General features: G+C 32.0%; 5 protein-coding genes and 1 long non-coding RNA gene across 7 annotated transcripts; 4 read left to right on the forward strand and 2 right to left on the reverse strand.

Moving 5' to 3' along the window:
• The first annotated feature begins 4499 nt into the window (after positions 1-4499).
• LOC127731825 (GTPase IMAP family member 9-like) lies at positions 4500-8105 on the forward strand. Its single transcript, XM_052240665.1, has 3 exons — positions 4500-4572; positions 5404-5454; positions 7122-8105. Exons 1-3 carry the CDS (start codon positions 4500-4502, stop codon positions 7976-7978), a joined length of 981 nt encoding a protein of 326 aa, XP_052096625.1. The 3' UTR covers positions 7979-8105.
• Positions 8106-16885: 8780 nt separating this feature from the next.
• Positions 16886-39349, reverse strand: LOC127731751 (interleukin enhancer-binding factor 2 homolog). Its single transcript, XM_052240593.1, has 13 exons — positions 39274-39349; positions 33206-33271; positions 32358-32400; positions 31544-31600; positions 29079-29207; positions 28065-28167; positions 23279-23344; positions 22503-22619; positions 21029-21107; positions 20035-20122; positions 19678-19739; positions 19148-19350; positions 16886-17282 (listed from the first exon to the last, which is right to left on the reverse strand). Exons 1-13 carry the CDS (start codon positions 39276-39278, stop codon positions 17146-17148), a joined length of 1155 nt encoding a protein of 384 aa, XP_052096553.1. The 5' UTR covers positions 39279-39349; the 3' UTR covers positions 16886-17145.
• A 50-nt stretch (positions 39350-39399) lies between these two features.
• On the forward strand, positions 39400-45183 carry LOC127731758 (RNA guanine-N7 methyltransferase activating subunit-like). The gene is made up of 3 exons (XM_052240606.1): positions 39400-39464; positions 42264-42502; positions 44702-45183. The coding sequence occupies exons 2-3, from the start codon at positions 42306-42308 to the stop codon at positions 45009-45011; spliced, it is 507 nt and encodes a 168-aa protein (XP_052096566.1). The 5' UTR covers positions 39400-39464; positions 42264-42305; the 3' UTR covers positions 45012-45183.
• A 5338-nt stretch (positions 45184-50521) lies between these two features.
• LOC127731744 (uncharacterized) lies at positions 50522-94434 on the reverse strand. Of its 2 annotated transcripts, XM_052240579.1 has the most exons (9): positions 94110-94434; positions 90871-90984; positions 73560-77676; positions 71749-71865; positions 71177-71253; positions 64253-64430; positions 58606-58711; positions 56238-58007; positions 50522-55437 (listed from the first exon to the last, which is right to left on the reverse strand). In XM_052240579.1, exons 2-9 carry the CDS (start codon positions 90922-90924, stop codon positions 55230-55232), a joined length of 6627 nt encoding a protein of 2208 aa, XP_052096539.1. In that variant the 5' UTR covers positions 90925-90984; positions 94110-94434; the 3' UTR covers positions 50522-55229. The 2 variants fall into 2 exon arrangements, with proteins under 2 accessions (XP_052096539.1, XP_052096540.1); XM_052240580.1 differs by lacking the exons at positions 90871-90984; positions 94110-94434 and adding an exon at positions 79958-80598.
• LOC127731775 (uncharacterized) lies at positions 83055-93366 on the forward strand. Its single transcript, XR_007995751.1, has 2 exons — positions 83055-83147; positions 91576-93366. It is a non-coding gene; the product is annotated as an uncharacterized LOC127731775 (long non-coding RNA).
• Positions 94435-108254: 13820 nt separating the features above from the next.
• LOC127731754 (cysteine dioxygenase type 1-like) lies at positions 108255-133079 on the forward strand. The gene is made up of 5 exons (XM_052240597.1): positions 108255-108373; positions 119790-120148; positions 124400-124635; positions 125677-125846; positions 128009-133079. Exons 2-5 carry the CDS (start codon positions 119904-119906, stop codon positions 128033-128035), a joined length of 678 nt encoding a protein of 225 aa, XP_052096557.1. The 5' UTR covers positions 108255-108373; positions 119790-119903; the 3' UTR covers positions 128036-133079.
• Positions 133080-135228: the final 2149 nt, after the last annotated feature.

Below are 135228 nucleotides of genomic sequence, written 5' to 3' on the forward strand. Positions count from 1 at the left end.
GCTGAGACAATAAACTTGAGCACTGCGATTGGTCATATCTAAATCAAATGACAAGATCTCAAACAAAAGCTTATTTGTCATATATACATATATATTTTTCTCTCTTAATTTTTAGTGGTGAATACCTGAAAAGAGGGGCGGAAGATACCAGAGGGACATTCAAACTCATAAATCGGAAACTGACAACGCCATGGCTAAAAAAGAAAAAGACAAACAGAAAAATTCTATTTGATAAAGTTTAAAATATTTTCAAATTCATTTGACAAAAAGACTTTTACCATATCGCCTTCATTTCCTAAATTAAATTGCATTGTTTGAATTAAATCTTAAAACAAGTTTAAGCATATCTTTTATCTTCTAATTGTTTTACACTCTGTATGGGTTTGTGTATTGTAGGAAAAAAATATAGGGTGATAACTTCTTATTCGAGTGAACAAACAGATCATCTAAAGGTTGTTAAAGGTGATGTAGTAAATGTTGTCAACAGAAACAGTAGTAATGGTTTACTGTGGGTACAGTTTGATGATCAAGACGGTTGGATCCCTGAAAAACATTTGGAAACAGCATTTTCCGACAAAGGTATTTGCAACATATTAACGTAAACACCCTTCATTGTTATCGAGTGAAGTCTTTTCGGTTTGGAAATCAAATTTTTTTGTGGTAAGATAAGCGCCTGTCAAGCTTAAAATGACAAGACATTATATGTTTTTATCATTTTAGTTCATTTATACGCTTCGAAGTTTAGTGTGACGTTCATTTTCGCTGAGCTAGTATACATTTGTGTTTAAGGGCCAGCTGAAGCCCGCCTACGGGTGCAGGATTTCCTCTCTGTGTTGAAGACCCATTAGTGGCCTTGGGCTGTTTACTGCTCTTTGGTCGGGTTGTTGTCTCTTTGACACATTCCCCGTATCCATTCTCAATGTTATAAAAACGATCCCTAGCATGTATTTTTCTCAACATTTTTTTTTCGTATTAAATCTTGAATCAAAAACTCTTTCATATATCGAATTACGTTTTTTGTTACTCATACTATTTTTCGTGTTGCACAATATTTTTCAAGTGATTATATTTTAATGTTTTCTGATTTCAACTGGTGTTAAACCAATTTTTCCACCAAAGCGTGTCAATATGTATGAGGAAACCAGAAATAGAAATATACCAGACACGTTCAAAAGACAATGTAAGCTAAAACTGTAATAAAACAATGTTTGTTTGTTCCTTGTTATCTTGATATTTCTAATTAAGTCTATATTGTCTTGAATGGATTTGTAAAATATTTTTGGATGTGGAATATGGGTTGTCCTATTTTTTTATGATTACATTCTAGTATATCTGTAGAATATAACATAGACGTTTTGTTCTGGTCATTCTCAATAATTCCTCACTTAGTTAAAGCATTACGTTGAGAATTATTTTTTTTCTACCGATATATTAATAAATATGGGCAACAATGATTGACCGACGTTCTTAACCTGTATAAAACTTTCACATTTGAAAAAAAAATATCTGAAAAATCATATGAAATAATCTCAGTTATAAAAATATTATCAACCGGTCGGTACGAACATAAAACGCTTTGCAGGTAATTAAAATTTGATTTTAATCATGTAAAATCGAAGTACTTCAATTGTGTTTAGTAAGTTCTAAGTTATATTAAAGTGTATTTCAGGATCTTTAATGCCTTGCTGGAAAAGTAGTACATGTATGTCAAATAATATTAACTTATCAGAGTTTTAAGATTTTCTAGTAGTCTATGATTTAATCATATGATTTGAAAGTGCTGCTTTATAGTTTTTTCTGTAATTGATGAATAGGATAAAGAATACATTATTTATATTTATTAAAGTTTATGTAAAATAAAGTCTTCCCAAGTAATGGGATATGAAGGTCTTTTCAGTAGTCATTATTTTGGATCGACTAGAGATCATTACTTACATATTGTCAATTCTGATTCAACGCATAGGTAACCGTTTCAGAAATAACTAGCTGTCGTCAATTACAGAATTTGGTGTACAATATTTGTGAAAAAAGTTGATACGTAAAATTAAATGTTTGTGAACACTGCGTCCTTAATAAAAGAGTAGGTAACCCATTGCAGTTTTGTTAAGTTGGAAGTTTTTTATGATAATAACTACGGAGAATTATTTGTTACAAACAGATTTGAAATATAAATGCTGATCACAATGCTTTTAATATTAATAGTATTTGATGCAATTTGGTTTTGCAACTATTTTTGTTTTCGTATTTTAACCTTATAAAAAATTGCCATAAGGTAAATTGAGGAAACATATTTTTTTATGTGTTACTATTGAATTGTGTCCTTTCCATCAGCGACAACGACAAGAAGTTGTACATATGATACAGATGCAGGCAATTCTGATGAATGTAATCATGCGTATGATTATATTGAAGGTAATTATAGAAATAGATTTGTGTACATATATAAAAACATGTTTTAAAGAATTTCAACCGACCAAAGATTGTATTTTTTCAACTCTTGTTGTATTTCCCATCAAATATTCATTTCGTCTGCATTCACATGATCAAAACATTCTTAAAGCAGCAAGCCAACTTAAGTATTCAATGACAAAAACAAAATATATTTTTTAATAGTTTCGTACAATTTTGATAATATTATTACTATTTGAATTCAATAACGAGAGTTGACATCATGAGATATCCAATTTTCATAAGTTGTTAAACCTATTTCTCTTATGGTCAACACGCTCAATGTGTTAAATTGAAAATTCCGTGAAATGTTGATCTAGTCTTTTGCACATTCCAGTATGACGTCATATGTACTTTTTCGGTGTCAAACTTTAACATCAGACGTTTTAGGACGTTTTGTATGTTTCAGAGTGTAATAAAATTTGACAAAAAGAAGATTGTCAGGTGAAATGTGTGAATGTTTTGTTTATTATTGAAGAAATCACATATGTCCGTTGCCGTGGACGAAATGTACATCGTCTTAACCTTTGAAAGTCATCAATGATCTAACAAAAAGCCAATGGAAATGCCGTAATATCGTCTTGTGATGCTGGATAAGCCAATCAAATTAACACAGATTTTCGTATCATTTTTTTTGTATCACACTCCTTGCAATGTGATACGAGAAATATCTATTCATGCAAGAAATAGATAACAGGCCAAAAAGATAACATGCCACAATCATAAGAGAATAATAAATATATGTGATACGATTGCCAATGAGACAACTCTCTACCTGATATCAATTGAGATGGGGGGCCTCGGTGGCCGAGTGGTCTAAGTAGTTACTACTGTAATCACTAGCCAGTCAACACTGAGGTTGTGAGTTCGAACCCCGCTCGTGCGGGTGCACTCGACTCCAATCTTAATTGACTAGGATTGTCAGTTTTCCTATCGAAGGTCGGTGGTTTTCTCCTGGCACTCCGGCTTCCTGCACCAATAAAAACTGGCCACCACGAAATAGCCCAAAAGCGGTGCTTAAAAGTGGCGTTAAAACACCAAAAAATCAATCAATCAATCAATCAATTGAGATGGAATTTTAGCCACTATAGATAACAGTTAAGTCCTCACAATGAGCAAAACCTATACTGCATATCAACATATAAAAGATTCCAACATGACAAATGTAAAACAAAACAATTCAAAGGAGAAAACTAACGGCCTAATTTATGTAGAAATCAATAAACAAAAATAAATATGATATACAGCTAAAAACAACTGTATCAGACACATACATAATGTGGCGTAGTTAAACATGTTTGCGGGCGGTGAATCAGCATAACATGAGAAGCAATAATAAAAATTAGTTGAAAAGGGCTTAACTCATCAGACCGATACAAAACAAACACAAAACCCTAACAAAAACATTAAGACACAATGTACAGATCTGAGAGTACTCAAAAGGACTGAAAACTAGTCCAAAGCCAAAAACAGATTATAAGAAAATCACTTATCTAAGACAAAAATATATATCAGTTCAAATCCCCTTATCAACGGATCTAGCTTAAATACTTAATAAAAAGTTAGAGAACAACATGACCTTGTACAATGCCAAAATATAGGTATTAACAGATTGAAGAAACGTGAATGTGGATATATGTATAACAACAATTATGAGTTCGGTTTTAATTAATTGATAACAAAATCAATGTTTATTATACGGATTTTTCGATAGGTTTGCAAACTGCACATGTGTTTGTTCTCCAAACTAAAGATGTTTCCTTCTACCAAATAACAATATTTTCAAAGTATAGGCAATTACCCTTTGATGCCCAAATTAAAATATTATGAACGAATAATACGGAGACCAATAGGAATACAATTATGAAATAAATCATTTATGTCTTACTAAAAGTATCTCAGGTGGCTTTTCTGGTTCTTTATCTAGCTGATAACACCAACATTCAATTTACAGTTAAACAAGTCCTTATGATATCTTTAAAAGTATTTGAGCAAATTATGAAAAAACAAAATTAACAGTTTCAGACTTTTACGGGACGTGTACATCATCAATGTATGAACCGGAAGAGAACAGAGCACTTTATAAGGGACTGCCACTTAGACCTCCACTTCCTACACCTGACGGTATATTACTATAACAATGCATTTTTGTTAATATCATCATCTTCTGATCCAAATTTACAATTCAGATTTTTCGTTCTTGAAAGACGATCGATATCAATTGAACCTGTCGATCTGTATGTACATATTTCGTTGAAGCATTTCAATAAAACATTAAGGCACAATTCATCAACCAATGGTTAATGTGTGATATAAATATAAATCCATTGATTAAAAACTACTTATTATAAAAATTTAATAACAAATGGGCTACCCATTTGTTTAGCTTAAAAGCTGGTCGTAGTATATATCATATAAAGCAGAGGCGGAAGATACGAGAGAGATATTCAAACTAATATGTCGATTACAAACTGACAACGCCATGGTAGAATACTAAACCGACCATAAAACAAACAACAGTATATAAAGAACAACACAAAACTAAAGATTGAAAAACACGAACCTCCCCCTAACCCCCTAAACACCACCTCATCTGCCCTAAAAAAATCATCCATGTAGTAGTCAAAGTTGAAGACATAGTCCACAATCGGACTTTAAATGAACCTACTTTTTCGCAAACTCCGTTCTAAGCACAACTATATTCTGTTTTTTTTTTTTTTACATTATAATACTAGCATCAAAATAATCAAAAGATATCAGTAATACATTGTATTGCTTAAACCTAGATAGAATCTTGGATTCCAAAAGTTTGGTTAATTGTTAGCACATGTTATGATTATCAGGCAATAGTACGTTTTTCATCCATAGTTAATTTCAAAATACAAAAATAAAGACTTATGATAATTTATCAAAGAACTTTTGCAAAAAAAGTTTAACAATTTCCTGTAACTGTAGAAACAAGGACTCGCAAGGAAGAAGATGCAGTAAAGATGGCAACACTATATGGTAATATCATACAGTTTATATTCATGGTTAGAAAACCATCTTCAATTTATATAATCATTAGTGATGTCATGTATTGCCATGAACTGTTTTATTCAGGCGATATCATTTTTTATGAAATGAGGAAAAGGGTATTTAAGTGAATACATAATGTCGTATTGTTTACAAATTCTGCTTGCTAGCCTGTCGGAAATTCTAAATTGTTATGAACAGTTGATTTAATGTATAACCTATACTGTTTAAGAGCCCGAAGTATTTAATGGAAAGTTGATGTAAAAAAAACTCTCAACAGTTGTGTTCTAGAAACTTTAGGAGTAGTTCATAAATTTTCTGAATGAACTCATCAGAAATACAAAGATAAAAATTGTGTTCGCCAGACGCCTAACTTTCCAAATTCAATAGTTACTCTATAGAAAACTATATTATAATATTCTGTACTTAAATATAATGTTTTTCAATATTTTTATTATTACTTGTATTCTTATTATCATTCAGGCCCCGCCAATTGAGCGGCGAAATGCCTATAGTGTTAAGCTGATACGTCTGTAAGTTCATTCGTCACAAATTCTTTCTATTCTCTAACTCTTGGAATAGATTACCATGTATAGCTGTATTTAGTAAAACCTTTAGAACTTTTGCGTCCTCAATGCTCTTCAACTTCGTTCTTTATTTTGCTTTCTTAGCTTTTGATTCGAGCGTCACTGGTGAGTCTTTTGCAGACAAAACGCACGACAGGCGTACAAAATTTCTATCTTGGAATCTATAATTAGTTTTCTTTTTTTAGTAGTTTGGTAATGAAACTTTCTGAAAATATTATTCACAACTACTAGAAGGTGTTTTTATTAAAAACACAACATTGCTGCTAAGGTTAAGGTCAAAAACGTTGTTTAACATAGTCGGGACGTGGCACAAATTAATCTTTGTGTATGCATGTCTTCAATTCTGATTTAAATAATAATTAGATAACAATTTTAGTTACTATGAAATAGTATTCTTCAGCTGGGTCGTTCGAAAATCTTTTATAACCTCTTTAAATGTCAATGTTGTTTCGTAAAAATTATTTCAAATCTTTGTCATTGCACCTTCCATACTATTTAGATAAGAAAACATACAACTGTACTGTATATTATCCAATGTATTGATATCTTATTTTCAAAAGAAATCTTATAGCACCTGCATTCGAAATTAGTTTCCTGAAAGACCCATTGACAAATATCTGCGGTGGTGTAATGCATTTTTTATAAATGAAAAGAGTCAGTTGGAAGACATATATATTTTAGCTGATTTACTTCTGTCAATGTGTTAACAATGAGTTGCATGACGACCACTCGTAATGTGATAACAGCAGCAGTGTTTTCAAGTTATGAAATAATTTCATCTTCTTGCATCTTTGATGTTAATCTTCTTTGTCATGTATACTTTTGTTTTACCAAAAGCTATCATTGTAAAGGAAATCTATATAACGCTATATATATGTCTTGTTCTGTTGCCTTCAGAACTAGATGCAAAATGATTAACTACTTAGCATACAACTAATAACACACAAATTAATACAATGAAACAAATACTAGTATATAATATTAGTGCAATTCATATTGTAACAGCATATGTCTTAGTAATGCCCAAGTAATGTGAATACATATATGTATATATGATAACATTATTTTCAGGAGGACGAGAAAAAAACGAAATCAGATTAGTCATGGTTGGAAAGACTGGATCAGGGAAAAGCGCAACCGGAAATACAATCATGGAAAAGGCCAACTATTTTGAGTCAACAATATCAGCAGGGTCAGTCACTCGTTATTGTGAAAGAGCAGAATGCAAACAAGCAGAACGTAAGGTTATTGTTGTAGATACGCCAGGTTTATTTGATACAAATATTCCTTCTGATGAGGTATCAGAAGAGATAACAAGATGTATAAACATGTCAATACCAGGTCCACATGCGTTTCTCCTTGTGATGCCGATAACTAGGTTCACAAGCGAAGAATTTGATTCGTTTAATCGTCTCTTTGAACTCTTTGGTGATGGGATGGGAAGATTTGCATGCATTGTTTTTACCAGACTTGATGACCTAGAAAGAGGCAAAAAGTCAATTGAAAAATACATAGAAACCGCGCCACAACTGAAAAATTTCATTCAACGTTGTAAAGGTCGATATATTGCATTTGATAATACAGCACCTGAGAAGAAAAAAAAGGTTCAGGTTAAACATTTTATTGAGCTTGTCGATAAAATCATAAAGGAAAACGGGGGAAATTATTACACAAATGAGTTATATAGGGAAGCTGAGGCTACCTTACAAAGGAAAGTAAAAGAATTGGAGGAGGAAAAGGCACAACAAAAAAGGAAAGAGATTGAACTAATACAGTCCAAATTTAAACACGAAATAGATTCCATGAGGGAAGAAAATAAAAAATTATCAGAACAAGTTTCTAGTAATAAAGAACATCAGAAACAGGTGCAAAGAGAAAGAGAAAATGCCGACCAACAAATTCTTAAAATGAAAGAAAAAATAAAATAAATCGACAAGAATCAAGAACAATACAAAATTATGAAACAAGAGAAAGAGGAGAAAGAAAAGCAAGCAAAACACTTAGCAGAAAAGGATAGACAGTATAAGGAACTCTTACAGAAAACGGAACAACAACAAAAGGATATGGAGAGCAGATTTCGTGATATGGAACAAGAGAGGAAATCGCAACTTTCAACAGCGAATGAAGAACACAATACAAGACTGAAGGCGGAAGTACAACGAGTAATTGACGGTAATACCAAGAAATTTAATGAATTGATAGAAGCATTAGAAGCAAAAGATAAAAAACAAATGGAAGAGCTTGAGTTACTGAAACGACAAAACAAACAGCTCAAAGAACAGGTGGAAGAAAGAGGATGTGTGATATCTTAATATTCGAACAGCACGAAGAATTTGCATCAGCTTTCTATAAAAAAAACCATCACACATACTCGCCGAAGTCTCTTATCAAAGAAAAAATTGGATCTTTCTTAGAGTGTGACACAATTTGAAGTTAAATATGTCTAATTAACTGTGATTGATTTACTATAACTATTACATAATTGACATTTGCTTTATCAAGAATTGTTTTAGATAAATATCAAAATAAACCTGATTTGATTTCAGTTCATTTCTAAACATTTTTATAGAGTAGAAATATATTTTGATACAGATTTTTGCTCAGTATGAACTATGTATTTGATTAAGCTTTATCTTAACGATACGTTCAATCAAATGTTCTTCTTTTAAAATTATGGCTTATCATCTAATCTATCATTAATTATTGCAGTAACGAGATTTGTATTGTCTCCACTGAGATTTTTAACAATTCATATTGTATCTAAGCATTGTTTCAGGTTAGGGTAAAGAAGTAAGACATTTGTTTGTTTAACGTATCATTAATTTGGAATTTTTATCAAGCTAATCAAACTGCAACTGTTTTATAACCCAAGATAAAGCTGATGAGGAAAGGTATTACACAACTATTGAAAGTTGCGTTTTCATAGCCTAGTTGGTCGAGTTTTCCTGGGCGCTAGACACAGTGCAGATGGTATTGCCACGATGTTACAGAAGGAAGGGTCGAATCCCGCTGAGGGAAACAAAAATTGTAGATATAACATTGTTGACTTAAATTTGAGACGAATTATATATACCATGCAACAAACCTGAATGGTCAGTGCCTTATCTTACGGATTAATAAACAAGTTCCATAACAAATATCGCGGATCGATTTTTTTCATAGAATATTATTATTTGATTAAGATTTTCCTCTGTAGTTTTATCAAGGAATATTTAAACCTTTTTTTCTATGCAATTCTATAAGTTAAAACTAATTCAAGAAATATAAAAAGATCTTGAGAGATATATTAATCAGTGCTGTATAAGGCATATTTTAGTAAAAGAAATTGTCAAAAGCCTTGAATTTATTGCGATCGTCTGCCTAGAAAATTTGCGATCTGGGTCAAGAGGACATCATTTCAAACCTGTCAAGATAGATTAATATTTTGCAATGTTAAAAATCCGTTATATATGGGTTTTTATTTTATTTTTTTTGGGGGGGGGGGTTTTGTTTTTTTTTTTTTTTTGTTAAATGGAAATCAACAGTTTACAACAACGATGGGTTTTTGAAGTTTATTTTCAAGGAATATTACGTAGAAAAAGAAACAAATGCGATTTGATCAAAGTGTTTCTGACCAAACAGCTTTAATCAATTCAGACATAGGGTCAAGTGCTGGTTGATCTGGCTATCGCTTTACCATTTTTTATGGCATAGTCCTCAACTGCATCAATCATCGGTAATCTGAAATTATTCTTCTGGTTGGCTAAACAAGTTTTGTTCATAATAACCTTAATTCTGAAAAATGTATAACCTTAGATATGCATATATCTTATTAATATAATTGTAATGAAAAAAGGATAACGTCCTTAAACGCAAAACAAATTAAGATAAACAACATCTTCGGTTTGTTTTTGTTTTTGTTTTGTTTAATTTGTTTGTTTTTTTTTATTATTTAATGTATCTTATCGTTCACACCTCAGATTCTGCCATAACAGTTATCTTTAATTTTCAGCTATATCTAAATGATGAAAAGTAGGAATTGAGGTAATAATGATGCGTTTCAGTGCAAGCTAGAATATATTTTTTTTAAACATAAACACAAACCTTTTTCCTTTTTCTTCAAATTTCTTTGATGTATATTTATCTTATCGTAATATTACATGTGTCACGTTTTGCTTGGCATATGAAAACCTTTGACAAATATTTTTTTTTTCTGTTTATATGATATTCATTTGAGTTAACATGGAAAATCAATAATGCTTGTGGTATATCAGATATCGACTATTTTTTGGGGCCCTTTATAGCTTGCTGTTCGGTGTGAGCCAATGCTCCGTGTTGAAGGCCGTACCTTGACCTATAATGGTTTACTTTTGTAAATTGTAACTTGGATGGAGAGTTGTCTCATTGGCACTCATACCACATCTTCCTATATCTAAAACAATCAATAACGATTAACAAGTGTTGAAAGTTGTCGTTAAAGGAAGGAATTGAATTGAAAGTTACAAGGACTGCACCAAACATTTCCAATGGTTCCGTCTTAATTATTCTGGGAGTCTGAACTCGTCGTTTTTGAAGCGTAAAATCATCTTTGCTTTACAACTATTTTTTTTTTATTTTGTAAAGTCCCGGAGTATTCTTTTTTCCTTTTTCTCAAAACCTCGTGAATCTTCTGCGGATCTTTATATGCTGACACATTCTGTAAATTATAGTAAACGTCTTCAATCACTTTGTGCTTTTCTGTCATATTTGAACATTTGTTTTGCTAGACGATCAATCATCGAAATACGTGCTTCACTCTTCCAAATAATAGAATACCAATCTTGTGCACGAAGGCGTTAAGAATATAACAGTAATAAATGTTCTGGAATGGTTCTACATGATACTTTTCTAAAAAAAATCATGATATAACTCCTATAATGTAATGTCTAGAATTAAATCGTTAAGAGTTATCTTTTTGTCACTTTTCTAACGATATAGTCAGCGTGAATGAATTCTTAAACATTGTCTAATTTCCTAGTTATAAATTCAACTTCAACTTCATACGTCGAAAAGTACTTTTGGGAATGTGTCCTGATATAATAAGATTTTTCGATTTCTTTATTACTCTTTTGAACATGTTCTGGTATTATCCTATGTATACTACTGCCAATAAGAAAATCGAAAACCAAAAATAGGAAAATGCAAGACGGGCAACTGTTCAGCAATTCAAAATAAACAAACAGATGACAACAGTCAAAACAAACTGCACGGCAAAATTAAATATTTCGAAACATAAACCGGCCAAACAAAATCTAAGGCGATCAACTGCCTGCTCGGTAAATGGCACTTGTCGTATCGCTTAAGGAAAGGTAGGTATGTCATATTCCGTGATGTCACATAGAGGACAGATATCTGGCTAAAACAAGTTGCCTAAATTGTCTGGTCTTCTATGATATAGATTAACGTGCACAAATTCATGATGGTTTTTTTGTAGAACAACAATAAGATGACTCAATTTTACCATTACACACCGTTATTTCAAATGCTCCTTGTAATCAGTAATCCTTTATCAAGGAACACATTATATGGATCGCAAACTCCTGAATATCTTTTTAATTCGAAGGTGCATTTCATATGTTTAGTTTTTAAGAAATAATTCATGGGGGCTTGAATTTATACTGATTTTACAACGGGTTGGTCTTTTAAGGTAAATATTTTACCATTTTGACAGCGAGGGGTAAACTATTGGCATAAAGGGCAATATATATGTGGATTATAGCTATTCTAATAAAACAAATACTGCAATTCTTTTGGATCGAAGCGCTCTAGGGAAAGTCAAATATTGATTGGGCTGTTCCGATCATATTCCCTCGTCATATGCTTTTTTTGATGAATGAGCTATCCGACGTTATTCTTCTTTAGGTACAGAAAACTATCAACATTTTGAAGATTATTTTTCCGGCGATGCCGTAAGAATATAAGCTTTTTACGGGAAAATGCACGATTGTAAAACCGAAAATCACTACAACAAGGAAACGTTAACAAACGATGCTAAAATGTGTTATCACCCTTTTTTTTTTTTTAATTATAAGTAAGATTATCATTTAAATTCATCCAAACCTATATAGTTAGTTTCTTTTAAACTGGAAAATTTCTATCAATCTACATTAACTCAAGAACACTGACAAAAAAGAAGTCAAATTTATTTTCACTTTTGCAAAAGGAAAGTGACATTGGTTGTTTATACTACATTTCTTTGGAATTTCAAGTATTCATATCTGATTCACACCGCCCTATGAAGTGTTTTGTAATGTACTGTAGTAATTGTGGTATCCAGTAGAATAAAGTAAGATCCCGGTTTTTAGTGTTTGTTTGAAATTTCTAAGTAACGTAAAACCGACCTATGGTTGAACATAATTTTAAATGATACGATGTTTATGCGATTTGGATACTGTCAAATGGATGTCCAAAGTTAAATATGGTGTCACAAATCCGATTAGATAGAATGATTTCAATTTACAATGTTCGAAATATGATAAACGTCCCGTCAAAATCACCAGCATCGTATTTGGACAAATAACCAGGACTGAATTGCGACCCTCCACCAGCACCGTATCAAAGACCACCATAAGCACCGTATCAGGGCCCATCAGTACAGATATAGGACATGTTTCGAACTGTTAAAATGCACGATTTTATGAAATTGCTACGATATTTCAAGAAATTTTTATGTTCTGCGGATATGGGTATAGAAAGTGGACCCGTGAGCATTTTTGTTGACAGTTTCCGTTCTAGATATTTTAAACATTAACACTTTTGTGTTAATGAAGGAGCATTCAGACATGTGCTCGCCATTGAATCGAAAGAAAATAAAATTAAAAAATCTCATCTAGTCCTTTTCATTTTGTATTCTAGAAAACATCAAAATTCATCATTTTCGTCTTTGATTGCACATTTTAAACGATCGCTAAAATCGATCAGGATCAAATTACCAGCACAGAACATCCAACGGTAGAAGTGATGCTACCCAAATTCGTACTTGATCTGAGTTTTGTGGAAATAAGCTTTGTGTATAAGATTCATTACATTTGGTTGAGAAACAGACCAAACCATAACAAGAGTGCACACACTGAAATGTCTGGCCTTCTTTACTGGCCATTGTTTTTATGTTGATAGTCCTAAATCTAAGCTTTCCTACAAGCATCACACAAACTCAACACGGTCCAAGAAAATGAGGTCAAGGTCAGATATACCAAACGGGAAATACATGTACAATTTACAATCATTCAATACACCAAATATATTTGACTTATTGCTTATAGTTTTTATGAAACAGACTTAACCAGGAAAACTAAACATTGACCAATGAACCATGAAAATGAGGTCAAGGTCAGATGAACGATACCAAACAGACATGTACACCTTACAATCAATCTATGCATCAAATGTAGTTGACATATTGCTTATAGTATCTAAGAAACAAACTTAACCATGTGTGGCAGACAGGATTAAAATGTAATTGTTATTTCCCTTGTTTAAAACTATAAATTTCATATTTCTATATTTAAAGATTAACATGATGCTTATTCAGTACATAGTTGTTAAATTGAATAGATATTGATATTTTGAATTCATTGGTTAAAGATATTTATTTATATTCTCAAGTTTAGTATTTGCATCGTTGCAAAACATTTATTACCTTCTTCGGAAAACTTATATATTTATATAACTGGTTTGAAATTATTATGTTGAATTGTCTGAGGACTGACGTTCAGTCCAACCTAGGAAAGCCGTGCTTTCCAATCACCCTTTAAGGTTAGTGCATCTGCCATATGCCTTCTTAATACGGGTAAATAATGAAGTCATTGAATGCTCCATTTCTCTACTTTTTTGGGTTACTTAATAAAAGTTGTATTTGTTGATTAAATTATATATTGTTTTCACTGTTTTTTTGGTTTTCATTTACATAGATATTTATATAGCGCTTTTACATTTGGCATCCATCGTCTCCGTTTAATCAGTTCACAAACTAGAACAAGCTGTGGTCCGCATCCCGAATTTCCAGCAGAATTGTTCCTGCTACACATGAAAACTTTACATTGACCAATGAACTATAAAAATGAGGTCAAGGTCAGATAATACCTGCTAGACAGACATGTACATGTGACAATCCTTCCATACACAAATATAGTTGACCTATTGCTTATAGTTTAAGGAAAACAGACTAACACACAAAAACTTAACAGTGAGCAATGAACCGTGAAAATGGGATCAAGGTCAAATAAAACCTGCGAGACTGACATGTACATCCTAAAATATTTCGATACACCAAATACAGTTGACCTATTGCATATAGTAGTAGAAAAAAAGACCAAAACACAAAAACTTAACTTTGACCACTGAACCATGAAAATGAGGTCAAGGTCAGATGACACCTGCCAGTTAGACATGTACACCTTACAATCATTCCATACACCAAATATAGACCTATTGCTTATAGTATCTGATATATGGAATTGTTTATTTTTTTGTACATTAATTAGTCCGTTAGTTTTCCGTTTGAATTGTTTTACATTTGTGATTTCGGGGCCTTCTATAGCTGACTATGTGGTATAGGCTTTGCTCATTGTCGAAGGCCATACGGTGACCTATAGCTGTTAATTTCTGTGTCATTTGGTCTCTTGTGGAGAGTTGTCTCATTGGCAATCATACCAAATCTTCTTTTTTATATTGACCATGAAAACTTAACCTTGTTCACTGACCCAAGAAATGAGGTCAAGGTCAGATGAAAACTGTCTGACGGGCATGAGGACCTTGAAAGGTACGCACATAATAAATATAGTTATCCTATTGCTCATAAGAAAGATACTTACATTACAAAAAATCTTAACTTTTTTTTCAAGTAGTCACTGAACCATGAAAATGAGGTCAAGGACAATGGACATATGACAGATGGAAACTTCATAACAATAGGCATCTATATACAAAGTATGAAGCATCCACGTCTTCCACCTTCTAAAATATAAAGCATTTCAGAAGTTAGTTAATGCTGCCGCCTCCCCCGGATCACTTTCCCTATGTCAAGCTTTCTACGACAGAAGTTCTGTTCTCTCGCAGGCACGACAAAAACGTAAGCATCACCCATTGAACCATATGTGAGCAATGGTCAAGGACAGACACTATCTGACAGTCGAACAGTTGCAAGTTACAATCACTGCTCACACCAAATATATGCAACCTATTGATAATTGTATCTGAGATACAAAATGAACCACAAAAACTCAACCTTTATCCCTGATCCATGAAAGTAGCCGAGGTTAGGTGAACCCCTTCAGCATACATATACAAATTGCAAGGATCCCATATACCAATATATTTACCCTAATACTCATTAGTGAAAATTCATCCAACACAAACAGTGATTTTCTTTTAGGCAAACTCTTAACCATGGACATATGTTCAATGAAAGACTGAAACATGGTCACAAAACATGTGTAGAAAAGGTATGAAGCATCCAGGTCTTCTTTTGCAAATATAAAGCATGATACAAACAGTTTACACCTTTGCAGCAGTCAGATAATCATCCCATCTCACATGCTATGACTGTTGTTGCAGGCGAGATAATAACCAGCACCACATAATCTAGAAAGTATGGTCAAAATGTCTTCACTAAAAAAGAAAGTATGGGTAAAACCTAATAATTAATATCATAACTCTTATGAGGACTAAAATCACTACTAGGCCAAGTTGCCTTATATTGCTGATCACTTTTTATTCAATGTTATTTCCATCTCCTTATTTCAGAACCACACACAAAATGTGTAAAAATTGTCTGTAATGTGATATTTCTACTAACTTCTTTATAGCTTAAACTTGCAACAGGAGATAACTCCAGGAAAAATTACACTTCTGGTTTACAAATAACCTACAAAGTTGCAAGAAAAAAATATTTTATTATATTCCTAATTACATTTTAATTGTTATTAAATTGAAATAAATTCATGACCCACCATGTATAATCTTTGAAACAAAATGAGATCCAAACTTAATTTTGAAACAGCCCTCAAAATGCTAAAGTAGAAGTATCAATAAATCAAAGATAACCTCAGTGCTGGATTCAGATAAACAAAGAGGCAAAGGAGAAGGTCCAGTAAGGGCTAGTTTTGGCCTAATATTCGAAGTACATCTAATGAAAGATTTTTGACATTTTTCAAATACTTAAGTGTCTACTTTAGTCTATTCAATTAGTTTAAGTAAAAGATTTGAACTGATTTGTCATTAAAGACGCTCAAATTCAAGCTCAAATATGAAAAATCTATCAAATATGCCATAAAACGTCACTTTTCAGATGTTTTTTGTCTTAAATGGAAGTGGCCGCATTCATGTTCAGTCTCAACCTTTATATATGTTATGTATTATCATCAAATACAACATATATTTAAATTTTAAGACGGAACACAAATGCGGCCACTTCCATTTTAGACAAAAACCCTCTTAAAATTAGCACAAATGCTAAAATTGTGAAGCTTAAGTAATATTGCACGAACTTATGATGCTATTACCTGCTGCATGTGCATCGTATTGTCAAAAACAGCCCATATTTATGAAACAAAAGTATTCTACTTTCCAATAAATAGCTGAAAGATTACATTTTAACATATTGGTAAAAATGCTATATTTTGGGGCCAAAAAGGGGTCTTACCAGGCCTACTCCTTTCTAAATACACTAGAAATTGATATTTCCAAAACATTTAAAAACAATGGAGACAGACTGTTTACTGAATGTTTACTATATCCCAACACTGTTGATAGTAATCAAACTCTAAATATTTTAAAATATCTTTTAAATTGATAAAAAAAATTTAACAACAAGAAAATACAAAACATTACATTTATTTTACTGACTTCACATACACATGTAACATGATAGATGCGCAATGACAATATTGATACAAAAAAAATGTCATAGCCATAGAGAAACAACAAGCGTCAGTTGCAGTATTGTTTTTGTACAACTGAAAATCTTTACTTGAACGGCTAACATCCTTGCTGTCATGAAGGTATTAGTTTTCTAAACAGTCCTCAATATGAGTTTTACTTCATTATTATTTTTCTTGTACAAAATTTTGAACATTGTTTATTCTTGTGTTTCCATTCCTTCTTCATCCTCGTCATCCTCCTCCTCCTCCCCTTCCTTCTTCTCTGGCTTCTCATAGGCTTTATCTGACGGTGTGACCACAACTCCTTCCCATACACTCATGTCTGTAGCTATGCCTGTAAATAAATAAATATAAACAATATTTAGTTCAGATAGTCAAATAAAAAGAAAGGGGGATTTGAGTGCCAAAAAACAAACTTTAAAGGGATTGTAAGAGCCTTACTACTGAGGAAAAATAAACAAAAAAAACTTTAAACAGAAATCTTATTTTTCAATCAAACTGGTCTTTAATATATAAGGGTCGTTTTCAAAATCCGTTCATATTTTAGATAGATTTTATCAAATCAATTAAAATTTAAATATTCTATTGAACTCTTAATAATTTATATGAACAAAATCTCAAATATGCAGTCTTAATGAAACTGGGAAGATCATTTTAAATGCACATTTAGATAACAGAAATTACGGAATTTGTCAACTACATAATGATAGCATTTATGTTGATATCTCAATGTTTGGTACTAATAAATGATGACCTTTTCCTTAAATATTATAAGATAAATTTACTTTTTTCTAATTACTTTGATTATTTCAGTGTTCAACGTACTGATACTTCAACATCACAAACACTGTGCTTATTTCTTTAAAACACAGAACATTGAATATAATGATATAAATATGTATGAAAAAAATCCTGTTACCAAGTGGACAAGTAAAAAAATATGGGGCTACCTCTACTTACTTAAATGCCAATAATTGTTGATACCATTTACAGAGTTATCTTTTTATGCTTCCATTATTATAATGATATGTAGAGTTAGTTCTGAGGCACTTTCTAGATAGAAAAGGGGTGTCAGAATTTAAATTATAGCAAGCAAAAATGTTCTCGTTATGTAGTTGACAAAATATCAAGTACGCTATAAAACATTAAAAAAAATATGAAATCATAGCCAACTACTATTTAAAGCCTTTATGATATCAATCTCCATTGTATTTTCTATCTTAAAACAGAAAATTTAAGATTTTGGTTATTATAAAGATGTCTATTTTGATCCAATATTTGGTATTTTTGGAGTTGGGACATGCAGTTTGGGGTCAATTTAGAGCTTTGAGCATGGTTTCAAGAAAACCCACGAACCTGATACTTATTTTTCATCTTCAAGTGGTAGAACTTACGTTGCACTATGCAGGACACCAAAATTCAAATGATGATAAATCTGTATTTTCCTCACAGGTCAGCTGTACAAGAATATAGACGGATTTTGAAAATGACCCATAAAAAACAGGGAAAAAATGGTGTATTTATTGGTTAACATAGGCTTGAACTAGCTTTCAGTAACTGATAGTTTTCTTAGAACCATTCTTGGTGTTTTTTGTCTTCTTTTAAAAAATATTTCTTTCCAGTTGATCTGATGAGTCACAACCTTTCCGACTGATTTTCACAAATATCTCTTATGTTATGTGTTTGCAACAGTGTCTTAAGTTAGTAGTAGTACTAAGCCCTAACAAACAAGCTAAACCAATTCACATTCTTTATGTAACTGTCCCAACCAGGAAACTGTTAACCAGTGGATGTTGTTGGTTACTGTCTGCCTTTATATCTTACTATAGAGTTTGGGTATTGCCCATTTTTGAAGGCCATATGGAGACCTATTGTTGTTTACACCCTTATCCTATCGTCTCTGGTGGCCATTGTTGATTTATTTATATCTTCCTCATTAAAGGGAGATAATTAAGGAATCATTCATGGAAAACTTTGTGACATTTCCCTATAATCCTAATAGTTATATACATAAACCATAGTAATGGTTCAAACTGTCTAGAATAACTAACTGGCATTACCCTATAATTCTATTCATTGCATATATGCAACTGAGAAATGTGGATAAATATCTATAATTACATACCAGCATTCCATTCTAATTATAAATATTATACAGATACAAGTAAGAAATGTTTCTCAGTATCTATAATAACTTACTAGCATTTCCCTCTAGTCCTAGAACCTGTTTATATCCACCATGAGTGAGGACACGTAATAATGTTTGTGATGTAAAGCATACTTGATCTTGTTGTTCTAGCGTCATCACTGTGTGAACTCTGACTGCACCTTGTTCACAGGGATCTGTAATTCCTACAGAACCTGGTAGGAAAAATCCTGCTGACATTAATTGTAAACATCTCCTGTAATTATATAATAAAATTATGACAAATTTGTTTACCCATTCTGAACACTGGCAGGACCAGGAGTCTGTTACATCTACAGGGACAATGATGATGGTTTAATGTCCAAGAACATTTGTGATACTAAAATGAAACTGGCTTTGTGTATGACTAACAAGCTGAGCTAGATTATTTTGTGTAATTGGCCAACCATTCTTTTCAACTGCTAAATGCTGCATGCATAGAGAAGATGAGCTGCAAAAAACAATTTTAAAGTTTGGCATGAGTAGTGCATTATGGGCTTTACTTTAAATGAGCAATATTATGTATAATAACCAGAAAACTTACTTAAAAGCTATGTTGATGGAGATTGGCTGTCTGGCTGGATTGTTCATTATTGAGTAGTGAGCCTGAAAAAAACAGATAATAGTTCCTAAATAAATAACATATTAAAGCAAGAGTTACTGCATAATGATAACACAGATAAATTTTGCCTTTGTACAAATATGTACCTCAAAAACGTACTCAGTTAAATTTTCACTGCACATAAGCGAAACAGTTTCTACAGGAGGTAGCTCTATTTTCAAAGAGCCTTCCATGGGTATAATGTATGTTTTAATTGAATAGCCATAAGTTGGTTTCTAGTATTTCTGACAAAAGCAATACATCAGACTACCAAATCTATTCTATAAACAATAGCCTTACCAGGAGATCTATAATCCATGGTGTCAGAGGTTCAAATCCTTTAAATCTATTCTTCAAATCTCGTAATAATCGTATTAATACTTTTATACTGAAAAGAAACAAGGATACTTTCAAAATATGGTATGGACACTTGTTCAATAATGACTTCAAAATGTCTTTGGTTCATTTTTGTTGGAATGCTGTCTTATTTCGACCAGATATCTCCTTTTATTCAAATAAAAATACTGTAGATTCAGAAATTATTGCGATTTTTGAAGACTAAAACAAAAATGCGAGTTTGATTATTGCGATTTTAGGAAACACTACATAAAAATATATGTATCCGATATCAGAATGCGAGTTTGTATTATTGTGATACTCAACGAGTCACATTATTCGCATTAATAAAAACCTCGAAATAACTTCTAAGTTTACAGTAAACAGTGTTCTATTGTTGAACTGTACCAGGTAAGGGGAAGGGTTGACATTCTTGATGCCATTCTTTATGTGCCTGTCCAAAGCAGGGATTTTTTTGTTCAGTGGTTTATTGTTGTTGCTTTCCATCTGGCAAAATTGTTTTTTTAAATAAATCTAAAACTACTTTTCTCTTTTGAACTGATTCATGTTTTGTTATTCTAGAACGTTTTTAGTTATTTTGATCATTTTTTAAAGCCATATGGTGACCTGTAGTTGTTTTCATCTTTGGTGGATAATTGGGTCGCGAGCAATCATACGACATCTCATTAATTCTATATTATTTAATTTTGGATGTAACATGTCCATGGTGATGATACCATAGGACATGCCTCTCTATAATCTTTTTAAGATTGTTCACTAAAAATTCTTTCATCAGGTCAAAACACATCATGCATACACACAGAAAATTTTTAGTGGATGTTAAATTAAACTTATAATTATGAAAAGCTTTTTTTTTAAACTTAATTTTCATAAATCTTAATTCACTTGAAATTTTTTACTTATATACTATTCATAAGTGTACTTATTTCAATTTTACCTAGAATGACAAGCATTTTCCTCCACCCATCTTGCATGTCTTATACCTGCTAAGTGTGCCTGCATTAATTTACCATCCACTGAAAAAATTATTAAACTTTTAATGAGCAAGAAGGGGCCTTGGTGGCCGATTGGTCTAAGTAGTAGAACTACTGTATCTCTAGCCAGTCAACACTAAGGTTGTGAGTTAAAATCCTGCATGGGGCATGTGCAGTCGACTCCAATCTTAATTAACTAGGATTGTCAGTTTTCCTACCGAAGGCAGGTGGTTCTCTCTGGCTTCCTCCACCAATAAAAACTGACCACACGAAATAGCACAATAGTGTTGAAAATGGCATTAAACACCAATCAATCAATTTTATGAGCAGCTCATATATACAACACCCTAAAAAATTATGATGACATATATTCCCTCCTGAAAACATGGTCCCTCATTTTAGATTTTGTCTGATGATGTAGTGGAAGTCTTCATCAAAATTTGAGGAGAATCCAAGAAAAATTAAGGGTGCTATCCTGGCAAAGATAGCACTGATGGGGGATGGGTAGGTAAAAATTATCATACCTTCTGCAACTTTGTTGATAGAGGTATAAAAATTTGTTGTGTGGGGTAAACAACTATGTAATAGGTTTTGATAGGTCATGCTATGAGTTTGAGTTATTTCCCTTGGCTGCCATTTGGAGGGGTAACTGGTTGATTTTCCTATTTGACTATCCAACTTGAAACATGTGGTAAAAGTCTGATAAAGATCCTTGCTAGATTGTAGTTTTGAATCAAGCAAGGAAATAAGAATTGTTCGGAAAACAACTTGTTCTTAGGTCTAGCGGTCAGTAAACAAGTTGAATTTGGCTGATTTATGAGAAATTTGTGCACTTATACCTCCACAACGGCGACAAAAGGGAAGAAAATCTTGCTAAAATTGTGTCAATTGAAACCAATCTATAGTAGCATTTCTCATGCTGTAAAGATAAACATGCAGATTTGTTCCTTTCATGCCATGGTATTTTAGCTTAATAGTTCACGGACAATGCATTTGAATAAGACAATTAAGATTTCCCTAAGGAAATATTTCAATTCAGGAATCAACTGTTTTATTGAAAATATCTTGTGTACATATATATGCAGAGATTTATATATGGGTTCATGTGTTTCAGTCTCATCATCTAGTTCATTTCAATGCATAGGATATGATAAATGATGTGGTATAATTCTGGTGTGTAGTGAACCTACTTAGTGTATTGAAATATCTTATTAAAATGTTTTCTCTTTTATCGCGATTTAAAAATATTCATATTTGGAATTTGAAGAGACCACCTTGTCTACATTCTGTTCTAAGATTCATAATTCTGGATATAAAAGAAAAATTATTTGGAGTTCATTTATGGTATTTACATATATAGTTTTATGAGATTTTCTCAAAATAAGTGACCGTCAGGACTGGCATATAATTAATGCTGGAAAAGCTCCAAACGCTTACAATGTAAATCTTGTTCTAATTTCTTCAGATTAGGTGGTATAGTTGTGATAAGACATTTTACAGTGGCGTCTGCTGAACTAATCTCAAATCCTGTATCATTGGTCAACATACTCAACACTGAAATATAGTTAAGAAAAAAAATAATGTGAATCATTTCAATTACTTTAGTCTTCTCTTGTATGAGGGGCCTGATGGGTTATTTTTGTTCTTCCTGATCGGCGCATTTTCGCTATCGTGATCCGTTTTTCTACAGATTTTTTTTTTTATATTTTCTTGATCCGTGATCATGGAAATTTATTTTCTGTGAATTGTGATTGACAAAAAAATCAACTCATGAATTGTGATGAGACCCCCCCATCAGGCCCCTCTTGTATCATGTCTGCAGCATATCCACAATGTAACATAAACAGAATTGTTTTTTTTTCACAATTCCAATATTTTTAATAGTAATGTATGAAATCATAAAACATTTGGAAAATTGTCGAGTCTTGGGTTTCCCGAATTTTGGACCCACATGACAAAAAAATCTTACAGATGAAATAAAAAGAATTTGTAGAAAATTAAAGAATGTCATGAAGTTTTTACGAAAATGTTATCTGCTTTTTGGTTTTATGATTTTACAAAATGTTAAGCATAAGTCCTTGGTGTGTGGTTACACTGTTTCATATCGACATGTCATGTTGACTTTGACTGTACACCTAACCAATTTGGTTTTCACTATGTAAAATAGCCAATAAATTAATTTTATTGATTTCTCCTTTACTAACAACACTAACCTTCCTGAGGATCTGTTAATTTCATATCTTCTACTATTTTATTTCCTAGTGCAGCCACAGCTTCCTCTGCAAAAAAACAAAAACAACTTTTCTATCATGGTTTCATATGTTTGACTTTTTCACCACTGTAAAGTTCCATATTAAAGTTAGAAATGATGAAAAAAAGAATATTTTTAAAACAGAAATGTCCATGATTTATAAACTAATAAATAAATTTGGTGTATTTACTGTCTTCTGATTGGTTAAAAGTATTACCTTCATTTTCAATGTTGTCAATTTTTATGGCGACACGCCCACTCTGACGTTGTGTATTCATACGCCAACATGTGTGTACGTTGTTATTGTTAATATAAATAATATAAAAAGCTCTTACAGCCTTATTTTTGATAGAAATTTATTTATAATGAATGACAATAATTTATTTTGAATTTATTGAACTATAAAATTAATTTTTGACTCTTCACATTTTACATAATCTGCTTCGCGGATTATTCAATGTGATGAAGAGTCAAAAATTAATTTTATTGTTCAATAAATTCCAAATAAATAATAGCCATTCATTAAATAGAATAATAAAGTACCCCAAAAAATTGCAAACAATAATTTTACTCTCCATGTTTCATCACTAAGCAATTCCCCACTTTCTAAAACTAATTCCACATAAAACTCTGCAAATTATGGGCACAAAACTTTACGAAACATAACTAGAGGCTCTAAAGAGCCTGTGTCGCTCACCTTGGTCTATGTGCATATTAAACAAAGGACACAGATGGATTCATGACAAAATTGTGTTTTGGTGATGTGTTTGTAGATCTTACTTTACTGAACATTCTTGCTCCTTACTATTATCTCTATCTATAATGAACTTGGCCCGGTAGTTACAGTGGAAAATACTTTGTAAAAATTTACAAAAATTTACAAAATTTATGAAAATTGTAAAAAATTGACTATAAAGAGCAATAACTCCTAAAGGGGTCAATTGACAATTTTGGTCATGTTGCCTTATTTGTAGATCTAACTTTGCTGTACATTATTGCTGTTAACAGTTTATCTCTATCTATAACAATATTCAAGATAATTACCAAAAGCTGCAAAATTTTCTTAAAATTACCAATTCAGGGGCAGCAACCCAACAACGGGTTGCCTGATTGGTCTGAAAATTTCAGGGCAGATAGATCTTGACCTAATGAACAATTTTATCCCATCAGATTTGCTCTAAATGCTTTGGTTTCAGAGATATGAGCCAAAAACTGCATTTTACCCTATGTACTATTTTTTAGCCATGTCGGCCATCTTGGTTCGCGGGCGGGGTCATAGGACACATTTTTTAAACTAGATACCCTAATGATGATTGTGGACAAGTTTGGTTAAATTTGTCTTAGTAGTTTCAGAGGAGAAGATTTTTGTAAAAAATTACAAAAAATTACGAAAAATGGTTAAAAATTGACTATAAAGGGCAATAACTCCTTAAGGGGTCAACTGACCATTTTGGTCAAGTTGACTTATTTGTAGATCTTACTTTGCTGAACATTATTGCTGTTTACAGTTTATCTCTATCTATAATAATGTTCAAGATAATAACCAAAAACTGCAAAATTTCCTTAAAATCACAAATTCAGGGGCAGCAACCCAACAACGGGTTGCCTGATTGGTCTGAAAATTTCAGGGCAGATAGATCTTGACCTAATGTACAATTTTATCCTTATCAGATTTGCTCTTAATGCTTTAGTTTCAGAGATATGAGCCAAAAACTGCATTTTACCCTATGTACTATTTTTTAGCCATGTCGGCCATCTTGGTTCGCGGGCGGGGTCATCGGACACATTTTTTAAACTAGATACCCTAATGATGATTGTGGACAAGTTTGGTTAAATTGGTCTTAGTAGTTTCAGAGGAGAAGATTTTTGTAAAAGATTACAAAAATTTACGAAAAATGGTTAAAAATTGACTATAAAGGGCAATAACTCCTTAAGGGGTCAAATGACCATTTTGGTCAAGTTGACTTATTTGTAGATCTTACTTTGCTGAACATCATTGCTGTTTACAGTTTATCTCTTTCTATAATAATGTTCAAGATAATTACCAAAAACTGCAAAATTTCCTTAAAATTACCAATTCAGGGGCAGCAACCCAACAACGGGTTGTCCGATTCATCTGAAAATTTCAGGGCAGATAGATCTTGACCTGATAAACAATTTTACCCCATGTCAGATTTGCTCTAAATGCTTTGGTTTCAGAGATATAAGCCAAAATCTACATTTTACCCCTATGTTCTATTTTTAGCCATGGTGGCCATCTTGGTTGGTTGGCCGGGTCACCGGACACATTTTTTAAACTAGATACCCCAATGATGATTGTGGCCAAGCTTGGTCAAATTTGGCCTAGTAGTTTCAGAGGAGAAGGTTTTTGTAAAAGTTTACGGACGACGGACAAAGGACGCAGGATGACGGACGACGGACGCCAAGTGATGAGAAAAGCTCACTTGACCTTTCAGGTCAGGTGAGCTAAAAAGGAACTACAAAAACTAAAACAAGAGACAATTCAAAGATCAAAATTTAAAACACAAAAAGATCAAAATGAAGCAACACATGTGACAACATTACATAATTAAATTTTCAAAGCCTGTATTAACATTATTTTGCACATATTACTATAAAGAAATCTGCAACTCATAAATATTTCTGTATACTTGACCAATTTTTCTCTCACATTTACGTAATTTTCTAAAATCCTGCTAGTTTTCAAAGTAATTTCAGATAATGGTTTAGGTTTTATAGATATATCATGTATATAGTGCATATCACTTTAAAACATATTGAACTTCTCAACATAATAAACTGAACAAAACTTGTAGATCTACTTACTAATTTTACATTCTTGACATAATAAAGACAGACATATTTACAACATGTTTCTAATGAGTATGTCCTACACTTAATGATTATTTTTCTGTTTATCGTATATTTCTGTTATTCAGTTGTATTTTTTTTAAATAATATAGAATAATAAGATGTGGTATGATTGTCAGAGAGACAACTATCCACCAGAGATTTTGTATTAATAAAATATTGTCTACAATAAGTGTTGTTATTATATGAAGAACTCAATGCACGTAAATTTGATGTGTAATACAACCACTGACAATTGTTTGGTGAATAGACGGTGATGATATTTATATCAGTCAAGTATATATGTTATATGGGTTTTACCAGTCAGGGGCATGACTTAAACAAGTAACTTTTTTTTAGTTACTTATATAGGTAATTTTTGTTTTTAAAAATTATAAAATTACTCAATAGAGTTATTTTAAATTTCAATAGAAGCATGGACTACATGTAGTTTTTATGAATTTTTACATCATTTTATATCATAAAATAAAGAATTTATTTGATTTGAGAGGAGTATAGACATAAAGTGTTACTTTAAAAATAATGACAAAAATGTTACTTGAATAAGTTATTTCATACATCTTTGAAAGAATTAGTAATAGCACTTATTTAAGGAACATATGTAATTGTTTTGGGTTACAAATTATAAATAACTTCAAGTCTTAATTAATTCACAAGTTTCTATCTATGTATATCTGTCTACCTTCAAGATTTTCAAGGAAAACAATATTTTAATAGTCCCAAGAGACCAATCTTTGACCCAGAAGCGTCGATATGAAAGATAAGTGTGTCAGAAAGGCAATTAATGTTTCAGAAGGATTAGATTTTATATTTCATGGGAAAGATAACCAGATGACTGTAAAAATTTGTTAAAACTAGTAAAATTTGCATAATTGGACACCTATAAAAATAATATTTAGAAAAGTTACTTATATAAGTATTTTTTAAAATAGCCTCGTTTTCAACATTACTTGTATAGGTAATTTTAAAAGTTACTTGTTTAAGTAATGCCCCTGACTGTTTACCAAAACACAAATTTTATCAACCTTCTACCAATCTAATAGAGCTCTCAGAATTATCTTGATTTCTAATGGTAGGATATGAAAAACCCTTATAACTTGTATAAAATCCTCATTGAATTGACTTCTTTCTCAAGAGGTAAAATAAAAGAAAAGAACAGCATTCCAATGTCAATTACCAATGCTCATAGTTTATCTGTCTAAGGGAAATAACTCAAAAACTATTTGGGTTAATTTATTCAAAACTTCTTTCATCATTATCCCACACAAAATAAAGAAGTGTAAGATAACCAAGTTGACAACTAACATTGGGCAAGAGATAGCTTATAATTTTTTCCCCTCATAATTTCTATTTCCAAGGGGCATTAAGGATGTAAACAGTAAATCTAAGCTTAATATCAATCTCTTATTGCTGATATAAACCTTTGATATAAATTTCAAAATAATCCTCCAAGAAATGTATGCTTGAAAGGGAAAACAACACAATTTTCAAAATGTAATTAAAAATTTTAAGGGGCATAACTTCTAAAAAAAAAAGTACCTACATAGATTGTAGAAATTATCCAATACATTTCTGAAATAAACCTTTAATATGGATTTTCTACAAATTTAGAAAAGAATCGTACACATATATAGGATGCAGATGCATGGACAGGGGTTTGTATACTTTAACTCACGTACAGCATTGTGGCATAGGACAAAAGCGTTAAGTATACTATAAAAAAAAACTTGCAGTGATCACATTATGTTATCTTAAAATCAAAAATCTTAAGGACTTTGATTCAAAGAACAAGTATTATATCTTTTTCCATTTTGTAGTTTGTACCCTATAATGAAGCTTTCAGTTTAAGTGAATAAATATAACCCCTCTATACTTACTGGTAGGTAAAGTTTTTAACATTACAACTATATCAGCTACATTGTGTCCAGCCATCATTGTTCCCTTCTTAAAAGAACCAATCTGTCGGACCTCTTCTATTTGCTGAAATGTCAATATTTATATAGTAATATGGGGACTGTAGTAGAATAGAGTTTGATTAAACAAACATGTGATTATTGTTTTGCAAGATCATATTATTGTTATTAAAATTTAAAACTAGAAAAATAAATGGTCAGTATTTATTATTCAGTACTTCTAACAGCACACTACCCTAAGTGCTATACAACATAATATCAAGCCTTGTTTAATGGATGCCTCTATAAAAGAATTTTGTGATGATGGCAAAGTCTTTGGTAGTCTTTACAAAATACAATTGATACAAATATGAACTTAAGAGAATTTGAAGGATGATATATGGCATAGACACTTGTCATTTGTAGAAGAAAGAACGACACATTAATACCTATGTTGTATGATTGCCAATGCGACAACTATCCACCAAAGTTCAAATGATGTGTACGTAAATATATACAGGACACAGTACAACTTTCTACTCTGAGAAAAACACAATACTGTATCACCTATAAAAGGCTCTTAAGGTGGTACCTAACATTACAGGGAGATAACTCTGTAAAAATCAGCTAAACGTTTTAATTACGTTGTATTGTTAAGGAAATATTAAGCTTCTCAGTGATCAAAATTAGTGTTTGTCAAACTGCTATATAACCAATGAAATTTTTCTGATAAAGTGGTTGGTTCAAATTATTTGAAATTTTTATATTTTTGTCAAAGGGTCAAAGTAAATACTTTGTCAAAATTTTATGAAAATTAAACGAGCCAAATTAATATTAGTCAAGGTGTTGGGTACCACCTTAAAAGAAAAATATGAAACAATTTAAACAGGAAAACTAGCTTACATCATTAAATTTCTTTTACTGTTGTTAATGTATTTTTATGATTCTGACCCGTTAACCTATCCAGCAAATTTTTTAATTCATGTTATAAATACATACCGCAGGTTCAAATGTTGCTGGTGTTAAAACCAAAGCATCTAATGCACCTTGAATCTTTGTTACTAAGGACAATATGGCTGACTGTTCTGTTGCTGATGGTGTTAGGTCATTATGTCTTTTAAGCAGGGCCTGAAAAAGATAAAATGTTCAACATTAAAACAGTACACTGATTCATTCAAATTAGGCCTAAGAAAAGATAGAATGACACTGTTTATCAGTTCATATGAGGCCAAATAAAAAAAAGATGTGTGTTTCCTATTACGGTACCCAGCCTATTTTTTAAGCTAAAAGTAGCCTACCCTAAAAAAAAATTTGTAATTTTTCAATAAGCACTGTTAAAGTCAGAATGTCCCTCCCATAGACTCAAGGTAAAAAAAAAAGGTAAAACAAAAAAAAAATCCCTACCGACCTACCCTATGTTTTTCAAAGATGTAATAGGAAACACACTTATTATTTTTTTGGGCCTGATGATATTTTATTGTTCAAAATTATTTTTTTTAAATAAAGTTTCTGTATATATCAATGGTGCACAATTAAAACAAAACCACACTTGTCATATCGTGCTTTTAAAATTTTAATATCACAAGAAAAAAATTGCTATCATCAATAAAATACATATATATCAAAATGTGCATGCACTCAAAAAATTAACTCCTAAAACCTTATCAGCTTGAACAATTTTCGCAGGCCGTGTAAGTAATGCACCTTAATTTTGCAGCTTACCCAAGTAGTTAGATAATGCGATATAAATGGTTGAGAACTTGTCAAGCTTGGATCCTCTCTTACATGAATATTAAAAAAATTAAGTACTAAGAATAGTAGTGAAAATAAATTGTCAGAAATAATCAAGAATAAGTAAACAGGAAAAAAAGAATCCGTAAAATAAGTTGAGGGTTGAGATCTCAAAAAACATGTTTACTGTCTTTTGGTATGTATAGTGCGCACATTTATACCCTGGGTCATGTTTCTTGTAAGAGGGGTGCGCAGTATACATGCATACAAACATTTTCTTAGCCTTTTTTCAGGTCCGAACTCCGACAAAAGAAAAAAACAGGTGAAGTGAAGAGTACGGAATTTTTCGCTAATACCTCGACTTTTATTATGTTATATTTGTAATATGTATCTTATTGTATTTGATATCTCATGTTTTATTCAAATAAAATACATTTTATATCTCTGTAGTTACGTTCGTTTATCGTGTAAATTTGTCCATCTGTTTGCAATCCGGAAGTTTGTCATGTCTTAATAAAGACACCATGAAGCTTTTGTTGTCGGTTAATTTAGGCTCTGTGTTTCTTGTGGTCATAACTTACTGTTTTGTATGTTTTCATCATGGAGAGTAGAAGATAAGTGTATGAAAATTGAATAAACCACGCTCGTTTTGAAAAGATAAACCGCCATTTTTTTTAATGTATCAGGTGATCGCCAGTCATGTGACTTAATATTGTAAAGTGATGATTTAGTCTATGAGAAGTTTTTTTTTTTATAAATACGTTTCTACTTTGTAATTTTTAAACAGTAACAACTGTTTAAAACCTTTAAAAGAAATTATGATTGAAAACATGATTATCCCATAATTGTAACCTGAACGAATTTAATTAGGAACAAGGTGAACCTGTCATTGATTGTTTTGACATCAATTAGACCCATTGATTGAGGTGTGATAATCCGGATTAACAGCTAGAATCAACAAACAAAAATAAAAATTATGAGATTTTAACAATTTATTTCAGCACTAATTCATCACATAAAATTAAATAATTCAAGAAAATACAATTTCGTATTAATTACGTATTCTGTACGGAATTCACCGACATCGGTGACCATTTAAAAAACTTCCAGTTTAGACTTCCTGTTTGCCAACACAAACGACAAACATTAACTCGTGGGTTATAAAAAGAAGATAACTATTAAAATTCTTTATTCAGCTACAATAAATTCATTCCATGATATTAATCATGACTTCTCATTAATTCCTTGCCGAAAAAAATCACGCTCAAGCAACATTTTACCGATTTTGGAGCTGTGACTTTTCCGAAAATGTCTATGTGTATTATACGATTAAGAAACTTTTTTTTCTCAAGTTTCTTGGACCATAAAGGGGATGGGCACAATACACAAATGCGCACTATGCATACCAAAAGACGGTAACCCAATTAATGCATTTTTGTGCATGTCCAAAGTCAGGAGCCTCTGGCCTATGTTAGTCTTGTATGATTTTTAAATTAAGTTCATTTATATATTTCGGAGTTTAGTACGACGTCCATTATCACTGAATTAGTACACATTTTTGCTTAGGGGCCAGCTGAAGCACACCTCCGGGTGTGGGATTTTCTCGCTGAATTGAAGACCCATTGGTTGCCTTCGGCTGTTTTCTGCTTTTTGGTCGGGTTATTGTCTCTTTGACACATTCCCCATTCCCATTCTCAATTTTATGGTTTACTGTAAATGGATGGCATACTTACATCTGTGAAGCTTTTATCATCTGGTGCTGGCTTAGCTCTTGTAAAAACAGTCTCACACTGTAAATAGTAATATATATATACATGTGTCATACTGGTTATTGTGGATTTATGGTACAATGTACAAATTTTTCATGGTTTGAGCAAAAATTATATTTTCAGTGATATTTGATTTTGAGGTTTTGTCAAAGTCTGCATACAAGTCTACATACAATTTGATAATTTGTTGATCATTTAAATTTGTGCATGAAAATTAGTATCTCAAGAATAATTATGAATCCACCGTAGCATAGAACAAAACACATTTGGAGACGGTTATGAAATTCAACGGTTTTATTTTAAAAAAGAATTTATGGAAACATTCTTAACCATGTTAACAAGGAAGTTTGTGACATCAACCAAAATATCCTAGAACAATGTCATTTCTATAATAACAAATTTTCAAGTGCTTATCAAGAAAGGAACTTCATAAGAAGTTGTGGTCTGTCATATCTTCCGTTATTTTGATACGTGGGTGTTTTTTTATTTGCATATCTTTGACTGTTTCTGAAGTAAAATTTATTCGCATTTTACATAGAATAGTAAGAGTTTAAAACATTGTATATACATATGTTAATTGTTTTGCTCTCTATAAGTCTTTTTATAGATATTATCATTGGGTTGCTGTCTCACTGAGTACAACACATTTTCTTGTTATCATAAGATGATTTAATGTTTAAATTATATATACATTTTTGTATGTGTGAAAACCAGACTTATCCGATAGTTATGTTAAAATAAATTTTTTTAATAAACCTATAATTTTGATGACCTTTACCTGAACTAGATCGAATGGAATATGTGGTATGAAGGCTCTGAATCTGTAAAAAGAAGAGAAAGTATTTTATCCCTTTGTAAAATTATGAATAATGTATTTTTTAAATATGTGCACTTGTTTCAAACTGAAATATACATGTATGCTTAGAAAACTGAATTTCATTCTGAGTTTTAGTTATGTATTCAAAGATATTTAAAACAAAACTATTGTTTAGACACCTGTCTATTGTTTAGGAATGTATTATTGTTGACATCTAGACAGGTTTCACTTTATGAGTGTTTTGTTTTCAGTTGCTGTCTTGAATAGTGAATTCATTATCTCCTTTTATCTGTATCTAAAATTTCACTCTGCAAGATTCCTGATGAAACTAGTGAATACTTTTAATAATTATTCCTCCCACTTTAAAAAACTTTCAAATTTTCTTCTGGCCTCTTCTACATAAACTACAGGTCACACAGATGTTGCAGTTTCCACCTGTATGGTGGGAATGGACAAAACATTCAGATATTCCAATATTGATTATATACAATACCTTGGTAAGTAAAAGCTAATGTATTCAATCCTTTTACAAATTTTTGTGTTAAATATGTGTGGGCTTCCCATAGTCATGATAGTGGGCAGGTGAAAAAAGTGAAATCCACCTGAACTGTAGTGTATTTTGGCTCTGTTATTCATATAACACACAAAGATGGATTTCAGTTTATATTTCGGGTACCTTGTTTTCTACCAAGGGCTCTTTCTTTGAGTAGATTCTGATTTTGACAGACTTCACATGTACTTAAATTTATTTCATAAAAAGTTTACATAGTATCATACATGTACCTCAATAATGACTCATGTGTACTTACGGAGGTCTTGGTCCCATGGGCCTCATCATACCACCTCTCATTGGTCCTCCTCTTCCTCTCATGTGTCTATAATATATAACAGATCTTATTATAAGGTTCAATCTTAATTTCAACACCATAAATAATAACTTCCTGGTAAAATCTATATATTTCCATGTGCATATACCACTGATTGCATTTAACTTTATTTAATTTAGCACTCTGTCATGTCTGTCATGTGCAACTCTAGTATACAAATGTATCTGAATTTTCAATAAGAAACTTGACTAATAATCAAAAATTATCCTTCAACTTATTAGTGTAATTAAATACAGGTGTATCATATCCGATTTGCTTCATAAAAAGTAATCAAAGCAAATTCAATAACGACAGATAAACAATTGGATAACAAAAATGTTTTTTTATTATTTACCATATTTCTATTCAAGTTTACAAATATATTTGTATAAAAAAAATGTAACCCCAGATAGTATGAATATACATGTATGCCTCGAAGGCACAACATTACTTAAAACTGTCTGCATTGTATATTATAGGTTATTCAGGTCTCAGACAGGGTAAATAATGTGACATTTCCGGCTAAGAGTTTATAATTCCCTGAGCGGAAGGTCTGAAACCTGAATTACACATATATTACGGATTACCCCTGTCTTAATGTATTTTTCCAGTACCAGGTATTTATTAAACATTCACCATGTCTGCAGTATAGGCCCTATATATTTTCCTCATACGTGAATGATTTTGTAACTTGCTGTGAAAATAATTCAATCATGTTTGCAATAATTTGTAATAACACTTTAAGACATAAGATAAAGTATTTTAAATTAAAAACATATTATTAACAGCTACACGTCATTATTTTCCCTCTGTGAGCCTCTGACGTTGTGTACTATATTGCTTAAGACTACGTCACATAGTAAGGTTGTTATGATGACGTTGTTGAGGTTAAAATTGGGGTAAAACATGTCGTATATACCCCGGCAGTTTCCTGAATATATACTGACATCTCTGTGTTGTTATCCAATCTCAAAACTCAACACATTTGCAATCCGTAATATATGTATATATTTTAAAGTTAAATGAACAGTATAGTGTGATTTTATTTGGGTTATGGATTAAATGATGATTTCCTCGATCTCCAATATTAAGATTACTTATAGATATAGATATGTATGTATGAAGATCACTCTGTAATAAGGAGCTCCCCTCTATAGCCGCTGCTGGATAACTCAGACTAAAACAAAATCGGCCTATCACAAACTCGGACTATAACAAACTCGGCCTACCATTATTTATATGCGGAAATATATTGAACAAACTCGGACTACGATTAGTAGATTAATTTGTGGGTTTTTTTTTCTCACTTTAATAAAAAACAAACTTTATATATAAAAATTATATACGAATTTTGAGATTATGATAAATATTTTTGAAAAAACAATGTATAGAAATGTATTAAAATAAACTTAGATCCATCATATATGTGTGATATGAGTTGAATTTGATATTTTTGAATGAGGATAATTAACTTCTTTTTGAAATATTATTGTGATTTTCTCATTTATTATTTTTATTGACAAAAGATGTTTTAATGATTGGCATGTGTGCATGTTTGTATTGTGTTTAATCCTTGGTGTTCATAATTAGTATACAAACAAAGAGAAATTTGATTGACAGTGAATGGCTTCTTAACAATTTCACTAATCTGTAATTCTTTATTAACGGATTCACCAATTGAAAAGTAATTATATTTAAATGGTCACATCAAACAGATACAATGTTTTTAGAAAGGCAAGCCGAGGCAAACATTTATTATACATATATCTAAAAATAGATGTGGAGTAAAATTGAAAAAATTCGTAAGGGTTCTGCGGAACCCAGTGTCTCGCCTACTTTTTCTGTTAATCGCAGGCTCAACAAAAATGAGGAAGTAAATCAATAAAAATATTCCTCTTGATACTATCTTTTGATTGTAAGAAGCTTCTGTCCAAGTTTGGTAAAAATCCAGGATAGTTTATGATTCTAATAAATGTTTAAAAACTTTAACTGTAGACTGAATGTAATGTTAACTGGAAAAAAACAAAATTTCCTTCTAGATACTAGCATTTGATCATAAACAAGCTTCTGTCCAAGTTTGGTACAAATCCAAAATAGTATAAGAAAGTTATTAAAATTTTAAAAACTTTAACCACAGAGTGAATATGTTGTTTCCTGGCAGAAAATCTAAGTCCATTTAAAAGTAAAATACGGAAAAAATGGATTTATTTTTTTACAAAATTTCCTTCTAGATACTAGCTTTTGATCATAAACAAGCTTCTGTCCAAGTTTGGTACAAATCCAAAATAGTATAAGAAAGTTATTAAAATTTCAAAAACTTTAACCACAGAGTGAATGTGTTGTTTCCCAGCAGAAAATCTAAGTCCATTTAAAAGTAAAATAAGGAAAAAATGGATTTATTTTTTTACAAAATTTACTTCTAGATACTATATTATGATCATAAACAAGCTTCTGTCCAAGTTTGGTACAAACCCAGGATAGTTTAAGAAAGTTATTAAAATTTTAAAAACTTTAACCACAGAGTGAATGTAATATTTCCCGGCAGAAAAACTAAGTCCATTTATAAGTAAAAACCAGAAAAAATGGAATTTTATTTTTACAAAATTTACTTCTGGATACTATCTTATGATCATAAACAAGCTTCTGTCCAAGTTTGGTAGAAATCCAGGACAGTTTAAGAAAGTTATTAAAATTTCAAAAACTTTAACCACAGAGTGAATATTTGTGGACACCGCCGACGACAACGACGACGACGACGGAATGTAGGATCGCTATGTCTCGCTTTTTCGACTAAAGTCGAAGGCTCGACAAAAAACAACAGAGATTTCTTTTATCTTACCTTATAGTTCTATAAAATAACATGAAAAAAAATCCCCATATCATTCTCAACATGGGTACCGACCACTGAGTCGAGTCTTCCAGAAAAGTGACAACAAAGCAACATGCCTTACAGTGTGATTCGTGTAGTTTATGGCAACACAGAGTTTGTAATACTGGTAAGTGCTTCTATATATTGTTCTTGTTCATAATGATATTGATAAACATTTTACTTGCTATGGATAGAAAAGTATTGCTACATTATTCAATTATTACCATTTGGAAAATAAAGTTGATTGCATGATTTTGCATACTTCTTCTTCTTTGTATAAGCTTCCTATAGGCAGGCTTATAAGGGTTTAATTTATATATATATATGGAGTTTTTGTTGTATTTTTTTTTCCAAGTATGTATGTTTTAAAAACATTAAAAAAGAAGCTTTGGCTGACATTATATATAATTTTGAATATGTCTAAATGAATACTTAAAATCTAAAACATAGCTCTTTCATTATATAATGTTTAAGAATACGATTATATATAATTGTTATGATTGAAGTGAAAACAAAAAATACATAATTTGTATAAGTGACTTCTGGTATTAAAATTATAAAGTATTTTTTTTTAAATAATGTTGTTACTTCTTCAGGTATCACAATGAAGGAGTATCGTTCTATGATGCAAAGTGAAGAGACCATTAATTTCATCTGTACCAAGTGCAATGATGTAGAAGAAGAAACAACCAGGTAGGCACTCGTCTAATTGTAATAGTGTGTTTATGTTGAAACTGTAAAGTTGATACATTTTATTTTTAAACAAACATAGCGTTTCATTAGTATATGTATGTATAGAAATCTATAAACATGTGGTATGATTGCCAATGACCAAACATTCAACCAGAGTTGATACATTTAATTTTTTTCCAAACATAGCGTTTCATTAGTTAATGTATATGTAGAAATCTAGAAACATGAAGATGTGGTATGATTGCCAATGACCCCACATCTAACCAGAGATCAATGATACAAGGTGTTCAACTACAGGTCACTTTATAAGAAATGTTCGTTTAATGCATTTATTATGAATTTGTATCTTTAAAAAATTAAATCTTTTATAACTTATTATCATTTATTTCAGTTGCCCAGTCAACTCTAGGCATATTACAGACGTTTCAGACCAACTGATACCGGACTATGGTACCTTCAACCTCTCTGTCATCTCCGCAGCAAATACTACCAACAGCCTCAACACAACCTTCACTATCAGCCGTGAACCAGACCACACAACTGAGGTAGAATCAGACCCAGCAGGTGCTCCAGAGCAAACCATACCAGAACCAGATACTGAACCAAACCTCACAGCAAGTTTTGACGTGACACGTAGACCAATAGAAGATCAGCAAGAAATATTAGAAGAGTAAGTAAATTAAATGTATTATTTAATCTATATATAGGTTGAAAAATGTATAAACAAAAATACCAACGGTATGAAACGCAAACAGCTTTACAACGATCCCTGACTTGGTATTGTTCACATGACATGATTATGATTCAATATATAAACATTGATGTTTTTTGGGTTTTTTTTTTATTTGATTTGATTTATTGCTCATGAAATAGTTTTTTAATATATATGGGTTGATATTTGTAATTGCCAACTAATGTGATATGATCAGTATAATATTCAGGTTGCACTCTAATAAACTATTTATCCATTCATTCATATACTTGATATCTAATTAAACATTTATTTGTGCTTTGACATTGATTACTTATATTTGCATTTGTCTGTCTTATAGATGATGACAAAATGCCTTTGAGTTTTAAAGGTGCTTTATGTCATGTATGTGTTTTATATATGGTTCATATTATTCATATGTAATTAAATATTATTGAATGACGAAATCATTGTTATGTTTGTTGACATCTGCTGAAAAAAAATTTGTAAACCTTGTTTTCTTTAATATATAGTATTACATTGTACAGATAAATCACACTGAGATTCAACCAAACAAAGTATGATCAGAAACATACAATTCACTGCACTGTCTTATAATTACATAAGGTTTGTAATCAAACAAAAAAAAAGGAACCTGAAAATATCAGTTATATACAAGCTGTTACTGTGAAAATACTGGATATTGGATATTTAGTTAATCACAATTTCATGTAATTACAGGTAGTTTTGTTCTCACTTGGGTGATTAGATAGGTGTCAATAGTACACGTGTCAGTTGTTAGTTTATATTATTGTGATTAAAAAGGTGTCAACGATACACGTGGCATGATGTCATATTTCCAGTTGAATCAATTAAGATATGCACATATATGATAAATTATTTTGAGAGAGACATTATTACAAATTATAATACAGAAATACAAATCAGTGGTAGATTTTCGTTATTAAATGAATGTATTCTTAATTTTCTTTTTAAACATATCTTGTTAACGTCATTTATATTACTCGCTTCTAAAATGTTCAAAATAAATTAGTTAATTAATTGTAAATCATTATTATTTTCAAATTAAGTATTGATAATTAGTTTCCAATAAAAACAAAATAAAACATCATACTTATATTCCTCTAGTAGTCCAAGTTTGGTATAGTTCGAGTTTGTTATAGTCCGATTATGTTATAGGCAGAGTTTGTTATAGTAAGATTTTGTTATAGGCCGAGATATCATGAATTCTCTATAGCTAGTTCTATTCATAAAATTCATTTATTTACTTAAATATATAGTTCACTTGTTTTCTTTGCAAGTATTTTTCTAAAACATGTAAAAGGGGCCCATCGACCTAAACAATAGGCTGGAACAAGACAGGAATGTTACAAAGGCAAATTCTCTCTTAAGTCAGAGAAATTTCTAGACAAAGGCAGCTAGTTTTTTTTTATACAATTACAGTTGATCGTCAAATAACAGCTGTCTACTGTCCCAGGGGTTCTGGGATCGAATCTCATTGGTACACTCACTACAATAAATTATGAATTTCGGAAGGCAAATCACGCTCTCCGGTTACAAATGATCACAAATGTTGAAATGGCAAATGCCAAGATTGGCAAGAACTAGTTTCAGTGAAGTTTTGTCTGCTTGCTACCAACTTGCTACACAGTGGGTTTAAAGATAAAGAAATAAGTGCAAATTAATCATATATTCTGTACGTAGATATCAATTAAATCAAATAGTTAAGACATAAACCTCATTGTTTTTAGAATGCCGGCTCACGTTGTTTACGTCCGGATGTTGGTGAAAGCAACGCACGCGTGAGAGAACATTTTCCTATGTTTCCCGGAAAACTTTCGTTCTTCCGTCCGTAGACAATTTTATACACTCTAGTCAATATCCGGTTGTTTTTCACTCGTGGTAAAAAAAATAAAACAGCAAAAAAGGTAAATTTACATGATTATAGAAGAAAATTTGCTAAAGCACTATGTCACTTATACCCGTGAAAGAGAACGAACATGAAAAAAAGAGATATTGGTTATGCGTCAATGAGACAGCAACCCAACCGATGCAGAACGTTTCGGCACAGACACTTGTTTCTATCCATGGGAAGCTCCACTATCAACGTATATAACTCGTAAATATACGTTGATAGTGGATCTTCCCGTGGATAGAAACAAGTGCCTGTGCGTTTCGGCCACTGCTAGTTTGGCCACACTTTGTAAAGTCGTTTCGGCCATAGTTTTTATTGTTATAAAGGAAGGGAAATATAATTGTTTCTAGAAACAGATGTTAAGAAACAAATTGAAAGAAAAAACAATTTTATCACATATTAATTTTTCCTTGATAAAAATGTGTATCAATAGACCACTTTCGAGTTATGTCCTTCCCTAGCCCAAATAATTATGACGTCTTGAAAGGCTATTTTATTTTTATGCTTTGACGCCTTACTACGACGCTTCAAAGTAAAAAAATAAAACAGCCTTTCAAGACGTCAAAATTATTTGGACTAGTCCTTCACCAGAAAAATTCGTCAATTATAACGCCATTAACCAGATAGAGGGGATGGCCTGTATCCCTCCACTATTAAAAGTTTCATTAAACGTCTTTGTGATCGTCATTATGCAGGATAAACTAAAAACAATGTTTGTTCTGTAGGTACTTAATCACAATTCCCTTGTGCATGTTATGACAGCAGTGCTGATGAGCAATTATAAGAATTTAATTTGCCAAATAATTCTTGCAATATATACATGTAGTATCATATTTTTCAACCAACTGCTCAACATGGAAAGGAAGTGACAATGCCCCTAAACGCACGAACAATGTTCTCTAAAACCAAAGATTTGGACGGAAATGCAACGAACTCGAAAGTACAAAAATGTAGTCTATTGAGTGGTTTGAGAAAATTTGTAAAATGGTGATTATTAATAATAAAGAACGTGTTTGATAACCGTAAAAGATATGTCAAATTTGTAATCTAAAAATGCATAATTAAAATTCATTTATCTTTTATTTGTTTTCTATAACAATTATCATTTACCAGTCAGGGGACTTACTTAAATGAGTGATTTTCTAAATCACTGATTCAAGTAACATTATGTCCATGAAGGTTGGAAGTAAGAGTTGTCTTTCTTTAATAATCACCTATTTAAGTAGTAAATTAATCACTAGACTAAGTGATTTAATTTTATTGTATAAGTGATTTAATTTTATTGTAGCTTTAAATATAGAATACTAATGATCCAGGGACTAATTATGTTGCTAAAATTATCAGAACCAACATCTGTGTTGATAGGATGACCGGGTCATGTCAGGTGATGACCTTGTACTAAATCTAGGATAATGACATAAAAATCACTTGTTTAAGTATCATACCTCAATTTCCTTCCAAAAAATCACTTCTTTAAGTATCATTATTTTAATAACCCCCACTAATTTCAACACCCCCGAACAGTGAAATTTTGATCGTGAACAGTAGAATTTTATTACATAACCTATAAGATGAAACCTTGAATTTTACAGGAAAAATAATCCCACTGCTGGGAAAAATCTGTGAAAGTATCAGTTCATTATGTAAAGCCATTTTTATAGCATTTTTTCAACTAAAATAGAATTTGCAGCTAGATGATTGCATCAAAGGCATAAACCTTGCTGCTTAAAAGAAGCAAAAAGTTAATTTTTTTCAATTTTACTAATGAAAAGATATTATCTAAACCTATGTGTTTAAAACTTTGGTAAAACTACAAATCACAATTTGTGACAAAACTTTGAATTTGCTACTTAAATAAGTGATTTAAAAATCACTTATTTCAATAAGTCCCCTGACTGTTTACCATGCTTACTTTTGCTGGTTCAGTGAATTTTACATTTTACCTAGCTGGTCCATTTCAATTGGTCCTGCTTGTAATTTCTACTCAGACTCAGTAAAGTTTATATTTCAAATCACTATATTCGTATGGTCATTCTTCTAATCAGTTTTCTCTGAACAGGTCATATTTTTTATTAATTTGACGTGTTGATCGACTTAAATTTGAAATTCTCAAAATAACCGACCACTCATCCCTATTTTAATGCATATATATATATATCTTAAGATCAATAAAAAAAATGTGGCCAAAACCACTGTGGTCGAACTGGTTGTGTGGCTGAAAGGTCTCCAAAGTAACCCAACCATACCAACCACAGGCACTTGTTTCTATCCATTAGGAGGAATTAACTATCCATACATTGTAAATAATAAGCCTGTGAACCAAATGACAAAATTAGCCAAACAGCATCTTCAGGGCAACATGTACTAGTACTGCAATTTACAAAATATGTCCAGATACTCAGGGGGCAATAACAAATCATATGTCAAATAAAAACAGACAACATTTGTCATTATGGCTAAAAAGTAAACAAGGAAGAGAGAAACAACAATAAAATACTACACGCAGAGCACCAAAAAGGGGGGATGAATTTAGATGATCCTGAAGAGCTAGCAGTTCCAGCTCCACTAGTGACATTCAATGTGTGTCAATTAATCACAATAACTGAATCATGATAATACATTTTTGTTATATAAAAGTTTAAAATGACAGCATGTTTTTTAAGATCTTTTCCCTGTAAAAAAAATCAGATAGCTATAGCATGTCTTGACACTGAAATGAAAAAAGCTGAAAATATTCACATAATTGATGATTTAAGTTATGAATAAATTTAATACAAAAAACAATGAATTATTTGAAATTTGTGTATTCCAGGCAGAATGTAAGATTGATTCAAAGAACATTTATATAAACACAATGGCAGATGAAGTTTCCCTGGATTCATCACCAAGTATGACAGATATAGAGAGGAAAGTTCAGGAGCTCGAAGAACTTTTTAAAGATAGGTACACGGAGAATGATGAGGATTACATGAAGACAGTATCATTCCCATTACCTGACCCACCATGTATCAAAAACTGGTTTGTCAGGCAGCAGAGAGGAAACTGGAACAGGTACCAGATTATGTTGCATTACATTCAACCATTCTTTATAAAATAAAGAGATTTGGTATGATTGCCAATGAGTTCAAATGAAGCTTATTAAAGAAATTATAGGTCCCTGTACGGTCTTCAACAATGAGCATTAAGTAAAGTCAGCTAAAAAAAGGCCCTGATACATGTATGAGCATGATGACAAAACATGAAACAATTTAAAAAAATACCAACAGCCTGATTTATAACAATTTTACAATAAACCATTAACATGATTAACAAATATGACAGACAGCAACCAACAACAACAACCACTGCATTACAGGCTCCTGACATATGACAGGCACATATAGAATGTGTCGGGGTTTAACATGTTTATGAGTGCTCAACCCTCCCCTAACCTGGGACAGTGGTGTAACAGCACAACGTAAGAACAAACTGTAAAAATCAGTTTGATAATGCTTGACTCATCAGATCGGCAAGTAGAATAAAAAAAAAAAATGATGTAAAGACATAAGACAAGAATTGCCATGGATCTTGGCGTACTCAAAGTTATTTGTATAAGAGAACATGTATAAAATGCTTCATGGACGGAGATGTCTATTGTCTTTGTAGTTCTTGGCATTGGTTTACTTTGTCATTAACCTATACCTCGTATTAATCATATTGTACAGAGGCAGACAAACTATATTTTGGCATCAGTGATAGAAAGGCAGATAAGCTATTTTTAGACTTCAGTGATAGAAAGGCAGATAAGCTATTTTTAGACTTCAGTGATAGAAAGGCAGACAAGCTATTTTTAGACTTCAGTGATAGAAGGGCAGAGAAGCTATTTTTAGACTTCAGTGATAGAAAGGCAGACAAGCTATTTTTAGACTTCAGTGATAGAAGGGCAGACAAGCTATTTTTAGACCAGTGATAGAAAGGCAGATAAGCTATTTTTAGACTTCAGTGATAAAAAGGCAGACAAGCTATTTTTAGACTTCAGTGATAGAAGGGCAGACAAGCTATTTTTAGACTTCAGTGATAGAAAGGCAGACAAGCTATTTTTAGACTTCAGTGATAGAAAGGCAGACAAACTATTTTTAGACTTCAGTGATAGAAAGGCAGACAAGCTATTTTTAGGCTTCAGTGATAGAAAGGCAGACAAACTATTTTTAGACTTCAGTGATAGAAAGGCAGATAAGCTATTTTTTTTTAATTAATGTTGCAAATTATTACTAACATGACAAGGCAGACTTTGTTGCTTACTTCTACATCATATGGTCTCTTGTGGTGATTTGTCTCATTGGCAATCATATCATATCTTTTTTTTTTTTTTCAAAGTTAAAAAAAAATAGAATTAAAAAATGAAGACTTCATCAGTTGTCTTCAATATGTTAGAATATAGATCATGTATCCATGCTTTGGTTACAAGGATCTGACAACACTTCATTCCCTCATAAATTTTACCATCCCCTTTTCCTTGCTTTCTTACATATTAAGTTTTAACTGTTTGTGTCATACATGTTCATATGTATGTAATCAGTATCTTCCATATATTTGATTTCCAGTAGTTAAAATGGTGATTGAAATATAATTTCTTTTTGGTGTATCCATGGCACTATTTACATCCATTTGCTATAAAATATTGCAAAAAAAGGTGTGAAGGAGTCACATATTTCCCCAAAATTTGTTAAAAAGTAGAATTTCAATCCCTTGGAATGATACCTTTTCTTTTTCTGAAACTTATTACATATATCTATCAAGAGATCAAACAAAAATGATATGTCTATTATCATGTTCATCTCCTTTTTCATAAAATTGCGTCAAAAAGTGTGTGTAAAAAAAAAAGTGTTTGTAAACATTACAATAATTTCTGGACCTATGGCAGGTCAGGGTTATGAAAATAAGAACAGTCAAACAGGAAAATGGCCCATAAAAAATTTAAGAATAATCTTGATGTTCCTATAAACCCACTTTGAAGGCTTAATTAGTCAACAGCTGTCTAAAAATGAATTTTATTGCACAATAGCTTTCATATTTGAAAAATCCACAGGGACCAAAATGTGAAACCACACTATTAACTGTGTGTTGCTACCTTATGTTATTGTAATGATTGTAAAAGCCGTGTATCATTACTTAAACACCAGAGGATCCTAAAACCTCTTTAAATCAGAAAGTAGAATGCAGCGTTTTCAATTTCAATTTTACATACTGCTAACTGTTTTTTTTTTCTAGAGGAGGAGGAGGAGGATACAGAGGTTCTGGAGACAGACGATATGATGATCGTTATAGAGACAATTACCGTGGTAACAGAGATTCCGGAGACAGACGTTATGATGATCGCAATAGAGACAATTACCATGGTAACAGAGATTCAGGAGACAGACGTTATGATGATAGAAATAGAGACACTTACCATGGTAACAGAGGTGGTTACCATGGAAACCAAGGACAAGATCATCATTCACATAGAGGTGGCCGCCATCAAAGAAATGATAATTATGGGAATAGAGGACGACATGATCAGAGATATAATCCTTATTAACTTGTTGGCTGCCATGTGAATTTCATGTTTATCCACCATTTTATATAATTGTGCCGTAATGAATCATGATGTTGACCATGTCATTCTGTCCCAGAAAAGTTTGTTTTCATTTCAATTACATATTGTCATACGTTGTTTTCTTTTTTGAGAAATAAATGTGATGTTTTCTAAGTATCATGTATTATTAACTGACCAAGTACTTTTTTTTTTACCTCATCTGGACCTTGTGAATAATTAGTAATTGTTTCCATCATAGTCAATTATCGAAAAACCGTTAAAAAAATTGGCCTCTAAAACCACTGGACCAATTTCAACCAGACTTATACTGAGTGACCCTAATGGTATCTGGTATACATTTTGTGATTTTTATCTTTCGATTCAACAAACATGGCCAAAAACAAAACGTAAGGGAAAAATGCAAATAATTATGGAATATCTTGAAAACAATAATTGATAGAGAAATCTGACAGGGCAAAAATACTCATAATGTCAAGGTATAACTACTTTACATTTCCCTTTATTTAACCTTTTTTTGTGTGTTTTTTTTGCAATTATCTTAAAAACTATACGTCATGTAATTGATAGAGAGAAATTGTAAATTGTAGAAAGTAAAAATATCAGCAAATGAAGATCCTTATATTAGTTATTGCCCTTAAATTATAAGTGTAAACAATGTTTTGCTTTTTTCTTGAAAGTTGTAACAGAGATAAATAAAAAAAAACATTTTTCAACATAAATTTTCAGGAAGATAAGATCTGGATCTAAGTCAACACATAAAAAATCATAGGACTTACATAGATTTTTACCAAAATATTTACCATGAATGGCAATTTTTAAGTATTCTTTAATTTGCATTTTGGCAATTTTCTTGAAAACTATGATAGATTTGGAGAAACTGTTCATTGGAGAATAATGCTCACAAAAAAACTTTAATAAATGACTTGAGTAAATTCCACTGTTGAGCATAATCACGATAATAAAGGTAGAAAACCTTGTTGAGATCAAAATAATAATAGTAATAGAAAACAGATACTTTATAATCAGAAATTTTGGGTGCATTTATTATTGTGATTGTTGGACAAAGGACACAAATACGAGATAAATTATTGCCATTTCAGGAAATTCTACATACAAATTATGCTATCAAAATTTTAAATGTGAGTTCTTATTTTTGTGACACCTATTTCTTCACAATTTTTGCAATATTAATAACATTGCAAAAAATTCTGAATTACAAATATTTATATTGTGTGTGGTATGGAGAGGATTGATTGTGTCGTCCCATGGATTTAAATGAACGTGGCTTAAATAAATATATTTATCATTCTTGCATATCCGTAAATATGAAAATTTGCAGTAGTTGAAAGGACAAGTCGCAGTTTCTATGCAGTAGTATCACACATTATGACAAGTTCAGTATGTATTTTAGCAGGCCACAAACAATTGTTAAGGTAGTATTGGTGTCGTCAGCCATCTTGGATTGTAAGAAGGCAAAACACAATAGGTCTAGAATTTTAATTAGGTCAGCACAATTCAATGCAGGAATGCAACTTACTAATGAGAATTTTCATTTAAATGAACAAATTAATGTGATCATAGGTTATTATCACCCATATTTTTAGAAAAGTAGATATTTTTGTTTGATTTTTAAATGTTAAAACTTTGCTTATTAAAGGGAGATAACCCAGAAAAGGGATAACTTTTAAAGGAATCTTCATGATATTTTTTCTATTTTATGTTATAGCAGGAAAAAACTTATGGCAACCCCATTTTTAGCTCACCTGGGCCCGAAGGGCCTTATGTGAGCTTATGCCATCACTTGGCGTCCGTCGTCTGTTGTTGTCGTCTGTTGTCGTCTGTTGTCGTCTGTCGTCGTAAACTATTTCAAAAATCTTCTCCTCTGAAACTACTGGGCCAAATACCTTCAAATTTTAACTAAATGTTCCTTAGGGGATCTAGTTTATAAATTGTATCCGAAGTTTTGATCCATCGACAAACATGGCCGCCATGGCTAAAAATAGAACATACGGGTCAAATGCAGTTTTTGGCTTATATCTCAAAAACTAAAGCTTTTAGAGCAAATCTGACATCAGATAAAATTGTTCAATTGGTCAAGATCTATCAGCCCTGAAATTATCAGACGAATCGAACAACCCATTATTGGGTTGCTGCCACCAAATTGGTAGTTTTTAACAAAATTTTGCAGTTTTTTGTTATTATTTTGAATATTATTATAGATATATATAAACTGTAAGCAGCAATAATGTTCAGCAAAGTAAGATCTACAAAAAAGTTAATGTGACCATAATTGTCAATTGACCCCTTAAGGAGTTATTGCCCTTTAAAGACAATTTTACACAATTTGTTCATCAGGTTTGCTAACATTTAAAAATCTTCTCCTCTGAAACTACTGGGCCAATTACCTTCAAACTTTAACTAAATGTTCCTTAGGGTATCTTGTTTATAAATTGTATCCGAAGTTTGTATCCATCGACAAACATGGCAGCCATGGCTAAAAATAGAACATAAGGGTCAAATGCAGTTTTTGGCTTATATCTCAAAAACTAAATCTTTTAGAGCAAATGTGACATGGGGTAAAATTGTTTAATTGGTCAAGATCTATCGGCCCTGAAATTATCAGACGAATCGAACAACCCATTATTGGGTTGCTGCCACCGAATTGGTAGTTTTAACAAAATTTTGCAGTTTTTTGTTATTATTTTGAATATTATTATAGATATATATAAACTGTAAGCAGCAATAATGTTCAGCAAAGTAAGATCTAAAAAAGTTAATATGACCAAAATTGTCAATTGACCCTTAAGGAGTTATTGCCCTTTAAAGACAATTTTACACAATTTGTTCAAGTTTGCTAACATTTAAAAATCTTCTCCTCTGAAATACAGGTGAGCGATTCAGGCTCTTGAGAGCCTCTTGTTTTGTTGATGTTCTGAAAGCATTTCTGTTTGAATGGTTTTACACTAGTCATTTTGGGGCCCTTTATAGCTTGCTGTTCGGTGTGAGCCTAGGCTCTCTGTTGAAGGCCGTTCTTCGACCTATAATTGTTAACTTTTTATACATTGTGACTTGGATGGCACTCATACCACATCTTCTTATTTATATGTTCTTCAGGTAGGGTTCACCTGACCTCAACCTCTTTTCATGGATCAGTGATCAAGGTTAAAGTTACATGGTAAAGTCCATATCTCAGATACTATAAGCATGAGGTCAACTATATTTGTTGTATGGAATGATTGTAAGGTGTACATGTCCGACTGACAGGTTTCTTCTGACCTTGACCTTGATTTTATGGTTTATTGGACAATGTTTAGTTTCTGTGGTTTGGTCTATATCTCAGATATTAGATGCAATAGATGCAATTATTTTTGGTGTATGAAATGATTGTAAGCTGTGCATTTCTGTCAGACATGGTTCATACAACCTTGACCACATTTTCATGGTTCAGTGGTCATGATAAGTTTTTGTAATTTTGTCTGTTTATCAGATACCATAAGCAATAGGTCAACTATATTTGTTGTATGGAATGAGTATAAGGTGTACATGTCTGTCTGGCAGGGTTCATATGACTTTCTCTTCATTTGCAGGGTTCATTGGACAACATTTAGTTTTTGTGGTTTGGTCTATTTCTTGGATACTCTAACTATAAGCAATAGGTCAACTATATTTGGTATATGTCATTGAAATGATTGTAATGTGTACATTTCTGTCTGGCAGGGTTCATTTTTTAACTTGACCTTATTTTCACAGTTCATTGGTCCATGTTAAGATGTTATAGTTTGATCTGTTTCTCAGGTACTATTAGCTATAGGACTACCATATTTGGTGTATATTTATGTTAGTTTTGGTGGAGATTCAGTAGTAAAACTTGTGTCTGATCCATTTGTCTTTTTGAACAACAAATTATGTTTAAACTTATTTTCAAACTCATCGGAGACATTCTTGATGTTAATTTTGACACATATTTCATTAAAATCCTATACAATATACGAAGTAGTGACAATTTACATGTTGATTTATGATATTTATATTTTCAAGGGGTGCAGCTCCCCCAAAAATAATTAACCCTGATTTTTTAATCTCCTCAGTACATGGACAAACTGAGGTTAATGTTGACTGTTTTTCTGGCAAATTTCCATAGTGCATCTACAACAAGGTTTGAGCTAATGATAAACATGATGAAGAAAAGGCATATTAGATTGAGGACAAAGTAAACACATGAGCAATATTTCTGATGGGTTTTGATCTGGTAGCCATAACTATTGGTTGAATATAGATATGAGAAGATGTGGTATGAGTGCCAATGAGAAAACTCTCCATCCAAGTCACAATTTGTAAAAGTAAACCATTATAGGTCAAAGTACGGCCTTCAACACGGAGCCTTAGCTCACACTCAACAGCAAGCTATAAAGGGCCCCAAAAATGACTAGTGTAAAACAATTCAAACAGGAAAACCAACGAACTTCTCTATATAAAAAAAAAAAAAAGAAACGAGAAACACTTATATATGTCTGCTTAAGAAAATGTTAAAATGCTTAAGAATATGTCTGCTTAAGAAAAACATTGGTACAAAACTCAGAGTCAACAACTTTACAGTTTTTAAGAAGCCTTCACTGAAATGCAATACTATATGAGAACAAGTACTTATGTTTTGGATTGTGTACTGGCCTCTGTATGTTTTGGATTGTGTACTGGCCTCTGTATGTTTTGGATTATGTACTGGCCTCTGTATGTTTTGGATTGTGTACTGGCCTCTGTATGTTTTGGATTGTGTACTGGCCTCTGTATGTTTTGGATTATGTACTGGCCTCTGTATGTTTTGGATTGTGTACTGGCCTCTGTATGTTTTGGATTGTGTACTGGCCTCTGTATGTTTTGGATTGTGTACTGGCCTCTGTATGTTTTGGATTGTGTACTGGCCTCTGTATGTTTTGGATTGTGTACTGGCCTCTGTATGTTTTGGATTGTGTACTGGCCTCTGTATGTTATGGATTGTGTACTGGCCTCTGTATGTTTTGGATTGTGTACTGGCCTCTGTATGTTATGGATTGTGTACTGGCCTCTGTATGTTTTGGATTGTGTACTGACCTTTGTATGTTTTGGATTGTGTACTGGCCTCTGTATGTTTTGGATTGTGTACTGACCTCTGTATGTTTTGGATTGTGTACTGGCCTCTGTATGTTTTGGATTGTGTACTGACCTCTGTATGTTTTGGATTGTGTACTGACCTCTGTATGTTTTGGATTGTGTACTGGCCTCTGTATGTTTTGAATTGTGTACTGACCTCTGTATGTTTTGGATTGTGTACTGACCTCTGTATGTTTTGGATTGTGTACTGGCCTCTGTATGTTTTGGATTGTGTATTGGCCTCTGTGTGTTTTGGATTGTGTACTGGCCTCTGTATGTTATTAACCGATTTGTTGTCATGAGGTTACGGTCTCATTGACATACACACCATATATCCTTTCATTCATTTAAATTCAAGATAGAACTATATTTGACAGATCTAATTTTATTTTCTAAAAGAAAAATTTCACACAGAAAACAAAACAAAAATCACAGATGATCACAAAAATAAATAACAAATAATAATAAATACAGTTTTGATGTTATATTCTCCCATTCTGTCTTGTACCTTGAAAATTCTGAGCAATCAAAGTTAGGTGTCTGATAATTAGGTCACAGTGACTTCAATGATCGAAAAACTTGTTAATTTTGCATTTCTAAACTATTTTCACAAATATTTTCCTTACACTTTACTGACTGCATTTACTTGTAAAATGACATAATATTATAAGGTCAGTTTTAACCATTAGTGAACCCTCCAATACTTTATTTTCCTCTCAAAAATGTTCTTCAGGAGGAACTATGCAATATAATAAATATTGGTAGGTAGTTCAACATTTTCCCAAGCAACCTTCAAGAATTAGTGACAACTAAATCAACTTGATATCAGGGTTCTTCCTGTTTCAACCATCCCCCTTATTTAATAAATTATGGAACAGCCCGGCATTAATTTTTTTCAAATATTTCTGATTTTTTATCTTTAATTCTCCTAATTTCCAAGATACAGACAGAATTCAGAAGCAGATTGCTTACATCACAGTCTTCTTAAAGCAATGACAATACTATGATGAGACATGTCAAATTCACAATGGTGGGATATTATAAAGTAAATACATCAAAAGCATTAGGAAGCTTTGATTAAGTAGAGAGCAAGTTATTACTCCAAAACATTTACATAACCATGAATATATCAACATATAACATATATAAATAGACTTTGATTCAGACATAACAACAGTAGAATTTTAAAAATTCTAAAAATAAAAAATGGACAGATAAGAAATATTTTAGTGAAAGATAACTTAGAAAATGTATTATGCAGGCATATCATAAACACTAATTCTTCCGGTCTATCAAGACTTAAAAATAAAACTACCTAAAAATTATCATAAGTATCAATTTATTGGCAATACACTATCATATATAAGTTTCAAAATTGATGGACAACGTTAAATAAGTTCCATGACTTTGATGGAAGTTTTTGATTTTTATAACTATATCCAGCAAAAAGCCTCAAAGAATCACATTTTTCTTGTTTTTTATCTGAACCATTCTACAATAAAAAATAATTATAAATATATGTTTTTTAAGATAATTTTTTAGTCTGATAATTTTATGGAATTCTACCTCTACGTTGATAGTTTAATAATTCATCCAACATTATTTCAGAGTTCAGAAAACTTTTTTAAGCTCTTGATTTAGCATTTCTAATTGATTCAACGTAAGGGCATTAACCAGTACATGATGATTAAGAAAAAGACATAGAGGGTTATCTCCCTGCTAGGACAAAACATAGAGTTGTCACCCTGCTAGAACAAAATGTAGAGTTATCATCACCCTGTTAGAACAAAATATAAGAGTTGTCATTCTGCTAGAACAAAACATAGAGTTATCATCACCCTGTTAGAACAAAACATAAGAGTTATTGCCCTGCTAGAACAAAACATAGAGTTATCTCCCTGCTAGAACAAAACATAGAGTTGTCACCCTGCTAGGACAAAACATAGAGTTGTCACCATGCTAGAACAAAACATAGAGTTGTCACCCTGCTAGAACAAAACGTAGAGTTATCATCACCCTGTTAGAACAAAACATAAGAGTTATTGCCCTGCTAGAACAAAACATAGAGTTATCTCCCTGCTAGAACAAAACATAGAGTTATCTCCCTGCATTACAATTAATTAAATAAACAGTTTGTTTAAGGCGTAAATGTAAAGTGAAGATTGCCCAGTAAAAACAATATTGCACATGTAAATAAACAACCTAAATAGCACAACTCAAAACCTTTATATTGCACATCATGTACATTGTGTATAATAAATAAATAAATTAATTAAATAAATAATCATTAAATAACAAACAGTGCATAAAACATGGTTTAATATATAGTAATATAGCAATCAAAATTTTATAAAATAACAAAATGTTCAAACATATAAAAGCAGCATTCAAGAACATTTGTTAAAAATAATAACTAGGACTAATTTTCATATTGTAAATACATGTGTATATAGCCATCTATTCTACCCTCCAGCTGTGGGAGGGAACCTCCCAAATGTTTAGTTCATAAATTTGAAAAAAAATCTTACCCATCAAAATATCTATTTCCAGATAAACAATTTTCTCCTTCTTTATTAATTCATTCAATAAGAGCTAACCAAAAGTAAGATGAGGATCAAATAAAGGAAGGATATAGATGCTTTGTCAAACTCCCTTCCAAAGGACATTTGAAAAGGTTTTAATGTTGACATAAAAATTTTGGAAAATCTAGAAAAAAATAAAAGTTGTACTTAAATTTATACAAAATTTGAATAAAAGGAGATATAGGTCAATTGAACAGCAACCTAACAACTAGATATATCTAGAGGTCAAGTTTAGACAATACGTTTTCTTCACTCTCTAATTTTGCTTTAATGCTCTCTTCATCTTAGTAACAAAAGGTTTATAGTTTTTAAACTAAAACTTGTATACAATGTTACATTGGTAAATGGAAAATTGAATAGAATTGAATGTCGTTTGTTTAACATCCAGTGTAGGGAATATCATTATCCCCCCTACCCCCTCCAAAATATAGTAAATCTAACAAAAAAATACAATAAAATCACAATAAAGCCACACACAAGGCTATTTATGCCACTAAAACAGTTTTAAATGCACCAATTAAATAATTAATAAGACTAGATTTGCAGTTGCTGTAAGCATTTAAAATGAACACCATGATGAAATAGATTAGACTTAGGTCATCGATCATAAAAGCCATAATCATGATTAATTCAGATCATCAATCATAAAAACCATAATCATGATTAAATAGACTACATAAATATCATCAATCATGATTAAATAGACTAGATTTCCATCATCAATCATAAAAACCATAATCATGATATAGATCATCAATCATGATTAAATAGACTAGTTGTAGGTCATCAATGATAAAAATAACAATCATGATTATTATGTAAATAAGTAGCATTTCCAGTTAACGTCAGGAAAAACATTGTTTTACATGACCTAAACTGATACTAGACGTAAAAGGAACAAAAAATCATAATGTATCCAGTCTTTAGTTAGTTATCCCCAAATACAGTTCCTCTGGCGTCAACTAGAATTGCTAATATATGACTTTAATATTTGTAGATGACAGTTCTATGGTTAATGTTTGACACATACAATTATAATTCTTTTGATAGGGTGAAGATGAACACATTAAATGAAATATTCGTCATTTACAAATTATGAGTGTGAGGTGAACAGGTCTTCAAATGGGGGTTTCCATAAATGGCTGAATAGAGGGGGGACTGGAAGGCTTTAAAATAAGTTTGACTGATGGGATTGTTTTTTTAAGAAAATAAGTTTAATCAAAATCTTTTGCACAACAAGATATCATGAAAAGTGCCTCCCGACCCCTGTAAAATACATTTCTGGAACAGCCTTATGGATATAGGATTGTCATCTTATTATTATTACAATCAGAGTTGTTTCCCTTTCTATTGATGAGCTTTTAAAAACAATACTTTCTGTGAAATTTAGATACCTCTTAATAACTATTTCCCATACTGCTGTTTCTACAGTACATTACTCTGACAGGTAAAATGTAACAATGAACTATAGCCACAGTATCGCCCCACAATTTTATTTCATGTTTGGTGTACCCTCTGTTTACAATTTCTTTTTCTCAAAGCTATTTCATATTTCTCCTGCACAATTGTTTCATGATTTGAGAAAATTATTGACAATTATTTTTTTTTTATACATGTTGCATTATTCAATAATTTAATTTTGGATGTAATGCGTCTTCTGATTGGCTGACGTTGTTTTGTTTATCAGCTCATAGACATAATTTTGTCATGTGACCGTGACGTCATCAACGTTTTTTCATGGTTTACTCAGGTTTAAAATGGAATTTAGAATTAAATTATAAGAAATGACTGTAATATTTTTTCTGTCTATTCGAAATAACATCAAAAATGTGGCGCACACTTTAAAATAACCCGCCATGCGAGTTATTCAGTGTGCACCACATTTTTGATGTTATTTCTTCATAGACAGAAAAAATATTACAGTCATTCCTTAATTGGCTTTGACCAGTTTAGGAACTTTCTTGTTACATTATTGATTGGCTTTGACCAGTTCAGGAACTTTCTTGTTACATTATTTATTGGCTTTGACCAGTTCAGGAACTTTCTTGTTACATGCTGATGATGCATGCCTTTCTCAAGCTGGGCTTTCGAAAAATGAGAAAACAAACTATCAGAATTTACTTAAGTATATATAATCATTGCCATCAGATGGAAAAAAATAGTCCTCAAGTCCTCATAAGACACGTCCTGAAGTCCTCATAAGAGATATTTTTTATTCTTAAATCTAGCAATAAAAATTTTAATTTACTGTAGCCTGCAACAACATAACAACAGTACCTATTAAACTAGCATATAAATACATACATACTATGTTTCATTAATGAAAACACATTTGTCTAAAATACAGTGTCACACGATCGTGTGGAGTCGAGGGTGTTAAATAACTCCCTGTACACTTTACACAGTTAATGCTAACATTCTCAATGCTCATCAAACTAAATTCTCAAATAAATTAATGTAAACAAAGATGATCATATAACCAATGAAAATTCTAACTGTAAAAATCACTGTGGAGTTTTTTAAATTCATCCTCGTCTGTTATTGGCCTAACATTTTCTTGTCTGATTAAACCTTCTTTCTTCCCATTTATACAATACAACCAATCAGAATCGAGCTGTGCTAAAACTTCAAAATGGTCGCCAGCTTGGTATGAAAAATCCCCTCCTGACTGTTCACTGTCTTTGGTTGATTGGACGTACCTAAAACCATAAAATAGATTTGTTACTGTTTATCAAGTTATGTTCATAAATTGGTTTTGTCATAGTTTGGGCATAAGATGGATCAGTTAAATCTTCACTGTGTTTGTTATTCACCTTCCATGGCCTTGTTCAATGCATTTAAATATACAGTGAAATCTTAACATCTTTAAATGTACAGTGAAATCTTAACATCTTTAAATGTACAGTGAAATCTTAACATCTTTAAATGTACAGTGAAATCTTAACATGAGTACATTTCGATGTTGCCGTAAAATGTCTATTGTGAAAATACAAAAAATTGACAAATGCAAAAAATTTCCATCTGCAATATTAGGTTCACTAAAAATCATTTCTTTACTCATTATACAGAGTTTTGACTACTTATATTTTGATTCTATCTCACCCTTAAAACTGTGGTTCAATCAGACAGGATTTTAAAGTGTCGGACCAAATGTCTGACAGGAATTAGCATGAAAATGTGAATATTATGTAGATTGTTATTCGTTCAGTTATTCGGAGAGGCTGTGTGACTGGATGTCTGACACAATCTACAAATGCTGATACACCTGACCAAATAAAATGAAGTATTTATAAACATTAAAGACAGAAGGTATAGTAAATACTAGACAGGTATCCAGTTTACATAGGATAATCATTGTATACTGTTTGCAGTTCAATTTTGACAGGTTACTAGTTTATGGAGGTTACACTTAGTCAGGTTTTACTGTATACTTCCAGGAGTGATCTAATGTAGTATATTATCTATGACCAGATTCATACATTCATAATATTAATTTTACCTGAAATTTGGTTTTCTAAAGCCTATATCAGCAGTTTTTAGATGATGTTCTGCATCAAGTTCTAAAATCGTTGCTACATTTGGATTTGGCGAGTTACAATTTATTTCATCACTGAGGTGTAATGTATTTTCCCTACTGTCTGAAGTTATGGCATCTTTATATGTTTCCTTAACAATATCATCTGTATTCCATTTCCCTTGAGGCACTTCCTGTTCAATATTTTCTATTTTTTCTTCATCCTTTTCAATACTTATTCTGTCAATTTTACTCTCAAATTTAGCCACCATTTGTGTCACTGATGGTGGTGCTTTTAGAGTTGGTCCTTCTTCCAATGATGCACTTAGGGTTATTCCCCCTTGCCATTTATTTTCTTTTACTTTTGGCACTTTATCACTTTTTTGCTCCACTGGTTTTGACTTTTCTTTCACTGATTTTTGACTAGCTGCTTTTCTGACTGGTACCTTGCTCTTCATAACAGATTTTTCCCTTACTGTTTTCCCAGAGCTTTCCTTTTGTTTTTCCTGACTATTGCTTGACATCTTTAAGCTGTTGTCAGAACTTTTCATACTGGACCCACTTAATTTTACTGTTGTTCTAGGTACCAGTTTTGATGGGACAGCTGCTGTTGCACCTTTTGACTGTGAGTTACTTCCCTTCCCTGTATATGCTGGTAACTTACTATGTGATGACTGACCTGGCGACTTTAATTCACTCTTGACTGGGACATTTTTTGTCGCTATTGAAAGTGGTTTAACCTGTTGACCTTGACCATAACCCCAACTCCATCTTGATTTTAATTTCTGCTCCTTTTTACTAGAATCTCTGGGCAAAAGTAATTTATCAAAGAGTCTAATTAACCCTGATTTTGTTTTCTCAAGATCAACATCTGTACCATCTGACTTTTCTTTCTTAACAGGAAGTGATTTTTTAGCAGTAGTACCATTTTCATTTTTCTTGGGCATTTCTGTATTGATTCCTAAGAGTTTTCCAGCAATTCCACTAATAGAACTCATCATTGTACTACTATCACTAGGTAAAGATTGAACAGAGTTATCTCCACTTAGTCTCCTTTCCTGAATTCCTGTCTGACTGATATCTACTGCTGCTGCTTCAACAGTAGATTCATTCTTTGGCAGTTCTAATTTAAGAGAAGTTCTGGGTGGTTTGGCTGGAGGAATGTCAGTCTGTAGATTATTTACTAATCCTGTAGCCAAGATAGGTCTTTCTACATCTGCATTACTTTTTACTGCTGTTTTTGTTGTTTCAATAACTTCTTTTCCTTCCTCCATACACTTTTTGTCTTCAGATTTTAAAGTACCAGATAATTTACCCAGGATTCCAGTTATACTTGATATCATTCCATTTCCCATCAAAACTGGTGGACTTGGGATTTCATCACTGGGACTTTTTGCTGCAGCACCATTTTTCAACCAATCCCAAGCTTTAGAAGCAGCTACTCCTATAATTGCCTTTTCTTTAGAGAAAGAGTCGTTCATGCAATGATCCATAGGTGAGTTATCTTTCTTGGGACTTAAATCTTTTCCAACAGAGGTAGTTTCTGATCCCTGCAAACTGATACGAGATGTGATGAATTCAATGCTAAGTTGAAATGGTAATACTGCTAGTGGTTGTAGTGATATCAGTACCTCACTGTACTTCCTTTCATAGAGAGTTCCACTAAGGGACATAACTGAATCCTGATTGTAATACTTTTCCACAATGGAACTGTTGTGTCTTAAATATCCCATCCAGTAATCCACTAATCTCAAACTGAAAAATATGATGTAATTGTTACATTATATAAATCAAAGGTTTATACTTCGAGAAAAGCATGCCAAGTTTCTTGTTCTAAACCTGAAAATGGGTATGGTAGGTCAGTTGGATTATATTTTTCGTTAATTAACAACAACAACAACAATTCTTTATTTTGAGAAGGTTACACAGTTAACTATATAACTAATCTTCCCTGAGGCCCTCATCATAGAAAAAGCAGAAACAAAAAAGCAAACATATACGTGGCATACATAAGTATAAAGTTAAATATAATGATAATGTTCAGTACAACTGCATAAAATGTTATGAAAAAATAAACATGATGAAATAATTAATATTCAATATTTTTTCAACAGGTTGATTTCAATAAATGATCTGTTATTTTGTATTTGAAAGAATTAACATTTGTAACATTTCGTAAAGATATTGGCAAATTGTTCCACAAGAATGGTCCAAAATTCAGTTTTTATATAAGTGCAGTACTGTATAGTGACTTGGTACAGGCATTTCCTTATGTAGAAAATGGTTGAAACATTGCATATATTCTTTGGAAAGCATTACAAATTAAATTTTCTAATGTTCGCTAAAAACTTACTTTAGAAGACCAAATATAAATGCATCAAACTTGTTGCTATGGGATACGAGACCTGTGTGACCTTTAAGCTGCTGGACAAGGTCATGAATAGCTCTGGTGTATGGACCTGAAAGAAATGAATAACATTCACATCAAAAACAAAACCCTTGCATTAATCACAAACTGGGTTAGTTATATCGGCATCAAGTTATAGAAGTGTGATCCTTTTATTTCATGGGAAAACACTTTCTCTAATTTTTGTGCTATTTTCACACTTCTTGATCGGTGTGAGAAAAATATTTCGCCTCACTAGTGAAATATCTGTTCTCGGCAAATGATTGGTTGAAATTTAATTATGACGTCAAAATTTCTTGGTTTCTTCTAAATTTCCTATTGTGACGTCATGAAAAAAGGCGACCATGTCTGATGATGTCACATATAAAGAACACATCTTTCTGAAAATCTTTGAAAAGGAAGGACAAAAAATCATTAGAGAAACAGATTCCACAACTATAACTCGTGTATTAAGATTTTTCTTCACTCTCAACAGTTAAATTTTGATTATTTACAAAGCTCGGCAAGCCTCATGCTTTAAATATTTAAATTTAACTGTCTCTAGTGGAGAGATATCGTTACACACTTGTTGCAGTGGTGGAATCTATATTTCTCATGTCATATATGAAGATTGAAATTTCTTTGACTTTTCTAAAACTTATGAATAAAAGAAGAGAAAATATAAGGCCTCTTCCCTTTTCTAGACGAACATCATTGACACTAGAAATCTTACAACATAAAACATGCAAACCTAGATTCTCTAAGGAGCCTAGCCTGGCATCAATCCATGAAATAACTGACTTTTTTTTAACCAGTATTGAGGTAAGTCACATAACTGGATATAACTTTGAAACCAACAGGAAATAAACACAGAAATCTGCATTCATTAATGAATCCACAGTAATTATTTTATTTTCTTTTATGTGTATGTTTGAGTACAGTGTAGGGATGTCAATATTTTAATGTTTGCTAAAATAATCTTTGGATATTCCAACAAATTTAACTATATATTAATATTAAAAAAACCTAGTATTTTGATAGAACAGACTATAACTGCAGTTACTAGTATTTTGATAGAACAGACTATAACTGCAGTTACTAGTATTTTAATAGAACAGACTATAACTGCAGTTACTAGTATTTTGATAGAACAGACTATAACTGCAGTTACTAGTATTTTGATAGAACAGACTATAACTGCAGTTACTAGTATTTTAATAGAACAGACTATAACTGCAGTTACTAGTATTTTGATAGAACAGACTATAACTGCAGTTACTACCAGTATAAACCTGTGTTGGTAATTTTCCACCAGGATTTTCCTATTTTTTTTTCCTACCCAAGTCAATCAGAAATACCGTATCAGTCAATGATTTCATAGGTTATATTACATTGTTAATACATTTATATTCATTGACAGATGTAGACATTGAAACTTGTTTTGCATTTAAATATCTAATATTTGAGAAAATGTCCTTGAATTTAAATAAATTGCACTTTTAGTTAATTAGCTTTTTATATAATTTTATTTCAACTACCAGTTTAATGTCGTAATAATTGAGAAAATGTCTTTGGATCTAATATAGTTAATTTGCTGTTTATATAATTGTTATTTCAACTGCGCATTTTAGTGTCACAATTTTAAGAAAATGTCCTGGGATTTTGTAGTTAATTTGTTTTTTATAAAGCTAATATTTCGGCTGTCTAGAAAATGTCCTGGGATTTTGTAGTTAATTTGTTTTCTATATATCTAATATTTTGGCTGCCTGTCAATCAGATTTTATCAGTGATTCAAAATGTATAGGAAAACATCTAATTATTTCAAGGTTAGTAAATGTGGATAGTGTCCACATGTGGACACAGATGATGCCCCCACTTGCATATCATATAGTTATAAAGGGACATAACTGAAGAATGGTAAAATTGACACTACCCAAATTTGAACTTGATCTGAGTTTTGGGGTAATAAGCAATTGTGTGTAAGGCTCATAACATTTGGTTGAGTCTAACTAAGTAGAGAACAGAAACTAAAAATTCAGCAATTTTTCTATTTGCAAACACGCATAACTCTAGAATGGTTGTGTATAAGTTTTATAACATTTGGTTAAAAAGTCTGTGTTAAATGATACTTGCACTGAGACATAAATAAATTCATAACTGAACAACAATATTTATACAATATATCAATAGTAACTTTATCAGCAGAATTTTAATGTTTGTATTATTATTTTTTATTCAAAACTAGAGGCTCTACAGAGCCTGTGTCGCTCACCTTGGTCTATGTGCATATTAAACAAAGGACACGGATGGATTCATGACAAAATTGTGTTTTGGTGATGGTGATGTGTTTGTAGATCTTACTTTACTGAACATTTTTGCTCCTTACTATTATCTCTATCTATAATGAACTTGGCCCGGTAGTTACAGTGGAAAATACTTTGTAAAAATTTACAAAAATTTACAAAATTTATGAAAATTGTAAAAAATTGACTATAAAGGGCAATAACTCCTTAAGGGGTCAATTGAAAATTTTGGTCATGTTGCCTTATTTGTAGATCTAACTTTGCTGTACATTATTGCTGTTTACAGTTTATCTCTATCTATAATAATATTCAAGATAATAACCAAAAGCTGCAAAATTTTCTTAAAATTACCAATTCAGGGGCAGCAACCCAACAACGTGTTGCCTGATTGGTCTGAAAATTTCAGGGCAGATAGATCTTGACCTAATGAACAATTTTATCCCATCAGATTTGCTCTAAATGCTATAGTTTCAGAGATATGAGCCAAAAACTGCATTTTACCCTATGTACTATTTTTTAGCCATGTCGGCCATCTTGGTTCGCGGGCGGGGTCATCGGACACATTTTTTAAACTAAATACCCTAATGATGATTGTGGACAAGTTTGGTTAAATTTGTCTTAGTAGTTTCAGAGGAGAAAATTTTTGTAAAAAATTACAAAAATTTACGAAAAATGCTTAAAAATTGATTATAAAGGGCAATAACTCCTTAAGGGGTCAACTGACCATTTTGGTCAAGTTGACTTATTTGTAGATCTTACTTTGCTGAACATTATTGCTGTTTACAGTTTATCTCTATCTATAATAATATTCAAGATAATAACCAAAAACGGCAAAATTTCCTTAAAATTACCAATTCAGGGGCAGCAACCCAACAACGGGTTGTCCGATTCATCTGAAAATTTCAGAGCAGATAGATCTTGACCTGATAAACAATTTTGTCCATGTCAGATTTGCTCTAAATGCTTTGGTTTCAGAGATATAAGCCAAAAACTGCATTTTACCCCTATGTTCTATTTTTAGCCATGGCGGCCATCTTGGTTGGCAGGCGGGGTCATCGGACACATTTTTGAAACTAGATACCCTAATGATGATTGTGGCTAAGTTTGGCCTAGTAGTTTCAGAGGAGAAGATTTTTGTAAAAGTTAACGGACAACGACGATGGACGACAGACGACAGACGCCAAGTGATGAGAAAAGCTCACTTGGCCCTTTGGGCCAGGTGAGCTAAAAAAGCAGAGGTGTATCTAATACAAACTCTATGGAAAAATAATATGAAAGCCAACACTCTTAAAGGACAATGTAAATCATTTTAATATTGACCTTGTCCTTTGAGGGTACTTTATAAAGAATCTTAATGTCAACCAAATCTATCTTCCATTTTTTTTAACTTGAATTTTAACTATGAAATAATTAATCATGTCCTGACAATATGAATGCTTCCATCTGATTGTTGACCGAAGAACTATGCTTCCACCTGATCGTTGACCGAAGAACTATGCTTCCACCTGATCGTTGACCGAAGAACTATGCTTCCACCTGATCGTTGACCAAAGAACTCTGTTATTCTGAGATAAAAAGTGAAACACCTCAACATGTTTGTAACCCTCCATTATACACTAACAAACTAGAAATCTTGTCAATATCCACACCCATAACCAAATAAAAGTAGAATGTGTCTGAGGACATGAATGCCCCTGCTTTAATCAAATGAAAATGGAACGGACGGACAGAAAGACGGTAAGACGGATGGTCAAGGGTAACTCTTAATGCCCCTGTCGCCTATGGCAGGGGCATTAAAATTCTAGATCAGTACATTGCTTGTATTTCTATGAAAAGAAGGCAATTGGCAATTGGAAGTCTCAAGATCAACAGGCATTATAATAAAGTCTGGAGAACTGTTGGATTTTGGAAAGACAGAATTACAGAATGATGGAAGAATGAACAGAAAATTCGTAAGGGTTCCACGGAACCCAGTGTCTCGCCTACTTTGCTGTTAATCGCAGGCTCAACAAAAATGAGGAAAAAAATCAATAAAAATATTCCTTTAGATACTATCTTTTGATTGTAAGAAGCTTCTGTCAAAGTTTGGTACACATCCAGGATAGTTTATGAATCTAATAAATGTTTTAAAAACTTTAACTGCAGACTGTATGTAATGTTAACTGGAAGAAAAACTAAGTCCATTTATAAGTAAAATACAGATAAACAGGTACAAAATTTAACAAAATTTCCTTCTAGATACTAGCTTTTGATCATAAACAAGCTTCTGTCCAAGTTTGGTACAAATCTAGGATAGTTTAAGAAAGTTATTAAAATTTTAAAAACTTTAACCACAGAGTGAATGTATTGTTTCCTGGCAGAAAAACTAAATCCATTTATAAGTAAAATACGGAAAAACAGGGAATTTTATTTTTACAAAATTTACTTCTGGATACTATCTTATGATCATAAACAAGCTTCTGTCCAATTTTGGTACAAATCCAGGATAGTTATAAAAGTTATTAAAATTTTAAAAACTTTAACCACAGAGTGAAAGTAATGTTTCCCGGCAGAAAAACTAGGTCCATTTACAAGTAAAATCAGAAAAACAGGAATTTTATTTTTACAAAATTTACTTCTGGATACTATCTTATGATCATAAACAAGCTTCTGTCCAAGTTTGGTAGAAATCCAGGATAGTTTAAGAAAGTTATTAAATTTTGAAAAACTTTAACCACAGAGTGAATATTTGTGGACGCCGCTGCTGACGGAATGCAGGATCGCTATGTCTCGCTTTTTCGACAAAAGTCGAAGGCTCGACAATAAACTATATGCCCAGGCCATCGAGTAGTGGGGGTGTAAAAAGATGGATAAAGACAGATGACACATTCAATTTGATATGGTCACATGAACAAAACAAACTAACATACATGCTTTTTACAGTTTGTTCTTATGTTGCAGTGTGTTTTACTGTTACACTACTGTCCCATGGTAGGTGGAGGGTTTGGCACCCACAAACATGTTTTACCCTGCCAGATTCTGTATGTGCCTGTCCTAAGTCAGGAGCCTGTAATTCAGTGGTTGTCTTTTGTTGCTGTATATCATATTTTTTTTTTTTTTTTTTTGTGCATAAATCAGGCCGTTAGTTTTCTAGTTTGAATTGTTTTAAATTTGTTATTTCCTGGCCTTTTCTAACTTACTATGTAGTTTGGGTTTTACTCATTGTTGAAGGTCAAATGGTCCTATAGTTGCTAACCTTCTACATCATTTGGTCTCTGATGGACAATTATCTCATTGGCAATCATACCACATTTTCTTATTTTTATATGTACCTTGTTCAACAGAGGCCTCTGCTAGTTTCCAGGCAGTAACTTGCACTCGTCCAAAAACCTGAACTCCTGTTAGGTGTGGTTTCAGGCCGTCGTTTATCACCCTATATATAGCTGGACATAACCTTGACAGCGCAAGGTCACCAATATCTGGAGTGTCAGCAGAACTCCCCAGTCGAAGCTGGAAAACAATTATATATATTACAGTTAAATATAAAAAGATGTTACTATCTAATCTGTTTGCAGTATTCCAATAACAAAGCTAAAATAATACTGTATTATTGATGAAAAAGTTTTAAATATTTGGAGGGCAGGGGGTTATACCTGTGATAAAACAACTGGACCCTGGGTTTTAATCATTATACTAGCTACCAATACTGCATCCTATAATCATACATGCTATCACAACTGGAAACTGGCCTGCAATCATTATAGGCTAAGTATGGCTGACCCAACTAGACCCTAACCATGAATCATTATAGGCTAAGTATGGCTGACCCAACTAGACCCTAACCATGAATCATTATAGGCTAAGTAAGGCTGACCCAACTAGACCCTAACTATGAATCATTATAGGCTAAGTAAGGCTGACCCAACTAGACCCTAACCATGAATCATTATAGGCTAAGTAAGGCTGACCCAACTAGACCCTAACCATGAATCATTATAGTCTAAGTAAGGCTGACCCAACTAGACCCTAACCATGAATCATTATAGGCTTAGTATGGCTGACCCAACTAGACCCTAACCATGAATCATTATAGGCTAAGTATGGGTGACCCAACTAGACCCTAACCAAGAATCATTATAGGCTAAGTATTGCACAATACTGAGATCAGTCCATGTAAATCAACAAGACACAATACTAAGATCAGTCCATGTAAATCAACAAGACACAATACTAAGATCAGTCCATATAAATCAACAAGACACAATACTAAGATCAGTCCATGTAAAACAACAAGACACAATACTGAGATCAATCCATGTAAATCAACAAGACACAATACTAAGATCAGTCCATGTAAATCAACAAGACACAATACTAAGATCAGTCCATGTAAATCAACAAGACACAATACTAAGATCAGTCCATATAAATCAACAAAACAAAATACTAAGATCAACAAGGCACAATACTAAGATCAGTACATATAAATCAACAAGACACAATACTAAGATCAGTCCATGTAAAACAACAAGACACAATACTAAGATCAGTCCATGTAAATTAACAAGACACAATACTAAGATCAGTACATGTAAATCAACAAGACACAATACTAAGAACAGTCCATGTAAATCAACAAGACACAATACTAAGAACAGTACATGTAAATCAACAAGACACAATACTAAGAACAGTCCATGTAAATCAACAAGACACAATACTAAGAACAGTCCATGTAAATCAACAAGACACAATACTAAGAACAGTACATGTAAATCAACAAGACACAATACTAAGAACAGTACATGTAAATCAACAAGACACAATACTAAGAACAGTACATTAAAAGTTCACGTAAATCAAAGTTCTATATCAAAACATTAAATATATTGAAATAAATTTCTTCAGAAAACAAAATTCCAGCCTATGTAAAATACCTGTATTAAAAAAAATCTTGGAAGAAATAGGAATTCTTATGTCATATTAATTTTCTTTGAAACATAAACACATGTCATGTAAGTAAACAGGTGCCTGACTTGGAACTGATTAATTAACATATTTAACATTTTTCAGTTATTTTTGTAAAATAATTCAATAATAACAGAGAACTTTATTTTTGTGAAATAAAAACAACCCCAAAAATAATTTCTTTAATAAACATATTATGTAATAACTCTGTCCTTACTGGCAGAGAAATTCAATAATCAGTTATTTATAGAACATAAACTAGAGACAACGGATCAATAAAGCTGTAGATGTTTGAGTGGTATGCCAACACATCTTGAAGGTATTATATCTACTGTCTGTAGGAGTGTTTTATATCTCTTCAAGCTTCAGAAAACACATCTGTAGAAACTTATGTTATACATTGTATAATGGTTTAAAATTGAAATGAAATGAAATAATAGGCAGAAATTTAATGCATTTTTTTCTAATTTTAGATATTTTCAAGGTTCTTTAATTTTTACCTTGAAAACAAAACCTTCAAATTGAATGTGAATGATACATGTACAATAAATTTTTCACTGGCTCTACCATGATTTATAACCAAATTTTAAATTATGGGATATGAGTAGCAAGAACTAGATAGTTACTGTACTCAGATGTTGGCATTTAGTTTTCTGTGTATAAGTATTTTGTTGTCTGTTTTATTTTCTTTGATAAGTATTAAGTAATATGATAAGGTGTTGAATGGTTATCTCTGATGATAGAGTATTTATCTTTCAAAGCTAGATTATAACAAATACTCTTAATGGATAATATCTTTTCTGTAATTCTTAGCCCTATTTATCCTTTTCCAGACCTGTTATTTTTCATTTAATCCACATGTGGTTCGTCTGATCTCAGTTGTTCATTGGTCAAAATTCAATTATGACGTAAAATTTTCTTGCTTTCCTCTGAATTTCCTATTGTGACGTCAGGATTAAAGGCGAAAAAGAAGACATCATTTTGCAGATCATTGGGAAAGGAGGATTAAGTTTCTCTGCATTTTGTCTAAAATCAATAGAGAAACAGATTTGACCACAAAATCTCGTGCAATAAGATATTTCTCCACTCTCGACAGTTAAATTTTAAATATTTAACTGTCTCGAATGGAGAAATATTGTATCACACTCCATGTTGTGGTAGAATCTATACTTCAATAATCACGAAAATCAAAAGTTAATGTATTGAGTCATAATATTGTAATATGATATTGTTTATGTAATAATTTCTGTTTCATATATTTTTACTATACACTAGTTCTGAAATATGCTTTATTAATTATAATTATTTGATAATATTTGACATTACCTTCTGATTATGCCATTTTTATTAAGTATATTAATTCACCTCAAAACCTGTGCTAGGGGCCATCTTAAACTTGCAGTGAGTGAAGTGAGAGTTTTTTTTGCTCCATGTTGAAGGCCTCACTATGACTTTGAGATGAAGAATAGCAATAAAAGCGCTGTTCCTTTTCTTTTTGTGTTTTTTGCAGTGTGTATATTGATTTTGGCCATATATGGTTACCCCATATCCTTTCTTTTCTATTAACTTAATTAAGTACAGAATATTTTGATATAAGCTACTCAGTGTAATGTAGTGTATTATATAACATTTGTACTTATCTATGTTTTTTTTATGTATATTAAACTTATGTCTATTTATGTACTTGCAGGGTTATTGTTTACAATGTCAAAATAAATATAGAACGTACTGACATATAATCTTGTCTGCTCTTCCACCCATAGACCCAAATACATGTATATTTCTATTAGTTTCTCATCTTTAAGTGACAATCTCATAATACAATTAAAAATTACAACATAAACATCAACTGTTAATTTCCATTTTTTATTTTTCAGATGACAAATAAACTAAAATGATACATAATTTGATAATGACACCTCTAATTTTTTCTGGTATGATTATGATATTCTGATTGCCAAACAGTAAAATATGATTCAAATATGCAGCTATCATGTAGCGCTTGGAAAAGAGGCTTTTTACTAAATCTAACAAATAAATTTAGCTTTTATATTTTTATTCTCTTCATCGTGTCATATTTTTACCTTTATTATTGTAACTTTATTATTCTTTCGTTAATTAAATTTTTTAAGCAAAATATATTTTCTGTATTTTTAATTCTGTTCAGGACATAAGCAGTGGATCAGATTTACTCTCTCTTGTATAAAGCATTTCAACACAACTGAGACCCTAATTTACCCCCCAATAAACTCCCATTGATTTTTTTCTCATTACACATTTCCCCACTGATTATATAACAAACACTTTTATTTTATCTGAAATGTCAGTTATAATTGGAATGAATAGGAAAATATATTCATGTCCTACAAAAAGCAATAAATTCTACATCAATCTTTATCTCAATTGTCGACAAAATATATCTCTGTACATAAAACAACCCTTACAGGAAGATGTTGAGGGGTATATATGATTGATTGGTTGTTGGACACCATTTTCAGCACTCTCAATTATATCATGGCTGCTGGTTTTAATGGGTGCAGGAAGCCAGTGAACCCAGAGAGAACTATTGACTTATATCAGGAAACTTATTTTCAGCAACCAACCAAGATCAGAGTCAATGTATTTTCTGCAAGAGGGGTTAAAACTCAAAACCCCAGTGTTGACAGGCTAGTGAACTACTTACAACTATTGGCCATGAAGGTCTCAAGGGTTTTATATATATATGTATGTGATCTTTGTTAGGAAGATAAAAGCCGTTATATTTTAGTTGTAATCCTCAATTCAATATCTTTCATTCTTGTTCAACAAACATGACAAACTATACAGAACCTACACAATTGATTTCTTTAACTTATTCTCATCCCAAATATGAATGAAATATTTGCCACTGAAATTTAAGCAAACTAGATATCATTGAGATGGGAGCCATCTCTGTGGGCCCGCTGTGAATAATGTGTGGTAAACAATTTGTATCTTTATCATTGGACATGGGGTTGTCAACTGAAACCAAAGTTTTTTACCTTGACCTTTGACTTAGGAAGTTGTACATAAATTATGACACACCCTCTGGTGTTGGTTTATATACATGTCAAGTATAAACTTTGAAATCATAACGGTTCTCAAGATATAGAGTGGACACAATCTTTATCATAGACATGGGGTTGTCAACTAAAATCAAAGTTTTTGACCTTGACCTTTGACCTAGGAAGTTGTACATCAATTATGACTCACCCTCTGGTGTTGGTTTATATACATGTCAAGTATAAACTTTGAAATCATAGCAGTTCTCAAGATATGGAGCGGACACAATCTTTACCATAGGACATGGGGTTGTCAACTAAAACCAAAGTTTTTGACCTTTACCTTTGACCTAGGAAGTTGTACATACATTATGACACACCCTCTGGTGTTGGTTAATATATATGTCAATTATAAACTTTGAAATCATAACGATTCTCTAGATATAGAGCGGACACAATTTGTTACGGACTGACGGAAGGAGGGACAGACTGATCACTATAGGGCGTCCGCCATTCGGCGGGGTCCTAATAACTATCAATTAATTATAAATATCATATTCAGTATTGCTATAACCTTGTACTTCTGACAGAACTGATCAATATGTACAAAATGTAAGGCTACAAATCTTTACATTGACAATCTCTCTCCAGTTAAAAGGCAATAAAATCTATTGATTAACTATAAACATAGTCTGTTATGGAGGCACATTCTTAGATGTTACAAATTTCTGATTTTGCAGTATGTTCAATATTTCAAATTAAGATTAAATCATAGAATACATTCAATAACATTTCTATTATACACAATGTGCAGGAACACGTCTTATCATCAACACCATAACCAAAATGGTCAATAACTTCAAAGACAGCTATGATTTAAGCAGTGTTCTCCCCCAGGGCCTTTTAACATTATCATCCAAGCATACCACAGGTATCAGAGAGCTAGACCTCATCCCTCAGAACATCTTCATCTAACACTGCTCATAATTTGCCATGACTAATCTGTCCTATAATGAGTCATGATTCTCATCTAACAAGTCCATTCATACACAAGTAAATTTTACCTTTATTTTTAACATCTGAAGGAAAATCTTCTATTCTGTGCATGACTATTGTATGATTAAATGGACATGTGTAGTAAACACAATTAAGATAGCCATTTTACATCAAAAGTCCGTACTGTATGACAAACCAAAAATGATCCTTAATCTTGAGGGTGTTCCACTAACCCCAGAAAGTGACTTTTGATTAAATAAATGGGGAATGTGTCCATGGGACACAGATGATGCCCCAGCTTGTATATAATGTTATAAAGGGACATAACTAAGAACTGTAAAATTGACACTACCCAAATTTGTACTTGATCTGAGTTTTGTGGTAATAAGCATTGTTTATAGGTTTCATAACATTTAGTTGAGGCAAACTTAAGTTAGAGAATGGAAACGAAAATTTCAGCAATTTTTCCATTTGTAAAGGGGCATAACTCTAGAACTGTAAAAGTGACGCCACCAAAAAGCGAACATTATCTGTGTTTTGTGGTATTTGGCATTGTGCATAAGTTTCATAACATTGGGTTGAGGCAAACTAAAGTTAGAGAACAGAAACGAATATTTCAGCAATTTTTCCATTTGTAAAGGGGCATAACTTTAAAACGGTAAAGGTAACCCACCAAAATTCCTCCGCTACAGCGGGGGCATAAAAATATTTATTATGGCACTACAATTGTGGCAACCCGAAATTAATGATGAATAGAACAGTTACGAAATTCCCATTAAATCTTTTTATGCCTAAATTAAACATGCAGTAATTCTAAATTCAATATCAAATGTCAGAATTCATTAACCACAATATTATTTTGTTTTTCATCAAATCAACATTGATTTTCTCCACTAAACTAAGCAGTAATTTAGTAAAGGAATCATTGATATTATATAACATGTCTATTCACATCAGGCCACCAAGGAATAGGCACATCTGTAACAAGTATGGATTAATTTGTGTAGACATTTCCGTATTTTCTGACGGTTACAATTGCTGCTGCGTTTTGGAGATTGTCAAAAGGAATTTATTACAGGTGATTAAACATCCGTCTAACCTAGTTTATTATTGTTTTTGTAGCCCCTGTGATTAAACTGAAAAAATCTCTTAATCATGGAATCTGTATATTGAACTATGAACCTTTAAAACAAGGTTAAAGTCGAGTGAAAAGGGTTTTTGGTAAGGGGAAGTATTTGACTAATAATGCTTAGTTATAACCATACAGCTTACCTTGTCAAAAGGATTTTTGGCCGAAGCGAAATGTTCGACTAGGGATTCAGCAGCACTGCTTATATCTGACAATAAAACTGAAATAAGAATAACATAACTCATAAAAATAATATGTACTTAATAAATATTACAAACATGGTTGTTTACCAAAACAACTCGCATGAGATTGATTGATTGATTGGTGATTGCTTTACCCCGCATCAGCACAAAAAGGCTATATCGCGGCGAAACTCACATGAGAAAAGCACAATGAAATAATCTAATGGTCCTGGTAGCTCTAAAATTACAGAGAAGAGATAATGTTTGTGTTTTATAATCAAAAGCCATATAAGGGGTGATGATAAACTCATTTGACTCCTGAAGGATGATCAAATTGAAGCTAGTAGACATTTGTATGACAAATAACAGTCTGAGATCTTTTTAATGTACTGGTATTGCCAATATTTTATAATGTTCATCAGTGGCAATCATCTTAGATTTCAGCTGTACTACTGAATGTTATTTCAAAGACAACCATATATTTTGACTGAAATGTACTTATATCGAGTGAGCTTCTACTTATGAAAACCAACCTTTTCTTAGGTCTTTATCTGTACTCTCCACATGATCATTGGTAGGAGTAACCTCCCCTGTTGGAGAAACCTGAAAGTCTACAGGAGGAGCCTCATCTGAGTCTGAGCTGGATTTTTCTGTAAATGAATTGAATCATATGAAGCTCACTGTGTTCATTACAAAAAACTGTGTATGAAATTTGAACATGTTAATGTGTCAATTAATCATGTTAATGTGTCAACTAATCATGTTAATGTGTCAACTAATCATGTTAATGTGTCAACTAATCATGTTAATGTGTCAATTAATCATGTTAATGTGTCAACTAATCATGTTAATGTGTCAATTAATCATGTTAATGTGTCAATTAATCATGTTAATGTGTCAATTAATGTGAAATAAACAATTTGTTCAGGTGGTTAGTATATTTTGAATTCTACATATTGTATGTGTACATTTATCAGTATATCAATATGCAATCTAATTAAAACAAGCATTCTGAGAGTATTGAATGGCAATACATAGTCCCCTACCCGTTAAAAATTCATTGTACTGGAACAGTATGCTAACTTGATCTATAACTTGTCATGGTGTAAACTATATAACAAATATCAAGTCAATTTCTTCAAGCATGACGAAAAAAAGAGTGGAAAACTGATTATTTAAGTGAATTTTCTAAGTCCAAGGACCATACCTCTGCACAAAATCATCAGAACAGAAATTCAAACTTGATCTGTAACTTGTCATGATAAAACTATATATACCAATTATCATGATTATCAAATCCATATCTTCAAGTGACGAAAAAAAAGTGAGGAAAACTGATTATTTCAGTGAATTTTCTAAGTCCAAACACCATAACTCTGCACAAAATCATAAGACGGGAACAAAATTCGAACTTGATCTGTAACTTGTCATGATAAAACTATATAAAAATTATCAAATCAATATCTTCAAGCATGACGGGGAAAAAAGAGGAAAACTGATTATTTGAGTGAATTTTCTAAGTCCAAGGACCATAACTCTGCACAATATCATCAGACCAGAACAAAATTTGATCTTGGTCTGTAACTTGTCATGATAAAACTATATACCAATTATCAAATCAATATCTTCAAGCATGACGAAAAAAAGTGCGGAAAACTTATTTGCCGGACTGATGGATGGACAGACAGACAGACGGACGGAGTGCAAACCTAAAGTCCCCTTCGACTTCGTCGGTAGGGGACTAATAACATCTTCCAACTTTTTCCTAAATACTTCAGTTGTTTATATGTTGCGTGCATTTGATCAATATGGTTTCAGCAAGGATGTTTCACATTTTAAACATGAATATAAAGCATACATGTACATTGAAAATTTAATTTTAGTGTTAATTGTTCATGTTGTTGTGACATTCAGACTTGTAATATTTTCACATTAATCTCTCAATAAGTTGTATTTTAACATAAAGTACATCAGTGATATAACTGATAAAAAAACTATCGAAATATATTTCAAATTTATGTAACAAGATTGATTGATTGTTGGTTGATTAATGTCCAGTGTAATAAGAAGTTGTACATGTCATGTGCATGTCATAGAGATAAGCATACCCTCACTTGTAATTCAAAACTTTGGAAAACAGAAAGTCTGAAGAAGGATCCGATCTGAAACACCCTTTCACTTTATAATTCCTCAGATAAATACAAAACAATCCTTTGGAATTTCTTAGTTTTTAGATCTTGATGTCCAAATTAATGATTCCCAACATTGCCCAACATGCCCAATGGAAAACTGAACCTGGATCAGGGTTAATTGAGTAAATGTAAAATTTGATTCAACACCTTACCATTTTCAATTTCTTGTTGATTCTTTATTGAGTTAACTTCCTCATCAGAAGACTTCACTTCCTGTTGCTCTGATGATATGACTTGCTCTTGTTCTGATGACATCACTTCCTGTTCACTGCCACCACTATTTTGTTGCCGTTTTGGTGACATGTGTGGACTTATTGCATGGAATGACACTTCTGATGCAAAACTGACACTCTTTCTCTTACCATTTAATTCCTTCTCACAAGAATCAGTATCTGCATCTTTTAGTTTTTCTTCAATCTTTTTTGGACGCAATTTTACAACAGTTTTCTCTTTGTCCTCTGCTGGTTTGTCTTCAAGATAGAAAACAACAGGTTCAGCCTCATCTTCATTGTTCTTACAGACAAAATATTCACCTGTTTCGTCCTGAAGAAGTATTATTTCCTCACATGCATACGAGTGTCTATTCTTTTTACGATCCTCCTTCGTTTGTTCATCTTGTTGGCCAAGGTCAAAATGATCTGATAACGACCTTGTACGTAAAAACTGTCTTTTACGAAGACAAGATTTCAATGGTTTTTTGTCAAAATTAGGGAAGAAACTACCACTACCGGATGAGCCTGATTCACTCGATAACTGAATGTGATAATCAAATTTACGTCTGCGAACAACAACTTCCTCATTCTCCCAATGTTCTATATGACCTTGTTCTCGACCTTTACAACAGTTCACACAATATGCATTTCCATAAAGATAGTCATTTTCATGGTGACATAAGTCTCTTTCTGGAGATGAAACCGGTGTTTGTTCTTCTTGTAAAGAATAGAGATGTTCCAAATGTAATGAACTATTAGATGAAGAATGACTTGTATTGCTATTTGTTCCAGGACTTTTGACGGTTTTTGTTTTAATCTTTGAATCAATGTTTCCAGGGTGTATTTCATTAGCATAACGATTGACCTTTTTATCAGTAGGTTTTGAGGATTTCCAGTGCTGCCGTTGTCGTTCTGGATTTTGATGTAAACTAGTATTACCACTATCACTTAAATTCTCACTCAGGTTGTCTCCCTTACATGTATTCTCTACATGAGGAGGGTAGAAAATGAGTCTTTCAATGTCAGTTGTTGGACTACTGTTGTGCATACATCTATCACTGTATCCAGGGTCAATCCCTGATGATGTTGAACTTGTGAACCCACTACTACTTGACCCAGATTCATGACAATTGCGAATCAAATGAGAATTGTGTGATCTAGCTGGTGCAGAATGTGACCTGTGACCTTTGCCTCTAGTTTTTGAACTACTTCGGCAAGAATGAGATAAGTTATCAAAAGAGTTCTTAGTGCTGAGACTTTTTGTCACCTTGTTGCTATTGACCACAGCTGGAATAAAAACAGGAACTGGCATTGCTATTGGTAACGGGTCAAATAAAGACATTAATGAACCATCATCCTGTTTTTCTTCAAGGTGTTTTAAGTTTATAAAACTCAAATCTGGTAGAGATTTGTGTGAATAAAACAAGGATTTAGAATCAAATCCTGGGACAGGGATTTGTTTTCTATTTGTAGAGTCAGCACTTTTTGATCTAGGAATTGGTCCATGTTTTGTCTTAACAAATTCATGCTGTGGCAAAAGTTTATCAATTTCTTTAAAATCATGAGAAATAAGTTTAAGTAAGTCACTTTTGTCTAATGAATTTCCCTCTTCTTTGTTCGTGTTGTTCACTGGTCTAGATGGTTTCAATATTTTTTCTCTTTTAACTTGTTTAACATGTACCTCTGGTATCACTGGTTTTCCCTCTAATGTGGGTGTCGTCTGCTGACCGTAATCCTTCATATTGTCATCCAGCTCATGAACATTTGTTTGAATGGAACAATCTTTTGCACAAGGTGGGAACTGAGTTCCAAAGTTTTTAGTTCCACACCATAGAGTTACTGTTGTAGGAGACACCGCTGTATCTTTACTTTGTGTTAAGCTTTCAGTCTGACAACTCTTGTGTTTTCTATTATCTATCTTATCTTTATCTAGCCAATCAAGGATTCTCTTGTTTGTATAGTATCCTAGCTTTCCTTCCTTGCTTACCTGGTGACTTCCAGTCAATGTGTTATCAGAACCAGCACCACAGAACACACAAATATGTGAGCTGTTCCCTAACTTCTGTTCTTTACAGATCACATTATGGAACAAAATTTGTTCAATATTTGCCATACATTCAGGAGAGACTGGATTAGACTGGTTCCTGACTCTCTGGTATAAATCCAACAGGTATGCAGAATGTCGCTTACAATGAAAACTTTCAGCAATCTTCTGAACATCATGTCCATGACAACTTAGTGATGATCCAGAACTCCATGTATGTAAACAAATATCCGGCATACTCCTACTCCTAGAAGGATCTAAGATATTGTCCAATTTACCTAACTTTTTTAAACTTTTAACTTGCTTCCATGAGGTAACAGTCTTTTGTTTTGACCTTGACCTTGTGGGAGAACTGTGGTCATCCCCACAGGAATTATTTAGATGACAAGCAAAACAAATTTTCTGACCTATTCGGAATTGTCTCCCCTTTGATGGTGACAACCTTCTGAACGTTCTTTTAGTAGGGGAGGTGACTGGCTCACTACAAGGTTTTTCATCAGAATAATCACTAGATCCAGACAACTCACTTGTTTGTTCTTGTAGCGCTGTAAGAGTTTGGAATTTAGCAAGTCTACTTCCAACAGCAGGCTTTTTATGGTATGCATTACCTGACATACATATGTGAAAGCTTTCAGATGACTCGTCTCCAACATCTTCATTTGAACAAGCATTTACATGATTCTGACTGTAACTGTTCTGACCTTGACTTGAGCAGTTTGAGTTCATTGAGTTACTTTGCTCAGAATACGACTCAGTGTGACCTTGTGAGCCATCAAATGACAAAAAGTACTCTTCTTTTCGTGGAAAGCAGTCTAAATTTAAATTGCCGTCACTAGAAGTCTGACTTCCATTTATATCCTGATTGTTTTTCTCCTTGCCAGCCTTGTCGAGACTATCGGTGGAATCTTCCTGTGATGCCATGTGGACATCTCCAGACAATGGAGGTGTGAACAGTGGATTGTCACTAAATTCCAACATATCACTCGAGCACATCATTTCACGTTCACTTGTTGACACGTCCATATTAGAATGATGACTGACAGATATTTCTGATTCTTCCGGACAAAAGAGTTCATGTCCATCTTGATTTATTATTCCTGCCGATTTCACATTTTTAAAGCTTAAATAACTTCCTGTCACCATGTTAGGAAATTCAACATCATCTGAAGGATCGGGACACGTACAATTTGGCGGGGAAGATTCACGTAAGTTTGTATCAAATTGCACTGTAAAATCTTCATCATAGAAGTAGTCATTATTAAATCCCTCTTCTTGTGAAGAGCCACCTGGTGGTAAACTTGTACTGCTATTATCACAATCATTGGAATCAGTTTTTCTTATAACTTTTTTATCACTATGATTTGGAGATGTTTTTGAACTGAATGAGAAATTGTCCAAACCACTATTTTCATCTAACTTTCCTATAGTATTATGATCAGGACTATTTTGTAAATTTTTTATTATGACCTCATTATCCTGAGAATCACATGACAAACACTTTTTCGTAGGCGAACTATCTTTCCGATTTGCAACATTATTTTTATTGGCCTCCTGTTTGATAGAGGACCATGTCCGTGTGGGACTACCACCCGAGGAAGACGATGATGTTGAACTGCTATGCCCAGAATTGGAATTTGATTTCATTTCCATGTTTTCCACACTATTCTTTTTGACACTTGCCCAAGTTTTGAGTCCACTAGTGTGTGAGTCGCCTGATGATGAACAATCACTGCTCCCACTAGAGGATCCTTTCTTTTCCTTTTTAGGTGACATTTGTTGCCAGGTGACAGGATTGGATACAAATTTTAACTCAGGCTTGTTAAGAATCTTATTGGTTAGTTGTTTTGTATTGTCCACCTGAGCCTGTTCATTTTCAGCATCACTTTTCTGTTCATTTGTCACTTGATTATCACAGATCTTTTCTTCCATGTTTGTTAAATTAAATTTGATTGGCTGGTTAATGTTTCCTGTTATCACATGAGTTCCGCCAGCCCAGGCTTTGCCAACCAATCCCTGAAATAGAGAGCAAACTAGTTAAATTACAGTAGCAACTTAATCTCAGCTGGCTGCAAGTTTTAAATCATCATGATCATGTGGAAATTTTATCTCATAAAAAATAAGATGTGGTATGATTGCCTTTGAGACAACTATCTACCAGAGTTCAAATGACATGGAAGTAAGCAATTATAGGTTGCCATACAGCCTTCAACACTGAGAAAGACCTATACCATAAAGTCAGCTATAAAAGGCCCGGACAAGAAAAATTTGAAACAATTTAAACACGAAAACTAAAGTACTGAGACTCCAGCATCATCATCTTTTCATTACATATTTAGTCTTAATATACATTTGAAACTATCATATAATGTCTTGTGCTCCTATTTTGTTAGAATATTGATATCTCTTAGTGTTCATTCATGTCAACTAGGGGCTATGGTGGCAGAGATCTTACATGTGGACCATAGGCCATAGTGCTCAAGATCTCATCTGAAGACCAAGGGGCTGTGGTGACCAATTTGTCTAGGTAATTTGCATGTTTTGTTTAAAACTGTAATAATCACTTGCTTTCAACAAGGATCGTAGAGTCTCAAACTATTTGTTAGAGTTTTTCAGTCAAACAATAAACTAGGAAGAGAAAGTTCCAAGTTATTCTGCTCTTTTTATAATTTTTGATATGACGGAAGTTTTTTTTAACATTACATGATAATTACGCACAATATGTTTTACACTTGGTATTTAATCATTTATTCCAGATCCTGAACATTAAGGAAACTCATTCTTAACTGGCCATGCTGGTATGTTTTATTGACTGGCCATGCTGGTATGTCTTAGTTAAGAAATATCATTATCCAAATTAGAAATGCAACTTAATGAATTAATGAATTGATTGATTGGTTGGTTGGTTGGTTGGTTGGTTGATTGATTGATTGATTGATTGATTGATTGATTGATTTACATCAAGTCGCAACTATTTCATGTGTGTTTGGGACAGGTACAAATTAAAACCGGATAAAATCATAGGTTCTGCAAGGTATGGGTGTTGACCAGGAGAAAGGGATACAAATTTTGATTGCAACTGGAAATTGAGGGAATGTTGGTGGAATTGAACAGAATTTTTGCCTTGCAACAAGCCATTAACTAATGGAAAGATATTGATATTTAGTTTTCCACTCATAAGATACTGTTTCTGATTCACTGATAACCATACACTTCATGCTGCTTGTTCAAATACATTAATGATAAAACTGAAGCCCTAAACATTAATCATGATAATAATTACCGGTAACTAACTCCATAGATTAAGTGCATCCACTTCAAATATTTGTGATAATCAAGAAAAACATTTTTCACTAATAATTATTATCTTACAAAATTGCACTCCCCTTTGATTACCCCCAACTATGCAATTATGACTCCCCCTAATTATACCCCAATTACATTGCTGATGATGATACAGTATGTATCTTGTACACTGGTGAGTTATATAAGACAATAATTAAACATCATAATGCTTTTATAATCACATGTTAGCATCTGCATCAGTATTTGAAACAGAGCCAACAAATTCTTATTAAATCAAGATGTACCAGTACATTGAATCTTAAGTTTGGATGTAAAATTACTTGTTGCTTTTTTTTTTTTTTCATTCTTTGCTTTGATTCATTTAAACTAAATACTGTGATATAGAAATTTTTTCTATGTTTTTATAATATTTCGAAAACTGTGACTGTATCATTTTAGCTCAAAATCAAGCCTCACATTCTAATTTTTTGATAGCATGATTTATGTAAGAGCATTCCTTAAAAATTACAATAATTAATCTCTCATTTTTGTCCATTGTTCAAAACTGCAATAATAATTTAAATGCACACAAGCATTTCTGAATTTACAGCAGTTGATAAAAATGACATATTTTATTTTCTGAATGTAATTAAAGAGTTGAATATATATAATTTTCTAAGAACTAGTTTTTTAATTGAGAAACCTTAATGACTTAAAACTGATGACTGACACAGTCAATAGTTAAGTCTTAATTGTCATTTCTTTTTAAATCTAAATTTTTTATACATTATTTCTCAAAAAATGAAAACAAAATCTAAAACCTCAATACATACATGTACATTTACCGTCCATCTTCCCACGTTATATTTACTAATTTTTTTTTAATTATCCTTCTCTTTTTCATCTTTCCTCTACTCCCTTTTCCTTGTAAAGTGTAAGAGCCCATTCTGATAGAGGGAGATAACCTTAACAAATACCCCAAATTATCTCCCCTTGGCCACTTCCAACTCACCTTGAAATCAAAGAATTTCATTTCCACAACAAATCTCTGACGTCAGTAATTATAAACAAATAATATAATACTTCAATAGTTTAGGCAACATTTTATAGGTTGTCTATTAATGGCTGTAAGAGACAGTCAATAAACCATATAGGCGCATTGATTTTTTACATAGCTTCCTTCCGCTATATAGCTATATATATCGAATTAGACGTTTCTGTGGGAAATTTCTTCCATCACATTTCCTTACACAAAATTTTCCAAATATAGAACATTCTGTTGTTTAAAAATTCTGTTTTTATTGGTTTTTCTTATTCCAAATAATTTTCACATTTAAGATCTTTATACATGTCTAGGCTTTTATTAAGTTAAGTCCTAAACATGATAAATATATACAAATCTGCATAAAATCCACTTTTCAATTCCAAACCAAATATTCACATCAAACTGAGGAAAAGAAAGCACGGCACAGTATCCTGATTTCTAAGAGTCAACCCATTTCTAAAATTCCTTCAGTACCAATCATGAAAATATTAAACAATCAATCTTATCAAACACAAATTCAAATGTAAATATTTCCAGCAGTTTCTAAACACTGCAGTATACAGTTAAGCATGAAACGAATATAACGAATCTTAATTTAAGCGCTGGTTTTATCTACTGTAATATACAGTATGGGAATATTCATAAGCTGTTACCAGGTCTGACTAATTACCAGCTATGTAGATTGGGAAGGAGCCAACCACAGTTTATGAGGACGAACCAATGTTATACTGGTTACTGACATTTTGTACAGAATTTTATTGAATTAAGGAAATGAAATTAGACGGTGTAAGTTCTGCAATCAAATTTATAGCAAGTTTCAGTAACAAAATAATGGTCAAATTGTCTGTTGAGATATACAATAGATTTACATGGAAGAATAGAGGAATAAATGTTTGTTAAAACTGACCACTACTATTAAAGATATAGAGTGTGTTTTCTGAAACTGAATAATTCACATCTAATATTTTTAGAATATTTTTTACATTTAAGACTGCACTCATATATAGCAGGGTTTTAATAAAATTTCCTTAATTAAAACAGACATATATGAAGAGCAGGGAGAGAATACAATTCTGAAGATCTAAAAGTTTTTAACTATGAATAAAAGGAAACTTGAAAAATATTTATCATTCCTTAAGCAACCTGACAATACAACTAATGAAAGACTAGCTTAATTTTGAGGTCAGGACACTGATGGATTTTTTTTCTTTGAAGATATTGCTGATTTAAAATTCAGTTGACCCCTGAATGTGTGTTCACTCACAGGGTCAAATCCCTAAAGTTGCTAGAATCTATTCCATTTTCAGTATAAAAGAGTTCAAATAATTCCCATTAAATATTCACAGTATGAATAAAAGGAGCTGAGGGTATACTATAACCCAACAACAAAAACCAAAAGACATCTGAAGGTCATCACACAGTCTTCAACAATGGTCAGGTATATATACAATGTCATCACACAGTCTTCAACAATGGTCAGGTATATATACAATGTCATCACACAGTCTTCAACAATGGTCAGGTATATGTATACAATGTCATCACACAGTCTTCAACAATGGTCAGGTATATATACAATGTCATCACACAGTCTTCAACAATGGTCAGGTATATATACAATGTCATCACACAGTCTTCAACAATGGTCAGGTATATATACAATGTCATCACACAGTCTTCAACAATGGTCAGGTATATATACAATGTCATCACACAGTCTTCAACAATGGTCAGGTATATATACAATGTCATCACACATTCTTCAACAATGGTCAGGTATATATACAATGTCATCACACAGTCTTCAACAATGGTCAGGTATATATACAATGTCATCACACAGTCTTCAACAATGGTCAGGTATATATACAATGTCATCACACAGTCTTCAACAATGGTCAGGTATATATACAATGTCATCACAGAGTCTTCAACAATGGTCAGGTATATATACAATGTCATCACAGAGTCTTCAACAATGGTCAGGTATATATACAATGTCATCACAGAGTCTTCAACAATGGTCAGGTATATATACAATGTCATCACACAGTCTTCAACAATGGTCAGGTATATATACAATGTCATCAAACAGTCTTCAACAATGGTCAGGTATATATACAATGTCATCACACAGTCTTCAACAATGGTCAGGTATATATACAATGTCATCACACAGTCTTCAACAATGGTCAGGTATATATACAATGTCATCACACAGTCTTCAACAATGGTCAGGTATATATACAATGTCATCACACAGTCTTCAACAAGGTTAAGAATGTCCTGTTTATCCATATTTGCAATAATAACATACCATTTGCAAAAGTAAAATAAACCAAATTTATAGTTTTCAGCCATCTTTAGGCATTCATAATTTGGTTACATGTTAAGAAATGTGCAAAAAACCTCAAAGTATACATGAATCTGTTGAGTAAATATTAGCAGACTTTAGACATTTGTCCTGGTTAAAAATAAATTTAGGGGAAATTGGCCCTTCATGTTTAATTTTACACTAAAATTGGTAAAAAATAAACAGCAATTTAGTCTTAACAACAATAATCAGCAAGATGGGTATGACAGGATATACATTGTACAAATATTTCACTGACACCATCAATTCAACTGATATCTAGTAGTTCTTGCTCTAAATGATGATTTTTGACAATTTTTAACATTTTCTCTTGTAATGAGGGGCCTGATGGGGGTGTCTCATTACGATTCATGAGTTGATTTTTTTGTCAATAACGATTCACAGAAAATAATTTCCCATGATCACAGATCACGAAAATATAAAAAAAAAAATCTGTAGAAAAACGGATCACAATAGCGAAAATGAGCCGATCACGAAGAACGAAAATAACCCATCAGGCCCCTCTGTAATCTTTAAGAAAATCAGTGTGATAAGTTTTAAGTGTTGCAAATAAAATTAAAACACTTATATATACAGTCATGTTTATAGTAGATATCTCATCATATATATTGCATGACTTAACGATTCAAGGTTGTATCACACAAGTCAAGGTCAAAAATATTCTTTTTAACCTAGATCAGCATGATCAGATTCTTTTGAAGCTCTTTAAACCCAATGACTGGATCTGGATCCGCAGTCCAATACTAAAATTTGGGTGAAGTAAGATACCTTAATTCCCTCAAGGTATGGTAGCAACTGTTAAGTGGTAGACTTAAAGTGCATTGGTAGTGGTTTATGATTTCGTATCTATTTATACATAAATTCACAAATTAAACATGTGGATGATTTGAAATCATTAATTGCATGACAAAAAGAATAAATTTTACAAAAAGTATAGATTAGTAATCTTTATATGTAGCAGTTGCAATAAATAATTTGATAAAACACAAAAATCAGATAATCATAAAAATCAAAGAAGATTTTACAAAATTAAAATGGATAATTTAAATAAAATGGAAACTCGTGCAAAGCTAAACATCAGAGCAAACTACTAATTGTGAAACTTAATTTCCATAAAAAGAATTATTTATACCTTACATGTAGAATTGTAAATCCAACCAGATAACTAAACATGCAGACATAATCAATCAACTGGTCTGATGGGGAATACCAGAAACCATTCTTATCAATATAATATCACAATTGGTGCTAACGGTATCTACTACTAGAAACTATTAACATGGTCCAGTGAGAGAGATATCTAAACTGGTCTAGATTTAGACTTCATCATCATTTATGGAACAAATTTAGTGATCTGTGTGAAAAATTATCATTTAATTTATCTGATTCAGCAAAATTGTAGATGTTAAATAGCTAAAAATATAGCAACTAATCAATACATGCACTAGATTACATAGAATTATGTAACTCCTCCAGGTCAGATAACTTGTAATTATAAAGGCCATATGGTTCAGTGGAAAACCCAGTATACATAGGGTTAATTAGATCCATATTCTTCATCCTTTTTCATTTCCTTCCACACAAAACTCCAAACTTACTGTATTTGTATCACTTCCCTTTCAACTTATTTTCAATTATACTCCTTAGGCCTAAGGCACCAAACCTAAACTTGATCTGTACCTCATCATAGCAGAAACATAAAATAACAAGAGGCTGTCAGAGTGACAGCCAACCGGATTTTCCTGCAGAGGTCGAACCCTGAACAGTTGAGCAAGTATGGACACAACATTTAAGCTTAAAACTGCTCTGAATTTGGATTGTGATTGAATATTTGACACAGCATAGGTTTGTGACACAAAGTGAATGTGGTCAAAGAACTGAAAAATTTGAAATCGGACATTTACCTATTATGGTCCAATATCCAAAATCTAAGTACATTGTTAGAATCAGCATATCAAAGAACCCCAAGAATTCAATTTTTGATGAAATCAAACAAATGTTTAATTTAGGACCCTTTGGACCTCAATGTGGTATTATCTAATCAATAATGCAAATAAATACAGGTTTAGATTCAGCATTTCAAAGAACCCTATATATATATTCAATTGATGTTGAAATCAAACACAGTTTAATTTTGGACCTTGATTTGGACCAACTTGAAAACTGGGCCCAAAATCAGAAATCTAAATATATGTTTATTGATAGACAATATAAGCTTAGTTTTTAAAGGAGTTCACTTCATAAAAAAAAAATATATATATAGCATTCAGAAAATTAGTTTATACAGAATAACAAACAAACCTACAACAAAATTCTTCAAACAATTTACCAAAGAAAAAAAAAAATCCAAAATGTCATTTATCATTTTTAAAAATCTATAAAACTTATCAGTAATTATCGCTATTTTACGAAATTTTCCTTTGATCTAACTGTCTGATAATTTCCTTTCTCAGCACAGTAGAGTGATATGAAAAATCATATCTAGAAACAAAGGGCGCACGTGCCATTGTCAATGTAATTAACAACGTCGTCATAGGTAAAATAGCGATAAACAAATTATAATTGGTCATTTCAACTCTATTGCTTTTCTCACTTTCGCCGTACCGGCTCAAGTGAGAAAATCAATCTCGTTGAGATGACCAACGATAATCTATAATTATCTTTAAAATGTCTAATAATGAACAGCAAATTTCAAACTATATTTATACTGTCCTACAGAGCCTATCATCATCAACACTTAGGAAACAGAAAATTTTCAAGCAAATCTGTCACTCCAATTATAATTGTGTGACTGATATTTACCACATGCTTTCTTATTTGATAACAGGTGAAAATTATTTAAAAACACTTAGTTTTATCAAACTTTATATATATAATTAATAGTTCCCAATAATTTTTCTTTCATTTGTCACAAACTGATATAGATCTGCAACTTATCTATCAATGTCAACAACTTTATCTACACAATGTAATGTAAAGAAATTTATCCTTTAATAAAAAAAAGATTATTATTATCTAATGAAAATGATATTTGCAAATCTGGACCCCCAAACAGGATCAAGTAAAAATTAAACATTAACACACACAACAAAAATAAAGTACCACGTACATAACAACTGTGACATCTACCTTCAAAACACACGACTTAAAAAAAAATGTTATAGAGAAATTTTTGACCAATCCAACATTTAAACAGACTCTGTCCCACAACAATATTTCTCAATTCTTATATCTATGCATTAATAATTTTCTTCAATCTGTGTTTTATATAGTGATTGATAGGATTTAAATCTTATACCATTTTTTGTCACAAATGACAGTAAAGGATTCAGCTTTTTAATAAAATAACCAAATTTTGCACTTTACTTGCTAGACTTTTCATTTAAATGAAGAAAAATATTATGTGATTTTATTTTATAACATTCATTTAAAAATACAGAAAAAAATGTTTGATTGTTATATTTCTTTTACTTTTTCCTCCACAATTTCTAATTTGGTTTTTCTTATGCATGTGTTTGTTTGTTTTACTATTTTGTAATTTTTTGTTTGTAATATATCAATGATTTTGATGAGGGCCTCATGGAAGACTATTTTCATAGTTAACTGTGTGACCGTCTTTAAATAAAAAAAAATTATCATTATTATTAAAAGGGGAGATAACTCCAATAATTTATAAAGAAATGACACTGCAATGTATATTTATCTATTTTGTTTGAAGCAAGAAAATAAGAGTGACCAATACTTTGCATTTAATTTTTGAAAATAGCACTATATGTTAACTACATATAAAATAAGGACAAGTATCCCAGGGATCACCACAGAATTTATTTTAAGAGTGGCGTTCACGAAAAAAAAAAATATTGAAATTACAATCACATAAGATCTTTATTGTAGATCATAATCTGTTAATTAGGAAAAAGATAAACAAATTAAAGCCATTGTAAAAAAAAATTGTAATTAAGGCATGAATTTATACTTTTGAAGTAAAAATTGTCAAAAATTTTACCTTTTCATCACATTTTTCAAAAATTCAGGGGTGGTGCTGAGAAATTCAAGAGTGGTGCTGAAGATTTAAGGGTGGAGCTGAAAATTTAAGGGTGGAGGAGCTCCACCCTTAAATAGCCTCTGGTGATCCCTGTATCCACCAGAGACCAAATGACATGGATGTTAGCAACTAAAGTGTGCCGTACAGTGTAGTATGTACAATATTGTTAAGTTTAGTTCATACGACATACTACCTAAATGACAGATAAAAATTCTATATTTTTTATCGTGATTGTAATGACAATTTGACTGTCTAATAAAAGCAATTAAGAGAATTCTGAGAATGTCAAATGTCCTGTCAAATTTAGTTTGTTTAAATAAAATGTAATTCTTTGCTGGACTAAATGTCCACTAAGAAGAACTTAATAACCAAATCAGTGAGGCTCAAGTAAAATGGTGTTTGGTCAAATCAAAGCTGCATATTTTCTTGACCAAATGACCTGTTAAAATCTTAGACAGTCTGATGATTATCATTTTATTGTACTACATAATTCCCCCTCCAGGCCTCCATTCCATGGCTCCAGTATTCTCTCCATCAATATTTGTATGGTACTACAGTATTATTGATCTCCTTAAGTTGGAATATTGGAAAACTTGCAGAGTTTTAGTCAGGTCACTTTAATGTTTTATTGATTGTGTATAACTGTTGTGTGTAAGCCTACTTATTTTGATCATGATTATAGCAATGTGTCAATATGAATAATTAGTTATTGTCTGATTATGGATCTCCTAATTAATCTAAAATTTTATGGACCAGAAAATGGAATGGTCTTTTTTTCAAATCATATGTGATAAATTTAAATCAGTCATTTTTTTATAACCGAATACCTAATATCAATGATTCAAATCTATTAATCATTGTTAATCAGTCAGGTATTCAGTATGTTTCATTTTTAAGACAACACCTTATTTTGATTACAAAAAATTCCAATGACCTCAGCCTTTAGATCAGCATTTCAGGAACTTATTAAACAATAAGTCCTACGTATAACATGATTATGAGAACTAAAACTGAAAACCCAAATAACTGGTAATAAAATGTTCCGCTGGGGCGCAGCTTGATACGACCGCAGAGGTCGAACCCTGAACAGTTGGGGCAAGTATGGACACAACATTTAAGCTTGATACAGCACTGAATTTGGATTGTAATTAAATATTTGACACAGCATAGGTTTCTGACACAGAATGAATGTGGTCTAAGAACTTAAAAAATTTTAATTTACCTATTCAAACCATATCATTATTATTTGCTTTTATATATAAATCAGAAATAACCAATTTAAAATGGACAATTTTAAAGAAAAAAAAGGAACCCCCCCCCCCAAATTTTTTGAACCCCCTTATGATTCATCACCCCCAAACTCAATCCCAGCCTTCCCTTTGTGGTATGGTACCTTGCAGTACAATTTCAGAGAGATCCATACACTTGAACACAAGTTATTGTCTGGAAACTAGAAAAATGCTTGTTTTTAGGTCCCTTTTTGGCCCCAAATTCCTAAACCCTTAGGGCAATTACCCCCAAACTCAAACCCAGCTTTCCCTTTGTGATATGGAACCTTGCAGTACAATTTCATAAAGATCCATACACTTACACACAAGTTATTGTCCTGAAACTAGAAAAATGCTTGTTTTTTTTGCCCCTTTAAGGCCCCTAACTCCTAAAATTTTGAGGGAATTACCCCCAAAATCAATCCCAGCCTTCCCTTTGTGGTATGGTACCTTGCAGTACAATTTCAGAGAGATCCATACACTTGAACACAAGTTATTGTCTGGAAACTAGAAAAAATGCTTATTTTTGGCCCCTTTTTGGCCCCTTATTCCTAAACATTTTGGGCAATTACCCCCAAACTCAATTCCAGCTTTCCCTTGGTGATATGGAACCTTGTAGTACAATTTCATAAAGATCCATACACTTACACACAAGTTATTGTCATGAAACTAGAAAAATGTTTGTTTTTTGCCCCTTTTTGGCCCCTTATTCCTAAAATTTGGAGGCAATTACCCCCCACAATCAATCCCAGCATTCCCTTTGTGATATGGAACCTTGTGGTACAATGTCAGAGAGATCCATACATTTACACACAAGTTATTGTCATGAAACTAGAAAAATGCTTGTTTTTTGCCCCTTTTTGGCCCCTTATTCCTAAAATTTGGAGGCAATTACCCCCAGAATCAATCCCAGCATTCCCTTTGTGTATGGAACCTTGTGGCACAATGTCAGAGAGATCCATACACTTACACACAAGTTATATCTGGAAGTTACAAAAATGCTTATTTTTGGCCCCTTATTCCTTAACTGTTGGTACCATAACCCCCAAAATCAATCCTCACCTTCCTTTTGTGGTATTGAACCTTATGGTAAAATTTCATAGAGATCCATTCGCTTAAACTAAAGTTAGAGTGTGAAAACCAATGCGTCTTCGGACGACGACGACGACAACGCCAACGTCATACCAATATACGACCGCAAAATTTTTTTGCTATCGTATAAAAATGAATAATATGCATAGACATATCAGTGGTTGTCAATGGTTCATGTCTGTTATTTTTTTTTTGTAAATTGTTACAGTACAAGTAATACTATTAGTTTTCTCAATGGAATTGTTTCATATTTTTCATGTTGGGGCTTTTATAGCCGACTATACGGTATGAGTTTTTCTCATTGTTGAAGGCCGTATGGTTGCCTATAATTGCTTACATCCACTACATTTTAACTTTGGTGGAGAGTTGTCTGATTCACAATCATACCACATCTCCTTATTTTTATATAAAAAGATGCCTTCCTTTATCTAAATTTCTGGCATTAACCTGACATCTTCTTTAATTCCAACAGAACATTTCTGCATCAACATCCCAACAATGCTCTATTCCTGGCAATAATTCTATTAACATTCAATTCATTATTTATTTATTTATTTTCAATTGGTGAAATTTATAATTAATTAATCAAGCACTGACCTGATCCACTTGACCTCATATATGATGATGAGTCAGTGACCACTGTGGTCATTATATGGATTTGGTGTTTTTCTTTACAATATATGTTCTAGATAGACAAAGTATGGGATGTGTGCATAACATTCTAAGGGTTGTTCCATATAGGGAAGACACTTGGAAATCTCTACTAAAATGTTTAGTGGGTGAAATCTTATGTGTAAGAGAAATTCAAAACTAGACTTTTTAGATATTTAACCAATTTTCAAAGTACATATGAACTTTGCCTTGGAACCATGTGTTTTTTCAATGGAACAGCCTTTATTTGGGTTCTTTGAATAAACTTATTCTTGAATTTTATCAATTTACAAAATATACCACTGTAATAAGATTTTTGAATATTGTCTTAATAAGGCCAAAAATAAAATTAGAATTTTTTGATGTTGCCTTCCTACCCACCTGAAAAACAGCATAACAAAAAAAAAATTTAATGATTTTTCCCGCTCTTACGTCATTTTCTTGTCTATAACATGTAACTTATGTTGTTGGCCAAAAAAAATAAAATCCCTACCTACCTACCCAACCCTTCAAGGCATGGGTAGGCAATATCAACAGAGATTTTTTTTAAGGGTGGCCTAATATATATGTAATAGTACTGATTTTTGTTTTAAATAAATTAAATGTATTGCCATATAATTATAAATACTTATAGTCCTACAACCTGTGGAAACTTATATTTTGGCAAAGCACAAGATTATACTTTTCTCCTATCTGTTTATGAGGTCCATTGCTTGTGTACTGATTGATATTCTTTTTTTGAAAACTTTGCACTATAAGGATAAACATTCAATATCTCAAATCTAAATTTACTTTGAAGATAACGTGATACAAAAAAGGATAAACATTTCTGTTTTCTAAACACAGAGGTCTTAACATATGATTAAGGTTACAGACGTACAGCTGGGATTACAAAATCACCCACATTCATATATTGATTTCTTCAGAAAATTCAAAATCGTTACCCATATACATGTAGATAAATTTCATGGCAAAATCATAACCCATTCATATATTTCTCAGTTCTCTCATACCCAATCTATGATATCTTCATTTGATTTAACAGGATAATTTAACTTGTGCCAATTAAAGTTTTAGCAGATACAGATGTTTACCACATGGGAACATTTATATTAATTAGATATAAGGATCGGTGCACTGCACAGTATGCATATGCATGATATATACATGTACATGGTGCACTGCACAGTATGCATGATATATACATGTACATCTACATCTTGTTATTCCTTTGACACCCTTTAGTTGCTAATATCTATGTCATTAACATATCATTTTGGTGAAATAGCAACTCATTGATGTAAACTGACATCTAAAAAAAAAGACAAATTTCAGCGACACGAGTGTTAACTTTCATATAGGTACAGATCCTGTGTTTCTAAGACTTTTCCTAAAAAATTTCACCATTGTTCATATAACAAAACATATCTATAATTGGTTATATATTCACCTGGTTTATTGTAGAAATGACATCAGTACATTCTCTGTTATCATTGTAATCCATTTCTGCTACCAGGAACCAGAAACAAAGCTAGTAGGCCACGCCCACATTCTGGTAGCAAACCTACAAAATATAATGAAAGACATTGTTTAAATTAAGTTGAAGACAATTGTTTGTACAACAAATCATATAAACATAAAACAAATTCTTCCAAAATATGCACATGTTTTTACTTTGCTTCTGTGCCAGTCTTATTGAAAAACACATCCTTTGTCCATGCTTCACTTACATGGATTTATAAACGCTACATTATACTTTATGTTTTAAAATCCTTTCGGGATCCTCTTATTTTATCCTAATGATACACACCTTCAAAAATTTGAAAGCTGAAATTTCATTGCCTGATATAATAATTACCATAATAGAAAGTAGAATTTTGTCAGATCTTTGTAAGAAAAGCATGGACAGAACTGTATTTCAATCATTGCTTCTGTGCTTTACATAAGAACTTAACAAACTGATTATTCATCTCAAGGTTTCTCAAGTTTCTTGGCCTAACCATAAACATTTGAACCTTTACTGATAAAAGATAAGAAATCATTAAAGTCTTCAGCATGTTTATGGGAGATTAATGTAATAAATGATGCAGATTATTTATAAAACTGAATGCATGTATATTTCTGTCATTTTCAAGGTTGAACTTTTATATTTCAGATATAACACCTCACTCAATATCAGAAAATGTTACTTGAAACTTGTAAATAAAATTGAGAATGGAAATGGGGAATATGTCAGAGAGACAACAACCCGACCAAAGAGCAGAAAACAGCCGAAGGCCACCAATGGGTTTCAACACAGTGAGAAAATCCTGCACCCGGAGTCGGGATTCAGCTTTGATTGCATTGTTGATGGCATCATAAGTAAATTGTGCAATGGTATGACCAGCAAAAAAAAGATTTCGATGTTTTAGTGGTCATTTTTGATAGAAATTGTCCAATAAATCCCATAATTATTTGTCATTCATTGTTTTAGTATTAATCAGGTCATTCCTTTTCTTGTTTGAATTGTTTCACATTTTGTCATCCATGTCATCTAGCATTTGTTTTGTCATGTTTGTCATGTTTTGTCATGTTTCATCATGTTTTGTCATGGGCCTTTTATATTTTACTACAATATGGGTTTACTAATTGTTGAAGGCTGTACAGTTACATGAAATTGTTTAACATCCTATTATAAAGTCTTTCTTTCCTTTTGGGGATAGTTGTCTCATTGGATTTCATACCACATCTTCTTATATTTCTTTGATGTTTTGTACAGAAAATATGGAATATGTACACATATTTGATAATTAAAATTATTTTTTATTAATTTTTTCAACCAAGAAGACAATGACACTGTTTTTCTAACTTTATTTATGACTCAGAATATTAAAATGATTTTTAAACTGTTGCTGCTCACATGGAAGCTATTAAACCAAGAGTTCTAAGCGGTGAAGTTGAAATCGTCCCTTAGTAAATTTTACGGACGCCATCACAAGTTGGTTAACCGTTATGGAATATCCGTTTCACAGATGACAACAGATATGTTCCAATTGTCGTAACTACAATCCTGTCCCCTTTTCCCCGAATGTGATCTACCGAATAAGACTCATCACCAGGATCTAACTACGTAAAATTAATTAGTTGCCTTATTGATAAGTTTCGTAGCTTGTCATTTCAAAACGTTAACATCTTTATCATTACCCAAAATTGGGTTGACATTTCCTAAGTATATATATGAACAAAAGGAGCCAAAGACCATTCTATTTGATACCATATGGACCAACTGCATGTCTACCATTTTTGTAACATGCATGTATTGACTAAACACATGTTTACTATTTTGTAACATATTCACTAAACACATGTCTACCATTTTGTAACATATTGACTAAACACATGTTTACCATTTTGTAACATATTGACTAAACACATGTTTACTATTTTATAACATATTGACTAAACACATGTTTACTATTTTGTAACATATTGACTAAACACATGTTTACTATTTTGTAACATATTCACTAAACACATGTCTACCCTTTTTGTAACATATTGACTAAACACATGTTTACTATTTTGTACATTATTTCTTGTGAATTCCAAAACTTTGTACCAACATAGGTTTTGGTGATTTTTAAAACAGATTTAAATAATAGGAAAGAATCATTCAATGAGGTAAAGAATTCAATTTTGTTAAACATTTTAAGATTTACATTACAAATTGAATTATTATTTTATAACATAGGGTAGCAGTTGCAGTATTCCTGATCACTTCTAATGACCTATGATTGGTTATATTAAGCAATACACAGAAATTTGATTTAAGGTTTATTTGCAGACAGGATTTAGCCTAATTTTATTTTATAGCAATAATAATACAATGTAATAAGATGTTTTTTAATTGACAAAGAAATGATTATTTGCATCTGCTTTTATATAGTAATTAAAGAGTTGGTTTAGACCAGTTTATATTCCCTCAAAAAGGACATGAAAGAAGCCATGAATTTTTATGATTACCCAAGAATTTGCACCATATGTGACCAATCATATGTCTCCATATAAAAGCATTAGTTGTCAAACTAAAAGGGGGTTCCTACCCCTTATCCCCCTTAGGCATTATTGCAAGGGCCCATATAGAGTAACAAATGGCATATTTGTACATATCGGTCTTCCATATGGTACATATATTTTACAAATTTTGTTACGGTACAAAATGTATGAATCATAATATGAAATGGTTATGGTATAAAAGAACTGTAATTCAAAAGTTTCTTAACAACTTCAGGAATTCATGATTTTGTTCATTTCAAATCAAAAAGCCGAAATTGCTGTATAGAAAGCCAATCACCATGATGACTGTGTTTAGTAAAGAAATCATTATGATTAAATATCTACTGACAGCATTGTTTTCAATTGATTTAAAATGTCTAAAGTATGGATAGGGAAGACTAGAAAAAAAAATCTGAAAGCTCATCACAAGAGTATTTATTGCAGCAAACTTCCGATCCATATGTTTTTCCGAGATCACTCGTAAGTTTGAGTGCTTATAAAAGTAATATAAACGAAGATGAATATGTTAAAAAATGTGGATTTAGAATTAATTCTATTTTGACTAGAAACACAATCAGCTCTACTTCTGACAGTTCTTTTCAAACCGAGGTTAAAACTAGTGAAGACAATAAATCCAACTTCATTTTCTCTTACCATTGCTGTAGTTTGGACTACATTTTGTTAGAATCTCTTGTTAAATCATCCTTATTTCATCAAAGTAACATGTTGATTTCGATTCCTGTCCGACATATTGTTTATCATTAACATAAATAATTGGAAACAGAGTCTGATGGGAATCAATCAAATCGATAGGCTAATCACTGGAGCTTTTTTTCTTAATTAATTCATGACAGTTTAGTTAATTATTTAATTCATTTGGCCCCAATTAAAGGACTGTGGTTCAACCCTAATACTTTTCATAATAATGCAGCTTTTGCATTTCTAATCTAAAGCTGTAGGTTTTTTGGAATTGTGTAGAAACCGGAAGTTATGATTTTATAATTAAATCTAAGTCGGAGAGGCGCGAAATTAGAATCACGGACTTTTCTTCGTCAAACACGGTTGTGAATGAAAGAGCATGGTCGCAAGAAAATAATGAGAGGAAGATTCGAAAGAAAATTTTAGATTTTTTTCGTCGTCTACACAATAATTTATTGATTTAGTGCACAAAACATTTACACATTGTATATTCACAAAACTCATCCAAGGCATCCAATAATTATTCAGGCCTGAAAAAGTGTTATGGTGTTTTTCACAAAACATCATCCACGACAGGTTATTCACTCCGTCATCAAACACAACTGTTATCAACTAACAATTATATACCTGATTTATTTATTTCTACATCTTTAAATATGGATATGATTTCAACATTATCAAAATAAAAACTCTTACAGGCTCGCTAAAGGGGTCACATCACTTAAGCAACCCCAAAGATGTAACTTTAGACAATATATCTACTAGAAGTAAAAAATACTCTCTCAACCGCTCAAAAGCTTTGGACAAAAAACAGGACAAATGCCAAAAGCAACATATTAAATACGAAATGAAACCAGGCAAAAACATTGTAATTGAATTCTCCACAGCAGCTTTCGAATCAACAAAAAACTATCTATTATCTCATTTTACTTCCGAAAATTTCAACAGCAATTTGGCAGTTAAAGAGCAGAAAAATCTTGATTCAACTCACATTACTGTAGATCACTGTTACCGTATATTCAACCGTAAAAATAACGGTCAAATTGGCTCACAACTGAAATATGTAGTAAATGTCTACAATACAACTAGCCTTATAAACGTAAATTGCAGTAGAGTTGAGTTATTTGTATCTCTGTGCTTACATAAGCAAACATTTTGATTCTCTCGACATTTTAAACAATGCAATCTCTAACTACATGGAGGAGATGAGTGCTAATTATAACGATAAAGAACAAAATTTGGGAAACTCTGCTTCATCCATTCTGAAAGGGAAGTCGAGGCAACCAAAGGTGGGAACATCCACGACGTGTTGCCTTGCACTCTCCCCTCCACCATCTCCACACAAACATTGGACATTTCTACCGGTTCTCCAAAACCTGCTCTGTTAAATGACTCGTCCGTATCTAAGCCTCTAACCGAAATTTGCCCCATGTGCTCCGAGTTCGTTGTCGAGGAGGGTATAGCTTGTGACAAATGTAACTACTGGCTCCATTTTGAATGCACAGGCATAAACAACGACAAAACAAACCTAAATAGCATTCAGGGGGAGGAATTTATTTGTATGCTCTGCAACAATGACTTATTATATGAAGACCGTAACTCAAATGAGACTTTCTGTCAAATCGTCAAAGATAATGAGGATATACATAAAAATTCTATATTATCAAATGCAATTGAACAGTCTTCCAATACAGAGAAACAGTTGGTGCCAAACTCTTTAGCAAATCAATCTTCTAATGACACTAAAGGGGAGTTGGGTCAGCCAACAGTGGGCTCACCCACGACGAGCTGCCCTGATTTCCCTTCGTCAACAACATCTGACACTGGTTTCCCAGAACCACAATCAGATCAATACTGCCATTAATTTAGAGGTAAATAAACTTATAACTACAAAAAGAGCTTATAAAACGAAAGATGAAAAGGAAGATATTGTAATTAATCAAAAGACAAGAATTCTCAATTTAGAAAATGAAATTAATCAACTTAAAAATGTAGGGAAAAGTCTGGCTATAAACTCTTCAAATTCCAATCCTCTTCAGCTAAATACTGATACTATTAGAATTCAAAAGCAAAGTTCTAACCCATATGGTCAAAATGAAAGCCAACACAACCAAAACACGTGTTGTCAACAAAAAATTAGAGAGGAACTAATGGATCAAAGGATCAGAATGCTCGAAACACAAATGGTTCAAAATATGTGTATTAATACAGCTCTAACAACACAGCTTGCAATGCAAGCAAGACCAACCTACCCAATGTCGGCACATCCATCAAACTTGCATTGGGGTCCACCACCGTTAAACCATTTTCAACATCCAGTATCACCATTTAGCCACTTTCCAGCTAGCCACATACATATGCACCCTATCCCATCTTTTCCCGCCTATAATCAGCATCAATTCGTTCCTCATCAGTTTCAACCGCCAGCCTATAACTATAGAAATGGACAACATCCAAACAACGTCCATACGGCTCATCCAACAGCTAACCATACGCACATTAGTGGTTTGCACGATCGGGTACAACACCCACAGCCACACATCTATCCACAACATGGACCACCTGTTAGACAATTTCCGTTCTCACATTCTAAAAGTCAAACAAGACAACCAAGATCTCATGTGAATAATTCTCAACAACAATCTCATTCACAATTTTCACAAAATAAGTCTTCCGGTGTGCCAAATAATTCTCACCTTATGGATTTTTCTTCTCAACACAAATTTTCAGATCACCAAACTAACCAAGTTCGGCATAATGTTCATCAAAAGTCTGAAAAACTATGTGCAACTGAACAATTTCCTACAAATGAAAGGTTAGGGAAGTCAGATCAGCCAACACTGGGATTATCCACGACGTGTCGTCCTGCACTCCTCCCTACACCAACTATAGGAAACAAAACGTCATTACAATCGTCCTCAAATACCGAAACTTAGACACAACCATAATTCATGATGAATCAGTCTCTCACTCTTCTACAAATGTTATCTCTTAGGATTCGTCATTCACACCAAGTTTAGATGATACGAAATCAAATGAACTCTCTCTTGACTCAAATGTACAAGCAAAATCAAACGACAATACTAAAGAGAACTCTGCTCATCCTTTTCGTCAAACCAGCTTTCTCAAACATCCTCAAGATCAAAGGGAAATACTGAGGTCTACCAGGCTATAAATATTCTTTCTTGCAATATTGAAGGCATCAAGTCAAATCATCAATACCTACACACTCTGGATCTTCAAAATATAATTATGTGCCTCAAAAAACACTTTCTTTGGGAATTTCAAAAACAAACTATGTCAAATTTAATCCTATCTTTGGAAAATTTTACTAGATGCCATGATGTCAATGAAACTATTTCAAATTTTAAAGCACCAAGAGGACAAGCTGGTGTTTCAATCTTGTGGCCCAGACAATGGTCGAGCAGAATTAAGAAACTGGAGGTAGGAAATGAACGAATCATTGCTATAACTATAGCAACCGAACCTATGCTCTGAATCATCAATGCATATATGCCTACAATAAATACTAACTCTGAAACACAATACTCTGAATGCCTGGATATAATTTTCGACATCATTGAAAAATATCAATCAAAATATGTTATAATTCTAGCTGGTGATCTTAATGGGACCCTACTTCAGACTAGAACAAACAAACATGATAGATTGTTCAGGGAGTTTGTCCAGGAAGTTTCTCTTTATCGACCCGATATAGGCAATCAACCTACCTTCTTCCATCATGCTCACCATGTGGATCCTCACAGATTGATTGTATTCTTTCCAACAGGAATAATTTATCTAAAAAGTACTGTATTCTAGACAAATCCTATGCCAACACTTCAGCACATTGTGCAGTCATCCTACAAACAAATATCAGCATTCCTCTTCTTGTCCACAATACAAGTCAAAAGAAAATCACAAAAATGACAGTTTTATGGGAAAAAAGGGACGAAGAGAAATATAGGGAAACAATCCTAAATGAGTTGCTTCATAAGGATCTTCCAACACTGGAAATTGATCAACAAATAGACATTATCTCAAATTCACTTATAAATGCTCAAAAACAGTCTATTCCGTCCAAAATTACACAGCTGAAAGGCCCAAAATGGAAGGCTTCTCCTGAAGTTACAGTCTTACTTAAGATGTGTAAAATTCTCTACAACAAATGGGCAGAGTTGGGCAAACCAACAGGACATCCGTTATCATTTGAATTAAAGACCTATAAAAAAGCTTCGGCAACGCCAACGAATGGAACAAGCTATCGACAGAAATACCATTCATAGCCAAATTATGAACACCTCTAGCTCACAAATGTTCCACAGAATCATCAGAAGAAATATGGGCGACAACTCTCAATCAGCAATAAATTGTATAAAAACTGAAAAGAATGAATATCTGTTTCTGGCTAAAGACCAAAGGAAAGCTTTTGCAAGCTATTATGATGATTTAAGTGCTCCAAAACCTGAACAATACGATGATCTATATGTAAATGTATGCACAATCCGTCAAAAAGAAATGATGAAAACTTTTGAAGACCAGGAAATACCTTCCAATTATTTTACAGCTGTTGATATAATAAAAGCTATCGAAGAATTAAATATGTATAAAAGTATTGACGAATTTGGACTATGTGCTGAACATCTCAAATTTTGCAAAAATGAAATAGCACCTTATCTAACTAAACTTTTCAACAATATAATAGAAACTCTAAGGACTACAGGTACCTTTAAAACTGGAATTCTCTTCCCTGTATTAAAAAAGGACAAGGATCCTTCTGATGTAAACAGTAACAGGGGTATCACAGTGACCCCAGTTCTAGGAAAAGTTTTCGAATACTGCATTTTACCAAAACTCAATCTTCAAAATATTACGGATTTACAGTTTGGCTTCACTAAAGGCCTAATTCCTCTTATCTCCAGCTTCATTATATCTGAATCAAAATATGATCAAACAAGGAAAAACAGTGAATTGTATATGGGTTTCTTGGATGTCAAATCAGCCTTTGGCGTGGTACAGCATGACATTATTCTAGATAAATTATTAGACTCAAATATTCCCTCTTTTCTATGGCTGGTGATTAAAGATCTATATTCTATAATTTGACAACAAAAGCACAATGGCAAGGCGATCTTAGCGAAAATTTCCTGTCCACTAAGGCGTACGACAAGGTGGAATTTTATCAACTCATCTCTACAAAATCATTGTACAAGATCTACTCTTAGAACTAGAAAGAAACTCTTTAGGCTTAAATACTGGAAATATTTTTGTCGGTACACCTACCTGCGCTGATGACATGGCTTTTATTGAAACAAATAGAGACAATCTTCAAATTATGCTCAATGTTTCAGAAAGATATTCTAATCAACATCACTACAAAAATCATCCTACAAAAACAAAAATTGTCACATGTGGAAAGGTCACAAACCCTGATTGGACTCTATATGATACTCCGGTTACAGTATCAAAAGGAGCAACTCATTTAGGTATAACTAGAAGCTGGAAAAGGAAGGAGAAATAAATGTGGCAAATAGAATAAAGCTTGCAAGACGAACTCTGTATGCACTAATGGGCTCTGGGGTACATGGGACAAATGATTTGAATCCAGTAACATCTTATAAAATCTACAACACATATGTTCTGCCAAGACTCCTTTATGGTTTGGAAGCCACTACTTTAAATAAGACCAATATAACACAGCTGGAATCTTTTCATAGAAATAATTTTTAAGACATCTCCAATCTCTTCCTCAACGTACGGCAATAGCTGCAATATACCTCTTGATTGGCGGACTCCCATTCGAAGCTGAACTTCACAAAAAGCACTTGTCTTTTCTTCACAATTTACTTTCTTCGAACGTTCAAAGAGTTAAAGATATCATCATCAGACAAATGTCGGTTAACTACGATAACCCGAACAGCTTTTTCTTTACAATTCGAGTAATCATATTGAAGTATGGACTGCCTCCGATTGATCTTCTTCAGGAATATCTCCCTTCAAAAATGTAATGGAAATCTCTTGTAACGAAGCAATTGAACACCTACTGGCTAAATACTTTAAGGGACGATGCTGAATCTAAATCAACTCTAAGATATATGGAAACTAAACATCTTCTTATTGGCAAAAATCATCCAGTTTGGAATATCTTTGACAAAACAAAAGCTGAAGTTCGAAAAACTATTATTAAAACTAGAATAGTTTCAGGAACATTTATACTAAATTCTGATAGAGCAAAATTTAATCAATCACCTTCTCCACTATTATCAGTTATGTAATCTTTTTGAGGAAAATATCTCTCATTTTCTCCTGGATTGTCCACTGTTATCCAAAACTAGAATTACATATTTTGAACCGATCAAGGACTATGTTACTCAACATACAACAGAAGAAGTCTGGCACAGTGTCTTTCAATTCAAACCAATTCAAATAGACTGCAGACATTTCTCACAAATATTAACAGATATCAATATAATGAACGCGATAGAAGCCAAAACTAGGGAGATGTGCTATAAACTATATATAAAACGCTTAAAGTTGCTTGAGGCAATGGATGGTTGACGGTCTGAAATAAACAGTTTTTAGTCCGTATAATTTGTGTTTTATTATTCATAAATGACAGTTGGATTTTATGTGTAAATAGAAGAGTTTTACTGTGTATATTACCCTTGGACATTAACTTTTAAAATATATACATTATATTTTACCATGTAAATACTACTTTTACTTGGATTTTATCCTTGGTGTTCCTTATAAAGGAAGCTAATACTGAGAGAAGAAGAAGAAGTTGAATAGAACAAACAAACATGATAGAATGTTGAGGAAGTTTCTCCGGGAAGTTTCTCTTTTTCTACCCGATATAGGCAATCAACCCACCTTCTTCTATCATGCTCACCACGGATCCTCACAAATTGACTATATTCTTTGCAACAGGAATAATGTATCTAAAAAGTATTGTATTCTAGACAAATCCTATGCCAATACGTCGGTACATTGTGCAGTCATCTTACAAACAAATATCAACATTCCTCTTCTTACTAACAATTCTAGTAGAAAGAAAATCACAAAAACTAAAGTCTTATGGGAAAAAAAGAGACGAAGAAAACAAAAGGACCCTACTGGAAATAAGTTTCAATAACTTTTGTGGGTCATCCTAAGGTATTAGGCTACAGTGATAATCTAGTCAATATAAATATCACTCTGACATTATAATCTAGTCTATTCATATTATCAAAATATCATGACAATTTTCATAATTTTATTTTTTAAATATAATTTTTAGTAAAAATCTGAGAGTCTCAGTAAACATGTAAATAATTTTAGTGTCTATAAACTATTTCTAGTGCTACATGTATATCTGTGTCATTTTAATGTATTGTATCTGTCAAATTCATGCCTTTCATCTTGAATAAATAAATATATATATAAAGGGAAAAAATCCTAAATGAGTTGCTTCATAAGGATCTTCTAACACTGGAAATTGATCAGCAAATAGATACTATTTCAAATTCACTTATAAATGCACAAAAACAGTCTATTCTGTCCAAAATCACACAGTTGAAAGGTCCAGAATGGAAAGCTTCCCCGGAAGTTACAGTCTTATTTAAGATGTGTAAAGTTCTCTACAACAAATGGGTAGAGTTGGGCAAACCACCTGGACATCCTTTATAAAGACCCACAAAAACAAGCTTCGGCAACGACAACGAATAGAACAAGCTATCGATAGAAATACCATTCATGGCCAAATTATGAACACCTCGAGTTCACAAATGTTCCATAGAATTATCAGAAGAAATTTGGGTGACAACTCTCAATCAGCAATAAATTGCATAAAAACTGATGAGAATGAATATCTATTTCTGGATAAAGACCAAAGGAAAGCTTTTGCAAGCTATCACGAGGACTTAAGTGCTCCAAACCTGAACAATTTGATGAATCATATGTAAATTTATGTAAAATCCGACAAAAAGAAATGATTAAAGTTTTTTGAAGACCAAGAAATACCTTCTAACTATTTTAATGCTGCGGATATAATCAAAGCTATTGAAGAATTAAATATGAATAAAAGTGCTGAAGAATTTGGACTATGTGCAGAACATCTCAAATTTAAACAGTTATCGGGGTATCACAGTAACCCCAATTCTAGGAAAAGTTTTCGATTACTGTAGGCATAACCAGAAGCTGGAAAAAGGAAGGAGAAATAAATATGGCAAATAGAATAAACTTGCAAGACGAACTGTGTATGCCCTAATGGGCTCTGGGGTGCATGTGACAAATTGCTTGGATCCAGTAACATATCATAAAATTTACAACACATATGTTCTGCCACGACTCCTTTATGGTTTGGAAGCTATTCCTTTAAATAAGACCAATATAGCAAAGATGGAATAATTTCATAGAAAGAATTTAAGACATCTCCAATCTCAACGTACGGCAATAGCTGCAATATACTTCTTGATTGGCAGACTCCCAATTGAAGCTGAACTTCACAAAAAGCAATTGTCTTTTCTTCACAATTTACTTTCTTCTGATGTCCAAAGAGTAAATGATATCATCATCAGGAAAATGTCGGTTAACTACGACAACCCGAACAGCTTTTTCTCAACAATTAGAGAACTCTTATCAAAGTATGGACTGCCTTCGATTCATCTTCTCCAAGAATCTCTCCCGTCAAAAATGAAACGGAAATCTCTAGTAACAAACCAATTGAACACCTACTGGCTCAATACTTTAATGAACGAAGCTGAATCTAAATCAACTCTAAGATATATGGAAACTAATCTCCTTCTTATTGGCAAAACTCATCCAGTCTGGAATATCTTTGACAAAACAAAAGCTGAAGTTCGAAAAGCTATTATTAAAACTAGAATAGTTTCAGGAACATTTATACTCAATTCTGATGGAGTGAAATTTAATCAATCACCTTCTCCACTTTGTCAGTTATGTAATCTTTATTAGGAAATTATCTCTCATTATCTCTTGGATTGTCTACTGTTATCCAAGACTAGAATTACATATTTTGAACCTATCAAGGACTATGTTATTCAACATACAACAGAAGAAGTCTGGCACAGTTAAACCAAACGTTATCAGGCTAATTATAGACTGTAGACATTTTTCTCAAATACTAGCAGATATAAATATCATGAACACGATAGAAGCCAAAACTAGGGAGATGTGCTATAAACTTTATATAAAACGATTAAAGTTGCTTGAGGCAATGGACGGTTGACGGTCTGAATTATTAAGCAATTTTCAGTCCATATAATCTGAATTTTTTTATTTATGAATGATAGTTGTATTTTATGTGTAAATAGAAAAGTTTTACTGTGTATAATACCTGTTGGACATTAACTTTTAAAAACATATGTAAAAATAACCAATACTTAGATTTTATCCTTGGTGTTCCTTACAAAGGAAGCTTATACTGAGAGAAGCAGAAGTTGTGTGCGTGTCCTATTCCAAATCTTATCAACGAAAAATAATAAATTTAGGAAATTCGGTGATAAATCTTATATTGCTGCTCACAAGGAAGCTATTAAACCAAGAGTTCCAAATGGTGAAGTTGAAATCATCCCTTCGTAAATTTTACGGACGCCATCACGAGTTGGTTGACCGTTGTGGAATAACCGTTTCACAGATGATATCGGATATGTTCCTTATGTCGTAACTACAATACCCTTCCCTTTTCACGAATGTGACCTACCCAATAAGACTATTTACCGGATTTGTAATAACATAAGCAACACGACGGGTGCCACATGTGGAGCAGGATCTGCTTACCCTTCCAGAGCACCTGAGATCGCCCCATTTTTTGGTGGGGTTCGTGTTGCCTAGTCTTTAGTTTTCTATGTTGTGTCATCTGTACTATTATTTGTCTGTTTGTCTTTTTATTTTTGGCCATGGCGTTGTCAGTTTGTTTTCGATCTATGAGTTTGACTGTCCCTCTGGTATCTTTCGTCCCTCTTTTATATCTTGATGGGTTAGTGTATAAGTAGAAATCAACTGGTTAAGCTAACTAGTTTAATTAAATATGAAATAGTCATTTACAACAACAACAATTTTTATGTGTCAACAAGAGACGTGTATTTTTGCGCCTGTCCCAAGTCAGGAGCCACTGGCCTTTGTTAGTCTTGTATGCTTTTTTTTTAAATTTTAGTTCATTTATATGTTTCGGAGTTTAGTGTGACGTCAATTTTCACTGAACTAGTACACATTTTTGTTTAAGGGGCTAGCTGAAGCCTCCCTCCTGGTGCGGGATTTTCTCGCGGTGTTGAAGACCCATTGGTGGCCTTAGGCTGTTTTCTGCTCTTTCTTCTTTCTTCTTAAAGTTTCTAGCGATCCTTCATTTATTGAAGATTATTCGCCGGGTGTCGACTATAAAATTTGTTTCATAATTTACAAGGTACCAGGAAAAAAAAGAAACAAAATCAAAAATCAAAAAAATATATGTACATTTGAAAAATAACATTTAGATAAAACTATATAAATTTGATAATACTATTAGTTAAGGGTAGGGATGAGAGTAGATTCTGAGATCATACTCTTGAATCCCAGTACTGTACATGTGTACTGTACATGTGTACTGCATGAAACTATTTATTGGGGCAAATGATTCCAATCTATAATTTTACGCGGATAAAATGAATATTTATAACTGTCTTTAGATGTTTGTATTTGCATAAATGAATGTGGATTGCTATGTCTGGTTCTATTGTCTAGTGGGATCAAAAGGTTAAATGTAGGGACTGCAACACTTTCGTGTATAATTTTGTAGAAGAAAACAAGTCTATCTTAAACGCCTAATTTCAAGTAGATACCAATTTAAGTCTGTCATCATGTCAGTAACTGAACTGGTGCATGTGAAGCGGGCAGCTCTTCTCTGAACTTTTTCAATTTGTGAATTTGTGAAATTTGCTGTTTTTGATATGGATCCCAAATGGTTGAGCAGTACTCTAATATTTGGTCGAACAGGAGCTTTAAATGCATGAGCTTTAACTTTAGGTTTCTGCGAATAAATCTATGCAAGAGACTGGTTTGCTTTTGATGTCATGTTATCAATATGTTTATCCCATTTTAGTTTGATTGAATAGTAATTAAGGCCTAAATATTTTGAAGAGTCAACTTTTTCGAAAGAGTGATTATGTAGTTTGAAAGTGAAGTCTAAAGGTTTTCGTTTTTGTGTTACACTGAGAATGTTGCATTTATCAGGGTGAAAATGCATGAGCCAGTCCGGCCCCCATCTGCCGGCCGCTTCCAAATCAGACTAATTAATATGTATCATCTGGTTTCTTAATTTCCCTATACATTATGATGGTCGGGTTGTTGTCTCTTTGACACATTCCCCATTTCCATTCTCAATTTTATATATGCGTCTTTGTCTCAATCAAGACGCCCCGAGGAGCAGAACAATTACAGTTTGAATTAAAGGCTAAAGCGTACAAATAATAGTGATGTAAATGTTTTTATTTATTGAAAAATTACAATAAACTTAAAACTATATATAGGAAAAGGGAGACAACCAACCAGTCTGAGAGACATATATATACACATACACAGTGTATTCCCAAAAATAATGAGTGAGTGAACACAATCAGTACCGTTGTATTATAGAAGGAAGAGCTGGCGGGCCACTCATGTCTTATTATACTTAATTTTGCTCTTCTAGTCTTTATTAACCCAGAGACATGTGTATAAATATGTCTCTGATTAACCCAAGGATTTGTATACTAACTATAAATCCTTGATTAACCTATCTATCCATTTTATCATTATATTTTTAACTATTGGATCATCATTTGACATCAACCATGGTAAATAATCATTTAAAGAATTAGAATTAGTAAAGGAGTAGGTCCGGTATAAGGGCCGATTTTGGCCTCAAAATTCAAGTTCATCTGATGAAAGATTTTGGACAGTTTTAAAACACTTAAGTGTCTACTTCAGTCGATTCAATCAGTGTATGTGAAAGATTTGAACTGAATTCGTCTAAAAATCAGTAACCAAAATGCAAAAATTTCGATAATTTAGCATGACCTAATGATGCTAGTACCCGATACATGTGCATTGCATTGTCAAAAACAGCCCATATTTATGTAACAGAATTATTCTTCTTTCCAATAAATCACTAAAAATTTACATTTTAACAATTTTGTAAGACTGCTGTATTTTGGGGCCAAAAAGGGGTCTTAATTACTGGGCCTACTCCTTTAGAAGATAAAACTTAATTGAAACTGGACCTTTCAGTTCTAAGTGGTGGACATTGAAGAAGAAAATGAATTTCATCTTCCACTATGTCATTTTCACATAATTTACAAAATCTTTTGTCTGGGGGTATTCCTTTGTGTCTTCCCTTATCTATTCCAAGTTCATCGGCACTGATTCTGAATTTGGTTAACTCATTTATTGTTTTACAATTTTTTAACAGTAAATACAAGAGCTCTTATTTTTAATAAGAGAACAGAGAAAAAAAGATGCGATAACGTAACTTGGTAACTATGTGTCAACTACTTCAAGGGAGGATTCGGGATTGGGTGCAATCCTTGTAACTTTGCAGAGCGGAGCGAGCAGAAAAACATGCCGTGCTTTTTATGCCAAAAAACATATGTTTTCCCGAATTGAACTTGATCTGCACTTGTTACGATTCAGCATACTTACTAGCAATGATGAATTATTTATTTGATTATAACTGGAACATAATATACCAATAATGTCTTTGTATTCCATGAATCAAACTAGAGACATATACTTTATATTATTATCTTGCTTATAACTGTAAACGCCTACAGAAATTAACTTCATACTAAAATTTCCAAGACTTCAAGTATCTCTTGAAATGTCAGTCTTGAACTCCGATGGATAAAAATGAATTATAGTATTACACTTAAACTTAGAATTCCTTACACGTGTGTATACACGACCGGAGCTTATTCAACTAAGAGGGCCATGACAGCGGGCGTGCTTCCTGTAAAATCGGGGAAAATAAGTTTTTGGCTGGTTTTTTTATTGTGTGGCAGAAATAAAATAAACAAATTTAGCGCCCCGTCTCCTTTAACATCAAATCGTGAAATCCGCGCCACTCATGTCGATGTTTCCGCCACTGCATGTCGATGTTTAAATTCCTTTGAACGATCATTGCAAACTTACAGGGATATAAAAAGAGACTTGAAGTCTAGTGCAGTCATTTTATTGTCCGACTTGACTATATATTATACTGTCGTTTTCAAATTACCTGGCAGTGCATTACTTCCACAGGACATATCTTCAATTATTAAGTCCCCGTAAATCGGCAGTGCTCGATAATTACTATTGTCTTTGTGTTGGGGAAAATTCACATTTTGTATAGAATTTTAAAATTTGTATTAAAACCTATTCCAAATTGAACCCAGATGCCCCCCCCCCCCCCCCCCCCCCAAAAAAAAAGCTGGTGAACAAATATACTTTTGGGTTTTCAATGCAGATGTGTATCTAGGGATAGTTTAAACATTTTTTATTTTTCTAAATCTAAGCAAAATGGATGAGACACAAGTAAATTATACTTTTGTATATATATCTGGTTCTGTCCTGGCCTTATATAACAGTTATTGTAAAACTGTGTTGTTTTCTTTTATGTTTCTCCATTTATTTCTAATGATATGTATTTGTATGTAATGTGATAAAAGCTCTTTATAGGGCCCTTTAATTGGAAATAAAATATTCTTATTCTTATAACTGTGTGACATACATGTCTTTCAAAAATCTTAGATGTGGTATTTAGAATTGAAATTGGACAATAATTGGAGCAAGGACGTAAGTTAGTTATACGTCCTTGATTGGAGGGAACATCTGTTGGTCCTCCTTTATGTATAGCAGTTAATTAATCTAGCATGTTTTATTTTTTCCGAAAAAAGATTAGATGTTATAGTTTGGTTTATTACAAAAGTTAGTGATTGCGATATCATCTCTGCACTAAGCTTTACAAACTTGGGACCAATTCCATCTAAATCTGTTTTTTTTTTTTTTTTTTTTTATGTTTATTTTCGTTTTGTTTCGTTTCATTCGTTGACTTTGGATTCAATTCTCATTTTAGCACAACCAGTCTTGATCAGATATCGCTATATTATTTGAAACAGACTATAGATCGATTTGTTGACATTGGTATTTTGAAAAAACGTGGAAGGTAGTTTTCCAGCGGTCATTTCTAACTCAGAGAAAGTCGTGTGCTTTCAAATTGATATATTTTGGTAAGTAATCTGGTAATTTTTTATAATTACACAAGATCTCTTTTTCTAAGGTATTTTTTTCAGACGTTAGTGAATTTTAATGTAAATTTATCAAAGGCCGTTTTATATAATTTTGTAGTCATTTATTAAATTACATGTATTTTTTGTAAATTCTCATATGAAAGCCACTGTCACCTTCTTTTTTACTTTACAATTGTCAGTTTTATTATCTGTACTTAATCATACCTTACATGCCTTAACCAGTTCTTGTAAATGTGTTTGTCTATTCACTAGTCTATGAGGGTAGGAAATCAGGCCCTTTACCATGTTTACCGTCAGGCGTCAAACGGTAATTTTCGGCTACCCACCGTTAGCGTCAAATTGGTTAAAATTTTACTGTGATTGACGTCAAAATATGCTTATCGTAAATCGTCAAAGGTCTCAAATAATTATCGTTGCCGTTTTTTTTGTAAACGTGATTCGTCAAAATCAGTAGATTTTTTTATCGTCTAAAAGAAAGTGTACATTTTATCGAAATGAACCAAAAATTACTGTAAACGTCATTTGGCAAGAATATTACCGTTATTTGTGATGAAGGTACCCCCATTACGACCCTCGTCTATTGACTGTCTGTAAAATGATAACCATATTATATAGGACATGACATAAATACTTTGTTGTATATAAAATTCTAAATTAAAATTCAATAAAAAAAATAGTTTATTTTTTAAATGATTTTTGTCCTTGACGAAACCTAGACCATTCCCAGGTCCTGGCATAGCTACCTGCCAGGTGAAAACCCCAAATACGACAAATACCAACAGACAAGATATTTTATTTATACAAGTTTTGAAAGGGAGCCTTTTTAGTATTAAAACAAAGAATTTTCATGAGATTTAATACAAAAAATACTGAAAATCACCCCAAATAGTCAAAATTTTGCAGTTTAAGCCAGTAATATCCAGTTTGACTATATTCCCAATGTATCCTTTTGATGATGGATGATCATTTTTTCATGATGTTCTCAGGAATAATTCATAAAAAAATAAGCTATGCACAAAGTTTGTCATCAAATTTAAAAGAAAAAAATCAAAAGTTCGAGAATAAATCATTTTATTTTGTAGACCAAAAAAAAAAAATATTTGAAAAACAAATTTCTGCATTTTTAGCTCACCTGTCCAAAAGTCCAAGTGAGCTTTTCTCATCACTTGGCTTCCGTCGTCCGTCTTCGTCGTTAACTTTTACAAAAATCTTCTCTGATACCACTGAGCCAAATTTAACCAAACTTAGCCACAATCATCATTAGGGTATCTAGTTTAAAAAATATGTCTGATGACCCTGCCTGCCAACCAAGATGGCTGACATGGCTAATTTTAGCCTAAACATATAACATAAGGGGTGAAATGCAAGTTTTGTCTATTATTTTGAAAACCATTATAAATAGAGAAAATCTGACAAGGCCAAAAAGGTTCAGAATATTGAGCTTTACTTATTGTTCATTGATGTCAAAACTGTTAGGCGACTTTTAATAGGAGTTATTGTCCTTGAATGACAAATTTTACCATTTATTTTTCATTTTTGCCTATTATCTTGAAAACTTTAACATGTTTAATAGATAGAAAGAAAATTTAATTTAAGTTGCAAAAATTATCAGTAAGACCAGATCTAGGAATAAGTTTGCTGTGGTCAAAAATATCAGTTGACTCCTTATTAGAGTTATTGCCTTTTGTTGACGATTTTTATCAATTTTTTTGCGTTTTTGCCTAATATCTTAAAAACTAAAATAGATAGATAGAAATAATCAAAAATGATCAGAAAGAAAAGATCTACATTTAAGTCGATATGCGGAAATTTGCTGACGACTCCTTATTGGAGTTATTGCCCTTTAATGACGATTTTTACCAATTTTTTTGCATTTTGTCTTATATGATAAAAATTATAATAGATAAACAGAAACTCTAAATAACAAAAAATGATCAGCAAGGCATTGAAGATCCACAAACAAGTCAAATTTTGCCGATATAGTTAGTAGACTGTCACTCTTCAAAGGAGTTACTGCCCTTAAATGAAGATTTTTTTTACACTCTTTTGTGTTTTTAGGAACAACTAAAAGAATAAAGAGAAACTAAACAAACAAAATGATCAGCAATACAAATTAAACAAAAAAGAGATTTTTGTCATGAATTCTATTCTTGTTTACAATGTTGGAGAGAGTCCATTGTTAAATATGCACATAGAACTAGGTGAGCGTCACAGTCTCTTTAGAGCCTCTTGTTTAAGGTTAACATGATGAAATTTTAAATACTTAATTATAAAATTGTCTGAATGTATCACTTTATAGACATCTCTGGACAGTGTGTAAAAGTCCGTCAACTTTGTTCAAATTTAAAACCAAGTTATCTATTTGTGGAGTTATATATGTATTTTTATTACTTTGCACATCTAGAAATGACAATATTTGTAAATTCTTAAAAGTTAGACAAAAGAAGTTTGGCAACAAAGTTGTTCAGAATTTGATGCAAAGAGGACACTTGTTTTCAAATGAAAAATTTGTTGTTAAATTACTTTTTTCTGGCCCAAAATTTTTTAGGTACAAAATAACAGGCAATTCACATGATCATGATGATGGTGATACAAACAAAAACTGAGTTTTACCATGTTTACTGTGGGTATTGTTTTGTCTTTGTTTATTCTACATTGACTAGAGGTATAGGGGGAGGGTTGAGATCTCACTAAACATGTTTAACCCTGCCACATTTTTGCACCTGTCCCAAGTCAGGAGCCTCTGGCCTTTGTTAGTCTTGTATGCTTTTTAATTTTAGTTCATTTATATGTTTTTGAGTTTAGTATGATGTCCATTTTCACTGAACTAGTACACTTTTTTGTTTAGGGGCCAGTTGAAGCCTGCCTCCGGGGGTGGGATTTTCTTGCTGTGTTGAAGACCCATTGGTGGCCTTCGGCTGTTTTCTGCGCTTTGGTTAGGCTGTTGTCTCTTTGACTCATTCCCCATTTCCATTCTCTAAATGTGGCAGAAATTTATCAGTAACCTGCAGTTGCCTTCCGGCTCATAATAACAAAAGAGTCAATCCATCAGATGCCTGAAGCAGATAATAAATCATGACTAGACTATTAAGCATGTTAAGAATGTGCATTTTCTGCAGATATTCTTCAATATAACATGTATAAAATAAGGAGACTGGGATTATAAATGTTTGCCAATAAGATAATTACCCAAAAGAGTCCAAAAGACATGAAATTAAGCAATTAAAAGTCACTGTTAGTCCATCAGCATTATAGTTATAAATTTGATATTGCAATAAAGTTTCATACAAAACTGTACTTTGAAATATATGTATCCTAGTTGATCATTTTCTCACTTGAGATACAATGTATTATTCATTTCATTGCTATCTTAAACCTTTATCATGTTTATAGCATACAAAAATAGTTTTATTACTACTTTGGTTGCTATATAATGATGACAATTTCTGTAGTGGAATTTTCCACTGGATGTTAAATATTGTAAGGATGATAGATTTTGTATCATTAGTATTCAAGGTTATTAACCTACTTAATCGAAAAGCATACTTTTGGATATGTATACATCGTTTGATGTTTGATCCAATTAAAAGTCGAAATGAAAAGTGACAATTTCAGTTTCGTTTTATTGATTTTGAATGAAATATGTTTTCCTATTACATGTATCATGATTATTAATTGATGAAGCGATTGCAAGATAAATGTTTTAATAATTTATCTTTGAGTATATTTATAAGATATTTAAGATATTTTTATTTCCAATTATGGGCCCCAAAGGGCATAAACATTACAACATCAATAATTTTTCATAATACAATACAAACAATGAGATAAAAAAAAAAAAAAAGTTAAACGAGAACTATTTAAGTTCTTAAAGAATACGTAGATAAAGAATCTATAGCATGTTTTTTTTTTTTAATACTAATGCATTTTATTGCAAGTGTGGTTGATATAGATAACAAACAAGCAGCCCAAAAAGAAAAAAAAGAAAAATAGATATCCACATATGTATAGTACACAAAAAGTTGGATCAATTAAATATATAATAATTAGCCAAAAAGAAAGTAGAAATTAAGCATGTCCATGACTCATCCTGTGTCAGCAGCAAATAGGAAAGCATTATGGTTTCCTAAAGGCAGCTGACACCAGGGGGCGATACCTTATGGGCCATAGGCATGTAAAATGTGTGTAAATGTCTCTTTCCTACCTGTATCAAAAGCAAACAAGGAAGCATCATAGGTAACTTGAATGCAGTTGATACCAGGGGACGATGCCTCAAGGATATAAGAGAACATTTGAATAAATAATATATCTTAACAAACATTTTTTTTTTTTTTAATCGGCTAGTATGTTTGTGATATTCAGATGAATATAATTTTCTATGTCCAATCAAATGTATATACACACATAGATTTCCTTTAACTAATCTTCACTAAGGAAGATGTTTGTATATAAAATTACATATTATTTTAAGTAACTCAACATTTTCTACACTAAATAACCAGATAATTTTGCTTTGACTGCTCATATGATTAAAATAAGAATTATATTTTGCAATACTAGCTAACATACAATTTCTATCATCCTCAAATTTGTTACAATCAAATAGAAAATGAGCCTCATCTTCGACAGTGTTGGAAGAACATTTATTACATATTCTGTTAATTCGTGGAATACCCTGATATCTACCTAATTCTATTTGTAATCTTTGAGAAGATACACGTAATTTAGTAAAACTTCTTCTAAGTTCAAAATTCTTGATCAATGTTAGATATTTTTCAAAACCAAAATTTGTTTTATATAAAAGGTAGGTTTTCAGTTTACTGTCTGAAAATTTATCTATTTGTTTTTTCCAACAGCTAATAAACAATATTGATAGCTTGGTTTGTATATATTTCTTAAATTTGTATAAGGATTCACAAAATGGAGCATTTATGGCATTTGTATAGTCAATACCAAGTATTTTAAAAACAACATTTATTGAACCATACCATGATGTTATATTCATGTGATGTAGTGTCTTTGATTGTGTATATGCCTCTTTTAATAGAGGAAAATTATTACCTAAATTCTCTAATCTATACCAGTACAATAACATTCCTTTTATAATATTAAAATATATTGGAAATCTTCCAAGTTCAGATAACACTGCAGCATTTGTTGTTTTCTTGTGTACCCCAAGTATAAATTTACAAAATTTTATATGAAGTTTCTCACAGGATAAACCTGAATATAATTTTTCAAAAGATATATCTTCCTTCTTACATTTAGAGGAAAGAGAATTAAACATCCCCCATATTTCGCTACCATATAATAAAATAGGTTTTACAGTGTGGTCAAAAACATGAATACTTGTTTTTACATCAGGATTAAGTGATAAAAGATCTTTCCTTAATTTGAAATGAGCTTTCAGGGATTTTTTGTATAGTTCATTTTGAGCATAACTGAATGAACCAGATGAGCTTAAATATAAACCTAGGTATTTGTATTTTGAAACACATTCCAGATTTATATTCTGAAATGTGAATATCTGTTTTACATGTCTGCCTGCCTTGTTGAAAATCAGCACCTTTGTCTTATTAGTATTCACATTGAGACACCAATCTTTGCAAAATTTATCAAGCATTCCCAGCTTTTCTCGTAGTCCTTCAGCTGATGTAGATAATAAAACAATATCATCAGCATACATTAAACAATGTAGATCTTTGTCATTGACATTAACTGGGTCTCTAGTATCTGACAAATATCTGGGCAAATCATTTATGAATATCTTGAATAAATCCGGACTGAGGTTGTCACCTTGTTTGACTCCAATATCTAATGGGAAAAAATCACTTACTTGATTTTGAATTTTGACACATGATTTGCTAATTTCATACATACTTTTAATAATGTTATAAAAATAAGACCCAGCCCCAATATCTAGTAGTTTGATCTTGATCCCTGTATGTATAACAGTATCAAAAGCCTTCTGAAAATCAACAAAACAGGCAAACAGTCTACCTTCTTTTGAATTACAGTATTTGTTAATAAGACAGTTTAAAATAAACATATGATCTGCAGTTCTGGCTTTCCTTGTGAATCCAATTTGACTATCATGTATAATATTATGTTCCTGAAGAAATTTGTCCAGTCTTAGACTTAATATTCTATTAAAAAGCTTTCCAATTGCACTTGTTATTGTTATTCCTCTATAATTGTTAGGGTCACTTGTATCGTTGCTTTTAAAAATTGGTGTAATATAACCTTCAGCCCAAGATGTTGGGTATATACCTGAAGACAGACAAGTATTAAACATCTGTTGAAAACTTTTTAAAAGGAAAGTCTGTCCATTCTTTATCATATTATTACTAATGTTATCCAAGCCTGATGATTTATTGCATTTTAAGTGTGAAATGGCTTTGGATATTTCAGACTCAGTGATAACGGAGTCCAACTCGTTGAAACATTTTGAGTTTTCTAACTGTTTCAGTTTTTCACATAGCTCTGTATATCTACTTTGAAATTCACCTTTCAGTTGTGACAACTTTTGGAAATGTGATATCAAAGTTGATGGTTGTACTCCACATTTTTTTTGTGTTTCATTTTTTTCCTGTAGTTCATTAATTAAGTTCCAATACAGTTTTGGATTCTCTTCGTGCAAGGAGTCCAGCTGACTAATCAATGATTGTTTGTATTGTTTGTATTTATATTTCCTTAGTTTGGAGTATTCACGATTCAGTTTATAAAAGTGATTTTTGATAATTGGATCATATGGAAATCTTGAATAAATTTTTCCATAATTAAGCAAGTTAGTTCGAGCTTGTTGTAAACTTGCGTCAAACCACTTTTTGTTTTTTTGTTTGTTTGTGTTTTTTATATATATATACAAGTCTCTTAAGTGATGTTAGGAATGGAAACGGTATTTGGAAGGCCATATAATTTACCTCAATTTAGGATAGACTCTTTAATTTTGAAGAGTCGAAATAGGATGAACGGATATATATATATTCATAGCTTGATGCATTTCCATTAATTTAATGTTTAATTTGCTTGCTTTGAAATACAGTTAAACCTGTTTTAAATCAGTTTCTCGAAATCTTTTTCATTAAGGACCACGAAGACTGTATATATACATGTACCTTTTTGTATTTACATTGTACAAATCTTGTGGTCCCGGTGAAAATTTGGTGATCCTGTTCATGTATTTGCTTATATTGTTTTCAATTATTTCCATACTTGTAGGTCTAAATAAGGTTAGTCTAATTATTTCCATACTTGTAGGTATAAACATGATAAATAAAGTTAGTCTAATTATTTCCATACTTGTAGGTATAAACATGATAAATAAAGTTAGTCCAATTATTTCCATACTTGTAGATCTAAATACAGTTAGTCTAATTATTTCCATACTTGTAGGTATAAACATGATAATTAAAGTTAGTCCAATTATTTGCATACTTGTAGGTCTAAATAAAGTTAGTCTAATTATTTCCATACTTGTAGATCTAAATAAAGTTAGTCTAATTATTTCCATACTTGTAGGTATAAACATGATAAATAAAGTTAGTCTAATTATTTCCATACTTGTAGGTATAAACATGATAAATAAAGTTAGTCTAATTATTTCCATACTTGTAGGTATAAACATGATAAATAAAGTTAGTCTAATTATTTCCATACTTGTAGGTATAAACATGATAAATAAAGTTAGTCTAATTATTTCCATACTTGTAGGTATAAACATGATAAATAAAGTTAGTCCAATTATTTCCATACTTGTAGGTATAAACATGATAAACATGATAAATAAAGTTAGTCCAATTATTTCCATACTTGTAGATCTAAATACAGTTAGTCTAATTATTTCCATACTTGTAGGTCTAAATAAGGTTAGTCCATTTATACTAAATACCAGACAGCCTGAAAAAAATAAAACCACCACAAACTTTTAGTTGGACATCAGGACCATCACTAATCTCTAAATTTAAATAGGAACCGGTTAATAAGTTTCCGAAGGAACAGATATAAGGCATTGTTTATAACAAAATTTCCAAAGTAACTTCTGTTAGGAGGAGCAGCTATAAGTTGACAAATTAAGTGACAGATTTCTCAGAACAAAATAGAACAGGCTGTGTGATATAATTTATAAATCTATAATTTGTATAAACATAACAATTACATATAAATATTAAAACTTCCTTCAAAGCAGGAAAATTTAATTTGTCATGATTTAACAAATGTTAAAACATGTACATGTAATTAATTACAACTTGTCCACAATTAACTTTCTGAAGTAGAAAAAAAAATATATGATTTCTTGGAAATTGTCCACTCCTCTCTCCTCTCTCTAATTTCGAGTATTTGAAAATAAAATTTAAGTTGTAAGTTATCGGTTCACATGATCCCAATCTAATTAAAATTTATAGATCATCAGGGGACATGGTGATTACACAACATATAATTAGTTTTATTTGATGGGTTTTTTAAGGACAAGTTGGTTTGAAATGTGTTTAAATAGTATTATTAATTTATAATGAATAACTTTTTGTTTATTTTAAAGATTGCGTCTAGTGTTATTTAATTTTATTTTCAAAGAGTGCTTACACAGCTCCCTCTATAATGTAACCATTTGGCTATAGCTTTCAACTACAGGACAAATGATTTATAGTGGAATTATTTAAAGTAGTATTTTTAAAAGATAAGAAGGATGAAAGAAAGTGTAGATATACATGTAATCTTAATTTTCTTAAAATAGATAACAATATTCCAATATATATTTTTATGAAAACCCGTTGAAGTGGCATTTTTATAAACCGTGCTGTCAAGTCTCCTAGTTTTTGTCTCGCCTTGACGGAGTCAAAAAGCGAGACATAGGTATGCTGTTTCCGGCGGCGACAGGGGCGTCAACAATGTATTAGTTTGTGATTAGGTCTAGTTCATGGTGAACCACTAGTGGTAGGTCAATGATATTTGGTTGTATTAGCATTGGCACATCTCATTACCATGGAGATTATTTGGCCCCGCCCCCTCAGTCAAGGTCTATTGACTTTGAAACTTTGCTTAGTTTACATGTATTAGTTTGTGATTAGGTCAGTTTATGGGGAACAACTAGTGGTAGGTCAGTTATATTTGGTATGCAGTTGTATTAGCATTGGTACATCTCATTACCATGGAGATTTTTTGGCCCCGCCCCCTCAGTCAAGGTCTATTGACTTTGAAACTTTGCTTAGTTTACATGTATTAGTTTGTGATTAGGTCAGTTTATGGGGAACCACTAGTGATAGGTCAATGATATTTGGTATGCAGTTGTATAAGCATTGGCATATCTCATTTCCATGGAGATTATTTGGCCTCACCCCCTCATTCATGGTCTATTGACTTTGAAACTTTTGCTTAGTTTTCATGTATTAGTTTGTGATTAGGTCAGTTTAAGATGAACCACTAATGTAAAGTCAATGATATTTGGTATGCAAATGTATTGGCATTTGCAAGTTTCATTTCCATGGAGATTATATAACCCCACCCCCTAATTATGGTTCATTGACTTTGAAACTTTTACATAGTTTACAAGTTAATGTTTGTGTTTAGGTTTGTTTAAAGGGAACGACTTACGAAAAGACAATGGTATTTGGTTTGCAGTTGTATTAACATTGGCACATCTCATTTCCATGGAGATTGTTTAGCCCTGTACCTTCAGTCATGGTTCATTGACTTTGAATATTTGCATAACTTACATGTTAAAGTGTTGCTATTTTAATTTCAACATTTGCATTATCAAAATAACAAATAGGCGAGACATATCTCTGTGTTAACAGTTTATTACTATTTTTCCTTATTTTTCTTGGACTTCTTCATATAATTTTTTTCTTTGAGACAAAATTTCCCTTTATTTTCTTTACATGTGTATTTGCAAAAAATTAAAATAATAATGATGCAAGCCAAAAAAAAAAGAAAAAAATTGTCTAAATTCTTGGATTTAAGACATGTAAGAACTGTTCTAAAGAGATTAAAAATTGCAGTTAAACATGTCGTATATATGTATCAACATGATCACCTTCTTATTTCCATATCTTGTAAATATTTGCTTTATGATTTGCATAATCTTGTAAGTTATTGTATTTTTTATAAACATGGTAAAAGTTTACTTTTAATCATTTGCAGAAACAGTAAAGTACAATCTAACACTGGCTGTTATTTTTGATTGACTTAACCTACTTTTCATGTGTTGAAGAATTAAATATTTAATGTCAATATTTGGTGTAAAGAGAATAATAATGACTTGGTCAATATTTGGTGTAAAGAGAATAATAATAACTTGGTAAATATTTGGTGTAAAGAGAATAATAATGACTAGGTCAATATTTGGTGTAAAGAGAATATTAATGACTAGGTCAATATTTGGTGTAAAGAGAATAATAATGACTTGGTCAATATTTGGTGTAAAGAGAATAATCATGACTTGGTCAATATTTGGTGTAAAGAGAATAATAATGACTTGGTCAATATTTGGTGTAAAGAGAATAATAATGACTTGGTCAATATTTGGTGTAAAGAGAATAATAATGACTTGGTCAATATTTGGTGTAAAGAGAATAATAATGACTAGGTCAATATTTGGTGTAAAGAGAATATTAATGACTTGGTCAATATTTGGTGTAAAGAGAATATTAATGACTAGGTCAATATTTGGTGTAAAGAGAATAATAATGACTAGGTCAATATTTGGTGTAAAGAGAATAATAATGACTAGGTAAATATTTGGTGTATAGGTGGTTGAACTGTTCACTCAGCTTTTTGTTCTTGGTCCAAAAAAGAAGTTTCTGTTGAAAAGCTGTGATTGAGTCAGTTATTACAATAATTTTGTGTAGATTATCTTGAATGCTTAAAGACTTAAAGACAAAAGTAGGACACATTGTGCTTTTGTAGATGTATTTTTTCCATGCTTATTAGAGCCTAAAGATTTATTTAACCAAGGTGAAGAAATAGGCTGTCTGTAAAATCGATAAGAATTTGCTGATGTACTTCTTAGTACAATGATAAGCACTGAAAAAGTGGTCATACATGTTTTTCATATATATATATATATATATATATATATATATATATATAATAAATAGATTTTTCATTAATTTTGTACTCTGAACAGTTAATCATATAATTACATCATGACCTGACAGCATGTTATAATGTGTGATGACCTTGAAAAAAGTTGCAACCATGCAGAAAGCCTATTATCTGCACCTGAAAGTATAGACAAAGTTCAATTTGTGCATTGCATTGGAAATATTACTATTTAAGTGGTGTTAATTTTAATGGCATCTGCCTCTATATAGTGGATTTTAGCCTAAAAAATTGGAAGAAAAGCTACACCAAAGTTATTTATTTTAGTTGTAGTTAATTTTTCTTTTCTTTTCAGAATAGAGAGGACAGAGAATTATAAATTGACATTGTAAAAAGGAAAGGCACATTGCAACTATTAAGAATAGAGGACGATTTTGATAGAAAAAAAAGTCTTGAAAAAAATCTCAAAATGGAAGTTGATACTTGTGTACAAAATGAAGATGTGAAGATTTCCGATTGTAACAAGTCTGAGATGGATGATTACCATGACACTGATAAAATTGTACCACCAAAAACATTAGATGATTTAATTAAGGAGTTACATAAGGTGTTTGCATCAGACAAAGTGAATATAGAATATGTGAGCGCATTAATGAACATGTATAAAAGTAATCCTAAAGAATGGAAAAAGTTTGCCAAGTTTGATCCTCATAGGTAAGATGCAGTAACCTATTTTTCTTAACATAGGTAAGAGGCAGTAACCTATAATTGTTACGTTAACATAGGTAAAATACAGAAACCTATTTGTCTTTACATAGTGGTCCGAGTACACAGTTATCGTCCTTTGATTTTCGTTGTCCACGAATATAGTCCCTAGTGTGGACAGTGTGTTACTTGCTAATTTTTTTTGTACCCCTTTCAAATTTATTTCTCCATGTTTTATGACTCAAATAGCAAGTAGGGGGGGGGTGAAATGACACTGTAAAAAAATTTGGGTCATGAATTTTAAAGTAAAGTAGTGATTTGGTCCAGCTGAAAAATGTTAAAAATTTGCACTTCGGAAGCTTTCAAAAGATTTGAAGACCCCCTTAAGGCCAATTAAAATTAATTGATAGATTTTCATCCCCGCCCGCCCCTCTGAAATCGTTCCGCCCCAATTTTTTTTATTTTGAAAAATTTACGATTTCCGGATTTTGTTCATTTACGTTACCGGTAACTGTCGATAATTTCGTTTCATTAATAACATCCTGTTTCAAATTTTGGTTTTTGCATTTCTTTGTATGTTTGATTCGTTATAACATGTATATACATGATAGAACCTTATTATTACACTTGCATATATGAAGAACACGTCACAAGAATGTTTCATATCTAATAAAAAATAAAAAAATAAAATCCTCCCACCCACCCCATTTTTTTCAAAAATTTGGATGAAAATCTACTAATTAAATTTACTTGGCCTAACATAAAATTGTCCATATTTTGAGTTAGAGCCGATGAAGTTTTCTATAATTTTGATATATTATATTTGTCCCAAAAGTAGTACAACACACTGTAAAAATATGATTGAGAAAGCGCAGGTGGGATTTTTTTAATTTTCATTTATTGTCTAAAAGAAATGCACTACGAAATAACTGTGTACTCAGACCTAAGTAAGATGCAGAAACCTATATTTGTTAACATAATTACTATGCAGTAACCTATTTTTCTTTACATTTATTTATAAGTAAGATGCAGTAACCTGTATAAAAATAAGGAATTTAGTTTTGTTTACATAGATAAGATGCAGTACCCTTTATTTATTAAGAGTTATCTACTTTGTGGGAAGGTATCTCATGTATAAAATAAAAGAGATTACATAAATAAGTTGTGTATATTGTCCCCCTTGTGACGTTTGTGGCCGGGGACATAGAAAAACTGCGCATCTGTCCGTCTTTCTGTCCAGTCTTGTTAGCACTCTCACATGTACAATTCTTGCCAGATTTTTATAAAACTTATATCATAGGTTTATACATGTATCAGCAATGTCTTTGAAAATTTCGAAAATCAGTGCGGATTAACTATTTTAAAAAAAGTTTTGCCCCTTGGAAATATTAATTATAAGGAAAATTTCATTGTTAGCGCTCTCATGAGTACCATTCTTGCCAGATTTTTATGAAACTTATATCATAGATTATATCAGCAATGCCTCAGACAGTTCGAAAATCAGTGCCGATCATTATTTTTAAAAGAGTCCCTTTGAAATATTAATTTTATGGAAAATTGCATTGTAAGCTCATGTCATGTGTACAGTTTTGCCAGATTTTTATCAAATGTATATCAAAGGTTTATATAAGCAATGTCTCGAACAAGTTTGAAAATCAGTGCAGATCAAATATTTAAGAGTTACATAAAATTGATAATGGAAATGGGGAATATGTCAAATGACAAAGAGACAACAACCCAACCAAAGAGCAGAAAACAGCCGAAGGCCACCAATGAGTGCAACACAGTCCTTGTATAATTGTTTGCCCTTTGAAATATTAATTATATTGAAATTACATTGTATTTGATCTGAAGCCTTCATTTCTCTAAGATCATGAAGATATATCATGTATATATATATGCAATGCAGGGGACATTGGAACTCTGTTCTTTTATCATTATTTATGTTAATGGATTTGGAAGGAACATTTAATCAAATTTCATATTCAATAATAGCTGAGCAAAGTATGTACCGAGAAAGGACATTTAACTTTTTTGCCTACCCTTGATTAAGTCCTGGAGGCAAGCAACATAAAGGAGCAGGCACAGAAGTAGACAGGGGCGGCCAGGCCAATCTAGCTTGGGCCTGCACCCCCTAATAAAAGTAAAAAAATGTAATAAAGGTGAAAGTGCAGCAAATATTTTGTGAAAATCAGGTCCTCTAATTCCTAATTAATTCTCAGGGCGTCCCCTTAACACATGTGTAACATTAATTCCTGGATACATGCCTTAGGCCTGCTATTTACATTATTGTAATTGTCCATATTTTACACCTCTCCATGAACACTCATGATCAGTGTAAATGTATATAATATAACATGTATAATGCCTACCCATATATATTTTAGAATGAGCAAAGTAGACCATGGCATGAAAGAATTATTCTTCAAATTAAACTTTGTGAAAAACTTGTATTTCTGCCTGCTAAGGAGGAGTCTGTTGGGAGTGGGAGAGGTGGAAGGGGTCGACAGAATAAGAAATTGTGCATGACTTTTATTTTTGCTATTCACAGATGACACAATATTTTCATAGAATCATATGCAATTTTATATACAAACAAATCATATATCCTTACAGGATTTAACTTTTTTTTTCTGGAGATTATCAATATTTAAACGGCCTATATCATGCATATTAATGGAAATTTTGAACTGAGTTTTTTTTAACTGAGTTTGAGTCTTAGGAGTTTAATGTAAAGTTTGTAAACAGTAAGTTCCCCCTTTTCTCAAAGTATATATATATGTTAATATTTTTTTGCCCATGACATTGCAGTCTGCTTTGAACCAATAGGTAGTATTACATGCATATGTTGTACATGTGTACCAGATTTATGTCAGGTTAATATTGTATTTGTTCACATTCATGACAATACACTCCTGTGTCAACAGCTTAAAATTAAATACTTTATTCATGATATTGAATTTCAAAACAAAATACAAGTATAAAACAGTTGGCTTATTTCCATACGATTGTGATGATGTAAAAAATATTTGTTTTGGAATTACATGTTTTATACCGGTACATCTTAACTATGTTAATTCATCCACAAAAAAAAAGTTTTTGGATAAATTGGCACAGCTACACATCCAAATATGGATGACAAAACAAAGTTTCAATTCAGGCTGCATTTCTAACCTTGACATTGAATTGTATTGCGATCATTTTTCTCTAAGCCAATCAGATTGGCTTATGCCCACACACCTTTATAGTCTATTTCATCAACTTAAATATTTTTTGGTTTGATTAAATTAGTTTTGGCCATAATTTAAGCAAACATCATTTAGTAAAAACTATTAATTAATATTTGAATTTCATAGAAAATGAAATGACAATTTTATATGCTAGAAAAACAAAAGAATAGTTTGAAATGGAAAAGTTTTTGAAATAAGATGATGGAAAAATCAATTGCTTCAATTTTATCCATAAATTCGGCTTGAATGTGACTGTCATACAAGTAAGCTAGCTATAAAACCAGGTTTAATCCACCATTTTCTAGAAGGAAATGCCTGTACCAAGTCAGGAATATGACAGTTGTTTCCCATTCGTTTGATGTGTTTGAGCTTTTGTTTTTGCCATTTTATAATGGACTTCCCTTGGAGTTTGGTATTCTTGTTATTTTACCTTTTCTCTATAGTATTTTTGGAGATTAACATCTTGACACATTGAATAGATATATATACACTTGTCTATTATTGAATTCTACATGTAATGTGTTGATCTTTAGTGTATTTTGGTTTTTTGTGCCTTTGTTGTAAATTTGAAGTACATTTGTATACAATGCATAAAATATTTTAGCATTACACTTTAGTGGTTAATATGAATGAAGTGTGATAAACTATCCAAATCTAGGTAAGGAATTCAAAATGTGTTATTTGAAAACTAAAAATTTCAGTTTAGGCCAAAATAAAAATTACTTGTGTTTAGGGTTTCCTTTTTTGTATGCCTCAAAATGCTTACCCTAAAGTGTTACTTTGCTATTTTTGGTGGTGAATTGTGACAAATGTATAAGTCTCCCCAGATACTCCAAGTAAAAAAAACAACAAGGAAAGTAAAAAGGAAATGCAGCAAAGTAAAAAATATTGCCTACCTACCTACAATATTTTTCTTAAGGACGAAATCGTCTAAACATAAAATAGTTTGCCTTATAGTTTTATCATTCCATTTCCAAATTTTTTATTAATTAACATTTATAGCTGAATTGAATCTTCTTTTTTTTTACAGATACACAAGAAATTTGGTTGATGAAGGAAATGGAAAGTTTAATCTGATGATATTATGTTGGAATACAGCTCAAGCCAGCTCTATACATGACCATGCTAATTCTCACTGTTTCCTCAAGGTCATGGAAGGACATTTAAATGAAGAGTTATTTGATTGGCCAGAAAATGAAGAAATACAAGAAATGAAACCTATAAAGAAGACCAGACTAGATCTGAATGAAGTAGGATATATGTCTGGTAGGTTTTATTGTCCCGCCCTTGACCAAGGTCATGTAATAGAGACTTAAGCATGTTGGTATTGGCGTCAGCATTGGCAGTTTCAACAGTTATCATGGTTATTTAAGTTTTTGATCATGGTGATTAGGTCACACAAGCATATCATTAATATTTCTCTGTGTCAAAACGACAGTAAATTGGCATCAGTCATTTTAAAAGGACTGCAAAATATTTGCCGCTGTATAATAATATATGGTATGAATTTGTTATCGTTGTTATGTGAAGACGTGGGTTTCTAGACAATAACTTGAGTATAAGTCTATGGATCTCTATGAAATTATACCACAAGGATCCATACAACAAAAGGATGGTTGGGAAATATTTTGGGGGTTATTGTCCTAACTGTTTAGGAATTAGGAACCAAAAGCAAGCATTTTTCTTGTTTCAGGACTAACTTTTACAATATGGATCTATGAAATTTTACCACAAGGTTCCATACCTCAAAAGGAAGGTTGGGATTGATTTTGGAGTTTATGGCCCAATCCGTTAAGGAATTATGGTCCAAAAAAACTAGCATTATCTGCTTTCCGAACAATAACTTGAGTATTTTGAATTCTGGAAAATTAATAAGAAATGTATGATGAAAACTAACCCAACTTTCTAAAGCTCAGGTTATTTTCACTGATATTTTAGTATAAACTAACTACCACCCCCTCTCAAAGACATGCTGCATGGCTAACCCTCCTTAATTTCAATCAAAGAAATCTTATCAATTTTCAAGAATTCAAATGATTCCTAGTTTTTATCAGAATTGTGATAAGGTCATCAATTCCACATAAAAACAATCATGATTTAAAAAATATTACTGGTCAAAATTTGAAAATGTTTTTTTAGCATTAGCCACTTTGTTCATTTCCTTTAGCAAATTAGCCATAGAAATTCAAGAAGTTATAAAATATAACTGATATATTGTTAAAAAAACATGATATTTTTACTATTCATGACCTTTTATGGGTATGGATTCTATGTATGCTATTGTATGATGCCATGATTTTTTGACAGATAAATTAGGTATACATCGTATAGAGAACCCAAGCCATACAGATAATGCTGTTTCTTTACATCTTTATTGTCCACCATTTGATGAGTGTCAATCATTTGACCAGTTTACCGGTCATAAGAGAAATGCTGCCATCACCTTCTGGAGCAAGTTCGGAAAAAGGACACCCTTTGTATGTATCATTATTTAAACTTACCATCAATGAATTGTATAACAGCAGTTTATGTGATAAGATTATTATGTAAAACCAGTCCCCCATTGTTGGTTTTGTTGTGTTGTTTTTGTTTTTATTTTTTTCCAGAGGAGACTGGACCTATACTCATGTAATAAAATTTCATCATATTATTTTGTATAAATATAAAAATAAAAAGATAAGGTATGATTGCCAATGAGACAACTCTCTACAAGAGATCAAATGACACAGAAATTAACTATATAGGTCACTGTCAGCCTTCAAGAATGAGTAAATCCCATACCGCATAGTCGGCTATAAAAGGCCCCGAAATGACAAATGTAAAATAATTCAAACGAGACTGAATTGGTAGGTAAAGGGTTTCATTAACTATTATGTCAATTGATACTTTTCGTATTTGTATTCTGAACCTTATGAAAATATATATAACGGTAAATTTCTCAACTCTTTATAGTACTGATCAGTAGTGACTGTGTAGGGTCAAAGTACCAGATACTACCTCTTCTACTATGAGCATACTTCTGTAAATATGGTAGGCTGTGTGAAAATAAATATGGGTTAGAGAAATTTTTAGATAAAAGATTTGAAACAAAGATGTTTAAGTGTGCTAAGTCATATGTGTCAAAAAACATTGACTGAGTTAGATAAAATGTCTAAAAATAGCCTAGTCTTAATCTTATGTAGATAAATCATCTTTAGATCACATTAGATATTTGATCGAATTCTATTAGTGCCTTCAGGTTGAATTAACCCAAGGTCAAATATAAGGACAGGGGAGGTAACTCCTGATTACAGTAATATCCATTGACAATGAAAATTTAAGTTCATGTAAACTTTATGCTGAGAGGTCATGGAGACTGATACTAAATAGATAAAAAAATAGTTTGTTTTAACCAAGATATTAATATTAAACATTATTCTGTTGTTCAGTATTTTCATTTTATTATCACCCTGCTCAATAAATTACTGTAAACTGGGAACAGTATATCTAACGGGAAATGAATCTGATACGCTTTTCAGTATAAAATTGATAAAATCTCGGACTCCCCGAGACTTCCCAAGATTTACGGATTTTGGTAGCGTCTGACTGAAAAACTATCAGAACTGCTCAACAAATAAACCACATAACTCTAATTGTAAATAAAAACAAGTTTTATCATTTAGTAGATATATTCTGTCATATAAAATTACCAAAATAAGTTTGATTTATTTGATGTGAAGTGTTTTATAATAGTTTGGGAATTTGTAAATCATCGCGGCAATGGCTGCCATTTTTTTATTACCTGGTTTGCATTCTGCACAATTCTGTGATGAAATGCTTGCGATTTTAACAAATTTGAAGTGACAGAATACAAGTTTGATACACTAGCATCACTATAAAACTAGTTTGAATGACATTTTATTGATAATATCAGAAATTATTAGGATAATAGCGAGTCTGTTTTTAACGCATGTCCGTTTCTGTATCGTATCTTTATTAACTATGACACGACGATAAAATCGACTACAATCAGGTAGTGTCAAGTCCCGTCAATATATATGTTCCTGCTGTAAATCAGAAATTCATGCTGCATTTATGATTGCAAATCATAGAATATTGGACAAAAATGTTAAATCTAAGAAATGCAATTGCAAACATTTTTTGAAGGAAAATTACTACTGAGATTATGAATGTTAAGTTTATATTATTACAGATTTGATACTGTCACATTTTTCACATTAAGGTGGTACCTAACACTACAGGGAGATAACTCTGTAAAAATCAGCTAAACGTTTTAATTACGTTGTATTGTTAAGGAAATATTAAGCTTCTCAATGATCAAAATTAGTTTTTGTCAAACTGCTATATAACCAAAGAAATTTTTCTGATAAAGTGGTTAGTTCAAATTTTTTAAAATTTTTATATTTTTGTCAAAGGGTCAAAGTAAACATTTTGTCAAAATTTTATGAAAATTAAACGAGCCAAATTAATATTAGTCAAGGTGTTGGGTACCACCTTAATAAAAACATCAGAATAATTTTTGAATTTACAGAATATATATCAATAATTAAGAGTTAGCATAGATCTGATTCTAATCTGAATAAATCAATTGATCCTTTTTTCTTAACTTGATTTTTTGATATTTTCTATTACTTTACAGGGCAAAGAACAGAGTAAACAGAAGTAAAATCGTCCATTGGAGAGCATGAACTACTTAAAGAATCTCTACATCCTTAACATGCTTGGTAGATAACTGACGATTCTTCTCTCTACATCCTTAACATGCTTGGTAGATAACTGACAATTCTCCTGTACTAAAACATCTGATTGACATGTATGACAATAACCTGACATAAGACTATTTATATAGGATATTATTTTCTGGGGAGAAAATTGTGATACATTTTGTAAATTATGATAAATGTATTGAGTTTTTTCTTTATTTATACTGTGGATTCATTATTATGAGGGTAGGAATGCCCTATACCGTCAGGCGTCAAACCATCATTTTCGGCTACCGTTAGCGTCAAATTGGTTAAAATTTTACCGTGATTCATCAAAATATCCTTATCGTGATTCGTCAGAGGTCTCAAATAATTATCGTTACCGTTATTTTTGGAAAAAAATTAACGTGATTGTCAAAAAATCAGTCGATTTTTTTTATCATCTAAAAGAAAGTACATTTTATCGTCATGCAACAAAAATTACCATTAAAGTCATTTGGCAAGAATTTTGACCGTTATTCGTGGTGAAGGTACCCCCATTACGACCCTCTATTATTAGTGGGATATCAATTATAGTAGGTTTCGTTGGTAGAGGTGAACCATTAATTTCAATGTTCAACAAAATATAAATTTTATATATAAGCTTGTATGCAGACTTTGGCAACACCACAAAATCAAATATCCACGAGAATACAATTTTTTTCTCAATCCACGTAAAATTGGTACCCATGAAAAAAAAGATCCACAGTATAGTGTCTGTGTACAGAGATTTATATTTTGTTATATAAATGTTCATTACTGTTCAATATTTGCATTTTTATGCCCAACTTAGCGGCATTATGTTTTTTGGTCTGTGCGTCCGTTCGTTCCATCTGTCCCGCTTCAGGTTAAAGTTTTTGGTCAAGGTAGTTTTTGATGAAGTTAAAGTCCAATCAATTTGAAACTTAGTACACATGTTCCCTATGATATGATCTTTCTAATTTTAATGCCAAATTAGAGTTTTGACCCCAATTTCACGGTCCACTGAACATAGAAAATGATAGTGCGAGTGGGGCATCCATGTGCTATGGACACATTCTTGCTTAAAAATACACTGAAAATATAGTTTTATAAAGAAGCGTCCATAAGTTAATGTAAATCTGGGTTCTAAAGAAACATGTTTGTAGGCCTGCCAACCTCTCTGATGTATAGGGGATTTCCCAAATGAGATATTGACTTGACACATGGAATCCTAAATACCTCAAAGCATTCATTTAAAGGAGCTTTAATAATTTAGGAATATAGATATATATATATAAACAAGTCTAAATTGAAAACAATATATACAATAAAATAAAACACTTATAACATGTATAAGAGCTGCCTATGGTCCTCTTGTGCTTGAAATCCCATGTGAAGGTTTGGTAAAGTTGGCATGTATACATATATCACAATTGTTTATACTTATTTTAGATATATTTGTTCACCCAATTGTCCTCATTTTAAGGTGGTACCTAACACTACAGGGAGATAACTCTGTAAAAATCAGCTAAACGTTTTAATTACGTTGTATTGTTAAGGAAATATTAAGCTTCTCAATGATCAAAATTAGTGTTTGTCAAACTGCTATATAACCAATGAAATTTTTCTGATAAAGTGGTTGGTTCAAATTTTTTGAAATTTTTACATTTTTGTCAAAGGGTCAAAGTAAAAATTTTGTCAAAATTTTATGAAAATTAAACGAGCCAAATTAATATTAGTCAAGGTGTTGGGTACCACCTTAAACTAAAATAATACATATGTTCCTCCGTGAAATGTGACATTTCATTACTAAACTTTTGCCTAATTTAATTTTGATACCTTTGCCTAATTGGCCATTAAGTTGGGGGAGCGTATCATTTGTGGAGGTGCATGCTAATTTTATTGGGCCCTTTTATCCTGCAGTGATAGTAGCTTAAAGATTTTTTAGACCATCATGTTGTCATTCCCAAAGAAAATTTGACCACATCATTTTGTTATGATGACGCCCAATTGAGCTAATTTAAATTTTTTGTTATGCATATAAAAGTTGCAGATTAAATTATAAATTCCATTTTAATTGACCAACTTATTTATATGAATTGCAAACTTGTAAAAAATGTTTCTTTCTACCCCCCTGCCATTGATCACTCCCAGAAAATAAAACATGGTGAACTTCTAATTAGATTAATTGTAACAAAAATTTGCCTCTTTTTATGATCTTGCCTTGTCTATGTATAGAGTTATGAGGGTCTGGGTGGGAGGAGAGGGTCCTCCATTTCTTTATTCTACTTTTTTTAGACCATTTTACTCTTTTCTTTATTTATTTTACTCCTTATTCTCTTTTCTACTGTTAATTCAGAAATTATTGCGAGGTTTTTATTAATGCGAATAATGCGACTAAATGAGTATCGCAATAATAAGAACTCGCATTCTTACCGGTATATCTGAAACATATGACTGTATGCAGATTTTCCTGAAATCGCAATAATTTATCTTGCATTTTTACAATTCTGGAGAATTCGCAATAATAAATGCACACAATGATTTCTGAATTTACAGTATATAGTTTAGCACCCCATTATTTTCTATTCCTTATTTTTTTTTACCTATTTTCTCTTTTCTTCACATTTTTTTACCTTTATAATGTAGTTGCCCATCATTCTCTATTCTGTATGCCCAATCCATACTCTCACCTGTTGCACTCTCCCAGAAAATAAAACATTGTGATCTTCTTACAAAATTATAACAATCAAAGTGCTTGTAAGCACTGAAGGGTGAAGATTGCTTTAATTTATCAGTGGGAAGCAAAATTAAATATTGCATTGTATAAAGCATTGGTTGTAGTTGATTAAACTACAATTCTGGACAAAGGAAGATAACTCCAATTTTTAAAGATGACTTTAACAATGACATCATTGATATTTTTTAGAACAGATATTAGATTCCTGCACCTTGCAAAAGTTATGTAATTTTCTTGACAAGTATTACATCATTTTGTGACTTGAATATCTGAGCATATATTGCATTGATAAATTTCTGGAAATGTTCATGGATAGGATGTATAGAATGTTATGATCAATGCACTATATTTTGTGTATCTCAAAGGTAGTGATAAACCTTGGAAGATTTAGATATCAAGTCGGTACCATAGGGTTTTGATTTCATTTCATGCAATCTTTACCCCAAAACTGGCCTCGTCTATTTTAAGATTCAGTATCTTGCCTTGTCTCTGTATAGGGTTATGAAATTTTATTTGTTTTTTTTGTCTTGTTATAAGTGCATGCTCAATATTGTTGTTGATTTTGTTTATTTGTAAACAAGACTATGCTCAATTTTTGGTTTAAACCTCTGAGCTTTAGATTTTGCCATTTGATAAAGGACTTTCCGTTTTGAATTTTCCTTGGGAGTTCAGTATTTTTGTTATTTTACTTTTTTCTATTACATCTATTAATCTATTTACAAATTTGTAGTTTGTCAGCCATTGCAAGAAATAAAACATGTTGGTGTAATCATTCATCACCACAACCACCAACAAGTGACCATTTGTCAAAGACCATTTAGCTTGCTGGCATAAAATTGAGCACACAGTTGTAGTTAAGTCCTTGAATTTGTAGTGGGTTATTCATTTTGTTGCTTTTCACAATATATGGGTGCAGATTTGTGCAAATTGTGTTTTATATGTTTACATGTATTTTTAATGTATTTTTTTTTAATTGTAAATATAACATGCAGAGGGTTTTTAGGCACCAAATGACTTCACTGTTTACTTTGCCTCCTGACCTCTTAATAATAGAAACTTTGGTTGAGTTTATCTCTGAAGTACTGCCTGCTTTTAATTTGTTGAGCTGTTTACCATCAAACCTTTTTTTGAGAACGTTGCATTTTATATTGTGATGGTGTTAGAATTTTTATTTCCTCTGATCCTGGTTATTTACTTTTTGAGTTTCTTCATTTATGATAAGCAATCTACTGCAATCCCACAATACAATTTCAAAATTCTGTAAATTCAGAAATTATTGCATGCATTATTTTTTGCAAATTTTTAAGAATTTACCTGTAGACAAAAATGCAAGATTTATTATCACATTATTCCCACTAATAAAAACCTCGCAATAATTTCTGAATATACAGTATGGTGACTGTATATTGGATCACCAATATGATTCCAATTTCACTGGACAAGTGATTTTGTCCCTCCTAATCAATGGACTTTTTATGTTAGCATGTGTATTTTAGAAGGTAGATATGGTAAACGGACAGAAAGTCACAGGACAAAAAGTCACCGGACATAAAGTCACAGGACAAAAAGTCACAAATAGTTTGTTTACAATTGTTTGAATATATAAGAGAAAGATCTTGAAATATTTTCTTTTTATTACATATATTCATTTTTAAGTTTAGGAAATTGTTCATAAGCCTTGATAAATGAAAATTTATTAAATTATATCGTGCAAAGGATATATTTCTTGGCACCATGAAGCCATTAAAGGATCAAGCCTCTTTGACATTTTGTCTTCATATCAATTATTTGATCATTATTAATATTTATTGCATAAATTTTAATTACAAAGTTGCTTTATAAATAATAGTTTAAGAAAAAAAAAAAAAATATTTCTTTTTAAATTAGTTTTTTCTTGTTCAAAGAAAAATAATCTCAAAACTGAATTGTGACTTTTTGTCCTGTGACTTTTTGTCCGTGACTTTTTGTCCATGACTTTTTGTCCATGACTTTTTGTCCTGTGACTTTTTGTCCATGACTTTTTTGTCCTGTGACTTTCTGTCCTACATTCTTTAAGAACAGGGAACACAACACCAATTTCAAGCCCTACAGTTTCTATACATTTTCATCACTGTTTCTATACATTTTCATCACTGTTTAGTCAATATGCAAAAAGAAAATAACTATGAAACTAATAACACTATATAAAATATTCAAGACTTTATGCATTTAATGATTTTGTATATTTTGTTAATGTCAATTAAATCATAAATCATATATACCTTTAATGTGTTTGCTTCTTTGTGGTTAAAATGGGTTTTTTAATAGTAATAAGATCGAGTTTGATGCAAAACAACAACCAATTGAAAGGTTCTCTGCTGATGAAGAAAAGGAATGTGGGGTATGCAATGAGACAGCTACCAAACAATACAATTAACCAATAAACATCTAGAGGTCAACATACAGTTCTCAACAATAGAAAGGTTTTATGAAATATTTCAAGCTTTAAATTACCCGGAGTCTTAATAACTTATATAAAACAAGCATTCTGTGAGTATTGCATGGCAATACATAGTCCCCTACCGGTTACAAATTCATTGTAATGGAACGAAATTCTAACTTGATCTATAACTTGTCATGGTATAAACTACATAAAATTATCAAGTCAAAATCTTCCAGCATGACAAAAAAAAACAGTTGAAAACTGATTATTTAAGTGAATTTTCTATTTCCAAAGACCATAACTCTGCACAAAATTATCAGACTGGAACAAAGTTCCAACTTGATCCGTAACTTGTCATGATAAATCAATAAACCAAATATCAAATCAATATCTTCAAGCACGTAGAAAAAAAGTCTGGAAAACTGATTTGCCGGACTGACAGACAGACAGACAGATGGAGTGCAAACCTTAAGTCCCCTTCGACTTTGTCGGTAGGGGACTAATAAGAAGATGTGGTATGATTGCCGATGAGACAACTATCCACCAAAGATCAAATAATGTAGATGTAAGCAACTATGTCACAGTACAGCCTTCAACAATGAGCAAAACCCATACCCCAAAACAAGCAACATAAAACATGACAACATTAAAAAACAATTAGAACTAGAAAACCAAGACTTATGTACAAAACAACAAAGGAAAACACAAATATGATCTACTGCAACAAACAACAACCACAGAATTACAGGCTCTGGGACAGGCACATATATGACAAGGTTAAACATGTTTTCAGGCATTTAATCCTCCCCTAACTTCGGACAGTGGTGTAACAGCTAAACTTACTGTATCTTGATTGTTAGTGTTTCTCTCCACCTATTGCAGTTTCTACAAAACTCTGACCAAATTACAGTTTATTTCATCAAATCAAACTATTTGGTAATTTCGACCAACTGACGAAGAAGAACCAGTCTTGTTAGTGCAAAGTGATAAAATAAAGCCAAGACAAATACCATCTGGGACTAATAGATTAATGTATTAGTCCCAGACACCATACATGAATGAATAACTGAAATCTGCAATTTATAAAAAAAGAATGTTATATTACAGGTTACAAACGGCCCTTTACTTAAAAAATTGGGAAGCTTAAAGAGCTCAATGGAATTTTGTAAACTCATACTATACAAATCATTGCAAAATTTAAAAAAAAAACAATCTGTTTAAAACGGCCCTAAGGCAAAAGATTTCTAGCCTACAGTTAAACCTTTTCTAACAAATAAAGTATGACCCAAGAGCAAAGTTATCATTTTACAAGAAAACATGGTGAGACCTTTAATTTTGTAGTTATTTACAAGAACATAGGAGATATCAACATAGTTATTGATGAAAAGCATCCAAGTGATGATGCAATTATAAAAAATTATCATGAATTGCCATCATCAGAAAAACTGAATTTTAAACCAGTAAATGAAATTTGGTCTTGAAACAAATAATTAAAATAAATGTTAAAAAAGCTACAGGAATTGATGGAACTTCACCAAAAAATGCTACAGTATGCTAAACCTGTAGTTACAGAACTATGCTGTCCTTTCACGGAGATTTGTGCTAGTCATTGATCGTATAGTTTTGTATATAACATGGACAAGGTTCACAACTCTGGTTCACAATGGCAAAATAGCTAAATGTCTAAATCAAAACAGTATCTATTATGCAGATTAACTCGAAACTCTAATCCAGAATATCTTTCCCAGAAGCTTTGTCCAGCTTTTGAATTTATATGCAATATAACTAGTTTGGACAAGGATTTTCTATTGACAGGCTTATATTATTAGACATCTGTTGTTAACAACTTTTAATTTTTAATTTTAAAAAAGTTAATGAAAATGAGGAAAAGGTCAGATGAACCCTTACCCTTTTAGATGTATGCCTTCAAATCATCGATGATGACGACGACGACGACGACGACGACGACGACGACGACGACGATGATGATGATG

This window comes from Mytilus californianus, unplaced genomic scaffold (assembly GCF_021869535.1).
Source record: "Mytilus californianus isolate M0D057914Y unplaced genomic scaffold, xbMytCali1.0.p SCAF_20, whole genome shotgun sequence".
NCBI lineage: Eukaryota > Metazoa > Mollusca > Bivalvia > Mytilida > Mytilidae > Mytilus > Mytilus californianus.

Coding starts and splice junctions, on each gene's coding strand:
- LOC127731744 (XM_052240579.1), bottom strand. CDS start 90,924: ATGGATTACAATGATAACAGAGAATGTACTGATGTCATTTCTACAATA. Junction 58,008..58,605: donor TTTATATTTGGTCTTCTAAA/GTAAGTTTTTAG, acceptor CATATTTTTCAG/TTTGAGATTAGTGGATTACT. Junction 55,438..56,237: donor TTTAGAAAACCAAATTTCAG/GTAAAATTAATA, acceptor TTATGGTTTTAG/GTACGTCCAATCAACCAAAG.
- LOC127731751 (XM_052240593.1), bottom strand. Junction 20,123..21,028: donor GAAAATGCTTGTCATTCTAG/GTAAAATTGAAA, acceptor GTTTCTTTTCAG/TATAAAAGTATTAATACGAT. Junction 19,351..19,677: donor TCCATCAACATAGCTTTTAA/GTAAGTTTTCTG, acceptor ATATAATTACAG/GAGATGTTTACAATTAATGT.
- LOC127731754 (XM_052240597.1), top strand. CDS start 119,904: ATGGAAGTTGATACTTGTGTACAAAATGAAGATGTGAAGATTTCCGAT. Junction 120,149..124,399: donor GCCAAGTTTGATCCTCATAG/GTAAGATGCAGT, acceptor TTTTTTTTACAG/ATACACAAGAAATTTGGTTG. Junction 125,847..128,008: donor TCGGAAAAAGGACACCCTTT/GTATGTATCATT, acceptor ATTACTTTACAG/GGCAAAGAACAGAGTAAACA.
- LOC127731825 (XM_052240665.1), top strand. CDS start 4,500: ATGTATGAACCGGAAGAGAACAGAGCACTTTATAAGGGACTGCCACTT. Junction 4,573..5,403: donor TCCACTTCCTACACCTGACG/GTATATTACTAT, acceptor CTGTAACTGTAG/AAACAAGGACTCGCAAGGAA. Junction 5,455..7,121: donor AAAGATGGCAACACTATATG/GTAATATCATAC, acceptor CATTATTTTCAG/GAGGACGAGAAAAAAACGAA.
- LOC127731758 (XM_052240606.1), top strand. CDS start 42,306: ATGGCAGATGAAGTTTCCCTGGATTCATCACCAAGTATGACAGATATA. Junction 42,503..44,701: donor CAGAGAGGAAACTGGAACAG/GTACCAGATTAT, acceptor TTTTTTTTCTAG/AGGAGGAGGAGGAGGATACA.